The sequence below is a fragment of the Mesoplodon densirostris genome, chromosome 11, assembly GCF_025265405.1.
Source record: "Mesoplodon densirostris isolate mMesDen1 chromosome 11, mMesDen1 primary haplotype, whole genome shotgun sequence".
Taxonomy (NCBI): Eukaryota; Metazoa; Chordata; class Mammalia; order Artiodactyla; family Ziphiidae; genus Mesoplodon; species Mesoplodon densirostris.
Window position 1 is genome coordinate 50675901 of NC_082671.1, and position 144179 is coordinate 50820079.

The 144179-nt window shown below is 41.1% G+C and overlaps 4 protein-coding genes, 3 non-coding genes and 1 pseudogene across 7 annotated transcripts; 6 read left to right on the plus strand and 2 right to left on the minus strand.

Annotated features, from left to right (window-relative positions):
* The first annotated feature begins 5668 nt into the window (after window positions 1–5668).
* On the plus strand, window positions 5669–35369 carry CCNT1 (cyclin T1). Its single transcript, XM_060113572.1, has 9 exons — window positions 5669–6054; window positions 9600–9681; window positions 16801–16929; window positions 19084–19144; window positions 20754–20816; window positions 22607–22652; window positions 23805–23968; window positions 24133–24203; window positions 33460–35369. The coding sequence occupies exons 1-9, from the start codon at window positions 5894–5896 to the stop codon at window positions 34864–34866; spliced, it is 2184 nt and encodes a 727-aa protein (XP_059969555.1). The 5' UTR covers window positions 5669–5893; the 3' UTR covers window positions 34867–35369.
* Window positions 35370–44105: 8736 nt separating this feature from the next.
* Window positions 44106–63572, plus strand: KANSL2 (KAT8 regulatory NSL complex subunit 2). The gene is made up of 10 exons (XM_060113514.1): window positions 44106–44185; window positions 44745–45003; window positions 45802–45980; window positions 46489–46603; window positions 51182–51349; window positions 51561–51723; window positions 52845–52941; window positions 56895–57148; window positions 62055–62174; window positions 62864–63572. Exons 2-10 carry the CDS (start codon window positions 44753–44755, stop codon window positions 62993–62995), a joined length of 1479 nt encoding a protein of 492 aa, XP_059969497.1. The 5' UTR covers window positions 44106–44185; window positions 44745–44752; the 3' UTR covers window positions 62996–63572.
* LOC132499636 (small nucleolar RNA SNORA2/SNORA34 family) lies at window positions 53032–53168 on the plus strand. Its single transcript, XR_009533874.1, has one exon. It is a non-coding gene; the product is annotated as a small nucleolar RNA SNORA2/SNORA34 family (small nucleolar RNA).
* Window positions 60768–60899, plus strand: LOC132499639 (small nucleolar RNA SNORA2/SNORA34 family). Its single transcript, XR_009533877.1, has one exon. It is a non-coding gene; the product is annotated as a small nucleolar RNA SNORA2/SNORA34 family (small nucleolar RNA).
* On the plus strand, window positions 62507–62643 carry LOC132499637 (small nucleolar RNA SNORA2/SNORA34 family). Its single transcript, XR_009533875.1, has one exon. It is a non-coding gene; the product is annotated as a small nucleolar RNA SNORA2/SNORA34 family (small nucleolar RNA).
* Window positions 63573–111874: 48302 nt separating the features above from the next.
* On the minus strand, window positions 111875–112624 carry LOC132499530 (olfactory receptor 11A1-like; annotated as a pseudogene).
* A 4677-nt stretch (window positions 112625–117301) lies between these two features.
* On the plus strand, window positions 117302–119023 carry LALBA (lactalbumin alpha). The gene is made up of 4 exons (XM_060114191.1): window positions 117302–117434; window positions 117770–117928; window positions 118406–118481; window positions 118963–119023. Exons 1-4 carry the CDS (start codon window positions 117302–117304, stop codon window positions 119021–119023), a joined length of 429 nt encoding a protein of 142 aa, XP_059970174.1.
* Window positions 119024–123495: 4472 nt separating this feature from the next.
* LOC132499532 (olfactory receptor 8S1) lies at window positions 123496–134819 on the minus strand. Its single transcript, XM_060114192.1, is given in 10 exon segments — window positions 123496–123564; window positions 123566–123659; window positions 125656–126095; window positions 126098–126342; window positions 126345–126467; window positions 134155–134286; window positions 134289–134348; window positions 134351–134420; window positions 134423–134465; window positions 134557–134819. Coding segments are annotated over 10 exon segments (1539 nt in total).
* Between the last annotated feature and the right edge of the window lie 9360 nt (window positions 134820–144179).

Below are 144179 nucleotides of genomic sequence, written 5' to 3' on the forward strand. Positions count from 1 at the left end.
CTGGGCCAGTTCATACTGACTTTTGAGAGCTTCTTGCTAAATTTTCAGGCATTTTGAGAGCTGGTTGTTAACCTATCATTATTATTATTATTATTACAGATAATTTGTCTAAACTTACAATTGAATAAAATATATTTATTAAAAATAAAGGTAGTGAATACTAAAAACTCATCTTTTCCTAATTATTTTATTACATTTTACTATTATCTGTGTTCACGAGGTTATTTACATCTTTGTATCTAGATATTCTGTTCTGCTGTTTTCATTATTTTTCCTCTTTGCTTTTCAGTTTGGGAAGTTTCTATTGACATATCTTCAACCTCACTGATTCTTTCCTTCGTCATGTCCAGGTTACTGATAAGCCCGTCAGAGGCATTTTTCATTTCTGTTACAGTGTTTTTGATTTCTAGCCTTTCCTTTTGCTTCTTAGAGTTTTCATCTCTCTGCTTACATCACTCATTTATCCTTGCATGTTATCCACTTTTTCCATTTGAGTCCTTAGCATATTAATCATAGTTTAATTCCTAGTTTTATAATCCCAAAGTTTTCGCCATATGTGAGTCTGGTTCTAATGCTTGCTTTGTCTCTTTAGACTGTGTTTTTTGCCTTTTAGCATGCCTTCTAATTTTTTTATAGAAAGTGAGACATGATATATTGGGTAAAAGGAACTGAGGTTCTATGTTTATCTGGCTGGGAGTCAGGCTGTGTTTCCTGTTTGTTATAGCTGTAGGTGTCAGAGGCTAAAATTTCCTCTGATGTCCTTGTCTTTGTCTTCCCTGTTGTCTTTGGGTTTCCCTAGAAACTCCTTCTTTTTTTTAAAAAAAATTAATTATATTTTTGGCTGCATTGGGTCTTGGTCACTGCACGTGGGCTCTCTCTCGTTGCATCAAGTGGAGGCCACTCTTCGTTGTGGTGTGCAGGCTTCTCACTGCGGTGGCTTTTCTTGTTGTGGAGCACGGGCTCTAGGTACGTGGGCTTCAGTAGTTGTGGCATGTGGGCCCTAGAGTGCAGGCTCAGTAGTTGTGGCACATGGGCTTAGTTGCTCCACGGTATGTGGGATCTTCCCGGACCAGGGCTCAAACCCATGTCCCTGCATTGGCAGGTGGATTCTCAACCACTGCACCACCAGGGAAGCCCTAGAAACTCTTTTTTTTTTTTTTTTTTTTGTCTCTCAACATTGCATGGGTGATTCTCCTCAGGGAGATTAGGTAAGAAAGAGAAATAAAAGGATCCAGGCCAGAAGGAAAGAATCAAACCATTTAATTAGTGGTTGCTTAGGGTTGGGGAGTGGGGGTAGGAGGGTGATAGCTAAAGTAGAAACTCCTTCTTAAATAGGGTGAGTTTATAGTTCTTTCATATGTAGTCACCTGTTATAGGAGCCCAACTGATGTGTTGGTAAAGTGCAGGGGAGGGGAATTGTTCTATAATTCTATTAGGTCTCAGTCTTTTAGTGAACTTGTGTCCCTGGTCTGTGACCTTCACAGGTGCTTCTTGTCTTTTTTCCCTCTTAGATGAAACAAGACAGCTATAGGAAGCTGGAGTTGGTTATTTTCCTTCTCCCACATTGGTTAGGCTCTGTTAAATAGTTTCCCTTGAGGGAAGGTCTTGGTAAGGAGAATGGAATGCTCTGGTATATTTCAAAATGGCTACTTTTTCCCTCTCCCTGCTGGAAGGATGAAGGGATTTTTCTCCAATCTTCATAGTAAGACCTGTGGGGCTCCTAGAGGTAAAACTCATGAAAATATGGGCAACACCTTAGGCTGGGCCTCCAGGAGTTTTAAAAAAAAATCTTTCAATCTAGTTCAGTCTCCACCAATTAGTCAATTGCCCTTTAAGTATTCCTGTCAGTTGCTGGTTCCAGTAGTAGTTTTTGCTCCTAGTAAGCCATGATTCGGTGTTCTGCCTGTTCTGATCTTGCCTGTCTCTCTAATTTTTGTGGTGGAGATTTGCCCTGTCACTTCAATTCTCTGATGGATCTAAGAAGGGTTATTGATTTTCAGTTTGTTCAGCTTTTTTGTTGTTGTGAGAACAGGAGTGATAATTTCCAAGCTCTTTACATGTCAGATAGGAAACCACAGAAGTCCCTGTCTATTGCACTTGTATGGAGGAAATACTATGTCATGGTATGTTCATCTCTTCCCAATTTCATGATCAGTGATGTCACATTGGTAGTTTGAAATTGACCACAGTGGGAGAGTTTACATTATAGAAATTGGCAAATACTACAAACAAGGTCTTTATTTGTTTTGTTGATTGTCAAGAAAGTGATCAAGAAAATGTTAATAATGTAGATTAAGTTTAAAAGTGTATCATATCTGTAGCCATTACATTGTCAAAAGCACAAAAAATTGAAATATTTTTGCAGTATTCAAAAACTATTATCCAATTCAGCAAAGATGCTGCTCAAGTCACTGACAAATAAGTGAAGTTCCAACATAAGTCTCATTGTTTCACTTTCATCTTATTAATGCAAATGAAAATGTCAACCAGCAATCAAAGCTATACAGGCATCCCTCATTTTACTGCACTTTGCAGATACTATGCTTTTTACAAATTGAAGGTTTGTGACTACACTGCATTGAGCAAGTCTACTGGCTCAGACTTTTTTCCAACAGCATTTGCTCACTTCGTGTTTCTGTGTCACATTTTGGTATTATTCCTTTTTCATTATTTCTTTTTCGCAATATTTCTTTTTCATTATTATTATATTTGTTATAGTGATCTGTGGTCAGTGATGCTACTATTGCAAAAAGATTACAACTCACTGAAGGCTCAGGTGGTGGTTAGCATTTTTTAGCAACAAAGTATTTTTTAATTAAGGTATGTATATTGTTTTCTAGACATAATGCTATTGCACGCTTAATAGACTACAGTAAACATAACTTCTTATGACTGGGAAACCAAAATATTCATGTGACTCACTTTATTGCAATATTCGCTTTATTGTGGTGGTCTGGAACCGAACCCACAATATCTTCAAGGTATGCCTGTATTCATTTGTCAAATGCCATCATAGGTTGGTTCTTGATTCAAGAGTTTGGCAAAAGTCAATGAAAGCATTCTGTGAGAATCAGTTGGCTATGAGAAAATTACGATAAAGAATATTGTATATTTTAATTTTTGTAAATTGCATGCTATACATCCTTTCTATCAGTAAATTTTACAATAAACTTATGTAAATATACACATCACTGAACATGGAGTTGGGGATAGTTATGAATAGCACACCATCCTTTCATATTTTAGTTTGGAGACTATATGAATGTTGGGGAGAAATTGTTTTAAAAGTAGTAAATGGTAATGTGTGACATGACTGAAATATGACATTCACAAGCACAAAACAAAAAAGATCAAACCATGAAATATCATCCTGTACCCAGAATAAGTAGCCTTACAAGTGTGAGTTACAGGGAATGGAGTCCTATTTAAAATTTTAAAAAAGGACAGGAAAATTCCTCTGGTCTAAGATTTTGTCAATTGTTCTTTAAGGGCAATGTATCTGAAAGCTAACATCTTTGACAATTAGCATGTATTGAACACCTACCATATGTCAGGTGGTGTCCTGTTCAGGATGACCCTTATGATCACACAGCTAGTTAATACAGTAACTGGGAATTTTTAGGACATTATACTAAGTGAAATAATCCAGTCACAGAAAGACAAATACTGTATGATTCCACTTATATGAAATATCTAAAGTAGTCAAACTCAAAGAAACAGAAAGCAGAATGGGAGTTGTCAGGGCTGGGGGTAGGCGGAAATGGGGAGTTGTTCAATGGGTAGAGAGTTTCAGTTTTGCAAAAAGAAAAAGTTGTAGATACCTGTTGCCTAACAATGTGAATATAGTTAACACTACTGAACCATACACTTAAAAGTGGTTGAGATAGTTAAAAAAAAAAAAGAATAGCTGGGCTTTGAAGCCAGGCCTGAATCAAAAACTCATGTTTAGCAATTATGTAATCACAGCTGCCTACTTTCAAATAATTTCATCTTCAGTCAAAGAATATTTCCTTTCTCTGATTTACACAGGTCCCCCTCTTCTGTATGGCCGGTAGCAAGCCACTGGCTAGCAGCTGCATTGCCTGAAGCCTGTCAGATACCAGAACGTTTTCTTGGAAGATTGGTACACAGCCACCATCGCAAATTCAAAATGGAGTCATCAATCCAAGAGATTTAGTGGAGAAACAAACACAGGTCAGAGAAACAGGCAAAAGGAGTCTGGGAGAAATAATTTTGGCTGTTTAAAAGACAAAATTCATGATGACATAACTGAGAACGTGCTTTTCTATTAAAAGAAAAAAGTCTGTCATGGAAGAAGTTTGAAATCATAATTTTTTAATGTTATAACTTGAAGTAAGTATTTTTTCCTGAATTCTTCCAGAGTAAAACAGAGCTAAAGCTAATTATAGGCAGTATATGGCAGAGGAGGGCCTGGAGTGGAAGAAAATGCTTCTGAAAATGAATTAGAATCAAACTGAGTGGGAGCAGCCATGTCTAGAAATGACAAAACTCAAAATATTTATTATAAAAGACAAAAGATTCTAATATTACCCAAATTTAATCAAGGTGAATTGGGTGTTCCAGAAAAGCAAGAGTACAGCTTGCTAGAATGGAAAGAACAATGGAATCAGACTTGATTTTAAAATCTACACTGATAAGTTGTGTAGTGTAGGACAAACTACTTAATCTTCCCAAGCCTCAGTTTCACTATTGTAGGTTGTTGTGAGCATTTGTTTGACAAACACTTATTGACTGCTAGGGCCAGGACTGACTGCGTAGGTGCTAGGGATACAAAAATGAAGATGGTATTGTTCTTGCCATCAACTTCAATATAATGTAATAAATATTATGAGAAAATCTACTGAATGTTTTCTACGTGCCCGGTACTAATATATTCTTTTAACTCATTAAATCTTCATTTAAACCTTTTCAGAAACTAAACCATATGTACTACACCATTTACAAGAGGCACAGAAAAGTTAAGTATATTGCCTAGGATCAAACAGCCCTCAAACTGCTGGGCTTCATCTTGACAGGTGGCAGGAATTTACAAATCTGTGCACGCGCAGGGTGGAAGTGGAAGCTTTCCACCCGGAAGGAGTTCACCCGTTCGCAAAATAGGGATTAAAATATCACTATCTCTTGGGGTTGTGTCAACTAAATGAGATAGTATATTTAAGAGTCAGCATTGTGGTAAGCACTAAATTATTACCATTAATTCCATTTTATTCCTTTAAGTTGGCTCATCGTGGCGAAGGAATGTTTTCAAGGCTTTAGCTACATATTGCAACGCGGCTTTTCAAATGGGTAATTTATACTGCTACCAACAGTGCGGGAGCTTTCCAGTTGCTTTATGTTACAATATACGGTAGGGCTACTCTCTCTGATTACTTTTCTCAGTTTTTGACAGTCTCACACGTTTTCTCTGTCAAGTTCGCCATCTGCCCCATTTTATACCGTCACCTACGTCACAAGCGAAGTTCTCCGAGGAACCGCCCACCGGCGCGTGAGCGGACGCCTCGTTCAACTTTGCTCAGCGCGCGAAGGCAGAACCCAGTTCTCGCGGGAAGAGACGTGTTTTTTTTTGAACGAGAACTCCTAACCGCACCTTGCCTCTCAAGGGTCACATGACTGGCGCCTGGGTCCTCGACGCAAGGTGTTTCCTGATCGCCTGCTGCCTGTTAACTCGGCTACAGACTGACCCGAGGTCCGTTCCGGAAGTAGATTCTTTAATTTAGCAACCCGTCGGCGGAAGCGTGTCACAATCAAGCCGTTCTCCCCTAGCGGAAGTTTGGCACGTCGCAGTTGCCTCCGTACAGCGGATGTGTGTCGCCGCTTAGGTGACGCTGGGAAGTGCTTGCAGCCGCCGCCGCTGCCTTTTGGTTGAAGCACTATGGAGGGAGAGAGAAAGAACAACAATAAACGGTGGTATTTTACTCGAGAACAGCTGGAAAATAGCCCATCCCGTCGTTTTGGCCTGGACCCAGATAAAGAACTTTCTTATCGCCAGCAGGCGGCCAATCTGCTGCAGGACATGGGCCAACGTCTTAACGTGTATCCTTGCGGCCTAGGCCTTCGGCCTTGGAGTAGGTCCCGCCCTGTTCGGGCGTCCAGGCTTCAAGGTCTGTCAGACAGAAGGGAAGAGGGTGGGCAGGGACTGGATGTCTAGTTAGGAGAGCCTACGATGGGGCGAACTGAAGTTAAGCGTTCGCTGGAGGGAAGCGAGGCCGAGTTAATTTCCCACTCGCTCACCCGTGCCATCAGCCTTGCTGGGAACGCGTATCCTTTCCGCTTTGTGTTTTAACTCCTCTTACTAGTAGTCTGTTTTCGGTGTGTTCTGATCTCCGACTCTGGTGACTTCGAGATTCTGCTTTTCTACTATGCTCTAGGGATCTGGTGGAGCTTTCACTGTTGATGGCTGCCTCTTGAACTTAGTGTGTAAAGAGAGTTTTGAGAAATTTCGATACCTGAAGGTCTTATAAAGAGAGTGGTCTAGAATTAATGCCCCAGCTTTGACTTAAAATCCGTTCCTTCCCCTTACTAGTTGTTTAAGAAACCTGTCGAATTCTTGGTTTTCTTGTATGTAAAATGGGGGTGATAACTCATGAATTTGATTTCTATGCCCAACACAATGCTTGGCACTCATATATTAAGGTAGCTACTGTTAAGAGTTTTATAGCATTTCAGAGGAAGGAAGGATGTCAGTGTAGATTTGTAGGGATGTAGACCTACAGACCTAATGTTCTAAAAAGCCTTTTATAAAATACTGGGTTTTAAACTTACTCAGAGTGCTAATGTATATTCGTTTTCCTCATATTTCAAAGATTTAGTGATTTTTTTCCCTTTAAATGTTTTTGTTTGTCAGAAAACCTACTCATTTTGTAGCAGAGAAAGCTATATAAAGTTCTTTCCACTCTGGAAGTGAAAATTTATTCTTGGGTGCAGCTTCCATTTAAATGTGTTGCTGGCTGTATGTTTGTGTCTTAAGGTTGTGCTCACTTCAAAAGAGGTGTCCTCTTTGGTGCCCGTATCCAGTTTGTTTCCTAAGCATCCAGTCAGTACTGAGTTAAACCTTTTTTTTAAAAAATTCTGTTTCAGTGCATCGTAGCACTTTCCTTTTTACATGTGTGTCATTAAGGTTGTTGCCATCGTGATACTGTCTCACCTCTGTATATCCCACATTGTTTTCTGAGGTCTTTATAATAAGACATTCAAAAGTTTTTCTTTTCAAGGGAACCCTTGTACACTGTTGGTCGGAGTGTAGCTTGGTGCAGTCACTGTGGAAAACAGTATGGAGGTTTCTCAAAAAGCTAAAAATAGAACTGCTATTTGACCCAGCAATTCTACACCTGGGTATATATCTGAAAAACACAAAAACACACATTTGAAAATATACATGCACCCCAGTGTTCATAACAGCATTATTTATAATTGCCAAGATATGGAAGCAACCTGAATGTTCATTGAAGGATGAATGGATAAAGATGTGGTATATATACACAATGGAATACTACTCAGCCATGAAAAAGAATGAAATAATGCCATTTGCAGCAACATGGATGGACCTAGAGATTATCATACTAAGTGAAGTAATCAGAGAAAGACAAATACCATGTGATATCATTTATATGTGGAACCTAAGAAATACAACAAACTAGTGAAAACAAAAAGGCATACTCACAGATACAGAGAACAGACTAGTGGTTACCAGTGGGGAGAGAAGGGAGGGGCAAACTACTGGCTGTAAGTTAGGCTATAAGGATTTATTGTACAACAAGGGGACTGTAGCCAATATTTTGTAATAACTGGAAATGGAGCTCTTTAAAAATTAAAATCAGAAAAAATGTTTTTCTTTTTAGTGAGTATCAAATAACTCACTGAATGAATATCAAATCATAGTGTTTCTGGTCCCAGGGATCACCTTATGAGTGCCAGAGAGAAGTAGAACTGAAAAGGTAATTGCTGGAGCTTAGAAGGTGAGGAGATAAGTGGAGACATACCTAGGGGGCAGATCAGGGAGGGTGTTGTAAATCATTTGAAGAGATATCCTGTGCAAGTATATCACCTTGGCAGGATTTTCAGTAAGCAAGTAACAGGTTTAGGTCTTATATAGTTTTGTTCATATTCCTTCTTGATCCACATGCTGAGAAGCTTTGCTTGTTTATTAATTCAGCAACTTTATAGTGAATGTCTGTTACATATAAGACAATGTGTTAAGTGTCAGTTGGAGGTTAATTGATGAAAGAATAGATTTGCTTTTTAATTCTTAGAGGAAAGTATGATTTTCTTTTTTTTTAAAGTTGAAGTATAGTTGATGTACAACGTTGTGTTAGTTTCAGGTGTACAGCAAAGTGATTCAGTTATACATATATATACATAATCTTTTTTTTTTTTTTTGCCACACCACACGGGTTTTGGGCTCTTAGATCCCCGACCAGTGATTGAACCCAGGCTCACGGCAGTGAAAGCGCTGAGTCCTAACCGCTGGACTGCCAGGGAATTCCCTACATATTCTTTTTCATATTCTTTTCCATTATGGTTTATTACAGGATATTGAATATAGTTCCCTGTGCTATACAGTAGGACCTTGTTGTTTATTATATATATAGTCATTTGTATCTGCTAATCCCAAACTCCTAATTTATCCCTTTTCCCCCTTTGGTAACCATAAGTTTGTTTTTTGGGTCTGTGAATTTGTTTCTGTTTCATAAATGAGTTCATTTTTGTCATATTTTAGGTTCCACATTTAAGTGATATCATATGGTATTTGTCATTCTCTTTCTGACTGACTTAGTATGATAATCTCTAGGTCCATCCATGCTGCTGCAAATAACATTATTTCATTCTTTTTTATGGCTGAGTAGTATTCCATTCTGTATATATACACTACATCTTCTTTATCCATTCATCTGTTGATGGACATTTAGGTTGTTTCCATGCCTTGGCTATTGTAAATAGTGCTGCTATGAACATTGGGGTGCATACACCTTTTCTTTCTTTTTTTAAAAAAAATTTATTTATTTTATTTATTTATTTTTGGCTGTGTTGGGTCTTCGTTGTTGCGTGCGGGCTTTCTCTTGTTGCAGTGAGCGGGGGCTATTCTTCGTTGAGGTGCACAGGTTTCTCATTGTGGTGGCTTCTCTTGTTGCGGAGCACGGGCTCTAGGTGCATGGGCTTCAGTAGTTGTGGTGCGTGGACTCAGTAGCTGTGTCTCGTGGGCTCTAGAGCGCAGGCTCAGTAGTTGTGGCACACGGGCTTAGTTGCTCCGCGGCATGTGGGAATCTTCCCGGACCAGGGCTCGAACCAGTGTCCTCTGCTTTGGGAGGCGGATTCTTAACTACTGCTCCACCAGGGAAGTCCCTATTTTTAGTTTTTTAAGGAAGCTCCATACTATTTTTCACAGCGGCTGCATCAATTTGCATTTCCACTAAGAGTGTAGGAGGTGTCTCTTTCTCCACACCCCTGAGAGGTAAGTATGATTTTCATTTAGGGGCGTCCACTGTGCTTGGCTGCATGGTCCTTTTGGGAGGATATAGAGGTTGTATTTTTGGGAATTTGTACTGCCTGTCTGTTTTGGGGCCTTAACTTGAACATTTTAGCTCACAATTGACCATCAACACTGCTATAGTGTACATGCATCGATTCTACATGATTCAGTCCTTTACACAGTTCCATCGAAATGTAAGTATAATTTTTTTATATGGTGTAATCCTTTTATGATTAATCTCAACTTCATATTTCTTTTGTGGTTGATCTTTGCTGCTGAACTGGGATTTGAAGTTTAGAGTTTATGATTGATCACTTTCATTATGTGTCACACTGCTGTTCTGAATCCAGCCTTCCAGTTTTCCTGTGAAGTGTCTAGCTAGTTGTTTAGCTTTAGTGCATCCTTAGAGTAGGTGGATTCTCTAATAAAATAGATTATTGAACATTTAAACTTAACGTTTTTGGATTGGGAGAATAGCATTAAAGGGGGTAGCATTACACTTAATTTAAGTGTAATTTTTGAAATGGTTAATAATAATATGGGCACAGGGAAACAAGTGAATGTTAAGTCATTTACATTTTCTAAAAACCTTTGATAAAATTCCCATCAGTGACCAGTTGGAAGGGGAAGGTACGTTATGTGATAACTGGGGGATGACTTTTAAGACAGAAAAAAGAAAATAATAGTAATAAAGGGATTTTTTTTTTTCTGGACAGAATTGTAAATAGTGCTATTTTCAGTTTTGCTACCTGAAATGGTCCTATTTAACATTATTGTAAATGACTTGGAAGCGAGTGCATAGTGATATCCCAGTTGCAGGTAAGCTTATATTTGTTTAATAAAATCACAAGGTAATAGGGCTAAACTTGAACACTTCATATGGATTTGTGAGTCAAATATTTCATTATTTTTTTAAGAAAAGGTTACGTTTTGAGGAAAGGTGTTTCAGACTTTTCCTTAGGATGATAGTTTTTTTTTTTTTAAATAAATTTATTTATTTTTGGCTGCATTGGGTCTTCATTGCTGCGCTCAGGCTTTCTCTAGTTGTGGCGAGCGGGGGCTACTCTTCGTTACGGTGTGTGGGCTTCTCGTTTCAATGGCTTCTCTTGTTGTGGAGCATGGGGTCTAGGTGCCCGGGCTTCAGTAGTTGTGGCTCGTGGGCTCTAGAGCACAGGCTCAATAGTTGTGCACGGGCTTAGTTGCTCCGCGGCATGTGGGATCTTCCTGGACCAGGGCTCAAACCCATGTCCCCTGCATTGGCAGGCAGATTCTAAACCACTGTGCCACCAGGGAAGTCCCAGGATGATAGGTTTTGAATTTTTATGCCATAGGAAGAGAAACTGGAAAGTTAGGTATTGCTCTTGTAAGATATTGGTGGACTCAGTATTGGGAGTAATTGCACAGGAAACCCTTTAGAGTGTGGATTAACTATTCCCAATTTTTGCTGATTATTCAATCAATTGGGCTGTCTCCTACCCTTAACCTCCCTACCTCCTCTGATTGCAAGGAACACACTCTTAATAAGAGAGAGAGAAGCATTTAATGAGGCTGTCTGATAGCTCTAGAATAGAAAGTAGTGGATAAAGAACAGAATTTGAAGAGGAAGTCCATAGTTGTCTTGCCCATTATGAAAGTTTTCTACATTTCTTTTATTATGGTAAAGGTTTGAAATCCAGGGTGAACTACATCTCAAATCAATTTGTCTATGCATATGTATGTGTGTGTGTATGTATATTTCCCCTATTTTTACCTTTTAAATTATATCTTGTTTTATTTTCTATGCCTTTATCTTAGCAAGGACAGAGACTCACTTTTCTGTGTATCCTCTAAAGCACTTTTCAGTAAACTTGTTGAATGAATGAATGATCTGGTAATTATCCAATATAAAGAGATTCTTCTGGAGTTTATAACCTTTTCCAAAATCCAATGATTCTTTTTTTTTTTTTTTTTTTTTGTGGTACACGGGCCTCTCACTGTTGTGGCCTCTTCCGTTGTGGAGCGCAGGCTCAGCGGCTATGGCTCACAGGCCCAGCTGCTCTGCGGCATGTGGGATCTTCCCGGACCGGGGCACGAACCCGTGTCCCCTGCATCGGCAGGCGGACTCTCAACCACTGCGCCACCAGGGAAGCCCCAATGATTCTTTTAATTTGAGGTTATTGGTCCTCTTTAGAGAATTGATTTTAGGCACATTCTGGAATTAACAGATGAAAAATATCACCCCTTTAGTATGTTAATTCTAAGAGTTTAGCTGTGATGAGTCCAAATTGAAATTTGAGGGGACTTAATACATTGTTGTGGCATTGAAATGTAATATGTAGTGTGAAGTGCTCATACATTTTTCTTGTTATTTTTTCTTATTACAAAGGTAGTTAAGTGCTCATCATAAAAATTAAAACAGTACAGAAATGTGTAAGGCAGAAAGTGAAAGCTCTTCTGCAATCCCATCCTCCAGAAGTAACCTTTGATAAACATTTTGGTAATAGTGTCTCAGACATTTTTCTGTGCATATGGTACCAGCATTTATGTATTTCTATAAAAATCACTTCTGGGCCTCCCTGGTGGCGCAGTGGTTGAGAGTCCGCCTGCCGATGCAGGGGACACGGGTTCGTTCCCCGATCCCGGAGGATCCCACATGCCGCGGAGCGGCTGGGCCCGCGAGCCATGGCCGCGGAGCCTGTGTGTCCGGAGCCTGTGCTCCGCAACGGGAGAGGCCACAGCAGTGAGAGGCCCGCGTACAGCAAAAAAAAAAAAAAAAAAATCACTTCTTACTGTACCACTCTTACACAATTGCCTTTATTGCTTAACAGTATGTATGTATTGGACATTTTCTTATTGGTTTCTCATTTTAAGTGGCCACATAGTATTTATTTGAGTAGTTACTATAATTTATTTTACCAGCTCTCTATTGGTGGATATTTGGGTTGTTTATAGTTTATTGTATTATAAATAATGTTACATAAGTTAGTCTGGTACATATATCATGCACTTATGACTATTTTATAGATTCCTATAGGTGGAATTGCTGTGTCCAAGGGTATGCATTTAAAAGTTTTTTTGTGTCAGTTTGCTCTACTGAAAGATTATATCAACACACATTGTTTCTAGCACTGTGGGGGAGGGTTCTTTCCTCTGCATCCTCACTAACAACAAATACTCATTACTTCAAGAAATATCAAGTTCTAACTACTTGTCAAGCACTAGGGCTAGAGTGGTGAGCAAGATAGTGGAAGTCCTAAGTTATTTTCTTAATTTACATTTCTTCAGTTAGTGAAGTTGAACTTCTTTTTTTTTTTTTTGCGGTATGCGGGCCTCTCACTGTTGTGGCCTCTCCCGTTGCGGAGCACAGGCTCCGGACGCGCAGGCTCAGCGGCCATGGCTCACGGGCCCAGCCGCTCCGCGGCATATGGGATCCTCCCAGACCGGGGCACGAACCCGTATCCCCTGCATCGGCAGGCGGACTCTCAACCACTTGCGCCACCAGGGAGGCCCTGAAGTTGAACTTCTTATGCCAATTGGTCATTGTTCTTCTTGTGAAATTGAAGAATTGACTTAAAAATTGTCTCTTGTTTCTTTTTGCCCGTTTTATTTTTTTTGATTTTCTCATTTTTATGAGCTCTTTATATATCAGAGCCGTATGTCATGTGCTGTGAATATTTTTCTCGTTTTGTTGTAACTCTTCGTTTATAGAGTTTTCAAATTCAAGCCTAGAGTTCTTGCCTTTTTAAAAAAATTTAAAAATTTTTGTTGAGATATAAAGTAAAGCACAGAAGTCTGAGGTGTGCAGCATGATTACTTTTTGCATTATATATACATAACCACCACTCAGAACAAGATATAGTATATTTCCAGTACCTTGGAAGGTAGAGAAGTTGTCTTTTGATTGAAATAAATTTTATTTCTTTAGCAGACATGATTAAATGACTGGTTTATTTTCACTTAAATCCTGGCATTGCATTTACTCTTTTTTTGAGAAGAAATTCAACCTCATTAATTGAATTTCTGTATGTACTGTCCTAAAAGTTTTCAAGTGGGAGAATGTAAAAGTAGTGGTGAGCAACTTCGTGTATGTGTATTTATTCTGTATTTTATAATATTTGATATACAGGTGTTGTCTTTTAATAGCTGACAAATTTGGGTGTATATTACTCATTAGCTGACTCTTAAAAGGTCAAGTTTAGTGGTTAAGACGATGGGCTCTGGAGTCAGACTTGTCTGGATGTGGATCCTTGCTGCACTGCCTACCAGCTATATGCCTTTGAGCAAGTTACCATACGCCTCAGTTTTCTCATCTCTTTGGGGTCAATAATAGTGTCTACCTCATAGAGTAGTTAGTAGGATATAGGTGAATTAATTTACAAAGTGTCTGCATGTAGCAAACAAGTAAGTATTCACTAGCATTATTATTGTTCTTTTAAAATGGAGAAAATCTGGGCTTCCCTGGTGGCGCAGTGGTTGAGAGTCCGCCTGCCGATGCAGGGGACACGGGTTCGTGCCCGGTCCGGGAAGATCCCACATGCCGCGGACCGGCTGGGCCCGTGAGCCATGGCCGCTGAGCCTGCGCGTCCGGAGCCTGTGCTCCACAACGGGAGAGGCCACAACAGTGAGAGGCCTGCGTACCGCAAAAAAAAAAAAAAAAAAAGAGAGAAAATCTTATACTCTTACCTGGAGTTCCTCTGGGAAATTGCCTTTGATGGGAAAATAGTTTGATAAGCTAGCTTGTTATATGATTCCATGAGGAGCTATGAGTATTTATATGGTTGATTGGACAAAAAGGAGGTTGAAATTTATCTCCTGTGGTCTTTCACTTAACTGAGATATTATCTTGTCTTGTAAGCCATTGTTTGTGTACCATATTTTAGTTAGATTCTTTCAAATATATTTTTAGCCTCTTGAAAGCAAAGTTGTAGGCTTAAAATCTTAAGTGTTGTCTCTGAGTTGTCCTTTTCCTTTTCCCCTGTGTCCAATCAGTTATAAAGTCCTGTTAATTTTTATAGTGGTACTATTTTTTCTCCCCCTGTAAATATATATTGTCATCATAAAGTTAAAGGAGGACAGGGACTTCCCTGGTGGTGCAGTGGTTAAGAATCCACCTGCCAATGCAGGGGACATGGGTTCGATCCCCGGCCTGGAAGATCCCACATTGCCATGGAGCAACTAAGCCTGTGCGCCACAACTAGTGAGCCTGCACTGTAAAGCCCGCGAGCCACAACTACTGGCCCGTGCACCACAACTACTGAAGCCCGTGCACCTAGAGCCCGTGCTCCACAACAAGAGAAGCCACCACAATGAGAAGCCTGCGCACCACAGCGAAGAGTAGCCCCTGCTCACCACAACTAGAGAAGAAAGCCCATGTGCAGCCACAAAGACCCAATGCAGCCAAAAAAAAAAAAAAAAAAAAAAAAAATTGAAAGAGGACAGATGAAAGGAGAAAGTGATGGTTTCCCTATAACACAGTGTTCAGAGATAATCCTGTTAACGTTTTGGCGTATATTCCATTAGAATTTTTTTCTCTGTATGCAAATACATATATGTATATTTACTGAAAACCTATTTGTTTTCCAAGGTGAAAGCTGGGTTTCTTTTTTACTTTATTTCTACTGCTAGTGCCTACTCTAAACTTTATTTCCTAATGCCTGTGTTATCATTATTGTTGTTTTAATATTTATTTGTTTATTTTATTTATTTATTTGGTTGTGCCAGGCCTTAGTTGTGGCAGGCGGCCTCCTTAGCTGGGGCATCCATGTGGGATCTAGTTCCCTGACCAGGGATTGAACCTGGGCCCATTGCATTGGGAGCACGGAGTCTTAACTACTGCGCCACCAGGGATGTCCCTGCCTGTATTATTAAAATTTTCTCTTCAATAAAATTAACTTTTAATGTATCTATCCTTTCCTTTTAGTACCACCTACCACTGGATTAACCTTTCCAAATATTTCTTAAACTCTACATTTTTTTTTCTAAAATCTGTAGTGTCACTCTCTTCTTAAAAATCTTTTGTGTCCCACATCACTTTATTTATATCTTTTAACTAAACAACTCAGTTTAGTGTTCAAAATGTGCTTTATGCCCTGATTTCTCCCACCTTTGTTCATGCCCATTTTCCTCTGGTTTTTCTTTGTTTATCCTAAGGTCTAGTAGAATATATGTAGCAAGCTCCATATATAACTGCAACAAATATGAAGGAAGAGAATTGTTATTCTGAATTGAATTTGTAGAGAAAAATCTATTCTAGCAAAGTATAACATAACTGCAGGGATACAAATAAATGTTAGAATGCATGTCAGTTCTACTCAGGAAATAGATATTTCACTTTTATAAAATTATTTATTGCTTTCTTTAACTCCTGGTGAATTGTAGTTCATGCCATTGCCATCTTTGATTCATTGAAGTATTCTTGTTAAGGTTCTAGAGACGTTGTGCTTCCTGAGGTTTCCCAGATCACCAGGCGATGTCTATGTTCTATTGCTCTAATTTCTTGTTTAGTGTCTGAGTTTTCTGTCTGCTTGTGGATTGGCTTGACTTTTTTATTTTGGCTGTGCTTCGAGGCTTACAGTATCTTAGTTCCCCAACCAGGGATGGAACCCCTGTCCTGGCAGTGAGAGTGCCAAGTCCTAACCACTGGACGGCCAGGGAATTCCCTGGCTTGACTTTTTTCCCCCCCTCTAATTACTTTCTACTTATAACCTGTTGAATATAATACTATACTTTGAATTCTTTTTTTAAAGGCTTGTGCTCCTCGCCATATGTAAGTATAATTGAGATAATTTTTGCATACAATAAAATTCCTCCTTTGGGTGTACAATTCACTGGTTCTTAGTATATTCAGAGTTGGGCAACCATCACCATGATCTAATTTCAGAGCATTTACATCACCCCAGAAAGAAACCCCTCATGCTTTAGCAGTCACTCCCATTCCTCTCTTCTCCCAGCCCCTGGCAACCACTATTCTACTTCTGTCTCCATGGATTTGCTGATTCTGGACATTTCAGTTTACTCCTTTAAAAAAAGTATATAGAGTGCTTTGATAAAACTTAATAATCTCATTTAAAATAGAAAGCTGTCTATTTACATCCAGTGGTTTCTTGAATAGGTAGCTTTTAATGAGAGTTTGTTGAAGGATTGGTTTTCAGAAGTGGACGTGGTTAATGGATAGGAGAGGAGAAGATATTTAAGTAGAGGAGGAGAAAGCATAAACAAGAGGTGACGAAGTTGAGGTAAGCAAAGAAGTTGGTTTAAGACTTAGTTCTTTTTTAGATCTGCCTTACTCTAGAAATAAACAAATAATAAATGTGATTTATTTTCTCTTCATCCAGTCTGTGGCTCCAGCAGCCTTATTTTTAGCAGCCAAAGTAGAGGAGCAGCCCAAAAAATTGGAACACGTCATCAAGGTAGCACATGCTTGTCTCCATCCACAGGAATCACTTCCTGATACTAGGAGTGAGGTAGGGGATTAATTATACACATCTGTTTTTCTTAATTTATTTTGATCATAACTTAGTTTTTTAACTTTGATTTACTGACGTCTGAATTGGGGCTGTTAAAGGAACTTTTAGTGTTTGTTTTTTCCTTAACAAAAACATCACAGAAATTTATGGCAAAAGTTAATTGTATTCATTCTGATAAAATTGGAAAATGCAGAAAAAGAAGAAAATATATTACCTAGATGTAATTTGTACCACAGATATATAAATGAACCAGTATTTCCAGCTTCTTTTCTATGAGTAGCTACACATGTATATATTTTATACCTGCTTTTTTCACTTACTATATGCCAAATATTTTCCCATCAATTCTCTGCTTCCTTTAAATATTGATATAATATTTCATCATATACATACATATATTTTAACCATTTTCTCTTAAGATAATTTCCAGCTTTTAACCACTATAATATCACTATGAAGAAAATTCTTTTAGTTTTTTTAATGAATTTTTTAAAGTGAATCTTGTCACTGGTGCATGTGTGCTTAACTTTTTAAGAAATTACAAGTGTGCTCATAATAAAAGAACCCAAACACTAAAGAATCATTTAAAGTCAAAGGTTAAGCTCATCTCCCCTCCTTCTCCTAGGAGGATACTGCTGATTACAGTTCAGATATGTATTCTTCCACACCTTTATCCTATGCGTATACATACAGCTTTTTCCCCTTTCCATCCTTCCTTGACTTTCTAAAGAAGGGAAACTCCTGGCTTTAGAAATCAGTGATTGGGGAATGATGAGTTTGGAGAAAAATTATGGATTTCTGTTACTAGATTATTTGTCTGTTACAGTGGGTACATGAGTCATCCATTATCAAATTAAGTGGAATTGTGTGTTCTTCTGATCATATTGGGCAAAGTGGTTGTGGGGACGGTTTGTTTTGATAATAGCCCCTTATTATGTAACTTAAGTGTTTCGCATAGCAGTGTCTTGACTTACTTTGTTTTCTCTTTGGGCTGCACCAGTAGTTTTGTTGAAGAGCTGTTGGTCTGGACTTTTATTTATGTTAGAGACTATAACTGCCATTGGTCTATAGAATTGACCAAATAAATTTTTATTTTAACAAAATAAGACAAAAAATAAAATCCCTACTTTATTTTTTTTTTCTTTCAAGTATATTTACATGACTTCTCACGTGAGTCTCTCTTATGAGGTGACTAGGAGAAGATACTTTCTTCACTATATGGAAAGGGGAACTAGCATAGTTTAAGTCCTTACGGGACTTATTCAAGATCATAAAGTTCAATGGAAAGTTAGCAGCAACATAAGTCTCTTAACTCCTGGCTCAAATCTCATTCTCCTAGAGCTCTAGACCAGTGCTGTCCAATAGAAATATAGGGGAAGTCACATACGTAATTAAATATTTTAAACTTTTCATTAAGCTTTATATAAAAATCTTTACTTAAAAAAATTAAGATTAATTTTAATATGTTATATTTTATATATTATTTTCTTTAACCCCCAAATATAGTCATTTCAGCATATAATCAAATTTTAAAACATTATTAATGAAGTGGTTTACATTATTATTTCTTAACTAAGTCTTCACAATTCAGTGTGTATTCTACATTCATAACACATTTCAAGTGCTCGATAGCCATGTGTGGATAGTGGCTACAGTAATGGCCAGTACAAATCTGAAAGAATTTTTTGTTTGTTCCCTTTTCCTTTGAACCCATTTATGAATTTTAAAAATCTAGCATTACTCCAAAAGGAAGGTTTAACAGGAGTCAAATGTTTGAGATTGCCTACAGTACCGTGAGAAGGCTCTGCCGTGTATTTTGATGATGTTGAAAAACAATATATTTTAAATTTTCTTCTGTCTATATCATATGAACTTTAGAACCTAAAATGTCAGTCTGAAAATGAACTAGATCTCTGGTGCTTTTTCTGTAGCCGTTTATAAATAAAGTGACATCTCTCACTATACCACTTTTTTTTTTTTTAAAGGAGAATCTGTTAGGGATAAGAGTTAATTTCAGTTCCTACTCTCCCTCATAACCCCACCCTTGCCTTTTGAGGCTTTGATTTCCCTTGGAGGTTGTTAGAATTTACCTACACTTTATATATTATATATTGTATCTTGTCGGGGAATAATTTGTCTTCTCACCTGCAGGCTTACCTGCAACAAGTTCAAGATCTGGTGATATTAGAAAGCATAATTCTGCAGACTTTAGGTAAGTTTATTTTCCTTTAAAACGTTAAAGAAATAAGTACATAATATAATGATCTTAAAATTTGCAAAATAGCAAATAGGAAGAGAATTTCTTGGGAAGGTTTTTGCACATTTTAGAGGTCATTTAACCCTGGCCTATACCACAGAGAAAATGCAGGTATGGCTGACCTTTGAAATAGCAGTTAGCGGGGGTTTTTTGTTTGTTTCTTTTATATTCTAGGATTCATGATTTGCTTGTTACGATTTGGCAGTTTTTAACTTTCTGATAAATAATGGCAGAAACTATCTAAACAACTTTTTTCCTTCCATGGATTTTTATAGTCTGCTTGTCATTATAGTTAGATAACAGCATTTGTTTTTAAAACTGATAATCAGTGTTCAGACAGTGGAGGTGGAGGAATTCAAGCTATAGCAGTTGATGGGCTAAAGAACTGATGATGTTCTGCTATTATCTATTATTTTCATCAAAGAGACTGCCTTTAAAAGCTTAGCAAATATGGAAAATAAAGATTTTCTAGTTCTTTTGGGCTATCATTTTTCTCTTTAGGTAGGGGAGTATTTCATGAGTTATGCTGGAAAGTTACTGGTAGGGCTGTAGTTTTGCATGTACAAGCATACAGTGAATTCTTCAAAGTTTGTCTCTGAAGTTAGTTTCTGCTAATTTTTACTTTAAATTAGTTTTCTTCAAGGTAACCATATTTTAGGGGACAATGATATTTTTCTGGTGGAGTAAATTTTTATTAATATTTTAATGTGGAAACCAGTAAGATCTAATTTGCAAGAATCAATTATACTTTTAGAATAATTTGCATCAAGTAAATTTCTCAATAGAATTTTTTTTTCTTTTTTGTTTTAAATCAGTCCCAGACTTTATTTTTATTTTTTAAATTTTTTGGCTGTGGCACGCAACTTGTGGGATTTTAGTTCCCCGACCAGGGATTGAACCCAGGCCCTCTGTAGTGAAAGTGCCAAGTCCTAACCACTGGACCGCCAGGGAATTCCCTAGAATTTCTTTACTTGTACTGGAAAATTTTATTTACATACTCAGAAAGAGAAATTTCATTGAAAATTTTAATTTATATACTCAAAAAGAGAAACTTCATTGAAAAATTTTGTAGACATACCGATCTTCCTTAAGTAATTTTGGTAAAGATCATTTAGAGTTAGATAAAATGATCAGTACTTACAGTAATTGAGATGATGAAAAGGGACAAAACTGAGGTAAGAGAGGAATAGGTTTCAAAATGTTTTCTCAAGGTTAAGCTTTTGAAGGTAATCATTACATGAGTAACTGCTTCTTCCAACCATGTATTATATTCTGTTGTCCCTAAGAAAATGTTTTGTGTTTAGATGTTTTTGGTAGCTCAGGGATCTTGAGACTGCATTAGCTTTATTATCTGAGTGGTGCCTTCTAGCTCAAAATATAAGCACCTTTGAAGATAATCTTAAAGAAGAGTGTGCTACATACTTTGTCTGACTCTCTTAGCCTCTGAACAGGCAGTTTTGAGACCAGAAAATGAGGGAGGCCTTCAATGATGACTCAGATAAAAGAAATATAAAATATTTTGAGTATCTTTAGCTTTTTAACCAGTTACTTTTTTTTTTTTTAGGCTTTGAACTAACAATTGATCACCCACATACACATGTGGTAAAGTGCACTCAACTTGTTCGAGGTAAGGAATCCCAACTTGAGATGCTGTCTTAAATTGTTTTACCATTTAGAGGCTAAGATTTGCTCTGGACAAATACAGAACACAGCTGCTTTGGCCAAAATTTAAATTAAAAAACCTACCTGGCTTAAATCAAAATGAGTGGTTGGAGTTTTTCTTTTGGGTTCTTATAATGTTTTTAGGTGATCTCCAGATAAAGAGAGTTAGTTTCTTATGGATGTTTGTCAAAGCTGGGGGCAGATTTTGAAAAGTCACCAAATCGTAAGTATCTAACAGCAATTTTAAGGATGTCTTGGGTGTTAATTTGATTCTAGGGTTGATTGTCCTAGGCACTCTTAAAGGCCACCCAGAGGGTCATCTAGAATTTATTTGAACTTATTTTCATCTTTGTTAATTCCCTGGCAGGACTTGGTTTTTTTTTTTGTTTTTTTTGCGGTACGCGGGCCTCTCACTGTTGTGGCCTCTCCCGTTGCGGAGCACAGGCTCTGGACGCACAGGCTCAGCGGCCGTGGCTCACGGGCCCAGCCGGTCCGCGGCATGTGGGATCTTCCCGGACCGGGGAACAAACCCGTGTCCCCTGCATCGGCAGGCGGACTCTCAACCACTGCGCCACCAGGGAAGTCCAGGACTTGGTTTTTATTCTGATTTAACTTCAGTAGCTGTAATTGCACGAAACCTAGTTTTTATTTATTTAAATAGTAGTATCAAGGATATCTAGACACCACTGTGCATTTAAATGCCATTTTTCATTTTGTAGACTTAACTGATAATTGGCCTTATTTGTGTGTTTCATCTGAAAACTCAGAGTTTTCCCTGAGTGCTTATATTTTGAAAGCATTAAAAGGTTTACACAAACAGAGATGGATAAATGCTAATATTTAATCTAAGTAAGGTTAAAATTTGCTTTGTTACCCAGAGCATTTTTTTTTTGAAGGAGGAATTTTAATTTGTTTATTTATTTATTTTTAATTTATTTTATTTTTTTGTCTGCGTTGGGTCTTTGTTGCTGTGTGCGGGCTTTCTCTAGTTGCGGTGAGCGGGGGCTACTCTTCGTTGCAATGCATGGGCTTCTCATTGCGGTAGCTTCTCTTGTTGCAGAGCACAGGCTCTAGGTGCCCAGGCTTCAGGAGTTGTGGCTCACAGGCTCTGGACCGCAGGCTCAGTAGTTGTGGTGCGTGGGCTTAGTTGCTCCGCGGCATGTGGGATCTTCCCAGACCAGGCCTCGAACCCGTGTCCTCTGCATCAGTAGGCAATTCTTAACCACTGCACCACCAGGGAAGCCCAAAGGAGGAATTTTTTAAATTGTAATATATATGAGTAATTTATGTTATTTGCTAATTTTTTCCAGTTATAGCAAGGTCTTCTGGATTCTGATTTTGCCTCCAAATTAGTTCATCCCCTAGCTTAGAATTTCTCAGTGAACCCTTGTATCAGAATCTCTGAGTTACTAACAAGTAAAAATGTTTGTTACATTCTTCTCCAAATGTGTTGAGTCAAACTCTAGGGAGGATGCCCAGGAATTGCATTTTAAACATGTACCCCTTATACCTGGTGTGCAGAATAAAGTTTAGGTCCCTAAGTCGGGAAGCAGCATAATTATAAATATTATAATTAAAAATCACTCAAACTGTTTTCTTTGACAGTAGAATGTAAACATCAGGTGGTCAGGGACCCCATGCCTGCCTCATTTACCACTATATTCTCTGCCTTGCAAATATTAAATTGCTTACTAAATAATTGTTTAGAATGAATGAAACTAATAACCTCCCCCCCACCCCCTTTCTTTTTTTTAGCAAGCAAGGACTTAGCACAGACTTCTTACTTCATGGCAACCAACAGGTTTATATTTTAATATTTTTCTCTTCTGTTTTTGGGATAGTACTTTACTTGAGTTAGAATTGTCACTTTTTGATGGGTATATGGAAAGATGAGGTCTTGCACTTAGTAAACTAGAAGCCAAAGATCTAGGCAAGGATCTCTGATACAGTGTGTTATAGACAATTCTATGGTAAAGGTTGATTTTTCTGCACAGTTTTCCTGTGTACCTTAAAATTTCCATGCTGCTTTTTTAATTTGTTAAAGTGATATATTTATTTATTGCTGATCATTTGATAGCCTACTTAATTCTGCATTTGTTACTTTGCTTTAAAATATCCAAGAGCATAATTCTGAAAGTTTGTTTAAACTTGGGGTTCATTGACAGTGACTAAAATCTAATTTGGAGGATTCTGCTGTTACTATATTTTAAAAGACTCTCTTTTTCTTCACCCATGCCCAGATAAATGGGCATGTATATGTGTAAAGAGTTGTGATACTTTTTCTTTCTCCTTCCTTTTTTAAAGAAAAAAATTAATACATAACTTGTATTACCAAATGACTTGCTTATTCTCATCTCCAGTCTACTGGTTGTTCATGGAAACCAAAGACACTCCTAATGACTGTCAGGGCTAAGAAGTTCATTTTTATAGCCTGGTGGGAGAAATTTTAAAAGTAAACTGTCAAGTATATTCACACTTGAGAGAATGATTGTCTATTCATTATTTTAAAGAGACCAGACCTATGATTGGCATGAGACAAGATAATTTTTAGAATATTTCCTTAGGTATTTGACTTAGGGATTATACATATCAAAAATCTTATCATTTTCCTTAAGTTCTGAGCTTATTCTCAGGATAATTAATCCTTATTTTAAAAAACTGAATACTCAGTCTTTTATTTTTGTTTTTATTTTTTCCAGTCCTTCATCAGTGTGTGGATTAAATGATGTGTAGTAAAAAAAATTAGAAAAGTTGTTACCTGAGCCGGTGGGTTAATGGAAAAAATCATGTTGGGTGCTGGATCAGAGCACTGGATATTTCTTGCCCTTCTTGCTCTCCAGTGGGTTTTTTTTTTTTTTTAAACTTTTTTTTTTTAAAGTAATGGAGAGTTTTAACTTTGGGTTCAGAATTGAGAGCTCATGACACTCTCTTGTTTCCTTCCCTCCGATGTCAGCCTGCATTTGACCACATTTAGCCTTCAGTACACACCTCCTGTGGTGGCCTGTGTCTGCATTCATCTGGCTTGCAAGTGGTCCAACTGGGAGATCCCAGTCTCAACTGATGGGAAGCACTGGTGGGAGTATGTTGACGCCACTGTGACCTTGGAACTTTTAGATGGTAAGTTTTAGAGTAAGGGACCTTGAATAGCACTTGCTCTTGATCTGTCACATATCTGGCCAAAGGTGACTTGATTTCAGATGAATATAGTTAGTTGAGGTTATTCTTATTTCATTACTTCTGCCTCTCTGAGTTTTTCTTAAATGTTCTAATTTCATTTGTAGAACTGACACATGAATTTCTACAGATTCTGGAGAAAACCCCCAACAGGCTCAAACGAATTCGGAATTGGAGGGTAAGAATTATTGCTGTCAGTTTGTGGAACAAACCATTTTCTTTTTTTGACCACACCAGTGAAAATACCAGATATGGATATGTACCCTCGGTTTGGAATTTCCCTTTTTGTAGTTATGCAATAGTCATAATTTCAACTTCATAGCTTGGCTTCTGGCCCAGAAATCCATTGCTGTAGGCGACAGTGAGATTTATTTGGTGTTTTGCGACTCTTGTGATTTAGTCATTTGGTCAGCAACATTAGTTATTTTTTTGTATGGGGAGTGTTAAGGGGAAAAATTTGGCTTTTCTGAGTCATAGAATGTTGGCTTCTGGTATAGGAAAGATTCAGAGTTAGGAGATTAGAACTGGTATTATAATTTTGTCTTTGACATTACCTGCTTTTAAATGGATTTTAGAATTTTGTTTTTATATAGATTGCAGTCTAAAGTTGTATTTCAGATATTTTTCAAAGTCTTATATATGAATAGTGGAATTAGCACCATTTGTTGAGAAGACTGTCCCTTCCCCATTGAATGGTCTTGGCACCCTTGTCAAAAATCATTTGACCATGTATGTGAAGGTTTATTTCTGGGCTTTCTTTTCTGTTCCATTCATCTATATGTCTATATGTCAGTATCCCACTGTTTTGATTACTGTGGCTTTGTAGTAAGTTTTGGAATCAGGAAGTGTGAGTCTTTCTGTTTTGTTCTTCATTTTCAAGATTGTTTTGACTATTCAGGGTCCTTTGAGATCCCATATGAATTCTAGGATTTTTTTTTTTTTAATTTAATTTGGCTGCGCCGGGTCTTAGTTGCAGCACTCGGGATCTTTGTTGCAGCATGTAGGCTTCTTAGTTGCAGCATATGGACGCTTAGTTGCAGCGTGCAGACTCTTAGTTGTGGCATGCATGCGGGATCTAGTTTCCTGACCAGGGATCGAACCTGGGCCCCTTGCATTGGGAGTGTGGAGTCTTAACCACTGGACCACCAGGGAAGTCCCCCCACATTTTAACAGTATTAATGTTTGAATTAATGTTTAGATCCAGAACATAGGTGAGTTTCTAGTTATGTTTTACTTAATTTTTTTCAGCAGTGTTTTGCAGTTTTCATTGTACAAGTCTTTTACTTCCTTGGTTAATTCCCAAGTATTTTATTCTTTTTGGTGCTGTTGTAAATGGAATTGTTTTCATAATTTCCTTTTTAGATTGTTTATTCATGTAGAGAAATGTAACTGAATTTTATTTGTTGACTTTGTATCCTGTTACTTTGCCCAATTCATTTATTAATTCTAATAAAATCAGAAAAAATAAATTATTTTTGGTTGAGTCTTTAGAGTTATCTACATATAAGCTCATGTCATCTGCAAACAGAGATAATTTTACTTCTTCTTTTCCAATTTGATGCTGGTTTTTTTTCTTGCCTGATTGCTGTGGCTAGAACTTCCAGTACAGTGTTGAATGGAAGTGGTGAAAGTGAACATCTTTTCCTTATTCCTGATCTTAAGGAAAACTTTCAGTCTTTCACCATTGAATATGATGTTCACTGTGGGTTTTTTATATGTGACTTTTATTATGTTGAGGTAGTTTCCTCTTTATGTTCCTAGTTGAGTGTTTTTATCATGAAAGTGTGTTGAATTTTGTCAAATGCTTTCTCTGCACAAGTTGAGATGATCATGTGATTTGTTTCCTTCATTCTGTTTGTGTGACATATTACATCAATTGATTTCCATATGTTGAGCCCTCCTTATATTCCAGGAATAAATTCCACTTGGTCATGCATGATATGTAATTTTTTTAAAATGCCGCCAAATTCATCTTGCTAGTATTTTGTTGAGGATTTTTGCATCCGTGGTTATAAGGGATATTGGCCTGTAGTTTTCCTTTCTTGTAGTGTTTTTGTCTAGCTTTGGTATCAGGGTAATGCTTGTCTCATAGAATGAGTTGAGAAGTGTTCCCTCCTCTTCAGATTTTTGGAAAGCTTGAAAAGGAGTGGCATTACTTCGTTAAATGATTGGTAGGATTAACCAGTAAGGCACTTTTTCCTTTGGAGATTTTTGATTACTGATTCAATTTTATTTATTTATTTTTGGCTCTGTTGGGTCTTCATTGCTACACGCAGGCTTTCTCTAGTTGCAGGGAGCGGGGGCTACTCTTTGTTGTGGTGGGCAGGCTTCTCATTGCAGTGGCTTCTCTTGTTGCAGAGCATGGGCTCTAGGTGCACGTGGGCTCAGTAGTTGTGGCTCGCGGGTTCTAGAGTGCAGGCTCAGTAGTTGTGGCACATGGGCTTAGTTGCTCCGCAGCATGTGGGATCTTCCCGGACCAGGGCTCGAACCCGTGTCCCCTGCATTGGCAGGCAGATTCTTAACTACTGGGCCACCAGGGAAGTCCTGATTCAATTTTATTACTAGCTGTAAGTCTATTTAGATTTTCTGTTTCTTCATGATTTAGTCTTGATAGGTTTTGTGTTTCTAGGAATTTGTCCCTTTTGTCTGGGTTATTCAATTTGTTGATATACAGTTTGTTCTGTTAGAATGGTAGCAATGTCTCCACTTTTATTTCTGATTTTAGTAGTTTGAGTCTTCCCTCTTTTTTTCTTAGTCTGTCTAGCTAAAGATTTGTCAATTTTGTTGATGTTCTCAAGGAACCAATTTTTGTTTTGGTTTTTCTCTAGCTTATTTTATCTCTGCTCTAATCTTTATTTTATCTTTCCTTCTGGTAGCTTTGTGTTTAGTTCTTTTTCTAGTTCCTTAAGTTATAAAGTTAGTTTGTTATTTTGAGATGTTTCTTGGGTGTTGTTGTTTTTTTTTTTGGCCACACTGCACAGCCTGTGGGATTTTTAGTTCCCCGACCAGGGATTGAACCCAGGCCCCCCAGGCAGTGAGTGCACGGTGTCCTAACCACTGGACTGCAAGGGAATTCCCAGTTTCTTTTTTTGTTTGTTTGTTTGTTTTAAGTACTTTTTACTTTTTAAATTTTTTTTTTTTTTTTTTTTTGCCACTCTGTGTGGCATACTGGATCTTAGTTCCTCAACCAGGGACTGAACTCATAGCCCCTGCATTGGGAGTGTGGAATCTTAACCATTGGACCGCCAGGGAAGTCCCTGGTTTTTTTTAATGTAGTGTTTATAGCTATAAATTTCTCCCTTAGCACCACTTTTGCTGCCTACCTTAAGTTTGATATGTTGTGTTTTGTTTTTCTTGGTCTCTTAAGTATTTTCTCATTTCCCTTTTGATTTCTTTGATCCATTGGTTTAATTTCTACAATTTTGTGATTTTTTTTTCTCCCTGATTTTCTTTCTGATACTGATTTCTAACTTTATCTTGTTGTGGTCAGAAAAAATACATGGTGTGATATGTATCTTTTAAAATCTATTGACTAACTTTGCAGCCTAACATATGGTCTGTCCTGGATAATGTCCCATATGCACTTGAAGAATGTATGTGCTGCTGTTTTGGGGGAGAGTGTTCTGTGTATGTCTGTTAGATCTAGTTAGTTTATTTATTAAGTCCTACTTCCTTATCTTCTGCTTGATATATTATTGTGAGTGGGGTATTGAAGTCTCCAACTATTACTGTAAAGCTGTCTATTTCTCTTTAATTCTGTTAGGTTTTGGCCTCATATATTTTGATGGCCTGTCATTAGGTGTGTAAATGTTTATAATTGCTATGTCTAATTTCTGTAGCTAGCCTTTTAAAATATATAATGCTCTTTTTTGTCTCTTGAAATCTTTTTTGATTTCAAGTCTATTTTGTCTGCTATTAGTATAGCCATGCATGCTGTCTTTTGGTTACTGTTTGCATTGTATACCTTTTTCCATCCTTTCACTTTCAGCCTATTTGGGTCTTTGGATCTCAGCCTCTTGTAGATAGCATATAGTTGGATCATATGTTTTTATCCATTCTACAAATCTCTGTCTTTTCCTTAAGAGTTTAATCCATTTACAATTAAAGTAATTACAGATAAGGAGAGATTTACTTCTGTCACTTAATGCTATTTGTTTTTTATACAGGCATACCTTGTTTTATTGCACTTTGCAGATATTGCATTTTTTATATTGAAGTCTGTGGCAGCCCTGCGTCAAGCAAGTCTGTTGACGCCATTTTCCCAAACAGTATTTGCTTACTTCGTGTCTCTGTTACACGTTGGTAATTATGGCAGTATGTTGAACTTTTTCATTATCATTATATCTGTTATGGTGATATGTGATCAGTAATCTTTAGTATTACTACTACAACTCACTGAAGACTCAAATGATGGTTAGCATTTTTTAGCAGTAAGGTATTTTAAATTAAGGTATGTCCATTTTCTTTAGACATAATGCTATTGCACATTTAATAGACTGCAGTGTAAACACAATTTTTATATGCACTGGGAAACCAAAACATTTGTGTGACTCACTTTATTGTGATATTTACTTTATTGAGATGGTCTGGAACTGAACCCACAGTATCTCCAAGGTATGCCTAATGTATGTCTTATGGCTTTTTTGTCCCTCATTTCCTGCATTATAGTGTCTTTTGTGCTTAGTTGATTTTTCATAGTGAAAAATTTTAAATTCCTTTTTCATTCATTTTCTGTATTAACATACAAAATTTGTCTCCTTTACAGCTGCACCCCTTTTGGTTGTTGATGTTACAAAATTAAATATTTATACAGTGTGTGCTCCCTGAAAACTAATAATTCTTTTAGATGCATTAGGCTCTTATACTATATAAAAAATAAGGTTTGGAGTTATAAGACAAAGTTATAGTAATACTAGGTTTTACACTAATTTTTTTTCCCTGAGAATGTGTTAGTCTCCTAAATCATGTAGAAAGTAAAATGTGCAATTACAAACCATTGTTACAATACCAGCTTTTATAATTGCCCATGTATTTACTTTTATTGAGGTCTTTATTTCTCCATATGGCTTGAAGTTACTGTCTTGGAGGACTCCCTTGAGCTTTTCTCGTATGGCTGTTCTAGTGGTCACGAATCCCCTCAGCATTTGTTTTTTTTTTTTTTTTTTTTTTTTTTGCGGTACACTGGCCTCTCACTGTTGTGGCCTCTCCCGTTGCGGAGCATAGGCTCCGGACGTGCAGGCTCAGCAGCCATGGCTCACGGGCCCAGCCGGTCTGCGGCATGTGGGATCTTCCCGGACCGGGGCACGAACCCGTGTCCCCTGCATCGGCAGGCGGACTCTCAATCACTGCGCCACCAGGGAAGCCCCCCTCAGCTTTTGTTTATCTGGAGATAATTAATTTCTCCTTCACTTTTTTGAAGGACATTCTTACTGGCTATAGGATTCTTGGCCGACAGTTTTTTTCTTTTAGTACTTGGGATGTATCAGCTCACTGTCTTGTGGCCTCCAAGGTTTCTGTTGAGAAATCTCATGATCTTATTGAGGATACCTTGTATGTAACAGTTTGCTTCTTGCTGCTTTCAGAATTCTGTCTTTGGCTTTTGAAAGTTTGAGTATGATATGTCTTTTTTTTTTTAATACCATGATTTTAAGAATTGAGGTATAGTTGATGTACAATATTATATAAATTTCAGGTGCATAACAAAATGATTCACAATTTTTAAAGGTTATATTCCATTTATACTTATTATAAAATATTGGCTATATTCCCTGTGTTGTACTATATATCCTTGTAGTTTATTTATTTTATACATAGTAGTTTGTACCTCTTAATCCCCTACCCTTATCTTGCCCCTTCCCCCTTCCCTCTCCCCGCTGGTAACCACTAGTTTGTTGTCTATATCTGTGAGTCTGTATCTATTTTGTTATATTCATTAATTTTATTTTTTAAATTCCACATATAAGTGGTAACATACAGTATTTTAGCCTAATACCCTCCAAGTTCATCTATGTTGTTGCAAATGGCAACATTTCCTTCTTTTTTATGACTGAGTTGTATTCTGTTGTATATATACCACATCTTCTTTACCCATTCATCTGTTTTTTTTTTTTTTTTAATTGAAGTATAGTTGGGGAGTTACCTGGTGGTCTAGTGGTTAGGATTTGGCGCTTTCACTACCATGGCCTGAGTTCAATCCCTGGTCGGGGAACAGATCCTGCAAACTGTGTGGTGTGGCAAAAAAAAGAAAAAAAAAAAAGAAGTGTAGTTGATTTGCAATGTTGTGTTAATTTCTGCTGTACAGCAAAGTGGTTCATTTATACATATATATACATTCTTTTTTATATTCTTTTACATTATAGTTTATCAGAGGATATTGAATATAGTTCCCTGTGCTATACAGTAGGACCTTGTTGTTTATCAATTCTATATATAATAGTTTGCATCTGCTAACCCCAAACTCCCACTCCATCCCTCCCTCATCCCCCACCCCTTGGCAACCCTAAGTCTGTTCTTTATGTCTGTGAGTCTGTTTCTGTTTCGTAGATAAGTTCATTTGTGTCATATTTTAGATTCCACGTATAAATGATATCATATGATATTTGTCTTTGACTTTAACTTCACTTAGCATGATAATCTCTAGGTCCATCCATGTTGCTGCAAATGACATTATTTTGTTCTTTTTTAATGGCTGAGTAGTATTCCATTGTATATATGTACCATATCTTCTTATCCATTCATCTGTCAATGGACATTTAGGTTGTTTCCACGCTTTGGCTATTGTGAATAGCGCTGCTATGAACATTAGGGTGCATGTATCTTTTTGAACTATAGTTTTGTCCAGATGTATGCCCAGGAGTGGGATTGCTGGATGATACGGCAACTCTATTTTTAGCTTTTTGAGGAACCTCCATACTGTTTTCCGTAGTGGCTGCACCATCTTACATTCCCACCAACAGTGTAGTAGGGTTCCCTTTTCTCCATACCCTTTCTAGCATTTGTTATTTGTAGACTTTTTAATGATGGCCATTCTGACTGGTATGAGGTGGTACCTCTTTGTAGTTTTATTTGCATTTCTCTGATAAGTAGTGATGTTGAGCATCTTTTCATGTGCCTGTTGGCCATCTATATGTCTTCTTTGGAGAAATGTGTACTTAGGTCTTCTTCCCATGTTTGGATTGGGTTGTTTTTTTTGTTGTTGTTGAGTTGTATGAGCTGTTTTATATTTTGGAAATTAAGCCCTTGTCAGTCACATCATTTGCAAATATTTTCACCTAGTCCGTAGGTTATCTTTTCTTTTTGTTTACTGTTTCCTTTGCTATGCAAAAGCTTGTATTTGATTAGGTCCATTTGTTTATTTTTGCTTTTATTTCTATTGCCTTGGGAGACTGACCTAAGAAAACCTTGGTACATTTATGTCAGAGGATGTTTTGCTTATGTTCTCTTCTAGGAGTTTCATGGTGTCATGTCTTATGTTTAAGTCTTTAAGCCATTTTGAGTTTATTTTTGTGTATGGTGTGAGGGTGTGTTCTAACTTCATTGAATTACATGTGGCTATCCAACTTTCCCAACACCACTTGTTGAAGAGACTGTATATTCTTGCCTCCTTTGTCAAAGATTAATTGACTGTAAGCATGTGTGTTTATTTATGGGCTCTCTATTCTGTTCCATTGATCCAGATGTCTGATTTTGTGCCAGTACCACACTGATTACTGATAGCTTTGTAGTACTGTCTGAAGTCTGGGAGGGTTAAGTATGATATGTCTTGATGTGAGTCTCTTTGAGTTTATCCTGGAATTCACTGAGCTTCTTGGATATCTATGTTCATGTTTTTTCATCAGATTTGGAGAGTTCTGAGTTGCTGTATCTTCACATATTCTCTGCCTCTTTCTCTTTCTTTTCATTTTCTGGAATTCCCACAATGCATACATTGGGCTATTTGATGGTGTCCCATAGGTCCCTTAGGCTCTGTTCACTTGCTTCAGTCTTTTTTCTTTCTGTTCCTCAGACTTGATAATTTCCTTTGTCCTATTTTCAAGTTTGCTGATTCTTCTGCCTGTTCAGATCTGCCTTTGAATCCCTCCAGTGCATTTTTCATTTCAGATACTGTACTTTTCAGCTCCAGGATTTCTTTCTGGTTTCTTTAAAAGTTTATAATCTCTTTTTTGATACTTTCATTTTGTTCACATGTTGTTTTCTTGACTTTTTGACATCTTCATTTCCTTGAGTATCTTTAAGGCAGTTAATGTCTTTGCCTAGTAAATCTGCCATTGGGTCTTTTTCAGGGACAGTTTCTATTGATTTTTTTCCCCTTTGAATGGGCTATACTTTCGTGTTTCTTTATGTGTCTTGTGATTTTTTTGTTGAAGACTGGACATTTGAATCTAGTAACATGGTAACTCTGGAAATCAGATTCTCTCCCTTTCCTGGGGTGTGCTGGGATTTTTTTTTTTTTTTTGTATATTTGGGGTGGGGGCTTGATTTTGAAGGATATTTCTGTGCTGAGGATCAGCTTGATGTATAAAATTAATGTCTTCTCAGTTCTTATCTGAGCCTTTTCCTGGACATTTCTGTAGGGACAGTGTTTTTTTTAATGTTCTACTCTAATATCTGGCTCCCAAAGGGAGGAAAAAGTGAAAAATGAAGTGGGGGAGGAAGGGGGCTGGCCCTTTACATCCAGGGAAGTCACTTCAGCCAGAGGGGGAGGGGATTGCAACAATGGAGGGAGGTGCAACAACAATGGCTACCTTTCTCTTTGTACCTCTGTAACTGAAAGCAGCAGTCAGCAATCAGACCACAGATCTCCAATATTTGGAAAATAGAGCCCTTTTTGCCTAACCAGCATCCCCCAAGCTGTGTGCAAGCGACTCCAGGAAGAGCTGCACAGCTGACTGGGGCTGAGAGCTGAAATTGAGGGAAATTAACTTCAGTTTATTGTCCAGGGCTTACCCTGGCAGCTGCAAACCTTCAACAGACTGCAAAGTTCCAAAATAGTTATGTCAGACAGATTCTGCCTTTGCAATTGTTGTCTAGGTGGGACAGATTCCTGGTGCTGCCTACTGTACTGTCTTCACAGAATCTTTCTCCTTTTTTAAGGCTAAATGGTATTTCATTGTATATATAGACCACATTTTTTTAATACATTCATTTATTGATGGGCACTTGGGTTGCTTTCATACCTTAGGTATTGTGAAAAGTGCTGCAACAAACATGGGAGTTCAGATACCTCTTTGAGAGCTTGTGATGCTTGATTGAAGGTTTAAAAAATCGTATCTCTCCTGATGGTAATAATTATCAGTCTCATGTTAGAGTAACCTCCTGGTTATGGGCTATCCCCAACTCCCAATGTCACAGCAAACACAGTCTACTCATTTCAGTGTTTTTTTTCCATTTGATAAATTACCTGAAGTGAAAAGATGCTATTTGCTTCATTCTAGGCATGCCAGGCTGCCAAGAAAACAAAAACAGATGACCGAGGAGCAGATGAAAACACTTCGGAGCAGACAATCCTTAATATGATTTCCCAGAGCTCTTCAGATACAACTATTGCAGGTTTAATGAGTATGTCAGCTTCTTCTACCACAAGTGCAGTGCCTTCCCTTCCAGCCACTGAAGAGTCAACCAGTAACTTAAGCAATGTGGAGATGTTGCCAAGTGAGCGTTGGCTGTCCTCCCACCCTCCTTTTAAGGTAGAACCTGCTCAGGGTCATCGGACTAGTGAGAATTTAGCACTTATAGGAGTTGATCATTCCTTGCAACAGGATGGTTCAAATGCATTTGTTTCCCAGAAGCAGAATAGTAAGAGTGTGCCATCAGCTAAAGTATCACTGAAAGAATACCGTGCAAAGCATGCAGAAGAGTTGGCTGCCCAGAAGAGGCAACTGGAGAACATGGAGGCCAATGTGAAGTCACAGTATGCCTATGCTGCCCAGAATCTCCTGTCTCACCATGATAGCCATTCTTTCATCCTTCTGAAAATGCCCATAGAGTGCTCAGAAAACCCTGAGCGGCCTTTTCTGGAAAAGACTGACAAAACAGCTCTCAAAATGAGAATCCCAGTGACAAGTGGAGATAAAGCTGCCACTTCAAAACCAGAGGAGATAAAAATGCGCATCAAAGTTCACACTGCAGCTGACAAGCACAATTCTGTAGATGACAGTGTCACAAAGAGCCGTGAGCACAAAGAAAAGCACAAGACCTACCCATCTAATCATCATCATCATCATAATCACCACTCACACAAACACTCTCACTCACAGCTTCCAGCTAGTACTGGGAACAAACGTCCGGGTGATCCAAAACATAGTAGCCAGACAAGCACCTTAGCACACAAACCCTATAGCTTGTCTAGCTCTTTCTCCTCTTCCAGTTCTTCTCATAAAAGGCCCTTCCCTGAAGAGACTGGAGGGGCAGTGTTTGATCATTCAGCTAAGATTGCCAAGAATACTAAATCCTCTTCCATAAATTTCTCCTTCCTTCCTCTTCCTGCAATGGCCCAGTTGCCTGGGCATAGCTCAGACACAAGTGGCCTTACTTTTTCACAGCCCAGCTGTAAAACTCGAGTTCCTCACATGAAATTGGATAAAGGCTCCACTGGGGCCAATGGTCACAATGCAACCCAGACCATAGACTATCAAGATACTGTGAATATGCTTCACTCCCTTCTCAATGCCCAAGGTGTTCAGCCCACTCAGCCGCCTGCGTTTGAATATGTTCATTCTTATGGAGAATATCTGAATCCACGGGCTGGTGGAATGTCCTCCAGACCTGGCAATACAGACAAACCCCGGCTACCACCTCTACCATCAGAACCTCCTCCACCACTTCCACCCCTTCCCAAGTAAAAAAGAAAAAGACGAGGAGAAAAAAAACTTTAAAAACACATCTTTTTTTTTTTTTTTTTAAACTACTGATTCTGGACTAAGAAAATTACTTCCCTTATGAAATATGTCACCTTTGTTGGACTAGGAATAAATTTATATTGAGACATAGGTGGGAAGGTGGTAGAGGGCCTTGGTTATTATATCTCCTGCCTCAGAAATTTAACTATTTTATTATAGTTTTTACTGAGAGGTGAGAATGTGTTAAAGCTGTGAAGGATTCATAATACTTTCTCTGTTCTTGGCCTCTCCACCTCCTAATTAGGTCGATTAGAGTTGATATCTTCCCTCTTCTTGCCAGGACTGAAGTATGGAGGGTTTGTTTTATCAAACAGTTGTGGATCCTTTTGGTGTTTAATATATCAGAAGAGAGGAAGTATTTAAACGTCAAAATCTTTTAAGAGACTTTAAAAAAATAATTTAAAGAAAGTAAGTTATCTGTTTAGTTTTTTTTTATATAATTGGGGAAGGGATAGGGATTTTGCTGTGTGTATCAGATACACGGCAGTGAGTCCTGGGGGGTGGGATTGGAGGGTGGGGGGTGTGTGTGTAGTGGGGATGGGAGGATAGGATTTTGGCCGTGAGTTCTGAGATCGGCTCTGGCCACTTGAAGTGTTTCGACCTTTAAGTGTGTATGTAAGTGTGGGTATGTGTGTTTTTAGTGTGTGTGTTTAAAAGTTATGTTTTATCTTTCCTTCCCTGTACTTCACCATTTTTACTTCCTAACAGTCTACTAGAGAGAACACGGTGTGGCCTTTAAAACATAAAGGAAGGAAGAAGCCTGTATTTGACATTTCTCTTTCTTTATGTTGTAATTGAGGGTAGCCTTCTAAATTCTAGTTTGGGCAGGTGCAGCCAATGGTCGGACTCTGGACTCCATTATAAAAACTTCCTTTTTACCCCCTTTTTCCTTTTGATAAAGAACAAAGGTGGGGTTGAGGAAGAAGGCTGGAGAGCTAGGCTGGCTTCTGCCCTACAGAATTGGGTGTGCTTTTTTTCACATTGGGCTTTGGGAAAGTGTTCAAGTAAGAGCAGTCTCAGGGTCTCTGAAGGGAAGGGGGATGTGCTATCCTTCCTGTGAAAGCCCAGACCATATGTGAGAATAGATCTGGGAGAAGCCATGGAGCTAAAGGATACTGAAACAATGAAAACTGTGATTGGGAATTTCTAGGACATTGTATTTTAAATTATATTATGAATGTAAGACTTTATTTTTATCTGTATATCTGAAGGCAGGCAGCTGTATCCTCTATTTTTGCAGCCTATATGACTTCAGAGATTGGAGCTTATGAATTTAACAGTGCTGGTGCCATGCGGGTGAGCAAGCCTAGCCTTCAGATACTGTTATGTTTAGATTGTGCATCTTTGGTGGTTTTAGCTTCTAGGTGGAAGTTCTTCTGTAGATTTCTAAGAGTCCTTTAGAAAAATGGATCAGGAGTCCTATTCTAATGGGTGCTTAATTATCCCATATTTTAGGAGTGAACATTTTTGTTGAGGAAAGAAATCTTCAAGGGGCTAGAAAGAATTCTAAGCCAAGTTGTCCAGCTGAAAATGCCACCTAGCCACAGATCATTTAATGTGATATTTTTTCAGTCTTCATGGTGTTTTTTGCCATGGAAAAGGTGATGCAATTTGAATTTGTCTTCTTGATTTTAATGCAGCTTTTTTCACACCAAATATTCTTTGTGGATAAATTGAAGTTTTTCATTGGAAGTCATAGGGAGAAAGGAGTTGTACATGTGCTGCTGCTTGCCAGGAACAGGTTGGGGAGAAAATTGAGACAGTTGGAATTGATGATGCACTGGCCTAATATAGGAGGGAATTTGTTCAGTAAGCCTTAACTGAAGGTGAATTAGTGTCCTGCACTTCTGCATATTTGAACTGTCTGGAGTGCCTGCCATTGCTGTAAAGTGAGCTCTGTGCTGATTGATACACCAGTAATACTTTTGACTTGGAATGTCACTTTACTTTTATGGAAAACATTTTCCTCTTTCTCCTTGATATTTTCTGTGTTTTGCTAGGTAATTGGTAATTGGTAGATGCGTGGTGTGTTTACTAAATTTAGGCTATTTGTTTAGATTTTGTTTGGCGGAGTCAGCTTTCCTTTCTGACCTTCCCAAAAGGTTATTTAGTTTGCATCTTGTGGAATTGATGATCACTGATTTATGAAAATGTCTTTTACAGCTTTCAGTTTTTCTCATCAAATGTCACATATTTTCTAATCACATTCACTCTCTCACCACAGAGATACATATCCACCTGGCCTCAGCAGTTCTCCATGGCAGTCTGTAGTTCCTTAGAACTTTGTCAGGAGTGACCTTGAAAAAAGTGCTCACTAGAGCCTAAGAGCTGTTTACGCTGCATAGTCTGGCCTTTGCACTAGTAGATCATTGCTGATACAGGTCAGTTTAGAGACTTTTTTATATTAGCGCCTCCTGATACTGTTTTAAGATACCTACAGTGTCCGCTTTTATATCTATGCATATGTCATGAAACTTCTTATAGGCTCTGCATGAAGCTGCTTACTGCATTGTCTTTGGGTTAGCAAATGTGCCTATCAGCTAGCATGCATGTTGTCCGAATTCCATAAGCTTAGGCTTCAGAAGATTGTGTGGTTTCTATAAATGCTGTGTCTTCTCTTACCCTCACCACTTCAAAGGGTGAGAAACAGGATTTATACATGCAAAGTTAGTCTAGTAAACATGGCTTTTTTCCCCCTCCTTTTAACCTTATCAAGGATAAGTGGTGGTAAGCAGGCCTGGAGCCTCAAGTTCTGTAAATTTCATTCCTAAAACTTTGCTTGAATCTCATGTTGGCAAAAACAAATACCTGTGAATCGTCCTTAGGGCTTTTAATCAGATACCTATGTTGCTGTTAGCTGAACTCCAGTGAAGCATTAATCTAAAGCTACTTTGGTCTTCTGAAGTATCAGTTATGCTTTCTGGGTTTAGAAAATACGTAGGAATTAGTCTAGTCTTTTCACTTGTATCAATGTGTTTCCATATCTGAGAACCTCAGCCTCCTCTTTTTTTAAAAAAAATGCTTTTAGTGTTTTGATTTAATGTATCCTTTTACATAGTTCTGTATTATTGGCTTCACCAATATTGATAGAAAAAATTTAAATCTCCAGTTGGAAACAGCAATGGATTAGGATATAGAAATAAAATCATGGTAACATCAGTGCTGGATTTACTTAAGCCTCTGCTACTTAATTCCCCATATTGAAAATCCATACCCCTTATGCCTTGTTTCTGGACAAAGGCAAGTAGAGGAGTCTTATCCCAGTATGGTTGGATTTTAAACATATCTGTGTTTCCTGCAGAAACACAGGACTGTGGGAACTTGGGAACTGATTAAATTTTAAAAGGATTAGTCTTTTGTTGATGATCTATTTTGATACTAATGCCAGGAAAAGGGATTCTAGGACATCTTGAAGTTGGAATACAAATATTATTCTCTTGGGTTTGGGAGAATTTAAGCAGTCTATGCAACCCTTCACATGGTGAGAAATAAGCCCTCTGCAGTCCCACGAAACTTTCAGTGACTTTGATGCCTCCCCAAATTTCTTGTGTTGCTGCTTGTTAACACCCAGCTTTTAACTGAGTGTTCCTGGTGGTTTAAAAAATGTTCATGTTGTGTCACACTGTCAGGTTTTATCTTTTTATCCCTCTGTGGGATAAAAAGCATGGTACTATAATCCTGCCTGATAGAGTGGTCTGGAGTGAGAATTATTTTCTAAGTGGGAGACCGTTCCATTTTAATGTTTCTAAAGTTCTCAGCATGAACTTGGCATTGGAAAAGGGAGGGCAAAAAAGGAACGTTTACTAAAAAGTGGTGTCTACTCTTCCCCTTTATGAGTGTGTATTCATGGTGAATGAAAAGAAGAGAAAGACTTGAGAACATGCTAATTGAAGCCAGAGCAAGTATGTCTTCATCAGGTTATCAGGAACTCTTCAGTTGAAGCTGAGGCCTTAACTGATGAGTGGTTGATCACTTTGGAATTGGTTATAAGATGGAAGTGCTGGCTGGGTTAAGCACCCAAAGAAAAGAATGCAGCCGACTAACTTAGTGTTAACCTAGGTTTCTGGATTTGAAACTGACCTCCCCACCCTACTCCACACACCTAAAACTGTTTTCTTGTCAGACCAAAGAGCAAAGAAGGAAAAAAAAAATAAAACACTTTTCCAATCTATGTCACTCAGGTACAATTTTGTGGTGATATTTTTGTCTGTTTTCTTTGTATTGCTCTTAAGAGCCCTTTCTCAGCATATTATTCTGTTCTTGCCTCTGTCCTCCTTGGGGGCACCTCATTTCTGGATGCTACCCCTGGGATCTCTACTGCTATTATGTGAATGGTAAGATGTAAGTGACCATTATAGTAAGGGCTCTTTGTAAAACATTAAAAATTTTTTTTTAAATTTAAAAAAGGATGTTGTATACATTTTATAGTCTGGCTATCAGTTTGATATCTTGCTGTCAAGTATGTTTCTCAATCTGTATTTATCCATCCCATCAATAAATGTTAATGATAAAACAATCATCTGATTATTGTTTATGTGTACTGAGTCTTCAAGTTAGTCTTTAACTGTCATTTGATTGATACGATAATAGTTTTGTTTTAGTTTTGGTAATATAGTATGTACTTTCTTACTGCACAAGATCCTATGGGAATTGAGTTCATTGGAAATAGCTAACTAAGATTTGATCATTACAGTGAACCTGATGGTATATAAAATATGATGTGGCAGAGGGGGAAAACCCCTCGTTCTGTATTGTTGCATGGATACCTGGAAGGGTGACTGGTACACAGAAAAATATATAGCTCTAACAGATGCTAGCAACATGTACTGCTTATCTAGCAAGCACTATCAATGATTCATAATTGTATATTTGGTTCTTTGAAAACTGAAATGTTGGTATAGACAGCAGTGCTTTTGGAAGAAAAAATTAATAGCCTTCTTGGTGGTGCCTGGAAAAGCTGATAGGGAATTCTCACCCTTTCCTTGGGACAATAAAACCACACACACAAGGTAAATCTTGCAAATTACCCATTTAAATGGAAAGAATTTTTAATGCTATAATGCTCAAATTATATAAAAAAAAGTTAGGAGTAGCTATAGTTTAAAAACTCTAAAAGGAACAAAAGAAATTTAACAGAATGTTCGACACTTCTGAAAAAAAAAATCACTTGAGTCTTGAGTTCTGTTCATTCCGTCCTTCCATTTTCTGAAATAAGACAACTTAAGATTTTTGTTTGCTGTGCCTCTCCTGAAACTTGTGGAAGCTGCTGATGTTTTAGGAATTTTGGTCTGGTTTGAATGGAAGAATAGAGAAGTAGTAAATGAATGATGTGAGAATGGATGATATTATAAATTTATTATAAAGTCATAGTGATTTGCTTTTGTTAAAAGAGATATCAACTGTGTCATCCTTGGCAATAGATGAGGTATAAATCAATGTAAACTTCCAAACAGCTGGATCCCCAATTATAGAGGTTTGTTAAACTAACTGGTATAGAGCTAGGTTTCATCTTATGATGAGTGCCTAAGTCATCCTGGTCTCTCTGACACTTGAGAGCCAATAAGATTGACTTGATCTCTATCATTCAACTTTCTGTAGAAAGTTTGAAGCCCTTTCTGTGACTTCTGTGGATTCCCTTAGAGGCTTGTATTTATTGTAATCTCTAGCTCTGTCAACTCCTTCTGCTGAATTGATTTGGGGGGCCTACTTCTGTTGAATTGATTTGATTTGTGGATTGTCACATGTCTTACTTGTGCTACCTTTTTTGCATTGTGGAATCTTAACCCCTTTTCTTAATTTCACATAACACTCAAAACCAACAGGTAACCAAAAAATCACAGTGATGAAAACAAGTTAAAATTGAAAACTAGATTCATCTTTTCTGAAAAGTAGTTTCAGGCATTTCCTTGCTTTTCATTTATCCCTTCATTAGAAAATAGTATCTACCAAGTACTATATACTGTTTATAGATGATAATATGGCAGTAAACAAAGCAAGCATCTTGCCCTCATAGAACTTACATTCTAGGTGTAGGGGAGACAAGTAAAACATAATATGCTAGATGATAAGTACTTTGGAGAATGTAAAGCAGGGAAGGAGGGACAGGGATTTTGTGTGTGCATGTAGGTAAGTAGGATTGTTGAAATGGGAAATAAGATGGCTAGGGAGGAAGGCCTTACGAAATCACAGTTCAGCAAAGACCTGAAAGAGGTGAGAGAGCAAGCCACAGGAATATTTATGGGTAAGATCATTCCAGGAAACAAGTGCAAAGGTTCTGAGGTGAGAAGATACTGGCATGTTTGAGAAAGAGCAAAGAGGCCAGTGTAGCTAGTATAGAATTGAGTGAGGAGGAGAGAGTAAGTAGTAGGATAATGTGGTTAGAGAAGCAGCAAAAGGCCAGATACAGTAGGGCCATGTAAGCCATTATAAAGACAGTGAAATGGAGCACCATTGACAAGTGTTGAGTAGAGAAGTAACATGATCTAGCTTGGGTTTTAAAATGATCATTTGGCGGGGAATTCCCTGGCAGTCCAGTGGTTAGGACTTGGCGTTTTCACTGCCAGGGCCCGGGTTCAATCCCAGGTCGGGGAACTAAGATCCTGCACCATTGCAAGCAGTGAGGCATGGCCAAAAAAAAAAAAAAAATGTTCATTTGGCTTCTGTGTTGAAAAATGGCCTATATAGAGTCAAGGGTAAGGAGACTCTCACAATAATTAAGGGAACAGATGAGAGTGGCTTGGACCAGGTTGGAAGCGCTGAAGGTAATGAGAAGTTACATATCTTGAAGTTGGAGCCAGTAGGATCTGCTCTAAGGTTGGAAGAGAAGTCGAGGATGACTCCCAGTGTTTGGCCCAAGAAACTGGAAGGAAAAAAGATGAGGATTATATAAAGTGCAGGATTTTGGCATTTATTTAACTCTTCTCTTTCTCTCTCTCACACAAACACACTTTTTCTCTGGGATTAGCCCCCAAAAGTCCGAATTAAAAATTCTCTTTTAAGAATTCATCTTTCCTAACTGCTGTTTACGAACAGCCTCAGGTCTACTTTAACCTATTCAGTAGCTAGCAAAGTGTTCATTGGATTAAAAACAGCCATCTACTTTGTTAAAAAGCACAAAGAATTTGCCAATATCTTGACCATTTAATATCTCTCCCCCACTTAGAAGGAAGTGGTTTTTTGGGGTTTTTTGGCTGCTTTGGGCCTTCGTTGCTATGCGCAGGCTTTCTCTAGTTGCGGCGAGCGGGGGGCTACTCTTCGTTGCAGTGCGAGGGCTTCTCATTGCAGTGGCTTCTCTTGTTGTGGAGCATGGGCTCTAGGTGCGTGGGCTTCAGTAGTTGTGGCTCGTGGGCTCTAGAGCACAGGCCCAGTAGTTGTGGCGCCTGGTCTTAGTTGCTCTGCGGCATATGGGATCAAACTCGTGTCCCCTGCATTGGCAGGCGGATTCTTTTTTTTTTTTTTTTTTTTTCCGGTACTCGGGCCTCTCACTGTTGTGGCCTCTCCCGTTGCGGAGCACAGGCTCCGGACGCGCAGGCTCAGCGGCCATGGCTCACGGGCCCAGCCGCTCCGCGACATGTGGGATCTTCCCGGACCGGGGCACGATCCCGGGTCCCCTGCATCGGCAGGTGAACTCCCAACCACTGCACCACCAGGGAAGCCCTGGCAGGCGGATTCTTAACCACTGCGCCACTAGGGAAGTCCGGAAGTGGTTCTAAATAGCATTTTTGGGTCTGTTTTGGGCTTAGCAGAAAGATTTTTTCCCCCCAAGACCTTCAGTAGACGCTCTAATTAAAGCCTTTGTTGCATCTCTATCTAGTCCCTAATGCCTCTTTACATTGTTCCCTATAGTAGCTTTAATGTTCCTTTTTGATATCACTGCATTTGGTTGAAAATTCCCATATTTTCTGTAATGTGGCTTCCTCTCCTAGTTTTGAGTTATAGAGTGTTTATAACAAATGTCTTTGTACCTCTTCTGAGGGTTGGAGTGTTTGCTTATGTATATAACTCATAGCTGCTATTTAATGGCTGTATTGCGTCCACAATCCCAAACTACTCTAGAATGTTTACTCCGAAAGAGCAGGTTTATTGTTCTTGTTCTCTCTGTATCCCCAGTGCCTGGCATTTAGGTGCTCAATAAATGAATGAATCTCATGAAAGGGCCTTCTAGGACTGCGCTAATCTCTGGGAAACGGCAGGTATAAGCTCTCCTTTACCCATTTCGGTTTTAATCACTTCTTATGCCTAAACTGCTGTTCTCCAGCTTTGTAGATTCTCTACGCTCACCGCTGAACCACGCTCACCTGCTCATTGGTAATGGAGAAATAGCTTACTTAAATGAAACTGACAGCAGGTGAGAGCTTGGGAAGGCTGGGATGCAAAAAAAATCCAGAAGGGTTATGGGGAGAAAATGTTGGTTCATGTCTACCAGAGGCGTGGTGAAGATGAAAGAAGGGAGAGATGCTTTTAACTAAAGATGCTTAGAGGATGATAAAATTGGGATTGTGTCTGCCATTTCTATATACCTGCATTATTTAGCATGGAATTGTAGAGAATTTTAGAGAATCAAGGCCTCAACGAGAACTCATATTTCCTAATTCTCAATCAATGCTCTTCGCTATATGAGAGGGAATAAAAGGGATAAAGAATGAGGGCTGGGTTCAAATTCGCCATCTTCCCCTAATTACTAGATATGGGCTCATTCTGTTCCTCCATTAGCTGTAAAATGGAGATTATAGCTTCTTCCTCTTAGGATTGTTCTGAAAATTAAATGTTTATATATGTAATTTCCCAGACTTAGTAAACACTCAAAAAATGTTTCCATCAGTAAACTGTTCACAAAACTAAAGCCTTTTCCTGTAAACACTGAGAGTCAAATGTACAGTGATCCTTTGGCCTCTATATGTCGACTTTGTACCTACCGTTTAGGGGTGGTGAGGTAGCCGCGGCCTAGGACCACAGACAGGCCAAATGCGGCCTGAACACCAGCGATGATGGGAGACGGAAAGTCATCCGCTTTCAGTGAGCGCGTTCCACAGACCGCGCTCCCTCCGCCTCACTCTCTCTGGAGCTGAGTTACTGACAGACAGCTCTTCTAGCCACCCAGCCGCGCCTTTTCTCAGCGCCCCGCCCTCCCAGGCTTGATAGGTAGCCAATGGTAACACAGAGTTGTAGGCGCAGTAGCCAATCAGCGGTTGGGAGCCCGGAGAGGAATGGTTAGAAGCGACTGGCGCTGCCAGACCGTAAGCAGTGCGGCGCGGCTGCAAAGGTAAGATGGCGGCGGCCCTTGCTCTTCGCCTTTGCGGTTAAGCTGCTCCTTGCCCCGTCTGTCCGTTCCGAGCTGCTACTCTGCCTCAAGTCAGCGTCAGGGTCAGTCTCCTCTAGGCTCCCAGAACCCAGATTCTCCGGTGCCCGGAGCTTTAGGACAAAATGGCGCTTGCACGGGCCGCCGAGGATGGGCAGGGCCCAGCCGTGAGCTCTGAGGCGGGCCGGGACAAAGGCGGCGTGCGCGGAGGCGGGGGTGGCGGGTGGCCCTGCGTGTTTGCCGCGCCGCGTGGGGCCGGCGCTGGCGCTTCGCCCTCGTGCCGTGGCCGTGCGAGCCCTTGAGATGCTTTCAGCCTGGAGGTGGTCGGGGTGGGGGGCGGGCTTGGACTGGGAAGTTGAGGTGAGGCAAATTCACTAACGCCTGGGGGGACCTGGGCGGAGGGGAGTTAAGTAGCGTGACCTCCGCTTGTCTTTTAGAAGCCACGCGCAGCCTGCCCAGATATCGTGGAGCAGGAATTTTCGGGAAGGGTAAGGGCTTTTTGATCTTTTGTGTGACCCTGCAGGTTTTGGTATGAACAGGATTCGGATCCACGTCTTGCCGACCAGTCGGGGGAGGATCACCCCAGTGCCCAGGTCTCAGGAGCCCCTATCTTGTTCGTTTACTCATCGCCCATGCTCGCAACCTCGTCTGGAGGGGCAGGAGTTTTGCATTAAGCATATACTTGAAGACAAGAATGCCCCTTTCAAGCAGTGTAGTTATATATCTACGAAGAATGGAAAAAGATGTCCCAGTGCTGCCCCAAAGCCTGAGAAGAAAGATGGGTATATATGTATAGATATCTGTCGTTTGTACTTTAAGTTTTTAAGTGAGAGGAGGATGTGGCATGATGTGGGTTGGAAATAGCTGCCTAGTTTTTTATGTCACGTGCTTGTAAAATTGAGGTTATGGGGTATATCCTTCGAAAATTTTAAAAAATGGTGAAAACTGGAAGGAGACAACTCCCAGTTGGGTCACTTTGTTATCTCTTTGGATCTTTTCCCTTATCTGTAAAATAAGGATTATTTTTAACCCTAGGTTCCACGACTCTTGGCTGTCCTTGAACCTTAGGTAATAATGCAAAATCGTATTAATATATATGTATTTTTCTGGGAAAAGCTTTATAGCTTTCATCATTTAAACAAAAATATCTATGCAGAAACATAACTTGGCTAGATAATTCTGCATATATCATTTGGTTTTAAAATTGTGTCCTACATCTTATTACCGACAGTGGATTGATACTGAAGTAAAATGTTGTCTTCCAGAACCAATTTTGAAAGATGAAAGTGAATCTCTTTGATTTGTTGTGAAATGATGTCAGCATTTTTAGAGATGGAATGTTTTGTTGGATGGATGGAGCACGACTAGGTTATGCTATCTGTATTTCCCATTAGTAATACCAAATGAGTTGACCTTGGGCCAGTTAAATTATTTAGCTTTGCTGGCATTTTTAATTTATAAATGAAGATAATAGTCATTTTAATTTCCTGAAAATGATCTAAAGATCAGTGTCTGTGAAAATAGTTGAACTCTTTTAAGAGAGAACCAGAGTATAAAATGTTAATATTTTGTCTCCTTAGGGTGTCCTTCTGTGCTGAACATGCCCGTAGGAATGCCCTTGCACTTCATGCTCAAATGAAGAAGACCAGTACAGGGCCTGTGGGTGAAACACTCTTATGCCAACTGAGCTCATATGCCAAGACAGAGCTGGGTTCTCAGACTCCCGAAAGTAGCCGCAGTGAAGCCAGCCGAATTCTGGGTAAGGGTCTTCTCTCCCAGAATGAAAGAGGAGGAAAAAAGTTAACAAAGAACTTAATTTGGTTTAGCACAGTGCTTTGAACATAGGTGGCACTTGATAGTACAATATTATTGTTAATTCGTAGGCAATTTGGTGAGAATTCAGGATTGCCATGTTGTTCACCATTCTGTTTGGTTTTAAGTAGTGGGTGCTTAGGTTTACTATCCTGAGTTTGACTCTTTCCTTCAATGCTGTTTTTATACTTACCATCTTTGCTAGGTAAGGTAATTTCTGGAAACAATAATTTTGAGTTGGCCTTTCTGTCCCTTTGAGGGCATGGTTAACTCATTTGTGTTATAAGTATTCATACTTGGGATGTATTTTCTTAAGCCATTTTTGTTTGTCAGTGCCTCTGTACTAAGCTTTTTTAATTTTAAGATTTGGGTTGATGTGTTAAGTAATCTAGTTTTGTGTGGTGGAGTTACAGAGGTGGGAAGTCTTAATGGCTGCTCTCCCTTCCTTGCCTCAGATGAAGACAGCTGGAGTGATGGGGAGCAGGAACCCATTACTGTGGATCAGACATGGAGAGGTGACCCTGACAGTGAAGCTGATAGCATAGACAGTGATCAAGAAGATCCCCTAAAGTAAGTTGTAACTCCACATAGGGCTTTTAAATATTTTAGTAGTTAGTATGTGGAATGTAGTACTGCATGCTGTTTAGTAGATTAATAACCTAGGAGGGTTGAAGATAGCTATTTGTGAGCAGTAATAAATAGCTTCTGCATATTAAAGTGTCATTGTTCATCACCATCTTGCTTCAGGGTAGGATTTGATTCTTTTTTTAGAAGTCTTGTAATTTGGGAAAATTTTGGGACATCACATTCTACACATGAGAAAGTGTAGGGGAGAAAATAGATTTCTTGGACATAGGAGTGGGAGGTGGGTGGAGATCAGTTAGAGAAGAGAAAATTGATGTGAATTGGTTCTTGGCTTAAACCTCAGGAATAATAAAGTGATTATATTTTAATAACTACTTCCTTTTGCAAAGTTCTGTCTAATTAATTTATTTGTTTAAGAAAAATTAAAAGGTGTTCAGGAGCTTCCTTTGGTTTCATGCCTAAGAAGGAGAAACTGATTTAGAAACCCAGAAGTGAGTAATCAACCTAATTATATCTTACTAAGCTCTTTACTTATCCCATGTTCGCTTTGGAGTTGTAGACATATTGCCACTCAAAAGTCTCATGTTTCTATGTCTCATGGTTTGGGTTTAGTTTTTGTTTTCTTTCTGATCTCCATCTCATGACACTTCTCACTGACAGTTCAGGTGGAAGAACTCTGAATAGTGGGAGGGGTAATGAATTTCTAGACTTGACTGTGTTTGACAAATTCTTAGAATAGCATTTTCTTCATTCCTTGGATTCTGAAGTTTATAAGAGGTCATTTACGATTACACTTTCTGAGTAGAATAATTTCATCTATTTAAGTAATCTCGATGTAGTAAGCTATTCAGGAAGTACTTGTTTGGAGAGTCCATCTAAGTAGTTTGAGAAGGAATGTTTGTTTCTAGCAGGATTCTTTTACAGTAGAAGCTTTATAGCAAGCAATATATATACGTTGTTTTTTTCTTCCCCCTTCCTCCATTGTGCTTCTAGAAATGCCGAACTTGCTTCTTTGAGGAGGTGAACACACTGTAGGGTCACAGAGTGACTGTCTTTTGGTATGGTAAATGCTCAGTTTTGAAGGTCCAGAAACTGGATTTTGTCAGTAGTAATCTAGAGTGGATCAGTCTCTAGCGGACACATTCATTCTAATCTTAACAAGAGACTTAACAAGAGATTGTTGTATAAACCGAAATACCAGTTAATTTTATGAGAAGTATAAATGTTAAAAGGACTAGGTACTTGATGTTAGTTTCCTTTAAAAGGAACATTCAAAGGGGAAAATAAAGCCCCAGATGTGCTCAACTATTAGGTAACTAAATATAAGGCTTTCCTTAATTCTCCCAGTGATACTATTTAAAAAAAATTTTGACCAACTAAAATCCAGTTGTCCCTCATAATTTGAGGGGGATTGGTTCCAGGATCTGACCCGGGTACCAAAATGCAAGGATGCTCAAGTCCCATAGTTGGTCCTCCATACCTGGAGATCCCCACCAGCGGGAGTAAATAGTACTATACGTATATGCATTTTTAGAGATGTAAATAGAGTTGTTAATTGTCTGCTTACAATATTTAATTCATTAATATGGTTACATATTATCTTATATTTAAGTATTTAATGAAATTCTTTTGATTAAGAATTTTCATCTTTGGTGCTAATTTTTATTTATTTATTTATTTTTGGCTGCGTTGGGTCTTTGTTACTGCATGCGGGCTTTCTCTAGTTGCGTCAAGTGGGGATTACTTTCGTTGTGGTTTGTGGGCTTCTCATTGCGGTGGCTTCTCTTGTTGCGGAGCCCGGGCTCTAGGCACACGGGTTTCAGTAGTTGTGGCTGGCAGGCTCTAGAGCGCAGGCTCAGTAGTTGTAGCGCATGGGCTTAGTTGCTCCGTGGCATGTGGGATCTTCCCAGACCAGGGATCGAACTCGTGTCCCCTGCATTGGCAGGTGGATTCTTAACCACGGTGCCATCAGGGAAGTCCCAGTGCCAATGTTTTTGTCATCATTTTTGAATCATTAACAGTTTATAGCATATATCTTCACTTGCTTGTTTCAGAAAGGGTTCTTTTTGAATTGTTTATGATGATGTCATTAGAGATTTTATCCTAACTAGAATTATTATTGGCATATTTTTCCCCATTGTAGGTACATAGATGTGATTTCTCTCAAAATAATCATTTACTTAATTGCTTTGTAAAAAGTAATCTTTAAAAGCTTGTTTCCAGCAACATCCAACACTGGTGACGTTTTAGCTTAAGAGTAATTGTTAAATCTTTCCCTATTTAAAAAGTACGTTTTATCATATGACCTCTACACGCATCCAGAACTTGTTTTGGTAAAGGTCATTTCAGGTTATTGAGTCTTCATCATTGTTATCAAAATGAAGAAATTTGAGAGAATGCACTTTTAAGAAGAGACACTATTTAATGGAATATAAGGTGACTCTCTTTTTTGAAGTTGAATTCTAATAATAAATCCTAGATTTATATTTGTGTATATCAGAGCAAGAAGAATTAGTACATGACTTTAATAACTAGCTGTGAATGTCTGGGACATCCATCTTTAAACAAATGATCCATTTGTCACATGAACTAGGCGTTCATAGTAGTTAGGGTGCTCATCCTCTCCCACCCCTGCCCCAAATGATTTGTAGTAAATTCTAATTGTAGTGGCTTCCCATTTATAAATTATAGTCCCCAGATCATTGGTTACATTCTCTTCTGACAGGGTACAATGAAATTAATTTCATTTTAACAAACTTGGTATTAGATTAAGGCCTCAGTATTTTAGGGGGTACAGACATATTAATGCAGACATGCCCCATTTTCCTGAATATGAATAACCTAGTCACCTTTTTTAGACATTAGATATTTTTAAAACCTTTTCACATTTTTTGATAGTCTTAGATTTTGTCATTTCTGTAATTTGCTGGGTTTTTTTTTCATGTTTTGGTTCTTAATTTCTTTTCACTTATTTTTATTTCAGAGTACTTTGTAGTTGTAGTTCTCTTATACACAGGTAGTTTTGTCTCCTATTTATATTTAGGAAAAGTTTTTGGCAGAGATTACTTGCTTTCAGTCCTAAAGTTAATAATTTAATTCTGTGTATTTCAGTGATTTAAGAGTTAAATTTTTTTTTTGAAATTTATTTATTTATTTATTTTTGGCTGTGTTGGGTCTTCGTTTCTGTGTGAGGGTTTTCTCTAGTTGCGGCGAGCAGGGGCCACTCTTCATCGTGGTGCGCGGGCCTCTCACTGTCGCGGCCTCTCCTGTTGCGGAGCACAGGCTCCAGATGCGCAGGCTCAGTAGTTGTGGCTCACGGGCCCAGTCGCTCTGCAGCATGTGGGATCTTCCCAGACCAGGGCTCGAACCCGTGTCCCCTGCATTGGCAGGCAGATCCTCAACCACTGCGCCACCAGGGAAGCCCTAAGAGTTAAATTTTAAAGAGCACATATTTTTGGATTTAAAATTAGTATGTAATTTGTGTGTATTGCCTTTTAAATAACAAATAATTTTTACTCAGTCAAAATATGAAAATAGCAAGTCAGGGTATATATCTAGCTTGCTCTTTCTGTTTATATAATGATCACATAAGACAAATGGAACCAAAAATCTTTTAAATTTGCAGTTAATCCCTTAAACTTTGAGTTAAATCAGAGGCAGGAACCAGTCTTTAATTAAACTGACATTTAACTGATTTGCTTATGCGACCTCATTAATCACTAGAATAAGTTTTTTTTTTAAGTTCTGTTGATTCATAGTTGGTGGCAAAACTTAATAAAGTTGATGTGGATCTAGATCTTTGGCAAAGGGTTACTCCAGGGTATATATTTTGAGAATATTGTCAAAATGAGCTGAGGACATTGACTAGCCATTGTGACCAGTGTTTTGAGGGCCTGTGTAAACTCCAAAATACAAGTGTATTTTTATTTATTTTTTATTTCTATTTAATTTTAATTAATTTATTTATTTTTGGCCGTGTGGCTTGTGGGATCTTAGTTCCTGGACCAGGGGTTGAACCCGGGCCCTCAGCAGTGAGAGCACGGAGTCCTAACCGCTGGACCGCCAGTGTATTTCCCTACGAGTATATTTTTAAATTAGAAGTCATAATTGTTATCTTTTGTGCTTTAAATAAAATGTATTGAGATACATGCTACTAAATTAAACACTTTTAAGCTATCCTGACTGTAAGTGATTTTTCTGTATTAAATTATTAAATGGAACAAGAATGTAGATTAATAAAAATTTTGAGTATTCTATATCTTTACTCCTATTTAAACATAACGCAAATTACTGGGGAAAATAATGAAACATTTCCCCTTTCCCATATTGTAATATCATACATTAGTTTCCATTCTTGGGAATTTTCTTTTGTTTTGTTTTTGAGTAACAACTTGAATGGTAAAATGCTGTGTGAAATCATTCCTGTTTAATAAGGTGATTGTCTCAGCACTGACTGATTGTTGAATAGCAAATCTAAGTCTCACCTTTGCTCCTTTTTCCTTCTAAGCTTGGGTTTTATTGTTGTGCTTTCTTATTCTTTTTGAATTGTCTCTTTTATTTTAGGCATGCTGGTGTCTACACAGCGGAAGAAGTGGCCCTGATTATGCGTGAGAAGCTTATTCGTTTGCAGTCTTTGTACATTGACCAGTTTAAACGACTTCAGCATCTACTCAAAGAGAAGAAGCGACGTTACTTACACAATCGCAAAGTGGAACATGAAGCTCTAGGCAAGTTTTATGCCAGTTCCAATAAGCTGTTGTGGGTTCAACATGTGAATTTGGTAGTAGTTAGACTTCTGTCTTGTTACCTGGACTGGAGAAGGATTTGCTTTTGAAACTGTTGTATGGGCAGATTTCCCTGTTTTCTTCTTGTTAGTTTGGGGACGCACCCTTGATTGGTTGCTTAGCAGATAACATCTTGACTGTTGTGACGTTCTAGGTAGTAGTCTCCTGACTGGCCCAGAGGGACTTCTTGCCAAAGAACGAGAGAACTTAAAGCGTCTAAAATGTCTTCGGCGGTATCGTCAGCGCTATGGAGTGGAAGCCTTACTACATAGGCAGCTGAAGGAGCGCAGAATGCTGGCCACAGATGGTGCCGCCCAACAGGTGATTTTTGTATATACCTCTAAGGTGTTACATTTGTTTTATTTACAGAGTTAGGGTAATTGTCAAAACACTGTTGTACAGTCTTGGTTCTGAAATCTAACTTACTGGATGTGGGGTATATTGAAAAGAGCACTTATCTGGAAGTGCAGAGACATGGGTTTTAGTTCCCTTCTGATCAATTCTGTGCCTGCACTGATAACTGAACTCTATTTTCATCTGCATATTGAAGGGTTGCCATAGATTTCTAAGTTATTTGGTTCAGAAATTCTTCAGTTCAGAAACAGGCACAGAATGCCTAATAGATTGGGACTCTTGTTTTAGAAGGCAGAAAGATAGGTAGAATAATAGGAGCAGTGAAGGTCAGGAAGTAAGGTTGACAAGCAGAGTTAAGTGATTATTCTTAAATTTGTTCCTCAAGCCCCTGGTCTCTGCGTCAGTAAGAGTAAGTCCATTTTTGGGCTTCCGTGGTTGCACAGTGGTTGAGAATCCGTCTGCCAATGCAGGGGACACAGGTTCGAACCCTGGTCCCGGAAGATCCCACATGCCATGGAGCAACTAAGCCCGTGTGCCTCAACTACTGAGCCTGCACTCTAGAGCCCTTGAGCCACTACTGCTGAGCCCGTGTGCCACAACTACTGAAGCCCGCGAGCCTAGAGCCCATACTCCACAACAAGAGGAGCCACCGCAATGAGAAGCCCGCGCACTGCAACAAAGAGTAGCCCACACTCGATGCAACTAGAGAAAGCCAGCAACAAAGACCAAACGCAGCCAAAAATAAAATAAAATTAGTAAATTAAGAAAAAAGAGTAATTCCATTTTTATCTTTTTTATTTTTTGAGGCTCGATGTAAGATTACGATTTAAAAAGGGTTCTGCTAAAAGACAAAATAGTTTGAAAACCATTAGGCTGTGTATCACACACTTGTAATATGGAGGAATTGTATTTCGAATTATGGTTGACTCATTATTTGGACATGAGGTTTAAATTTTTTTTTCCTTTTGCATAGTATTGGTGAATAAATTTGTTAAATGTTCAAGTTTCTAGGCTTTAAGGATACACTTTTCTTATATGAGTAAGTGTTTTCATAGATAATTTATTTTGACCTGTTTTCTCTATTTTAGGCCCATACCACTCGTTCCAGTCAGAGGTGCTTGGCCTTTGTGGATGATGTTCGTTGTTCCAATCAGTCTCTTCCAATGACCAGACACTGCCTTACCCGTATCTTTTTGCTCTGTTCAGTTTGCTAGCTAGACTGAAGGCTAGTGGGGATCTGTGATAGTTTAGTTAATTGAAGGTCTTTGTTTTCCTTTGGCCCTGAATCAAGGCCAGCAGTTTGCTGAAGCTGTTGGTTTCAAGCAGGAGCCTAAAGAAGTCTCTTTCTATGGTCTGTTGGCCATTTCAGAACTTTGGAAATGTAATGGTCAATTCATTAGAAAGAAACATCTCAGTCATTGGTGATAGATATGGGCTAATACTTGTAGTTGATTAATATTGGAATTCCAAAATTTAGAGATCCCTGATTTAACTCATTCATTAGAATTATAATACTGTTAATTACTACAAAAAAATTGCTGAGGATCCAAAAACAGTCGGATGATTCTGAAATGTGATCTTTCTTTGAATATTATCCTTTTATGGTCAGGGCCCTGACTTGTGTATTTTAGACTTCATTCAAACAGGAAACTTACATTTACTACTGGGCTGTAAAAATTTTTTGAGCTGTATATTGAATTGTGAAAGTGCATCTGTGGACATTGATTGAGAAAGTTACTTTCACAGTAAATGCACTATTTAAATATGGTGATCTTCATCATATGAAAGGCATAAATCTTGCTGGATTTCATTTGCCTGGCAAGATATACAAATATTTGGAAAGTAAAATGTATTTTCTTTAATAAAAAGGGAAGGAAGACTTTCTTGCTCTTTTGAAAGGAAAACTGATTTTTTCTCTATTCTGCTTATTAAATATTTTACCAATTTATTAATTATTGTAACAAATGTCTGGTAAAGGATTACTGTCCTTAATACATAAAATTCTTGTGCAGAGTAATTAAAAACTAAAGATAAATGCTCAAAACATAATTGGGCAAAGGCTATCTATGGGCAGATTAAAAGTAGAAGTGGCTGATAGTTGAAAAGTATTTACCTTTACTATAAATAAGTGAAATAAGAAATAAAACAAGGAAGTTTTTTTAATCCATACTTTTTTTTTTTTTTGGCTGTGCCACACGGCTTGTGCGATCTTAGTTTCTGGACCAGGGGTTAAACTTGGGCCCTGGCAGTGAGAGCCCTGAGTCCTAACCATTGAACTGCCAGGGAATTCCCTAATCTATAACTTTGACACTTATCTATGTATGAGATTTAATGAGTAAGTTCCAAAAGTTTGTGAGGGAATGGTGAAATGGGCCCTTCTGAACTCTGCCAGTGGGACTGTAAAGTGGCACAGGCTTTTAGAAAGCAGTTTGACGATATTCATATTCTTTGATATGATAACGTCACCTCTGAGAATTTACTTTAAGACGATAATCAAATACAGACGAATATTGTTACACAGAATTCCTCCAACTGGAGAGAGCCTTAAAATTTTCAGAGATGGGGAATAGAGAGGAAAATTGTGACACAGCATAGTATGGAATATGTTCAGGAATTAAACATATTTAACAAAATTTATGAATGACATAGGAAAATGTTTGATAGTGACAAAAATAGAATATGGAATTCGGTAGAGTGTGTTTTAATTACATGGAACTAATACTAGGAGGGAATGTAACAGAAATGTGACTATTTTTGGATGGTGGGGTTATGAATGCCCTTTTTCCCTCTGCTTTGTACTTTTCAGGTTTTCTTCAGTGACGTTGAATTACTTTATAAGGCAAAAAACCCAGTTTATGGATATTAAGGAGTATTTTAGACTTACAGCACTATGCTCAAGATAGTTCATTAGAATATTAATATTTTAAAAAGCAAAGTTGAAAAAGAGAAGGGAAGTATTATTTTTCTCTTTTTGCTCTTTTCCTTTCCACTCTGTAGTTGCCTAAGTCACTTACCCTTCCTTAAGTCCTTATCCCAGAGAAAGATGCGACTGCCATTGGTGACCTGTTAACTCTTTACTCTGGTCTAATGGAGACACCACTGGACTGAAAGTGAAGGACCCAGACTCTAGTTGTAGGTCAACCATTCCCTTCTTTGTCTGTTGTCCCTATCTGAAAGGAAAGGGGGTGGAGGAGGATGGGGGAGGGCTTTTCAAGGATACGGTGATATTAAATAAATAAGAGACTTGTGAAAATCCTTCGAATTACATGAAAAAGTTTCCAGTTGAAACAATTTAATGGATTCACATTGAAAATTTTAATAATTTAAATAAGATTGAGCTTCTTAAGCACATAGAGATTGCAAATCTGATTGTTCCCATCAGATTCATGTTTGTTCATTTGAGCGCTGATTTTTATTGAATAATTATTTGTTTACTTTGAGCTATATACTGTTCTTTAGAGTAGTGGTTCTCAACCGGGGCCACTTGGTACCGTTTGGCAATGTGCGGAGACATTTTTGTTTTGTCATAACTCTGATGGGTGTGCTACTGACATCTAGTGGCCAGAGGCCAGGAATGCTGCTAATAAACATTCTACAGGGCACAGATAGCCGTAATGCCAGTGGTGGCAATGCTATGAAACTCTGCTTTAGAGTTTATCAAGTTCTAAGGAATGTATTGAAAAAAATGGCTTTTCTTCAAGAGGTTTTATTTGGTTTAAAATTTATAATGTACATTAGATTTGTTAACTTCAAAAAACTACCTTAAAATTTGGGGGATAAAAATTACCTATACTTCCATAATCCTGGGTACAGTTTACAGAAAATTTTGCTTTCTGGTTTAAAAAATAGGCCCAAGTTTGAAATAATAGTTGTCTATTAATCTAGGGAAAATAACCATGTAGTTAAGATTTCAGGAAATGATAAAACTTGAGTAAAATGTATTTTATAGAGTGACTTGAATCAGAATTTTGTTATCTAATCATGATTTCAATGTTGATTCATCCCACAGAACTTCTTTGCCAACTTGGAAATATAGCCCTTTTCTGCTTCTACCCTTAAGAGAAGTTGTTAGGGCTCTTGGAGCGTTCCTGGAGTACTTCTTTCCATGCGCCATAAGCAGTTGTTTTCTTCTTCCCTTTCTTTTTTAAATTAAAAAATTTTTTTAATTTTTATCTTTTGGCTGCATTGGGTCTTTGTTGCTGTGCTCGGGCTTTCTCTGGTTGCGGCGAGTGGGGGCTACTCTTCGTTGCGGTGCGGTGGCTTCTCTCGTTGTGAAGCATGGGCTCTAGGCACGCGGGCTTCAGTAGTTGTGGCACACGGGCTCAGTAGTTGTGGCACGTGAGCTCTAGAGCGCAGGCACAGTAGTTGTGGTGCATGGGCTTAGTTGCTCTGCGGCATGTGGGATCTTCCCGGGCCAGGGCTCGAACCCGTGTCCCCTGCATTGGCAGGCGGATTCTTAACCACTGCACCACCAGGGAAGTGCTCTTCTTCCCTTTCTTTTTGGGATCATAACAGGACTCCAGTGATACCACCCCCCTGAAAAAGGGTGTGTGTGTGGAAATTTAATTTTATTTCCTGTCAGGATAGGATCCCTAGTTACTATTATTGGAGCTTCTATTTTCCCCAACACCCTGCTGCTTTAAACAAATGTATCATGTAAACATTTTGGAAACAAGGTTCAAAAAGTTTTGAGGAAGTTTTTGCCCATCTGCTTAACAGCAGAAACAACATTGTATCTCTTGACTCTTGGAAGGGGTTGGTAGGGGCTTCTGCAAGCTATTCGCATTTAGCATGACATGTTTCTTTTGAATAGGTACTAGATTTCTAGTTACTGCTGTTTGCTTATTAGCACTATGTTTTGAAATGTTTTGCATTTGACCCTCATAGGGAGAACAAGATTAGTGTCTCTGCTTTAAATGGAGGTTGGGGACTAGTTTTACATTACTGGTAGAGCTAGAATTATGCTAGTAAATGACAATTTGAGAAGTAACTTTAAAAATTGCTACCTGCATTTGGTTCTGTATCAAATGTAACCAAATATCATGTGTTGTCCAGACCTTGAATTTTACATGGCAGACACCTCCTTTTTTGTGCCTCCAATAGATCCATTTTATTTCCCTTGACCCGTTTTTCTACAGATATTTGTCAGGACACGAATCAGGTTCTCTTCAAATGCTGCCAGGGGTCTGAAGAGGTACCCTGCAACAAACCAGTTCCTGTAAGCCTCTCTGAGGATCCCTGCTGCCCACTGCATTTCCAGTTGCCTCCTCAGATGTATAAGCCCGAGCAGGTACTGTCTGTGCCAGACGATCTGGAAGCCGGCCCCATGGATCTGTACTTGAGTGCTGCTGAGCTTCAGCCCACTGAGAGTTTACCTCTGGAGTTCAGTGATGTAAGTTAGAGAAGCTCTGCTCTGGTTGGCCCTTGAGGCAAGGCCTTATTTATTACTGGTGAGAATAGGTTAGTCTTTTGTGGTTAAAAAAAAAAAAAACAACTTTGATAAGTTTTTTGAAATGATATGTGTATAGTTGTATTTGTATGTTAACATATTCATTTAGAGACAGTTTAAATTTACAGAAGTTTTTTTTTTTTTTTTTTTTTTTGCGGTACGCGGGCCTCTAACTGTTGTGGCCTCTCCTGTTGCGGAGCACAGGCTCCAGGCGTGAAGGCTCAGCGGCCATGGCTCACGGGCCCAGCTGCTCCGCGGCATGTGGGATATTCCAAGTCCGGGGCATGAACCCGTGTCCCCTGCATCGACAGGCGGACTCTCAACCACTGCGCCACCAGGGAAGCCCCAGAAGTTTTTTTTTTTTTCTGAGGGAATGATAAGGGAAATTTTAAACTAAGGGAAATTGGAAAGTCAAGATTATGGTTGGATTTGTGTAGCTGGGAAATTTGGTGCCCATCCACAAGGTAAGTAATTCGCTTGAATCTTAATAATACAAATGAATTCTGATATCTACTCGACAATGTAAATTTGTGTTTTGGCCCTATAAGAGTTCTCATTTTCAGATTAATGTGTCCCCCCCTAAAAATGACTCTAAACTTAGCTTTGCATATTGTTTTTCATTTTTGATATGTTATTAAAGATTCTTTTGTGAATGGACCAGAACAACAGTGATCTCCCTAAATATTTACTTTTATAGCCTTCTAAGTGTGTACACTACTCTGCCTTTTTCAGTCTGCTCCTTGATTGGTCCCAGCACATAAACCCATCTCTGATTGCATGTTTCCCTAATTAGCACTACCCTACTATATCATTCACTTCAGAGATCAGTTGACATTCCATCTTTGGCACTTTGCTTAATCTTTAGCCTTTTGGATAAAGGTCTTCATTATTTATTCTGAAGATAATTCTTCTGAATTTCATAATAAAGGTGTCTTGTATTAATATATAACCATGACATATTTAAAGTGACAAATCTAAATGGAAAATTCAGTATAGGTTGCAAGATTGTTTGCCTAGGGGTAGAAGCAAGATTTGGGTGGCCTCGAGTGTTGCTCACTAAAGAAGATATATCAGGACAGGCTAATATCTGAAAAAGTGGCACTAAGAGTAAACTGATTCCAGGGAATTCCCTGGTGGTCCAGTGGTTAGGACCTGGCACTTTCACTGCTGTGGCCTGGGTTCAGTCCCTGGTCGGGGAACTAAGATCCCACAAGCTATGCAGAGTGGCCCCAAAAAAGAGTAAACTGATGCCAATTAACTACGCCCCCTCCTGTTTTGGTTGTATACTGTTTGTAGTATTAGTGAACTTGATTTTTGTCACTTCATTTATAACAAACTTATAATTTTTGTTATAATCCTGATTATAATTGCTTTTTAAAAAGTTTCTTTCAAACAGATTCATAGAATATGAGAACCTTAGAGATTATATACTCCAGTGCTTCCCAGAATTTTCCAATGAGATTATGTTGAAGAGAGTAAATGGATAGCCCTAGATTGATACAGATTTTTGTCCACTTCCCTTCATTTTACATGTGAAGAAAACCCAAAGAGGTGCTATCTTTCCTTTTTTTTTTTAACTTAGTAACAAGCAGATTTATAGGGTCTAAAAAATAATCACTACATTGCCAAATTCCCTTCAAATATTAATGTACGTATGTAGTAACTAGTACATGGGTTTTACATAGATGTACTAGGTTATTAACTTTTTTTTTGGTTATTAACTTTTATTTCATCTGTTAATTTCTAGAGCCATTGCTGTTTTGACCTTTTTACTTTTCCCCTTTCACCTGTTTTTGCGTTAGTTTTAAATAGTGTTTTCTTAAACTTTTGATGATCTAGAGCTAAGAAAATATGACTGTTCCAGTATGTTTGAAGATTATGTTCTTGTTTGCTCTTTGGAGAATATTAACACAAAATATTAGAGATTATAAGATGTGATCATAGCCGAAAAGTGACATTTAAGGAATCTTAATTTTTAAACATTTAAAGATATATTGTCAGATCTTTTAATATTTATTTTATGGTGTGAATTTTTTAAAGAATGTATGAGAAGTAACTTTATTTTTGGGAATCTCATGGGTTTTTAAGATGGACCTTTGTTAGAGGTTTAAAAATGATAATCAGCTATTTGTACTTGATCATCTATTATGTTTATATTATTGTACTTTAGATGAACCACATTGGTCGTTAAAAAGTAGTTTTATTCTTAATCTTTGGAGGTAAAAATTCTCCAGAAAATGTTGAAACAATTCTGTTTTAGAAAAGAGTTTTTGTCCTCCCATAAATTCTGGATATATTTAACTAGTCTTTTGCTGGGTAAAAATAATTTCTTAATTATATGAATTCCACCCAGCAATCTTACCTATGTTCTTTCTTAGATATCATTTCTGTTATACTTATTAATAATTTATGGTAACTTTACTTGTGGGAGGACCAGGTATCAGATATTCATATGGGTAAAAGTTCAGCCTTTCATTCTGGATATTAACACTTGCCTGTTTTCTGTCCTTTGATCCGAGGATATTTGACAAATAAGAATTTAATACCTTAATCCTATTACTTTGAGCTTGCTCTCTTTTTGTGTTTGTTGTTTGAGCTCTGATTTTGACATAGAACAAAATATGGATTCTGTCTTTGTGTCCTGATTCATTCCTCTTAGGATAGGCATTTCTGCTGATCCTTTCTTCTTTTATTTTAGGTTCCTGTTCCCAATTTTAATTCTTATAAAAGACAACACTGAATATGTGAGGAAAGCCTTTTCAGTATCTGTTTTTCTTTGAAAAATTTCTGTACCACTGTTATCTTGAGACTTGGAAACCTTTTGCCACACTGCTTAAATGGGTTCTTTTAAATTTCAAGTTAATTATTTGTACAGTTGACCCTTGAATAACACGGGCTTGAACTGTGCAGGTCCATTTATACACAGCTTTTTTTCCCAGTAAATTCTTACTACAGTCTACATGATCCACAGTTGGTTGAATCTGAGGGTATAGAACCATGGACAGAGAGGGCTGACTGAAGTTATACACGGATTTCTGACTGTGGGCATCGGTGCCCCTAACCACGGCATTGTTCAAGGATCAAGTGCATAATAATTGTGCATACTAAAAGAATCGGAGAAAACAGTTCACAGTCTTAGTTAACAGTGTGAGAACATGGTGGTTTCTGTGTATAGTACAGAAGTTTCTAACACATCTGAAATAGATGTTAGGTAGCCAACTGTATCTTTTTCCTTATGTTTCTGCTTAAGTTGAGCAGCTTTAAGTCCAGCACGTCCTTTAATTGTATTCTTTCTTTACCTTAACTTGTTTTTGGTGATCAGCACAACAAAGAAAGGGAAAGGATTTCAAACTCTTAGTCTTATTTTAAAAGCACAGAACTTAGCTTTTCTCAAGAAGCTCAATTACTGGAAACATAGAGCCTCTATAAGGTAGCTTGGACACAGGAGAGTACAAACCCTTGGGTAGTTTTCACTCTTGGGAAGCAGAGTTTAGCAATAGATGCTTAGACAGCAGAGGGATGAAAGTCAGTCTGACATATTGTCTGAGCCTTTATAGTGCTTTAGACCCTGAATGAAGACCAGTAGTTTGCTGTAGCTATTGGTTTCACGCAGGAGCCAAGAGCAGTGTCTTCCTCTGGTCTGTTGGCTTCAACCCCTCTGTGGGAATGGCCAGTTCAGTTGGAAGAAACGTAGTCTGTAGAATACAATGTTTTGTGTGTGTGTGCGTGTGTGTGTGTGTGTGTGTGTGTTTTATTTGGCTGTGCCGGGTCTTAGTTGTGGCACTCGGGATCTTCCTCACCGCGTGTGGGATCTTACAGCACACGGGATCTAGTTCCCTGACCAGGGATTGAACCCGGGTCCCCTGCATTGGGAGCGCGGAGTCTTAACCAGTGGACCACCAGGGAAGTCCCCCTGTGTGTGGGTGTCTTAAAGAGCAATTGGATATGTTAGGTTTAAGAATCAGGGACTTTTCTCTGTGGGGATAGGGACTTAACTAAAATATTTCCTGGCCATTCGGAAGGACTTTGAGTATTTCATCTTCCTTCTCTCTTCCCCCATCCCCTTTCCTCTTTTGCTCACTGGCTTGCTTTGTGGCCATCAGAATATTAATCAAGTGGTCTCATATTGTCCAATCTATTAGGGCAATATTTCATTTTAATTTGCATGTATGCTGATTGTCCATATTAGATTCATCACTGGTGAACTTAGATGTCGACTACAGTTAGTCTTAGAAGTATATGCCTTTTTTTATTTTTTATTTTTGGTCACGTGGATCCTAGTTTCCCAACCAGGGATTGAACCTGTGCCCTTGGCAGTGAAAGTGCTGGACTACCAGGGAGTTCCCAGTATATGCTTTTTTTAAATATTTCTTTTTGTGGTAAGATATTTGTAATGTAAGATTTACCATTTAAAAATGTACAGTTCAGTGGTATTAAGTACATTCAAAACATTGTGCAACCATCACCACTGTCAATTTCCAGGACTTTTCTGTCAGTGCAGACAGAGACTGTACTCATTAAACTGTAACTCCCACTTCCCCTCTGTCTCCAGCCCCTGGTAGCTCCAATTCTACCTTTGCCTCTGAATTTTTCTGTTTAAAAAAAAATATGCTTTTTAAAGCTACTATAGTGGTCTGTGCTTTATATTTGGCAGCAAGGAAAAATTCTCAGTGCTTTTCAATCTTATCCCATTTGTTGCACACTCTGGGGAAATCGTTATTTGTTTTAAAGGTAGGCAAGGGGTGAGGGAAGTAAGGGAGAATTCTTCGAGGTTTGCTGAAAAATGCCAACTTTAGCTTGTTGGTTCCCTTGATATTGCTGATAGGCTTTTTTCTCTTTCTTTTTCTAGGACTTGGATGTTGTGGGTGACGGTATGCAGTGCCCTCCTTCACCCTTGCTTTTTGATCCTTCACTAACCCTTGAAGATCATCCTGTCAAAGAAATTGCTGAAGGCCCAGTGGATATTTTGGCAAGTGAAGAATAACTCCAGCCAGGCAGAGGGTTCCCTGCTGGCTATGGCTGGCATGTACTCCTGGGGGTTGGGGTTGTCATCACTAGCTGTAAAGGTGCTCCAGATGGCAGTTCTCCAGATGGGCCTTAGAGAGAACACTTACTAGCTCCTGGTCCCCATATCTGGGAGAGCAGAACAAATTTATTTAGTTAACTAGAAAAGGTTGAGACAAGGAATGTAGGAAAATTGTTGCTTTAAGGGAGAGTTCAGCCCTGGAATTGTTTTCATCATAGAGTTAAGCACAAGCAGCATGATTTGGCTTCTTTCTTTGAGCTTTGGGTGGGACACTCATGGCCCTGACTGAAGACCTGCAGTTATACTACAGCTGTTGGTTTCAAACAGAGGCCCAGAGGACTGTCTTCCTGTGATCTGTCGGCTGTTCTGGAACCTCAGCAGAGAATGGCTATTTCATTTGGAAGAAACAACCCACAGCTCTCCTTTCCATTGGGAGGGCCTCAGGAATGCTACAAGTAATGACTTCTGACTTCGAGGGTCAGGGATAGTTAAGTATGGGGAAGAGCAACCGCACAGAGTTATATCTGCTGTCTTGTTCTTGTTGCTACTATACATGGGCATTATATAAGTCAGATTCATGCTTCAGACCACAGTGAATGAGTTTGTAACCAAAGTGACTTTTCTTTTAACAGGGCCAGATGCAGATGGCTGGAGATGGGTGCAGACCACAGGGATCTCGAAATTCTGAGAAAGCCTCTGCACCATTGCCTCAGAGTGGAGTGGCTACTGCAAACGGAAAGCCAGAACCCACTTCTGTCAGTTGATAGTTTGCTTTGGGAACCAGTTGACTTTGGAGGATTTGTATTTCCCATTTAAACAAGTATTTCTGACCGTCTCTCACTAAAGGACAACCTGGACTACCTTGTTTTTCTTCTGGGTTACTGAGTGCTGTAGTCAAACCAAATGTTGGGGGAAGGGACCAATAGTATCCAAAAATTGTGGATGTCTTCCCACTCTAGGCAAGGAAGAGAGACAGGCGGTTCCCGTCAGAGCTGCTGAGATTGAGAGTCTTTTGGGACTGCCTAAGGGGAGAGAGAGTTTTGTAATGCTGTTTCCCAAGTCTAGGGATGTTGATGGACCCAATGGCTGGTTATCTCTGTCTAGCAGCCTGTTTTAGCCTTTTCTCACTTCTCACCTAATTGGGTAATCTGAAGCCCCTCCCCTCAGTGAACTCTGACCTATAGCCTCTGAGAAAATAGCCCACAGGACTGGGCCCTCCTTAACTATCCATCTTGCTTCTAACCTATGTAAATTTCTGTAGTGGTTATCTTATGTAAGATACAATAAAAAATTATCGTACATAGTTTCTATTAAATGTTAAAATGTTATGAAAATGTAAAACAGTCACTTGAATGCATGTTTTATTTGTGTTTGAGAGAGTGTGTGTGTGTGTGTATTTTGGGTTTTTAGGGAGCTGCCTCTGATGGAAAAGGGAAAACAGGAAAGATATACTTCCATCCCAAGAAGTAAATACATTTTCAGTAACTTAATTTGCTTTTGGTTTTGGTTGGGAGGATAAGTTAAAAACCATGTAAGAAGTAAATGGAAAGGGTGGGACTTCCTTATTAAAGCCTACCTACCCAGAGTTATGTTATTTCTGCAAATATCTCCCAAATGTCTTCTTTTTACCCTCTGTGCCCCCTCCTCCCACTCCCATTTCTTACAATTATGCCTGATTATTGTCGCAAAATTCTCTAAGGCTAGGAATGTGTGTATGTATATATATATAAAACCTCTAGAGAAATTGGGCCTGATGCTGGATCACAGACATAAACTGTCAAGATTATTTTGATGATGAATCTAAGGGTAGGGTTAAAACACGTTCAGGTAGGGTTAATTTACCTATGCTAGAAGTTGTCTGTTACTATAATGCAATATGACAAGAGGCCAAAAGATTATAAGAACTGAACTGAGGAACAGAGAAGAGTTATACAGTTAACACCATCACCACCATCACCTTGGCTTTAGTTTAAATATTTACTTCCAGGGAGTGGTCAGGAAATGACTCAGAAGACCCATCAGGTGAATCCTGAGATCACCTTTAATAGGGCTTGCAGTATACTTTTTTTCAATTTGTTATTCCCACTGCTTTCTTGTCTGGTACTTTTTTACACTGTATCCACAAAGACAAACATTACTTCTTAAGCAGCTTGAGCATACCTGCTTCTGCAACAGGATTAGAGATTAAAATATTCTCTTCCCATTGTTTTATTTTTTTCTTCCCGTTGTTTGTTTTATTTATTTGTTTATTTTTGGCCACTCTGTGTGGCATGCAGGATCTTAGTTCCCTGACCAGGGATCAAACCTGTGCCACCTGCAGTGGAAGCATGGAGTCCGAACCGCTGGACCACCAGGGAAGTCCCATCTTCCCACTGTTTTAAAAAGTAACCTGGGGCTTCCCTGGTGGCACAGTGGTTGGGAGTCCGCCTGCCTATGCAGGGGACGCGGGTTCATGCCCCGGTCCGGGAGGATCCCGCGTGCCGCGGAGCGGCTCGGCCCGTGTGTCCGGAGCCTGTGCTCCGCAACGGGAGAGGCCACAACAGTGAGAGGCCTGCATACCGCAAAAAAAAAAAAAAAAAACACAAAAAAAACACTAGCATCCACATCACCCAGTGTGATTGTTTTGTAAACTCCAGTTTCTCTGGAGTTCAACTCTTATTAAGTCCCCAGCATGCTCCTCAGCTGAGTCTGCCCTTATGCTGCAGGTGATAAGGGCCCCCTTTTAAGGAGCCCCTCTGGCTCTCTCACCCTTCAGCTATCTTTAAAAATTAACTGTACATTACATCCCCAGAATGTATTAATCTTACAACCGTAAGTTTGTAGCTTTTGACTACCTTCACCCATTCCCCCTATCCCCACCCCTCCATCCCCCTTCACCTCTGGCAACCACAAATCTGCTTTCTGTTTCTATGAGTTTGGTGTTTTTTTAGATTCCACATTTAAGTGAGATAATGTAGTTTTCTCTGTCTCACTTATTTCACTTGTCATAATGCCCCCAAGGTCCATTGTTGCAAATGGCAAGATTTCCTTTCTCACGGGAAGCTTTGTGAACGGTATGTGGCTGGGAGAAAGATAGGTTGATGCCCTCAGAATCCAGCAACCAGGGATAGTATAATGGGCAAGAGGTCATAGTTTCAATCTTCTTTGAATCTAGCTTCCTCTAAGTGGAGACAGTATTTTCTGGATTCCCTGTTCTTTTATTTTCCTAACACTTTGGGGTCCCCAACTGGCTCGGCTGCCCAAATCCTACAGCCTGCAATGATTGGCCACCCTGGTTGTAACCCCAGGTCATTAAGACTGTCACTATCCTGGCATCATCAGGCGATACCAACTTGCCTCACTGTTCAGCCGCTGTGGATGGCTGCATTTGAACAGTGAATCTAGCCAAAGTCCCTCGGATCTAGTCTGCTGGTTCTAGTGCCCTCCTGCTTTGATCAGGTGTCACTTGTGCAGCTGAGTCAAAGATGTAGGGATGGGAGTGATGAGTAGAGAATTGAGGGCTACAGTTTGAAAAATGACTTCTGTTCCCTTCCCCAGCCCTATATTCGTGCTGCCGATTAGCGATAGCTACCGGAATGTCCTTTAAACCTCCTCTACCTATGTCTCATGACTTAGTGAATGGCATACCATCCACTCAGTGCCTAAACTGGAAGCCTAGCAGTCATCCCTTGTTCTTCCTCTCCTCTACAGCCCACATCTGATTGACTACTATCTGGTTGATTCTTCCTTCATAATATCCCTTGAGTTTGTCCCCTTTATCTCTATTGACATTACCTTATTTTGAACCACAGGTTGCAAACTGGTGACGTTTGCACCAGATTTGGCCATTTGATTGGGTTTAGTTTTGCACAATTTTAAAAATAAAAAAAATTGCATAGAAATTTTCTTGAAAATTTGTAAGATCTAGCAATACCGGGCAGTATTCTTGCATGAAGACTATTAATTGGAGCTGAATAGTGGCTAGCTTTTTAGAGAAGTTACGTACTTTTGATTTTTCACAGTTCCCACCATTCCCTATTGTCTTTAGAACCTGCCTGCTTCACTCGTTTTTGTTACATGTCTGTCTCCTGCAGGGACTGGAATCTGTGACCCCTTGTTTTCTCTCAAGAGAAAACCTAACTGGTTTCCCAGCCTGAAGTTTTACCCTTCTTTAATCCAGGAGTAGCTTTTGCACAGCAAAGTAAACTATAAACAAAATGAAAAGACAACCTACGGACTGGGAGAAAATATTTGCAAACAATGTGACCGACAAGAGCTTAATTTTGAAAATATGTAAATAGCTCACACAGCTCAATAGCAAACAAAACGAAACAAACAAAAAAGCAACCCAATAAAAAAATGGGCAGAACGCCTAAAAAGACATTACTCCAAAGAAGATACCCAGATGGCCAATAAGCACATGAAAGGATGCTCAACATCGCTAACAGAGAAATGCAAATCAGAACTACAATGAGGTACCACCTCACACTAGTCAGGATGGCCATCATCAAAAAGTCTACCAATTATAAATGCTGGAGAGGGTGTGGAGAAAAGGGAACCCTCGTACACTGTTGGTGGGAATGCAAATTGGTGCAGCCACTATAGAGAACAGTATGGAGCTTCCTCAAAAAACTAAAAACAGTTCCCATATGATCCAGCAATCCCACTCCTGGGCATACATCTGGACAAAACTCTAATTTGCAAAGATACGTGTACCCCATCAGCAGCACTATTTACAATAGTCAAGACATGGAAGCAACCTAAATGTCCATTGACAGATGAATGGATAAAGAAGATGTGGTATATATATATACACAGTGGAATATTAGCCATAAAAAAGAATGAAATAATGCCATTTGCAGCAACAAATGGACCTAGAGATTATCATACTAAGTGAAGTCAGAAAGAGAAAGACAAATACCATATGACATTACTTATATGTGGAATCTAAAAAATTATTTAAATGAACTTATTACAAAACAGATTCACATAGAAAACAAACTTATGGTTACCAAAGGGGAAAGGCGGCAGGGGGAGGGATAAATTAGGAATTAGCAGATACAAACTACTATACATAAAATGGAAAAACAGCAAGGTCCTACTGTATAGCACAGGGAAGTATATTCAATGTCTTGTAATAAACTATAATGGAAAAGAATCTGAAAAAGAATATTTTATATATATATATATATATATATATATATATAAAACTGAATCACTTTGCTGTACACCAGAAACTAATAAAACATTGTAAATCATCTATATTTCAATTTAAAAAAAAGTGCCAGGAGTGAGATTGATTACTTCTAGATCCAGATATACCTGAGTTTGGGAGAATAAATAGTCTCTACTTGAGGCTATTTTTACAGAGGATTTTGAATTTGTGTGTATTATTTCTATGCAGATTTTCATGTCTTTATTATACATGTATATACCCACAACAATATATGTATTGTTTTGTATGGTTTTAAACTTTAAACAAATGGCATAATACTTTGCATATTATTCTGTACCTTGTATTTTCATTCAATTTGTTTTAAGGTTTATTCATGTTGATACTTGCTCTCACATTAACTACAATATTTAATGGTATTGCTACCTGTTTTGTATTCATTCTTCTGTTGATGAATATTTAGATTGTTTTCAATTGTTGTTACTCAGAAAATGCTGCCCTGGACATAATTACAGGTGTCTTCTTCTTTATCTATGATATTCTACAGTGTCACTTTTGTGTGTCCAAATGTGGATTTATATTTTATTCAATGGTATTTTGGATATATTTTAATGGGAATTTATATCTCTTTTCAATTCTGGAAAATTCTCACTATCTGTTCAAGTTACTCTTCTCCCTTAGTTTCTCCATTCTGTTTTTTCTGTAACTCCTATCAGCAAATGTTGGAGCTTCTCCATGAAAACTCCATCTCTGTACTGCTCTTTGATATTTTATCTCTTTGCCTCTCTGTGTTATGTTCTGGGTGAGGTATTCAACATTATCTTGCAATTCACTAATTCTCTCTTCATCTCTGTTAAGTCTAGAGTTTAGTCCACCAGTTGGGTCTTTAAACATTTTAGTGGATGTATTTTTCATTTCCAGTTTTCAAATTTGTTCTTTTATATATCTATCTGGGCTTGTTTTAATTCTGCACATGTTTCATGATTTTCTCTATGTTATATGTAAATTTTTCATTCACTGTCTTTTTGAGGAGCTTAAAAGTTTATTTTGAAGTATTTATAGACTTTTAATATTTTAATATTCTCTAGTGTAAATTTACCTTCCAAATATTGATTTTTTGGCTAGGTCTTGTAGACTTAGGTTTTTTCCAAGTATTTTACAGTGTTGAATTTCAGACTCATTTTTAGTGGGAGAGCACACACACACACTCTCAGTTCCTAGGTGTACTCCATATAAGCTTTGGCCTCAGACAGTGGCAGGCAGAAGTTTTTCATTTCTCTTTAATAAAAAAGAGGACCTGTTTCCAGCCCCTCACTTCCAGAGTGACTTTGGCTCTAGTCCTGGTTGCAGGTGGAGAACTTTTAGTCTCTGTTAACTTGCAGGGGCTGAACACATAGTTGCCTCTAACTGCTTAAGCCTGGAATCTAGCAGGCCCTCAGCTTCAGCCCTACTCACAGCTTTAATTAATAGTTTTCTTGTATTTGTGGCCCATGGAGATATTTATCTTGCCTTTGAACCATTATATGCTTTTAAAATGTTCTCTTTTGCATTTTTTCAATTATTGTTAATGTGCTCACTGTATATTATATAGGGTATCTCAAAGCATGGACTTAAATGCAATATTGAGAAGAATACATATTAGTAACGTGAAAATTTTAATGCAATTCATAAAAACCCAACCTGTATTCTTTTCATTAGGAAAATAAACATGTGGCCCGAGCGGAGGAATCTGGGAAAGGTTTTCCAAATCCTTCTCTTCTCCTTTTCTCCTATTACTTTTCTATCTCATCTCTCCCATTTGTTGCTTTTTTCTTTTCCCTTCCATTATACTACTGCTTCCCCTGCTCTTTCCATTTTGCTGCTCCCTGCCCCGCTTCTTCCTCCTTCCCTTCCCTTTCCTCCTTTTACTTTTCTTTGCTGACTCTTCCCCTCCCAGAGTTCTCCTGTATTTAGGTCACGTTCTCTTATGATTTGTCATCCTCCTAGTGCTGTCTCAGTCCTTTAATGCCAGGTAACAGGAAGGAGCAGATGTGCCTCATGTTTATATGTATCAGGGTTCCAGTCAAGGGAAGGGCTGGTCCTCAGTAATGTTATGATGTACAACATGGGGAATAGAGCCAATATTTTATAATAACTATAAATGGAACATAACCTTTAAAAATTGTCACTATACGGGCCTCCCTGGTGGCGCAAGTGGTTGAGAGTCCGCCTGCCGATGCAGGGGATACGGGTTCGTGCCCCGGTCTGGGAGGATCCCATATGCCGCGGAGCGGCTGGGCCCATGAGCCATGGCCGCTGAGCCTGCGCGTCCGGAGCCTGCGCGTCCGGAGCCTGTGCTCCGCAACGGGGGAGGCCACAACAGTGAGAGGCCCGCATACCGCAAAAAAAAAAAAAAAAAAAAAATTGTCACTATATTGTACACCTGTAACATATAATACTGTACAGCAAATATACTTCAATAAAAAAGAATTAAAAAAATACTTAGAGGGCCTCCCTGGTGGCGCAGTGGTTGAGAGTCCGCCTGCCGATGCAGGGGATGCGGGTTCGTGCCCCGGTCTGGGAGGATCCCATGTGCCGCGGAGCGGCTGGGCCCGTGAGCCATGGCCGCTGGGCCTGCGCGTCCGGAGCCTGTGCTCCGCGGCGGGAGAGGCCACGGCAGTGGGAGGCCCGCATACCGCAAAAAAAAAAAAAAAAAATACTTAGATGTTGAAAATCATAAAACATGGATAAAAAAATAAAATAAAAATTAAATAAATGTGAAGCCATCCCATGGTGACGGAAAGACTTAATACTGTTAAGATGGCAATAGTACATAATGCAAGCTACACATTCAGTGTGAGTCCTCTGAAAATTCCCAAAGGCCTTTGGGAAGAAATACGCAAGCTGATCCTAACATTCATATGGAATTTAAAGTGACCCCAAGGAGCCAAAACAATCTTAGAAAAGGAAATCAAAGTTGGAGGCTTACACTTCCCATTTTCAAATGTTAGTGCAAAGGAACAGTAAATAAAACACTGTGAGACTGGCATAAAGCTATACATATAGATGAATGAAATTGAAGGGAGATCCCAGAAATAAACCCACCCATCTATGGTGAACTGATTTTAGACAACAGTCAACAGTATGAAATTGGGGGATAATGGTGTTTTCAACAAACGGTGCTAGGCAATTCCCTGTCCACATTCAGAGGAATGAAATTGGACCCTTTCCTTCTACCCATACAAAAAGTAATTCAAAATACATAAAAGGTTTAAATGTAAGAAGTAAAATTACAGTCAACACCCTATATTCACAGGTTCCACGTGCAGGGGTTCAACCAACTCCAGACTGGAAATATTAGAAAAAAGAAATTACAAAAATTTCAAAAGGCAAAACTTGAATTTGCCATGTGCCAGCAAATAGTTACATAGCATTTACATTGTATTTACAACGTTTATATAACATTTACATTGTATTAGCTATTATAAGTAATCTAGAGATGATTTAAAGCATACAGGAAGATGTGCCTAGGTTATATGCAAATACTGTACCATTTTATATAAGAGACTTGAGCATATGCAGATTTTGGTATGCCCTGCTGTCCTTGAACCGATCCTCCATAGATACCGAGGAATGACTGTATAAACTCTCCAATAAAACGTGGGGATAAATCTTTAGGATTTAGCAATGGTTTTGTAGATCTGAGAGCAAAGCACAAGCAATGAAAAAATAAATTGGATTTCCTCAAAATTAAAAAGCTTTTTGCATCAAAAGATGCAATTCAGAAAGTGAAAATATAGCCCACAGAATTAAAGAAAATATTTGCACATTAAAAATATGATGAGTCGTTATCCAGAGTATATCAAGAACTTTTACAACTCAATAACATAAAGACAAAAAAACCAATTTTAAAAATGGATAAATGACTTCAATAGACCATTCTCCACACAGGACAAATGGTCAACAAGCAGAAAAAAGATATCAAATATCATTAGTCATGATGGAAATGCAAATTAAAACCACAATTCAACAACTCCCTCACATATTCTAAAATGGTTATAATCAAGAAAACTAAAAATAACAAATGTTGGTAACAATGTAGAGAAATTGGAAACATTAAAAACTACTTGTGGAAATGGGAAAATGTACAACCTATGTTTACAACATAAATGTACAATTAGCATATGGTTCAACAACTATACTCCTATATATATATATCCCAAAGAATTGAAAACACGTGTACACATATAGAGATAGCAGCACTGTTCACAATAGCCAAGCGGTAGAAACAATGCAAATGTCCATCAGAGGGTAAATGAGTAAACAAAATGGGGTAGATCCAGGGACTTCCCTGGTGGTCCAGTGGTTAAGACTCCGCGCTTCCAATGCAGGGGGTGCGGGTTTGATTCTTGGTTGGGGAACTAAGATCCCACATGTTGTGCAGTGCAGCCAAAAAGAAAAAAAATGGGGTAGATCCATAAACAGCCATATTATTCGCCATAGAAGGAATAAAATAAAATGGTTCAGCCCCTGTGGAAAACAGTATGGCAGTTCTTCAAAAACTTAAACATAGAATTAATGTATGATCCATCAATTCCACATCAAAAGATTGAAAGCAGGAACTGGAACAGATATGGGTACACTCATATTAACAACAGCATTAATCACAATACCAAAAGGTAGAAGCGACCCAAGTGTCCATTGATGAATGAATGGACTGAACTAAATGTGGCATATACACAAAGGAATGTAATTCAGTCATAAAAACTAAGGAAATACCAACACATGCTACAACGTATATGAGCCTTGAAGTCATTATGATAAATGAAATAAACCTGTCACAAAAAGACAAAAATGATACGATTCCACTTATATGAGGTATCCAGAGAAGTCAAATTCAAAGACAGAAAGTAGAACGCAGTTGCCAGGGGTTGAGGGGAATTAGTGTTTAATGACTACAGAGCTTCACTAGTGAAAATTGAAAAGTTCTGAACATGGATGGTGAGGATATTTGTACAACAATGTGAATGTGGTTAATGTCATAGAATTTTAAGTATACGTAAAATGGTTTGAATGGTAAATGTTATGACATTTAAGCACAATGAGAAAAATGAATGAAGTACTGATACATGCCACAACATGGATGAACATTGAAAATATCCTAAAACATCCTAAGTGAAAAAAGCCACACAGAAAAGGCCAGCAAGATCGTACTCAACTTGTGTGCTTTAAATTCATCAAGGTTGCGAAACTGAGGGAAAGTAAGAGTAGTGGTTCCAGAAAAAGAAAACTGGATCAGAATGGAAAAAGACATTTCCCTAGAGTTGGGGCAGCTGGTGAAAGTTGAAGTGGGCCTGTGGATTGGATTATAAAGTGGAAACCATACTAATTTCCTCATTTGGAGGTTATGTGCTGGTTTCCTGGGAGAGTATCCTTGTTCTGGGTAAAACACACTGGAGTATTTTGTGTGAAATGGCAAATGTGGTAAAGCAATGACAGCTAGGGAATCTGAGTAGAGATAAACAGTACTTTGCACTGCTATTGCAAATTTTCTGTATGAGTGAAATTACTGTCCAAAACACCATGTCAATACCATGCCAGAACACCAGAGAAGACATCACACCTCCCTGTAAAGGCCAAGCCTTACGCAGATCCAGTTCACACAAAGTCATGAACCTAATCACCCACGTAGGTAGGAGTCCACCTGTAATTTACGGGCACTGTGGGAAGATTATATTAGGAGCCACTATGTCTTCTATGTTGTGGATGACCTGGATGTGATAGAAACAGTGGGATTTTTGAATCCCAATTTTCTACATCATTCCACCAAAAAACTATTAGAACTAATAAGTGAATTCAGTGAAGTTACAAAATCAATACACAAAAATCAACTGCATTTCTAAACACTAATAATGAACCATCAGAAAGAGAAAGAAAACAATTCAATTTACAATTGTGTCAAAAAGAACAAAATACCTCAGAATAAATTTAACAAAGGACTTGAAAGACCTGCACACTGAAAACTTTGACACATGAAGAAATTAAGGAATACACAAACAAATGGAAAGATATCCCATGCTCATGGAATGGAAGAATTAATATTATAAAAATGTCCATTCTACCCAAAGCAATGTACACAGTGAATGCAATCCCTACCAAAATTCCAACGGTATTTTTCACAGAAATAGAGCAAATCATTCTAATATTTGTGTGGAACAACACAGGACAGCAAATGGCCAAAGCGATCCTCAGAAAGGAGAACAGGATGGAGGCATCTCGCGCCCTGACTTCAAACCGCACTGTGAAGCTACAATAACCAAAAGAGTGTGAAATTGGCACAAAAACAGGTGCAAGGATCAGAAGAACAGAACAGAGAGACCAGAATTAAACCTGGATGGGGCTTCCCTGGTGGTGCAGTGGTTGGGAGTCCCGCCTGCTGATGCAGGGGATGCGGGATCGAGCCCCGGGCTGATGCAGGGGATGCGGGATCGAGCCCCGGTCCGGGAAGATCCCACATGCCGCGGAGCGGCTGGGCCCGTGAGCCATGGCCGCTGAGCCTGCGCGTCCGGAGCCTGTGCTCCGCAACGAGAGAGGCCACAGCTGTGGGAGGCCCGCGTACCGCAAAAAAGGAAAAACAAAAACCCAGTTTTCCACATCAAGCCCTTCCTGGGTCATCTGAAGGTGGATCCCCGCCGCCGCCGCCGCCCCCCACCCCCACCCCCGCAGTCAGTCATACACAGGAAGCTTCTGCTCACTTTCCTCACTTCTCAATTTTTCCTCACCTTTTACTCCTGGCCGTGCCTCCCTGGGCGGATCCTGAGCAAACCCAGGTCCTGTCAGCATGGACATAGCCCCAGGTTGTCCTGAAGCCCAAAGTCCAGCGAGTCCTATGGAGACTGAACTCCTGTTGCACGGACACTGGCCCTTCGAGTCCCAAAGCGGAAGCCCTGGCGGTGCTTGAAAGACAGAACTCCTTTCAGCTGCGCGCAGAGGCAAGTCCGCGGTGGAAGGCACATGCACGGCGGGTCAGAGAAGCGGGCTCAGCGCCCTCTGTGGTTGATGCGGGAAATGCAGGCCGCGCCTAGCTCACAGTTCCCTGGAGATAGTGCTCCCTGCTGGCAGAACTGCTGAACTCATTGAACTTCGGAAATTCAAGCTGAAATGGAGCTACATATCCCATAACTTCTCCAAAAACAGTTAAGGAGCAATTAATTGGAAACTATATGGAATGAAATGAATGTAGACACAAACTTTACAACTTACACCAAATTCATTCAAAATTATTCATAGACAAATTTGAAATGTAAAACTATTCAAAATTATAGAAGAAAGCATAGAAGAAAGTTGACAGGAGCTTGGGTTTCGTCATGTAGATCATGAACTTTGAATTTTAACACACAACACAAAAAGGCAATCCACAAAGAAATCAAGTGATACCATGGACTTTATAAAGTTAAAGATTTCTGCTCTGTGAAAGTCCTTATTCAGAAAATCAAAAGACAAGTCACAAACTGGGAGGAAAATGTTTGCAAGCACATATCTAATAAAGGATTTGTCTCAAAATACACAAAGAACTCTAACACAAACAACCCCATTAAAAATAGGTAACGATCTGAATGGAAACCTGGCCAAAGACGATACACAGATAGTATACAAAAATATGCCCAGGACTGGGGGGCAGAAAAGCAATAGTCCAGCTCAACTCCCTGAGTTATGGGTGACCCTGGACTAGTTCTGTCCTTCCTGGAGGCCTTAGAGAGATGGAGAGGGAGGAAGGGAAAAAGAGCTAGTTATGCTTAAACCTAACTCTAACCCTAACCACTCTCACCACTTTCATTCAACATGGTCTAGGAAGTCCTAGCCATAATAATTAGATGAAAAAAAGAAATACAAAAATCTGATTGGAGAGGAAGAAGTAAAACTGTCACTGGTTGTAGACGACATGATACTCTGTAGAGAAGATCCTGGGGACTTCCCTGGAGGTCCCCTGGGTAAGACTCCGTGCTCCCAATGCAAGGGGCCTGGTTTCAATCCCTGGTCGGGGAACTAGATCTCGCATGCATGCTGCAACTAGGAGTCTAAGAAGTTCGCATGCTGCAACTAAAGATCCCGCGTGCCGTAGCTAGGACCTGGTGCAGCCAAAATAAATAAATATTAAAAAAGAAAATCCTGAAGACAACACCAAAAAACAAATAGAACTCATAAGAAAATTCAGTTAAGTTATAGTATACAAAATTAATGTACAGAAATCTGCTGCATTTCTATGCACTCACAGCAAACTATCAGAATGAGAAATTAAGAAAACAATCCCATTGACAATGACATTAAGAAAAATAAAATACCTAGAAATACCTCTAACCAAGGAGGTAAAAGACCTGTACTCAGAAAACTGGAAGACATTGATGAAAGAAATTGAAGATGACACGAATGGAAAGGTATACTGTGCTCATGAAATGGAAGAATTTGTATTGTATTGTTAAAATGATTCCACACCCCAAGGCAATCTAGAGATTCGATGTAATTCCTATCAAAATACCAACGGGATCTTTCAAAGAACTAGAACAAAGAATTCTAAAATGTGTATGGAAACAAAAGAACCTGAATAGTCAATACAACCTTAAGAAAGAGGTACAGGGCTTCCCTGGTCGTGCAGTGGTTGAGAGTCTGCCTGCCGATGCAGGGGACACGGGTTCGTGCCCTGGTCCTGGAAGATCCCACATGCCACGGAGCGGCTGGGCCCATGAGCCATGGCCGCTGAGCCTGTGCGTCTGGAGCCTGTGCTCCACAACGGGAGAGGCCACAACAGTGAGAGGCCCGCGTACCGCAAAAAACAAACAAACAAACAAACAAACAAAAAGAGTCCGTGTAGGATCGAAAAATCCTCCATATAGAACCCTCTCTTGTTTTCGCAGAAGACCCAGAGCCAGGCCAGGATCCACAGCTCCTGCAGGGAGAACTTGATCCTGCTTCTGAAGGAGTCCCAGAGGGATGAGGATTCACCACCCCGAAAGGAGAACCTGCACTGGCTGTCCAGACCCAGAGCCAGATTTGAATATACCACTCAAGCAGGAAGACCCTGCACCAGCTCTGCAGGACCAAGAGCCAGGCTCGATTACCACTGCAGCAGGGAGAACCTGCACCTGTCCTGGAGAAAGCCTAGAGACAGATGAGGATTTACCACTTCTGCATGGAGAACATGCTCGTACTCCTGCAGAAGACCCAGAACCAACTGAGTATTCACCAATCCTGCAGGATGAACCTACACCTGCTCTTGCAGGAGACCCAGATCCAGATAGTATCTAAAAACCCTAAGGTAGAATCTACTCTTGCTTTTGAAAGAGACCCAGAGCCAGGCCAGGATCCACAGCTCCTGCAGGGAGAACTTGATCCTGCTTGTAAAGGAGACCCTGAGGGATGAGGATTCACCCCCATACCCCGCCAGTGGGAGAACCTGCACCAGCTGTCTGGGACCCAGAGCCAGAGGTGAAATATCCACTCCAGCAGGGAGAACAAGAACCTGCTCCCATGGAAACCCCAGAGCCAGATGAGAATTCACCACTGTGGTGGAGAGAACCTGCACTGACATTGCTGGACCTAGAGCCACATTAGAAGTCATGAATCTGCAAGGAGGACCTGCACCTGCTCCTGCAGGAGGCTGAGAGCCAGAGTAGGATTCAACAACCGTACAGGTGGAATCTGCTCTTGCTTTGGCAGGAGACTCGGAGCCAGATGAGGATACACCCCTCTGGCTGGAGGAAACTTCTCCTGCTTCTTCAGGAGAACCAGAGCCATAGTAGGATCAAGCAACCCTCCAGGATTACCTGCTCTTGTTTTTGCATGAGACCCAGAGCCAAGCCAAGATCCACAATTCCTGCAGGGAGAACTTGCTGCTGCTTCTAAAGGAGACCCAGAGCGTTGAGGATTCACCCCTGGAGTCAGAACTTGCACTGGTTTCCAGGACCCAGAGCCAGATTTGAATTTATCACTCAAGCAGGGAGAACCAGCAGCTGCTCCTTTTTCTAAATTAAAAAAATTTTTATGTAACATCTTTATTGGAGTATGATTGTTTTACAATTTTGTGTTAGTTTCTGCTGTATAACAAAGTGAATCAGCTATACATATACCTATATCCCCATATCTCCTCCCTCTTGCATCTCCCTCCCACCCTCCCTATCCCACCCCTCTAGGTGGTCACAAAGCACTGAGCTGATCTCCCCATGCTATGTGGCTGCTTCCCACTAGCTATCTATTTTACATTTGGTAGTGTGTATATGTCCATGCCACTCTCTCACTCCATCTCAGCTTACCCTTCCCCTCCCATGTCCTCAAGTCCATTTTCTACGTCTGCATCTTTATTCCTGCCCTGCCCCTAGGTTCGTCAGAACCATTTTTTTTCCTTTAGATTCCATATATATGCGTCAACATACGGTAATTGTTTTTCTCTTTCTTTTTTTTTTTTTTTTTTTGCTGTACGCGGGCCTCTCACTGTTGCGGCCTCTCCCGTTGCAGAGCACAGGCTCCGGACGCGCAGGCCCAGCGGCCATGGCTCACGGGCCCAGCCGCTCCGTGGCATGTGGGATCTTCCCAGACCGGGGCACGAACCCGTGTCCCCTGCATCGGCAGATGGACTCTGAACCACTGCGCCACCAGAGAAGCCCTGTTTTTCTCTTTCTGACTTAACTTCACTTTGTATGACAGACTCTAGGTCCATCCACCTCACTACAAATAACTCAATTTCGTGTCTGTTTATGGCTGGGCAAAGGGTCATGTATCCATCAAGTTCACCCTCTCCGTCCCTCCGCGACCAGGGGCTCATCGACAGGAACCAGAGAAACCTGCTCTCCCCCTTGTGCTCATTTAGACCATTAACAGTCTGTTTCATTTTTTTTTAACTTGGAAGCCATGTCATGACAGTGCCCATCAGTAGTGAGAAACTTAGTCGCCACTTCAAGAGAGGGACCTACCTGCTGTGTCTGAGAGGAGAGCGGACGAGGCAGAGAGGTGGGACGTGGAACAGGAGGCGCCTCAGTGGCTGGGCCTCGGGCAGCAGGAAGGGGGAGGCGGGGAGAGAGAGGAGGCAGAGCTGCCAGGGCCTGGGTTGAGGCAGGAGGAGCGGGGTCTAGGGTCTCTCGGGACCCCTCCTTCACATCCTGCCGCTCCTGCCACAACAGGGGAGCCTGCTGCCTGTGCTGCATCACACCTCCGGGCCTCCACCTGGCTGGCTCCTCCACCAGGAACCCCTTTCCTCTACTCATCAACTAGCAATGCCCCCTGCCCTTCAAGACCCTGTTCTTCTGCGGGATTTGTCCCTGACCCTGACTACCCTTCTCCCTCTGGAGGCTCAGCTTCTCACTGTAAAGGGGTGTGGCAGTGGCCACCTCACAGCAGCACTGAGCAGGTTGAACTGCCAGAGATGGAGCTGGGACTGGGGACTGTTGCCCTCAGTGCTGGTCCTGGGACTGTGGCCCTGGCATGGCCAGGCTTGTCGGAAAGTGTGGATGCAGTGATGCATGAGGGAGTGTGAGAAGGGCGGAGGTTAGGGTGCAGCTTTGGAGTCAGATGACATGGCCTTCCAGGGGACACTTTCCAGAGCCCCTGGCCCTGGGGCTCTCTCAGCCTCACCCCTTCCTGGCTGCATTCGGAGGGCATGTGATGAACCCCTCCTTTGAGGGCTGCACTCTCAGCCCATTTAACCTGCCCACCTGGGGGGTCAGGGTAGGCTCCACACAGCTGTGGCCCTCATGTCCCTTGTGAAGAAGTGAAGCTCCATGGGGCTAGAACGAGGATTACAAACTCAGATGTCTCCAGGGGCCAGGCAAGGAGAGGCAGGGGGAGAGCCTGGGCCTGGGGGAAGCTTAGGGAGTGGTGGCAAGCTGGGGGTCACAAGTTCCAACCAGAGGGGGCTCCCACTCAGCTCCAGAAGAGCTTTGCCCTGAGGGAATGTCACCCAGGAGGCTGGAACTTATTTCATATGAAAACAAACAGGCAAATCTAGAAGGGTAGGTTTTTGTCTGAAATCTTCTATAGTTTTTAAATGTTAGAATTAATTCAAAAAAATCTAGATTTGTTCTTGGTCCCTAGTTCGAGGCCCTTGGTTTAAGATGCTTGACCAAGGGTGGACTGCGTGGCCCCCCTAAGGCAGGGTCCAGACTGGATGCTCTGTCACTGCACAGCCCCCACGCTCGGGTCCCCATCAGGTGCTTCCTCATGGATGTTCAGGGGACAGCTTCATCTCCCAGGAACCAGACCCTGGTCAGGGTATGGAGGGGACAAGGCGCTCTTCTGGGACTGCCCTTTCGTTCAGCCGATCTGCGGCAGCTGGAGCTTTGACCACCACCCATGCCCTCATCACACACACACACACACACACACACACACACACGGCAGCCCTCTACACACCAGACTAGGTTTGCTCTGCACACTGAAGAGCTAGAGTTGACCTCCCCTAGAGAATAATCCCTGTGAAGGAGAGTGAGTATGCCTTCCCAGCAGCTTAAAACATATATTGAGCACCTGCTGTATACTGGGTCCTAAGATGGGAGCTCTGGGGACTGGGGAGCCTGGGCTTCTGACCACAGAGACCAAATAACAGCAGATGAGAAGGCAGTTGATGCCAAGGGCTTCAAGGGGAAGGGAGGATACATCGAATAGGGGAGGGAAGCCAGTGACTGGGGTGGCCTCAGAACATTACCAGATGTGATCTGGTAGGGACAGGGTCCAGGTGTGCTTGGTGGAATAGCATGTACAAAGGCTCGGAAGGTGTGGGCAGTAGAGGGGATATGACCCTGTCCCTGCAGCAGGCCTCCTTCCACCCTTCCTCTGTAATGATGGGGCTCCTGATGAGAGCAGCTCTCAGTGAGCCCTCCTGGGTCCCTGTTACTAATTCTCTACTACAGATGAGGACACCGAGGCACAGAGAGGGAGCAGGGAAGCCCTGCTATAACCCAGGCCCCATGGTTAGTGTCTTTGACAAGCGGCTCCATGCTGCCAGCAGCTTCCAGGCCTGGAATGGATGTAGAAATCAGTCTGACCTCCAGTGCCCCATGGGGTTCCAAGTCACCCTCAGGAAACACCCCTCAATAGCTATTAGGACACTCCCAGGAACAGGGACCTCACTGTAGTTCCTGGAAGCTGGCTTGGCCTCCCTGTGGATTGGCTTGGACAGCCCAGGAGAGACTTGGGGCAGCCACAGGCCCCCTGAGGCTCTCTGTCCCTGGCTGAGCTCTGGCCCCCCTGACTGTCCTTAGCAGGGGGACTGATGGAGGTGACAGTCGTGCAGCCAGGCATGCTGTGGAGATGAGTAAATGGTGGGCACAGTGCACGTACGTGCAGATGTTCAGGTGTTCATTCAATACATATTGATTCAGGCCTTGCAGTGTGGCTGGCCTGGGCCTGGGCCTAAGTGTCCGGCAGTAAATAAAACACAGTTCCTTGAGCTGCCTGCCTTCTGGGAAAGCAGTGCTCAGAGAAACAGGCCCCTAGTGCCCCCGCCCTCCTCCCCAGGAATAATCACTCTGAGATGAGGCTGTGGCCATGGGTCTTAGTGCAGGGTAGAGGGAGGCAAGGGTCACCCAACACGGGCACTGAGCACAAGCCTGGATGCTGGAGCTGGACAGCCAGGGCTCCGTGATCTGGGGCAGTTACCTCACCTCTTTGTGCCTCAGTTTCCCATCTGCAGGAAAGGGTGATATAATTAGTACCTACCCCATAGACTTCCATGAGGATTAAGTGGGTTCCTACTTCTAAGGCACATAGGACAGTGCTGTTCACCTCAACAACAGTCTGTTCCCATTTTAAAGATGGGAAAACCAAGGCTGAGAGGGGTTATGATACCAGCTTGGGTTCACCCCCTCCTCATTCTGCGCTGATGTCCCCTTTCTGCCCAGCTCTCCTACGTTCACCTCAGCTCTCTGTCCCCAGTAACCCCCCATCAAAGTAGTTGCTAAGGGTCTCTGAGCACACGAATGAATGCACGAAGACAAGCCCTGCTCCCCACCTTGGCTCTCGGGACTGTGGGCTGGACTGGGGCATCAGCCCCCCCACACCATCTAGGAGGCACGGCATGTGCACCATCTCACACCCAACACGGAGAAGGTGTGCGGGCCAAGGGCCAGAGGGTGCTGGAATAATCCCTGGAAGGGGGGATGCTGAGCAGTCAGTGGGTAGGCACAGAGAAGCCTCTGGAAGACAGTTTGCAGGCATCCGAGGTGCAGTGAGTGAGGATGCCCAGGAGGGGCAGAGGACAGAGTCCAGCTGGCAGCGCCCCCTGCTGGACACCGAATGGGGATGAGAATCGGGACAAGCCCGCCCCCACTGGGTCTCCTCCTCATCCAGCAAAGAGGAGAGGAAAAGATAAGAAGACCAGTACAGCTGATACCACAGCGGTCCCTGTGTGCTGGGCACTGCTTCAAGGATCCTGTAGGTCCTCAGAATGTCGCAAAGTGGCCGCTGATTTCAGCCCCGTGCGGACCGGAGAATGGAGGTATGGAGGACACAGTGACTCACCCAAGGACACAGCCAGGACTCAGCCCAGAGTGTGTGTGCTGGGCCCCTTGCTGAGAGCAGCCTATGGGCATCACGGGCTCAGGAAAGGCTCCATTCTCCCTCTTAACGGCGTCCTGGCTTGTTAGACAGGGAGGGCTCCCAGCTCTGATACCTGGGGCTCTCTGAGGGATGCTGACATGTGGGATCATGCTGGCTCCTGGGAAAGTAGAGAGAGTGTGGGCTGGGTGTCAGGTCTGCATCAGACTCCAGCACCGCCCCTGTCAGCTGGGTGACCTGGAAATGTTCCCTGCGAAATGACCTCTCTGTGCCTGGCTTTCCAACCCTGACTCAGAGGACTGCTGTGCTTGGCACATGGTAGGCCCTCAACCAGAGGAAAAAGCCAGTCCTTCCCAAAGAACTGCTGCTCTTACGTGCCCAAAGCAAAGCACATGTGCCACACGTTACAGAGCTGATCCTTGTCAAGCAGGGCAAATGCAATTCAGCACCTCCTCCCGTCCCTGCCTGAGGTCTTTCCCTCCTCAGTGACAGTGGCTTGGAGCAGGTCTCAGCATCCCAGGAAGTCTGAACTGAGCTTTTGTGACTTGGGGGACTTCCCTCTTCCCCACAACTTGGTTTCCAGATCTTTCTAACAAGAAACAAGAGCCCCTGCTCAGCGTTTATTTGCAAGGTCCTCCCTTTACAAATTGCCCCATCACTTTTGGGCTGGGAGATGTGAGTTCCAGAGCACATGGCCATCCAACTGATGTATTCACAGGAATCATGCCCACCCACCACTGCACTCCTCATAGCCAGCCTCCTAGAAGAGGGATTAGTGATTCACAGCCATGTACAGTTTTATTGGAACAAAGTCCCACCCACTACTGGAAACACTTGCGAAAAACAGAGGATCTCGAGTGCCTGGACCCCTGTCATCCAGAAAGCAGAGGTTGGGACAATAAACAGAAGGGGAGAAAGTACCTTCAGATCATATGTCTGATAAGGGGTTAATACCCTAAACATATAAAGAACTTCTACAACTCAACAGCAAAAAAGTAACCAATCTGATTCAAAAATGGGCAGAGGAACTGAATAGACATTTTTCCAAAGAAAACGTACAGATGGCCAAAAGACATATGAAAAGATGCTCAACATCACTCATCATCAGGGAAATGCAAATCAAAACCACAGTGAGATATCACCTCACACCTGTCAGGATGGCTGTCATCAAAAATACATGAGAACAGGGGCTTCCCTGGTGGTGCAGTGGTTGAGAATCTGCCTGCTAATGCAGGGGACACGGGTTTGAGCCCTGGTCTGGGAAGATCCCACATGCTGCGGAGCAACTAGGCCCGTGAGCCACAACTACTGAGCCTGCGCATCTGGAGCCTGTGCTCCGCAACAAGAGAGGCCGCGATAGTGAGAGGCCTGCGCACCGCGATGAAGAGTGGCCCCCGCTTGCCACAACTAGAGAAAGCCCTCGCACAGAAACGAAGACCCAACACAGCAAAAATAAATAAATAAATAAATAAACTCCTACCCCCAACATCTTCAAAAAAAAAAAAATACACGAGAACAAGTGTTGGCAAGGATGTGGAGAAAAGGGAAACTCGTGCACTATTGGTGGGAATGTAAACTGGTGCAGTCACTGTGGAAAAAAGTATGGAGGTTATTCAAGAAAGTAAAAATAGAACTACAATATGATCCAGTAATTCCACTCTAGGAATATATCCAAAGGAAATAGAATCACTATGTCAAAGAGATATCTGTACCCACGTTCACTGCAGCATTATTTACAGAAACCGAGATATGGAAAAACCTAAGTGTCCATCAACAGATGAATGGATAAATAAAATGCAGTATATGTATAAAATGGAATCTCATTCAGCCATAAAAAAAGAAGAAAACCTTGTCATTTTCGACAACACGGATGGACCTTGAGGGCATTACACTAAGTGAAATAAGTCACAGAAAGAAAAACACTTATGATCTCACTTTTATGTGGAATCTAAAAAATAGACCAAACTCATAGAAACAGAGAACAGGTTGGTGCTTGCCAGAGGTGGGGTGTTGAGGTGGGTGGGTGAAATGGGTGAAGATGGTCAAAAGGTATAAACTTCCAGCAATAAGATAAACAAGTCTCCGGGATGTAATGTACAGCAAGGTGACTGTAGTTAACAACACCGTGCTGTATATTTGAAAGTTGCTAAGAGAGTAGATCTTTTTTTTTTTTTTTTTTGCGGTACGCGGGCCTCTCCCTGTTGTGGCCTCTCCCGTTGCAGAGCACAGGCTCCAGACATGCAGGCCCAGCGGCCATGGCTCACGGGCCCAGCCGCTTGGCGGCATGTGGGATCTTCCTGGACCGGGGCACGAACCCGTGTCCCCTGCATCGGCAGGAGGATTCTCAACCACTGTGCCACCAGGGAAGCCCCAGAGAGTAGATCTTAAAAGTTCTCATCACAAGAAAAAAAAATGTAACTATGTTCGGTGATGGATATTAACTAAACTTACTGTGGTGTTCATTTCACAATATGTGCATATATCAAATGCTGTACTCCTAAAACTAACAATGTTATATGACAATTATATCTAATAATCTATGTCTCAGTAAGCAGGGGTGAGTGCACGGACGACCTATTGCTGAAGCTGAGCTTGCTCTACAACAGCAGAGGGTGGTAGTTGTGACAGAGACCGCAGGCCCCTCAAAGCCTAAAATGGCCCTTTATGGGAAAAGTGTGCCGACCCTGCCCTGGAAGACTAGTCATAGAAGCAACAGCAGCATGCCTGGGTGCATGCTCAGCCAGCCAGCTCCTGTGCTCTACCTATTGCTCCATTTAATCCCCCTCCCCACCCTAAGAGGAAGAGGCCTCAATGTTCCCATTTTACACATGAGAAAACTGAGGCTCATTTTGCTTTTAATAACTAACCAAGTGGTGGAGACAGCTTTGAACCCCAGTGTTCTGATTCCAAAGCCACATCACAACCCCGATTTCTAGAAGGCGGAATCCAGGCACTGGAGACTCTCCCTCTTCCACACTTATAGTTGTGCTCCAGGGCTGGCCATCCCAGAGGCTGCTGGATTAACACATTTAACCCACTTATTTTGGGACTTCCCTGGTAGTCCAGTGGTAAAGAATCCACCTTCCAATGCAGGGGACGCGGATTTGATCCCTGGTCGGAGAACTAAGATCCCACATGACGCGGGGCAACTAAGCCCATGCACCACAAGTACTGAGCTTGCGTGCCTCAACTACAGAGTCCGCGTGCTCTGGAGGCCGCGCCGCAACTAGAGAAGAGAAAACCCGCAAGCCACAACTAGAGAGAAGCCCGCATGTCGCAAGGAAGAGCCTGCGCGCCACAATGAGCACTGCAAGGAAAGATCCCGCATGCCACAACAAAGATCCCTGGTGCCGCAAAGACCCGATGAAGCCAAATAAATAAATAAATAAACAAACAAACAAATTTAAGTATTTAATCCACTTATTCCGTACCTGCTCAGCCCTTTGGCTGCCGCTCTCCTGCTGCTGCCTGACACTTCAGCTGGCTGAGGTTTTACAGGTGAATCAACACCACCCTCCTGCCCATCCTGCCCAGCCATGTGGGGCAGGCCCCTCCTAGCCTTGTTATTCTAAATCCTTAGCTCACAGATCTGCACAACTGCATTAATAGAGCCCTGCTTGCTGCTTGTGTGGAAGGTTTTTTTTTTGGTGTGTGTGTTAGTTTCTGCTTTATAACAAAATGAATCAGTTATACATATACATATGTTCCTATATCCCCTCCCTCTTGCTTCTCCCTCCCACCCTCCCTATCCCACCCCTCCAGGTGGTCACAAAGCACAAGGCTGATCTCCCTGTGCTATGCGGCTGCTTCCCACTAGCTATCTACCTTACGTTTGGTAGTGTATATATGTCCATGCCTCTCTTTCGCTTTGTCACAGCTTACCCTTCCCCCTCCCCATATCCTTAAGTCCATTCTCTAGTAGGTCTGTGTCTTTACTCCTGTCTTGCCCCTAGGTTATTCATGACATATTTTTTCTTAGATTCCATATATATGTGTTAGCATATGGTATTTGTCTTTCTCTTTCTGACTTACATCACTCTGTATGACAGACTCTAGGTCTATCCACCTCATTACAAATAGTTCAATTTCGTTTCTTTTTATGGCTGAGTAATATTCCATTGTATATATGTGCCACATCTTCTTTATCCATTCATCAGATGATGGACACTTAGGTTGTTTCTATCTCTGGGCTATTGTAAATAGGGCTGCTATGAACATTTTGGTACATGACTCTTTTTGAATTATGGTTTTCTCAGGGTATATGCCCAGTAGTGGGATTGCTGGGTCATATGGTAGTTCTATTTGTAGTTTTTTAAGTAACCTCCATACTGTTCTCCATAGTGGCTGTACCAATTCACATTCCCACCAGCAGTGCAAGAGTGTTCCCTTTTTTCCACACCCTCACCAGCATTTATTGTTTCTAGATTTTTTGATGATGGCCATTCTGACTGGTGTGAGATGATATCTCATTGTACTTTTGATTTGCATTTCTCTAATGATTAAAGATGTTGAGCATTCTTTCATGTGTTTGTTGGCAGTCTGTATATCTTCTGTGGAGAAATGTCTATTTAGGTCTTCTGCCCATTTTTGGATTGGGTTGTTTTTTTTTGTTGTTGTTGTTATTGAGCTGCATGAGCTGCTTATAATTTTGGAGATTAATCCTTTGTCTGTTGCTTCATTTGCAAAAATTTTCTCCCATTCTGAGGGTTGTCTTTTGGTCTTGTTTATGGTTTCCTTTGCTGTGCAAAAGCTTTTACGTTTCATTAGGTCCCATGTGTTTATTTTTGTCTTTATTTCCATTTCTCTAGGAGGTGGGTCAAAAAGGATCTTGCTGTGATTTATGTCATAGAGTGTTCTGCCTATGTTTTCCTCTAAGAGTTTGATAGTTTCTGGCCTTACATTTAGGTCTTTAATCCATTTTGAGCTTATTTTTGTGTATGGTGTTAGGGAGTGATCTAATCTCATACTTTTACATGTCCCTGTTCAGTTTTCCCAGCACCACTTATTGAAGAGGCTGTCTTTTCTCCACTGTACATTCCTGCCTCCTTTATCAAAGATAAGGTGACCATATGTGCGTGGGTTTATCTCTGGGCTTTCTATTCTGTTCCATTGATCTATCTTTCTGTTTTTGTGCCCGTACCATATTGTCTTGATTACTGTAGCTTTGTAGTATAGCCTGAAGTCAGGGAGCCTGATTCCTCCAGCTCCATTTTTCATTCTCAAGATTGCTTTGGCTATTCGGGGTCTTTTGTGTTTCCATACAAATTGTGAAATTTTTTGTTCTAGTTCTGTGAAAAATGCCAGTGGTAGTTTGATAGGGACTGCATTGAATCTGTAGATTGCCTGGGTAGTAGAGTCATTTTCACAATGTTGATTCTTCCAATCCAAGAACATGGTATATCTCTCCATCTATTTGTATCATCTTTAATTTCTTTCATCAGTGTCTTATAATTTTCTGCATACAGGTCTTTTGTCTCCTTAGGTAGGTTTATTCCTAGATATTTTATTCTTTTTGTTGCAGTGGTAAGTGGGAGTGTTTTCTTGATTTCACTTTCAGATTTTTCATCATTAGTATATAGGAATGCCAGAGATTTCTGTGCATTAATTTTGTATCCTGCTACTTTACCAAATTCATTGATTAGCTCTAGTAGTTTTCTGGTAGCATCTTTAGGATTCTCTATGTATAGTATCATGTCATCTGCAAACAGTGACAGCTTTACTTCTTCTTTTCCCATTTGGATTCCTTTTATTTCCTTTTCTTCTCTGATTGCTGTGGCTAAAACTTCCAAAACTATGTTGAATAAGAGTGGTGAGAGTGGATAACCTTGTCTTTTTCCTGATCTTAGTGGAAATGGTTTCAGATTTTCACCATTGAGGACGATGTTGGCTGTGGGTTTGTCATATATGGCCTTTATTATGTTGAGGAAAGTTCCCTCTATGCCTACTTTCTGCAGGGTTTTTATCATAAATGGGTGTTGAATTTTGTCGAAAGTTTTCTCTGCATCTATTGAGATGACCATATGGTTTTTCTCCTTCAATTTGTTAATATGGTGTATCACGTTGATTGATTTTCATATATTGAAGAATCCTTGCATTCCTGGAATAAACCCCACTTGATCATGGTGTATGATCCTTTTAATGTGCTGTTGGATTCCGTTTGCTAGTATTTTGTTGAGGATTTTTGCATCTATGTTCATCAGTGATATTGGCCTGTAGTTTTCTTTCTTTGTGACATCCTTGTCTGGTTTTGGTATCAAGGTGATGGTGGCCTCGTAGAATGAGTTTGGGAGTGTTCCTCCCTCTGCTATATTTTGGAAGAGTTTGAGAAGGATAGGTGTTAGCTCTTCTCTAAATGTTTGATAGAATTCGCCTGTGAAGCCATCTGGTCCTGGGCTTTTGTTTGTTGGAAGATTTTTAATCACAGTTTCAATTTCAGTGCTTGTGACTGGTCTGTTCATATTTTCTATTTCTTCCTGATTCAGTCTTGGCAGGTTGTGCATTTCTAAGAATTTGTCCATTTCTTCCAGGTTGTCCATTTTATTGGCGTAGAATTGCTTGTAGTAATCTCTCATGATCTTTTGTATTTCTGCAGTGTCAGTTGTTACTTCTCCTTTTTCATTTCTAATTCTATTGATTTGTCTTCTCCCTTTTTTTTCTTGATGAGTCTAGCTAATGGTTTATCAATTTTGTTTATCTTCTCAAAGAACCAGCTTTTAGTTTTATTGAGCTTTACTATTGTTTCCTTCATTTCTTTTTCATTTATTTCTGATCTGATTTTTATGATTTCTTTCCTTCTGCTAACTTTGGGGTGTTTTTGTTCTTCTTTCTCTAATTGCTTTAGGTTCAAGGTTAGGTTGTTTATTCGAGATGTTTCCTGTTTCTTAAAGTGGGATTGTATTGCTATAAACTTCCCTCTTAGAACTGCTTTTGCTGCATCCCATAGGTTTTGGGTCGTCGTGTCTCCACTCTCATTTGTTTCTAGGTATTTTCTTATTTCCTCTTTGATTTCTTCAGTGATCACTTCGTTATTAAGTACTGTATTGTTTAGTCTCCATGTGTTTGTATTTTTTACAGATCTTTTCCTGTAATTGATGTCTAGTCTCATAGCATTGTGGTCGGAAAAGATACTTGATAGAATTTCAACTTTCTTAAATTTACCAAGGCTTGATTTGTGACCCAAGATATGATCTATCCTGGAGAATATTCCATGAGCATTTGAGAAAAATGTGTATTCTGTTGTTTTTGGATGGAATGTCCTATAAATATCAATTAAGTCCATCTTGTTTAATGTATCATTTAAAGCCTGTGTTTCCTTATTTATTTTCATTTTGGATGATCTGTCCATTGGTGAAAGTGGGGTGTTAAAGTCCCCTACTATGATTGTGTTACTGTCGATTTCCCCTTTTATGGCTGTTAGTATTTGCCTTATGTATTGAAGTGCTCCTATGTTGGGTACATAAATATTTACAATTGTTATATCTTCTTCTTGGATCGATCCCTTGATCATTATGTAGTGTCCTTCTTTGTCTCTTCTAGTAGTCTTTATTTTAAAGTCATTTTGTCTGATATGAGAATTGCTACTCCAGCTTTCTTTTGGTTTCCACTTGCATGGAATATCTTTTTCCATCCCCTTACTTTCAGTCTGTATGTGTCTCTAGGTCTGAACTGGGTCTCTTGTAGACACCATATATATGGGTCTTGTTTTTGTATCCATTCAGCCAATCTGTGTCTTTTGGTGGGAGCATTTAGTCCATTTACATTTAAGGTAATTATCGATATGTATGTTCCTATTCCCATTTTCTTAATTGTTTTGGATTTGTTATTGTAGGTCTTTTCCTTCTCTTGTGTTTCTTGCCTAGAGAAGTTCCTTTAGCATTTGTTGTAAAGCTGGTTTGGTGGTGCCGAACTCTCTCAGCTTTTGCTTGTCTGTAAACTAAAACGTTAAAACATTTCTCCATCAAATCTGAATGAGATCCTTGCTGGGTAGAGTAATCTTGGTTGCAGGTTTTTCTCCTTCATCACTTTAAATATGTCCTGTCAGTCCCTTCTGGCTTGCAGAGTTTCCGCTGAAAGATCAGCTGTTAACCTTATGGGGATTCCCTTGTGTGTTATTTGTTGTTTTTCCCTTGCTGCTTTTAATATGATTTCTTTGTGTTTAATTTTTGACAGTTTGATTAATATGTGTCTTGGCGTATTTCTCCTTGGATTTATCCTGTATGGGACTCTCTGTGCCTCCTGGACTTGACTGACTATTTCCTTTCCCATATTAGGGAAGTTTTCAACTATAATCTCTTCAAATATTTTCTCAGTCCCTTTCTTTTTCTCTTCTTCTTCTGGAACCCCTGTATTTCGAATGTTGGTGTGTTTAATGTTGTCCCAGAAGTCTCAGAGCCTGTCCTCAGTTCTTTTCATTCTTTTTTCTTTCTTCTGCTCTGCAGTAGTTATTTCCATTATTTTATCTTCCAGGTCACTTATCCGTTCTTCTGCCTCAGTTATTCTGCTATTGATCCCATCTAGAGTATTTTTAATTTCATTTATTGTGTTTCTAATCGTTGCTTGATTCATCTTTACTTCTTCTAGGTCCTTGTTAAATGTTTCTTGCATTTTGTCTATGCTGTTTCCAAGATTTTGGATCATCTTTACTATCATTATTTCAGGTAGACTGCCTATTTCCTCTTCATTTGTTAGGTCTGGTGGGTTTTAATCTTGCTCCTTCATCTGCTGTGTGTTTTTCTGTCTTCTCATTTTGCTTCTCTTACTGTGTTTGGGGTCTCCTTTTTGCAGGCTGCAGGTTCGCAGTTCCCGTTGTTTTTGGTGTCTGTCCCCAGTGGCTAAGGTTGGTTCACCGGGTTGTGTAGGCTTCCTGGTGGAGGGGACTAGTGCCTATGTTCTGGTGGATGAGGCTGGATCTTGTCTTTCTGGTGGGCAGGTCCACGTCTGGTGGTGTGTTTTGGGGTGTCTGTGGACTTTTTGTGATTTTAGGCAGCCTCTCTGCTAATGGGTGGCGTTGTGTTCCTGTCTTGCTAGTTGTTTGGCATAGGGTGTCCAGCACTGTAGCTTGCTGGTCGTTGAGTGAAGCTGGGTGCTGGTGTTGAGATGGAGATCTCTGGAAGATTTTCGCCATTTGATATTATGTGGAGCTGGGAGGTCTCTTGTGGACCAGTGTCCTGAAGTTGGCTCTCCCACCTCAGAGGCACAGCACTGACTCCTGGCTGCAGCACCAAGAACCTTTCATCCACACGGCTCCTCAATTTGGGATGATTCGTTGTCTATTCATGTATTCCACAGATGCAGGGTACATCAAGTTGATTGTGGAGCTTTAATCCGCTGCTTCTGAGGCTGCTGGGAGAGGTTTCCCTTTCTCTTCTTTGTTCTCACAGCTCCTGGGTCTCAGCTTTGGATTTGGCCCCGCCTCTGCGTGTAGGTCACCGGAGGGCATCTGTTCTTCGCTCAGACAGGACAGGGTTAAAGGAGCAGCCGCTTCGGGGACTCTGGCTCACTCAGGCGGGGGGCGGGGAGGGAGGGGCACGGAGTGAGGGGCGAGCCTGCGGCAGCAAAGGCCGGCATGACGTTGCACCAGCCTGAGGCACGCCGTGCGCTGTACCCGGGAAGCCGTCCCTGGATCCCGGGACCCCGGCAGTGACGGGCTGCACAGGCTCCCCGGAAGGGGGGCGTGGACAGTGACCTGCGCTCGCACACAGGCCTCTTGGCGGCAGCAGCAGCAGCCCCAGCGTCCCACGCCCGTCTCTGGGGTCCGCGCTTTCAGCCGTGGCTCGCGCCTGTCTCTGGAGCTCCTTTAAGCAGCGCTCTGAATCCCCTCTCCTCGCGCACCAGGAAACAAAGAGGGAAGAAAAAGTCTCTTGCCTCTTCGGCAGGTCCAGCCTTTTTCCCGGACTCCCTCCCGGCTAGCCGTGGTGCACTAACCCCTTAAGGCTGTGTTCACGCCGTCAGCCCCAGTCCTTTCCCTGTGCTCTGACCGAAGCCCGAGCCTCAGCTCCCAGCCCCGCCCACCCCGGCGGGTGAGCAGACAAGCCTCTCGGGCTGGTGAGTGCTGGTCGGCACCGATCCTCTGTGCGGGAATCTCTCCGCTTTGCCCTCTGCACCCCTGTTGCTGCGCTCTCCTCCGCGACTTGGAAGCTTTCCCCCTCCACCACCCGCAGTCTCTGCCCGCGAAGGGGCTTCCTAGTGTGTGGAAACCTTTCCTCCTTCACGGCTCCCTCCCACTGGTGCAGGTCCCATCCCTAACCTTTTTTCTTTTGCCCTACCCAGGTACGTGGGGAGTTTCTTGCCTTTTGGGAGGTCTGAGGTCTTCTGCCAGCGTTCAGTAGGTGTTCTGCAGGAGTTGTTCCACGTGTAGCTGTATTTCTGGTGTATCTGTGGGGAGAAGGTGATCTCCGCATCTTACTCTTCCGCCATCTTCCCCGGAAGTCCCTGTGTGGAAGCTTTGATAAGGGGAAGGAGGGGTTGTTTAGGGTGGCCTCTTATACTGAAGGGATATGAAAGGGACAGTATTTATGTCCACAGTGGGACTCAATCTGAAGCTAAAAACTTGGTCTCAGAGGGAAATAAAAGCTGAGGCTGAGGCCTACAAGATTGCTGAAAAGGGGGCTTGACTATTGGATTGTAAATGTGTAATTTAATTAAAAAAATCAGCACCTGGATGATAACAGTTTGCCCTTTAAGGCTGGAATTGGCCACCTGACCCCTGGGCACCCCTCAGTTCTGGGATGTGATTGTCTCGGAATCAGGGGAACTTAACTGGGGGTGCTGTCCTCTCAGTCATGGGCACACCTGCCCACCTGTGCACCCATGGACTGCAATCCCCACAGGCCAGGGTGCTCCTCATGCCTGGCCCCAGGTCATAAGGAAGGAATGACACATCTGTGGGGTCACACGTGTGCCCTCTGCAGGGACAAGCATCATGGAGAGAAGAGGCCTCCCCATTCAGCAAGCAACCTGGCTGGAGTTAGGGGCGCTGCCCCACTCTGATGTCATAAACTGGAGGTTGGATTGGGATCCCACCATCCCCAAGTCACCAGCAAGCCCCTCACCCATATCCAGCTTCTGTTTTCTCCTCTGTAAACTAGAACCCAGTCACCCTCGCCCTCAGATGTGGGGGCCCCCTGTGTAAATTACAACACAAAGCACTGGGTTGTTTGGGCACATTGGGGCGTGTAGGCCAGGCAGGAAGCAGGTGGAAGAGTAGAGGTGTGGGTGTAGCAGGTGTGACAGCAGAGCTGTCTAAGAACTGGCTGAATGTGTGTGTTCTAACTTCCAGAAACAGGTAGCTGCCACAAGCAAATCCATTAATTAAGGCCACGTTTCCTCTCTCATCAGTTACAATCACCTGTTTGAACAGAGTTTATTAGTGACATTATTGCTTATCCCAGAACGGCTCTGCTCAGCTCCTAGTCACAGGGGCCTCTGCACAGCATGATTTTCCATGTGCTCCTACACTCACTTTCTTGCTCAGTGCCTCTCAGTAGCTCCCCACTGCCTAGGGCCTGCCCCGCTCCAGGCAGAAAATGCCATATGAGGCCCTGCCCACCATCCCCACCTGTGCTGTGTCCCTGCAGCAATGGATCACCAGTGATCTTGAGCTTCCCAGTGGTCCCCTGCACCTCTGCACCTTTGCATGTGCTGCTCTTCTTGCTCTCCTGTTCCCTTGTGTTTGAACCCTCAGCTCCCTTGTCATTTCCCCTTAATGGCAGCATGGTGTTGGTTGCTCACCCAGAAGCCTTTGCCCAGCCCACCCAGCCCTTCTTCCTTTGCATGTTCAATGTGGAGAAATCATGGTTGGTCCAAGCTAGCCATGGCAACCGTTTCCCCTGCTGGTGATTGGTCAGGACAAAGACTCATGACCTAGTTCTGGCCAATGGGACACTAGAGGAAGTCTACAGGGGCTTCTGTGAGAGATTTTCCTTCCTGAAAAAAAAGAGATGGGCAGGGAATAAGGTGTCCCCTTGCTTCTGGCTTGAGCCCTAGTTATGCAAAGTTAGTTAGTGCTGGAGTGGAGGCAACCACCCTGCATCCATGAGGGAGTGACACCAGCATTCTGGTAATGGTGGAGTAGAGAGGTGAGTGTTATCTGAGTCACTGATGACATTGTTGGGCCACCAGACCACCTCTGGACCTCCCATCTCTCACTCTGTCTTTAAACATTAAATGTTAAGATACCTATGTAGTTTAAGCCATTCTCAGTAGGGTCTTCCGTCACTTCAGCCAAACACATAACTAACTGATACAGCCTTCAAGTCTCAGTTGAAAATTTTCTGTCTGTAACTAGTTCACCATCAAATTTGGGTCTCTGCCTCTGCCCCTACCCTTCACCCATGAAAGCAGCTCACGTGCTAGAGTGCCCTGTCTGCCTGTCTGGCTCATCTATATTTGGTCTATGAATACCTCTGGGGCAGGCCTCTGCCTTCTCTTCTCTGTGCACCCTGAGCCTGCACACAGTGGGCCTTCAGAGCCTCAGAGGCCTTGCCCCACCCCCACCATGGCCAGAAGCTTCCAGCCATCAAAACACCTATGGATTCACTTCAGTCCAAGCACTGCTTCCAGACCCTGGGGGATTCTACAGCCTCTACAGCATGAAGAGTGAGCTCCCTTGTAAACAGAGCTTCCCAGCTGTCAGATCTTGCCTCATGTGTGCCTTCCAGTGCTGAGCTGTGGATTCATTCTTAGCTTGATCTCTCCTGTGGCCACCATGGAGACCACAATGTGGATAAAGGAATACAGGGGCTCAGTTTCAAGGGAGATGTGGAAAGAACAGTGATGGATGCATCCTGTTGCAAACTGAGTGAGGTTCTCTGCATATTCTGGAAAAGGCCTCTGGTGTGCAAGTGGGGAGTAGAGTCCCCCAAGGCCCAAAGGAAGGACAGGTCTCCAGGTGTGGTGAGGGCAAAGTCTCTTGGCATCCCCTGTAGCAGATGGCAACCCATGAACGGAGGACTGCCCATGTGATCACATGAGCATGACTCTGTAATTTTCATGCAAAGTAGGAGAAAGGGATGCAGGGTGTCGGGGAGCCAGAGGGTGTGGTGCTGCTGGTGAAGGAAGGTCCCCCTTCTCCCTTCAATGTGAATTGCTTTTGTGAGTCTCAAAGCAGCTGCATGGCAGTTACCAAGTTTCAGGCACCCACAGTAGCCGGCATGGGGCTGGGTGCCTAAGCCCCATCAAACAGACAAGCCACACCACGTGTTTGGACAAGCCGCACCATGTGGCTTCCCAGAGTTCAAGCAGCAGGATCTGGGATTTCTGTCTGGTGCCACACTTACTCACTATAGCCCAGTTGCCTCCCTCCTCTGAGCCTCAGTTTTGTCCTCTAAATGGGGACATTGGTTGCTACCTTAGCAGGATTAATCCTGTGAGAATTAACTTGGGTAACATGAGTGGCTCAGACTGTAGATGGCCACAACAGATACTGCTTGAATCCATTCAGATCTCCAGATTAGACTGGAGTTCTTCCTGGAAGCTAGCCTAAACCCACACTGTTGCAGTTCCAGGGTCTCCATTTAGCCAGCTGGAAGTAACAGTCAGAATTTTTTTGAAAGTCAGTGATGAAAAACCCAAAGTGGCTTAAACAAGCTAACAAACAAGATAGGAGAGGATGACTTATGTAACTAAGAAGTCCACAGGCAGACAGCTTCAGGCAGGGCTGTACCTGAAGCTCAATGATGTCAGCAGGGATCGTGTCTCCTGACCTCTGGGCTCTGCTTACTGGTGTCATCTTCACTCAGGTGGCTGTGCCTTTAGGAAAGCAAGACGGCCACCAGCTGCCACAGGCTGACGTCACATCCCCTCAGCTCCCAACAGAAATAGAGATTCTCTTCCTCATGATTCGAGCACAAGGCTCTATCCTGGGACCTGATTGGTCGCTCACCCAGCCCTGAGCCAATCACGGTGGCCAGGAAGGATGGAGCATGATGATTGGCCAGATCCAGGTCATGTGACCATCCTCTCCAGGAGACTTGTGAGCTGTTCACCCTGTATCTGGGGTGGGAGATAGTGTGATGCTGAGAGAGCAGGGGTGAGGGTCCAGCCACTGGGTCCTCTGTGTTCAGTTTCCTGGGATGTACCTGCTTACATCCTCTTCCCACACTCCGTTGTCCTCTGTTTACAGAAGAATTCCTGATGCACCTCATCCATTCTCAAGCCCCATTTCACCCACCCACACCAAAAAGGAGCAAGACCTCCTGTTTGAAGACAGGACTGGGGATTAACTCCCAGCCTCAAGACTTGCTTTTTTGTCCCATTACAATCATTTATTCAGTCAACAAATGTCCACTGAGCACCTATTATGTGCTGCTATGGGTTCTCAGGACTGTTAGCTGTCCTGAGTAGTGAGCATCACCTGGGAGCCTCCCTAAGGGAACAAGTTTTGTCTGAGGAAGCATCTGGAGGTGAGCTTCCAGTCCCACTCTGCCACCCACTGTGCGGCCCTGAGGAATTCCTCCCCCTCTCTGGGCTTCTGCTTTCTCATTTGCAAAATGAGGCAGTAGGGAAAATGAGGTCCTGGAGCTCCCTCAGCTCTGACTTAATGTGGTTGGTGTCTGAAAACATATCTCTCCAGCTGTGAGTCAGCCCCTGAGCACCATGGACAGTGACCACAGCACTCCCAGGACAGAGCTGGGCAGAGATGAGTCCACAATCACACAGTTGTGCATCTAAATCCTTCCCCTTCACGGCTGCTGAGGGCACCCAGGGCAGTTGAGGATCCGGGCTTTCTGTGCCTGTGAGGACCCTGGGCTCTAGGTCCCTATGAGGTTGCCCAGTGCTGCTGCTGCTACAGAAAATCTTCTTGGGGGCATTTGTGATTCTCAAGCCCTCTCACTGAAAGTCAAGTCTGAACTCTGAAAGTAGAGGGAGACCACATGGAGGGGAGGGAGGATGATGTAGAGGTTCCATAGAGCCCGTTCATCATCCACCTCCCTCTCCCTCCCAGCCTCCTCTCCCCATGCCCTCTCTCTGTCACCGAAGAAATTTGTCATGGCTCCCTGGAAGAATAGAGACCCCTGGTGTATTGGTGGGGAAGGGACGGATCCCTCTGAGGCAAGCCCAGTGGAGAGACCTTTTTCTTCCGGATGAGTCTAGTTTCTCTTCATTCTTTGAACTTTTGGAGATGTGAATTAATTTCCCTGGTCATTCTGTCATTTATTGTCAGTTCACTCAGCCACTCACCACCTTGTTAATCCATTTGTTCCCTCCTTTGTTTATTTATTTGTTATTATCATTTTTTCTCTTTATTGTTTATTTAGAAAATGCTTCTCAGTTTACATGTCGCTCTTTCCTTGTTTGCCTTTTTATTTTTTTGAATTCAGTACAGAATTGAGATACTCCCACCCCTAAATTCATGGCATACTATCATCAGCAATCATTATCTCCCCTTACAACTATAATTTCCAATTCTTTTCCTCTCTATCCTGTAAATAGTATCATTTAGCTTATAAATTATTTTCTACATGTTGTTTCAACATTTATGTAAATGTGTTTTATATTTAAACACATCCTATTTTCCATACGTGCTTTTGAAACCGTTTCGTATTGTTTTGTGCACAAATAATTAAGTGCTTTTAATGTTATATAGATACTATGAAAAATACGTAGCTTATTTTATTTACTTATTCCCCTGTTGACGGACTTCAGATTGTTTCTGCCTGCTAACATAAACAATGCTGAACATTTTGGTACATCCCCTTCTGCAATTTTCTTCTGGCCCATATAATGAAAGAGTTATTGATGGGTCACTCACACATAGATTTTTTACTTTAATATACATTTTAGACTTGCATTGGGTTTCTCAAAAACATGCATTCTCTAACACCCTTCTGTGCCATTTTGGGCATTTCACTAACAAATAATTACTTTTTCAAATAATCTTTGAGTTATATTCACAAAATTTTCTGCACTTTGCTTTATCCATTGAACACTTACTTCAATACCTCTAAGCCCTCTATATCAATTGACAAAGTTTTGATATATCATCTTTTTTTAACTTCTTTATTGGAGTACAATTGCTTTACAATGTTGTGTTAGTTTCTGCTGTATAACAAAGTGAATCAACTATACATATACATATATCCCCATATCTCCTCCCTCTTGTGTCTCCCTCCCACCCTCCCTATCCCACCCCTCTAGGTGGACACAAAGCACTGAGCTGATCTCTCTGTGCTATGCGCTGCTTCCCACTAGCTATCTATTTTACATTTGGTAGTGTATATATGTCCATGCCACTCTCTCACTTCGTCCAAGCTTACCCTTCCCCCTCCCTGTGTCCTCAAGTCCATTCTCTACGTCTGCGTCTTTATTCCTGTCCCGACCCTAGGTTCTTCAGAACCATTTTTTTTTAGATTACATATATATGTGTTAGCATACAATATTTGTTTTTCTCTTTCTGACTTACTTCACTCTGTATGACAGTCTCTAGGTCCATCCACCTCACTACAAATAATTCAATTTCATTTCTTTTTATGGCTGAGTAATATTCCTTTGTATGTATGTGCCACATCTTCTTTTTCCATTCATCTGTTGATGGACACTTAAGTTGCTTCCATGTCCTGGCTATTGTAAATAGAGCTGAAATGAAATTGTGGAACATGACGCTTTTTGGATTATGGTCTTCTCAGGGTGTATGCCCAGTAGTGGGACTGATGGGTTGTATGGTAGTTCTATTTTTAGTTTTTAAGGAACCTCCATACTGTTCTGCATAGTGGCTGTATCAATTTACATTCCCACCAACAGTGGAAGAGGGTTCCCTTTTCTCCACACCCTGTCCAGCATTTATTGTTTGTAGATTTTTTGATGATGACCATTTTGACTGGTGTGAGGTGATATCTCATTGTAGTTTTGATTTGCATTTCTCTAATGATTAGTGATGTTGAGCATCCTTTCATGTGTTTGTTGGCAATCTGTATGTCTTCTTTGGAGAAATGTCTATTTAGGTCTTCTGCCCATTTTTGGATTGGGTTGTTTGATTTTTGCTATTGAGCTCCATGAGCTGCTTATAAATTTTGGAGATTAATCCTTTGTCATTTGCTCCCTTTGCAAATATTTCTCCCATCCTGAGGGTTGTCTTTTTGTCTTGTTTATGGTTTCCCTTGCTGTGCAAAACTTTTAAGTTTCATTAGGTCCCATTTGTTTATTTTTGTTTTTATTTCTTGTTTTATTTCTCTAGGAGGTGGGTCAAAAAGGATCTTGCTGTGATTTATGTCATAGAGTGTTCTGCCTATGTTTTCCTCTAAGATTATTGAAGAGTCTGTCTTTCCTCCTTTATTTAGCTCATGCTTTTTGTTTAAGCAAGAAGGGAGATTTATTAGAAGAAAACTAAGAACAAATTATGGAACCATAAAAGACCCAGAATTGCCAAAGCAATCCTGAGGAAAAAAAACAAAGTACGAGGCATAACTCTCCAACACTTCAGACAATACTACAAAGCTACAGTAATAAAAACAGTGTGGTATTGGTACAAAAACAGACATATGGGTCAATGGAACAGAATAAAGAGCCCAGAAATAAACCCACACACCTATGGTCAATTAATCTTTGACAAAGGAGGCAAGAATATAAAATGGGAAAAAGTCTCTTCAGCAAGTGGTGCTGGGAAAGTTGGATAGCTGCATGTAAATCAATGAAGTTAGAATACACCTTGACACCATGCACAAAAATAAAGTCAAAGTGGCTTAAAGACTTAAACATAAGACATGACACCATAAAACTCCTAGAAGAGAGCATAGCAAAACATTCTCTGACATAAACCGTACCAGTGTTTTCTTAGATCAGTCTCCCAAGGCAATAGATATAAAAACAAAACTATACAAATGAGACTTAATTAAACTTACCAAGTTTTGCACAGTAAGGAAACCATTAAAAAAAATGAAAAGACTACCTACAGAATGGGAGAAAATATTTGAAAATGATGTGACAGACAAGGGCTTAACCTCCAAAATATACAAACAGCTCATACAACTCAACAACAAAAAACAAACAACCCAACTGAAAAATGGGCAGAAGACCTTAATAGACATTTCTCCAAAAAAGACATACAGATGGCCAGTAGGCACAAGAAAAGATGCTCAGTGTCACTAATTATTTGAGAAATGCAAATCAAAACTGCAATGAGGTACCACCTCGCAGCAGTGAGAATGGCCATCATTTCCCCTAAGAGTTTTATAGTGTCTGGCTTTACATTTAGGTCTTTAATCCATTTTGAGTTTATTTTTGTGTATGGTGTGTGCGTTGAGTCTTCATTGTTGTGCTCAGGCTTTCTTTAGTTGCGGCAAGTGGGGGCTACTCTTCATTGCGGTGCGTGGGCTTCTCATAGCAGTGGCTTCTTTTGTTGCGGAGCACGGGCTCTAGGCGCCCGGGCTTCAGTAGTTGGGGCATGCGGGCTTAGTTGCTCCATGGCATGTGGGATCTTCGCAGACCAGGGCTCGAACCCATGTCCTCTGCATTGGCAGGCGGATTCTTAACCACTGAGCCACCAGGGAAGTCCCTATGGCACAGACTTTTTTTTCTTTTCTTTTTTTTTTTTGCGGTACGCGGGCCTCTCACTGTTGTGACCTCTCCCTTTGTGGAGCACAGGCTCTGGACGCTCAGGCTCAGCGGCCATGGCTCACGGGCCCAGCTGCTCCGCGGCATGTGGGATCTTCCCCGACTGGGGCACGAACCAGTGTCCCCTGCATTGGCAGGCGGACTCTCAACCACTGCGCCACCAGGGAAGCCCTGCACAGGCTTCTTGAAAGTAACAATACACAGAGCATATTTGAAATGCAAATGAATTAAATTACGTATATGGAATAGGTGTCTGCTATTAAAGTTGACAATGGCATTTGTTGGGAAAATAATCAGGCTGATTGGCTGTAATTTACTAAATTGATAATTATAAGTGAATTTAAATTAAAGTGACAGAGGTGGAAAAAATTAAAACTAAATGTTACTTGATACCATACATCTGAAACCAGAGTATTTTACCAACAGAGATATATTCAGTGGGGAGGGGTTGGCTTTGGTCAAATATGAGAGATAAATATCCAAAGTAACATAGACCAAATATAAATTTAAAAATCAGCTGGAACAAGAATAGTGTGAAAATGTATAACCAAAAAAATTTTAATCAGTTTTTCTACTACCACTCAGAATTGCAGTTATCCTGTCTTGAGTATCACCTCAAGATAGGAACAATGCAACTCAGGCAAAATGTAGAAAATATGTGCAGGCATGGTTCAGAGAAAGAAAAGAAAGCATAAATGACCTGAGGAGGAGAGATATAAGTGAAGTTTTATATGTAGGAGAAAGATCTATAAAAATGAAGTCCTTGAGAAAATAAAAATGTTGAACCACCTTGGAAATTTCACTTTTAATGAGAAAGCAGAAAAACAAAGAAACCATGCTTCACTTATATTAGAAAGGATTTAGTAGAGATTTTTATCTGAAGCAACTTCTTAGGATAGTGCAGTATAGATGAAATGCTTGCCTATGCATAGAAGTTTCAGAAAGGAAAGAAACTTAGCTTGCTGCATCAAATTCTGGGAGCTGAAATTAGATCACATGGAGATGTCTCAAAGGCTTCTCTCAAGATATCTGACGTTACCTTAATGAGTTTTCTATGATTCAAAGTCAGATTCTTATGATAGAACTTGATTTATCAGCACATTGTAGTTTGATCTCAAATATAATCAGAGTCTGTAACATTGAGATCTAAAATCAAAATGCCAATATATTAATTTACAATGAGAAGAGTAAATGCTGAAGGGATAGGATGGACTAGCCAGCACATTCTATGCAGGCAAGGTATGTGGAGAGCCAAATTATAAACTCTACTCAGTGCTCTGTGGTGACCTAAATGGGGAGGAAATCCAAAAAGGAGGGTATATATGTATACGTATAGCTGATTCACTTCGCTGTACAGCAGAAACTAACACAACATTGTAAAACAACTATACTCTAATAAAAATTTTTAAAAAAAGATATGAGTACTTATATCCAGACCTCTGTCTTCAAGGGTCTGCTTCCCTGGTTGTGGTTGTTATAAACCTATTCTAAACCAATTTCCTAATGATGCATGTGTATATCCTGGGCCCCTTTCCTGTACTTTCCTGCCCTCCTCTCCCAGCCGTATTAGATATAATGCACCTGTTAACCCAGCCCCAAACTTTAATAGTTTCATTATTTTCCCTTCCTTTGTCTCAAGAACTCAAATATTTTTATTGCATATTTGATGTAATTTTTAGAGAATATAATGTCATTTTCTTTCTGTAACTCTTCTCACGTTCTTGCATTTTAACTTTAAGCTGTATATTTTTATTTCTGGAAACAGAATTTTGGCCAAAGAAATGTTTAACCCAGTTCAGTAAATGTCAGTTCCCCACTTTAAGCCATAGTCCATGCTGACTACAGCAACCACACTGAGCTCTTTAATAGTGGAATTTGGTAGTAGTGTGCTACTACAAGGCTTTGGTGAAAATTCCTCTGCTCTGACCTTCCAAATTCAGCTGCTTCCCCGGTGATTGCTTTTATTTATTTATTTATTTATTTATATATTTAGCTGTATCAGGTCTTGGTCATGGCATGCGGGATCTTCATTGTGGCATGCAGGCTCTTTGTTGCGGTGCGTGGGCTTTTCTCTAGCTGTGAGGTGCAGACTCCAGAGAGCGAGGGCTCAGTAGCTGCAGTGCATGGGCTTAGTTGTCCCCTGGTATGTGGGATCTTAGTTCTCCATCCAGGAATTGAACCCGCGTTCCCTGCATGGGAAAGTGGATTCTTAACCACTGGACTGCCAGGGAAGTCCCCCTGGTGATTGCTTTTTGATCTGAAGCAATCATGCTCTAGTCTACCAGCTTGCACCATTCCATAACACTACCCTAGTAGTAGGTTTGACTTATATTCCAGTCACCAAAGCCATTTGCCCTTCACACCTATGTCACTAATAAAAGTACCAAGGCCCTCTCCCTAAGTGGTCCATCATCTTACCTCTCAGGAGATACACTTAATCTTGGTGCTCTTGTAGCCTAGCAAGAAAGGCCAGTCAATCCTTTCTTAGTAAATTCAATAATAATTTTCAACTTATATTCTATAATGGCCATATATTAATCAAATACACCCTCCCCCAATCTGATTTCTATAATGTAAATGCAGTATCAGACACTTTGCAAGATAAATTTAACCCTCCCCTCTTCAGGGACACTTTGTCCTTTACAGACCAGTTCCAGATTCTCCATCTCCATCACTCCTTAGAGGATAACATCCCAGTGTTGTCAGGAGTCATTTAGCCCACCGATGGGACGGTGCAGCCACTACATCTGCTCCCAAATCAAGGGGCAGATTAACTGTGCATTCTAGCTCTTGGCAAAAGTTAGAGTAGATAATAAAATTAGATTAGATAATAAAATAAAATAAAATAGGGGTCAGGCAGGAAATTTAGATAAAACTGCTTGGGAAATGTAGCTAAGCAAGATCATCTAACTTATAATTAGTCCAGAAGCTCAGGCCTACCACCCCTAAAGGCTGCTTTTTTTGCAGAGAGATAAGTGATACCATCCAATAGCAGATGGTACTCTTGTACGAGTGCGAGTGAGTGATGGACACTCCTTACCTTAAGAGTAGCCCTGCTCAGAGTTTGGTTTAGAAATTCCTATTGGCGCTAACTCGCCCACTTAATAGTTCATTATTTCTGGATGTCACCTATTCCTTTGAGCTAGTGCAATTATTACATTAAAAAAAAGAGTTCTGGAAAATTTCAGTAATATCTCTATAGGCCTATTGACCTCTATCATCTGATTACCTAAAACTACCTAGCAAATTAACACAACCTAGGAAAGTCAAAACTCAATTAATTTGAATATGACTCCAACATTTTTTGCTACATTTCAATTTTATTCCTTAAAAATTCTATGCTATACTTCATTTTGTAGAAAAGAGAAAATTATTCAAGTCTAGAAGTGTGATTTTTGCCCCACTGAATGCTCCTGCTTCAAAGGCCCTTGCATGTGGCTCTGTAAGCAGCCATGTAATTACAACGTTGTTTTTAAAAAAAGCTAAATGATATCCCCTAGGTTCAAGAAATGTACTGTGGAGAGAGGGTGACCCAGTACCACAAAGGGTTTATGGCTTCTGTTTACATAATAGGCAAGGTTAAATATGATGGAAGTTCTAGTTTGTTCTTTCCTTTGTTCTATAATAGGCATTTTATAGGCATCTTAGATTGCAGAAAGTAACCTGGCCGAAAGCCTGCTGTCTGTAGGAAATGGTTTTCAGTTGTGTTTCTCACATGAAGTGGTGTCCTGGAATTACTAGTTTGTATACTCTTGGTATGTATAACCACAAAGGAGTTTAGCTTTTAAAACCCTTTATTTCTAAATGTAGACTTGTCATTTATTTACCCTTTCATCCATCCTGCAACTTTTTATTCTTTGTACCAAGATTTGCTGAATATCTATGCTATGTAAGTTACTGATTTTTCTAAGTCCGTGGAGAATAAGGTCCAGTTTTCTGATAGCAAAATCCGTTTAATTGCTAAGACATCAAAACAGTATTAAACTGATATAAAATTTCCATTTTATTTTGGAGGTGGAAAAGCATAGTAGCGAAATAATTTAAAACAGAAAAGGTTTTGTACAATCACATGTATACACAAATATATATAATTAATATATAAGTGTATATTTATGCATGCATAGGTAGATGTAGTTTTATATATAGATAAAATTTTAGTAGTAAACATGATTTCCCATAATTACTTTATTACTTTATTTATTTATTTATTTATTTTGGCGGTACGCGGGCCTCTCACTGCTGTGGCCTCTCCCGTTGCGGAGCACAGGCTCAGGATGTGCAGGCTCAGTGGCCATGGCTCACAGGCCCAGCCGCTCCGCGGCACGTGGGATCCTCCCAGACCGGGGCACGAACCCGCGTCCCCTGCACCGGCAGGCGGACTCTCAGCCACTGCGCCACCAGGGAAGCCCTCCCATAATTACTTTAATGATAACAACAACAAAAAGTTGACTCAGAAGATTTCCATTCATAAGACAATCAAGTAATTATTCATTTTTGGAATACAAGGAGAACAGCCATAACAAGTTGCCTTAAGCTTTAGATTAGGGCTTCCTAGCCTTTTTGGGATTGAGAATGTTAGCTCTGTAAGAACAGGGCTGCTGTCTTTGTAGTTCATGACTGTATTACCAGCATTTAGAACTGTGCCCAGCATATAGAAATAAACATTACCATAGTAAACATTAGTTCAATGATTGAAGGACAGAATGCAAAACCCTTTCAAAGATCTGCAAAAACACATGAAGCATCTCCACAGGGAAATGACACGGGTCCGCACACCATTCTGTGTACATTTCAGGGAAGCAGTGGGCTCTCTTAACCCTCACCCACAGCTGTCAGGTTAAGAACCCCAGCCTTAGCTGAAAGAAAAGAAAAAAGACAAGATGTATACAAAAGAACATCAGCCCAAAGCAGAGAGTGCACCTGCTGTCATGGGCCAAGCCACCCCTGAAATGTCCATGTGATACTAGGAGGTATTTTTTATCTACAGTAGATTTGCTGTGAAGTAATTTATTTTTTAAATCAGCTGTAAGTGCTCTTCCAAAATTATCCCAAATATTCAGAGTAAATACAGTGGGAGAGGGAGAAGCTCACGCTTTGAAGGATGGGGGCACAGATAGTGAGCGATGTTTAACATCATCTTCCACAGGCATCATCTTTCACCTTAAATAATACCATAGGGGAAAAAAATAATACTGTAGGGGAGAAAACTTCTCTATTAAAGTATCATTTTGTTCCTTCTTAGGATTAAAATCATTTAAATATTTGAAAATATTGAAATTTTTCCTACACCCCCAACAATGTAATTTGTGTCCCTCAAATTCATCTGTTGAACCTTAAACCCCAGTTCCTCAGAATGTGACTGTATTTGCAGATAGAACCCTTACAGAGGCAATTAAGGTAAAATTAAAATGAGGCTGTGGGAGTGGGCTCTAATCCACTATGACTGTTGTCTTTATAAGAAGAGGAGATTAGGGCCTCCCTGGTGGCGCAAGTGGTTGAGAGTCCGCCTGCCGATGCAGGGGATACGGGTTCGTGCCCCGGTCTGGGAGGATCCCATATGCCGCGGAGCGGCTGGGCCCGTGAGCCATGGCCGCTGAGCCTGCGCGTCCGGAGCCTGCGTGTCCGGAGCCTGTGCTCCGCAACGGGGGAGGCCACAACAGTGAGAGGCCCGCATACCGCAAAAAAAAAAAAAAAAAAGAGGAGATTAGGACACAGAGAGACACCAGAAATGTGTACAGAAGAGGGACCACGTGAGGGCACAGCAGTAAGATGGCCATCTGCAAGCCAAGGAGAGAGGTCTTGGAAAAAACAAAACTGTCAGTACCTTTATCTTGGGCCTTCAGCCTCCAGAGCAGTGAGAAAATAGATTTCTGTTTAAGGCACCCAGTCTGTGGAATCTTGTTATGGCAGCCCTAGCAAACGTATATATCAACTTTCATCTTATAGATCAATTAAAAAACAAGAATAAGATTTACCATCTTACTTCAAATCATGTAGCTTTAATGTCCAGTTCTTAAGACTCTATCTAGAAGAGCAGCTACTTTGAAAGTTATATTGTGAATAAATAATACCATGATATTGTTAAATTTCCTTTCCATATACAAGGGAAGGAAGGAAAATATTAAACTTATATAATATCAACTCTTTGCTAGACAACTTCATGTTACCTGTTTTATTGTTTGAAGAATGTTAGGAGGTAGATATTGTTAGTGATATTATATGGATAAGAAAAATGAGGTTCTGGTAGGTTTAGAGTGCGTTAGTAGTGCCATTAAGATGCTAACTGGCAAAGCCAGTGCTCAAAGCCGCACTTGGACTCTGACACCACACTCTCTTTTGGACACCACACTGATAATTTCTCTGGGTCATCCTGTTCTAAAGTATACCCGAGATGCTTGCTTGTTAAAGTGAGATTGGAGTGTTAGTTGTCACTTAGTTTTAATGTGTGAAGTGATGACATGGAAATGTAAAAGCAGGTTTTCTTTTCTATCTGTGATGACACCAAAAAATTAACGTTTTTCATTTTTTTTCGTATGGAGAAACATACCCAGCAATTAATGTAAAAAGAAAGAAGTGTGACTATCCGGATCCATTCTTGCATTTGTACTGAAAGGTCAGAGAACATGTAGTCAAGACTAATTGATTAAATTGTTCATCTTGCCCCTAAGAAAGATGATCAGTTCAAAAAAGTCAGTTTAGCACAAGATAATTTTTAATAGTTAAAAGATATAGGTTTAATCAATGTTTATATTCTTATATACCTCACAATTACAGTAAGAATATTGTGGAATTGTTTATCATATTCTCTGAGAACAAAAATTGTCTGCTTATAAGTCTATAGAAGTAGAACTAAATGGGTGTTATACAAGTTCTTATTGTTTTTTTTTATTAGCACATATGTCAAAGTTCCCAAAAATCAACATAATGGTTGGTATTCTTTTGATGTAATGCAAGCACAGCTCCAATTTTATTTCTCTGGCAAAATTTTTTATATATTTGAGGAATTGTTAAAAAGATATAACAGTACTCATCTGATTGGATAAAATTTCTTGATCCATTTTATTCATTCTCCCTCAATACGGTGATTTCTCCACATATTCTAATACTTACAATTGTCAAAATCCGTATCTTGACTTTACAGGGTCTTTCATGGTCTGGCCCCTGACTGTATCTGGCCTAATCTATTGCTCTCCTTGTTGCTTATGTAGCCAGGAGCCACAAAACGGGGATTCAAATCCAGTTCTATCTGGCTCTGAACCCAGTGCTCTTAGCCAATGCCCTACACTACCTTTGTAAGCACCTCACGTCTTTGCCACAGAGTGTAGGTGCCAGGTGGCCCACAGGTGTAACTCCAACTCCTGTCTCCACCTCAAAGCAGCTCTTTTCTTGAAGTCTAATTTTGTTAAAGTATAATATCCATTGAGGTGTATGTAAAAATCATAGGTGTAAAGCTTGATTACTTGTCACAAAGTAAATACACTCAGGTAACCAGGAACCAGACCAAGAAAAGAAATATTACTGTGTCCCAGCAGAGCCCGTGACCACCCTTCCAGAACATATTTCCCCCAGGGCAACCACTTTACTGAATTCTGAAACCACCAGTGTTTTCCTGTTGTTGAACTTTATAGGACCTCTTCCTTTGCTCTCAGTGGCAAAAACTGGCCCTTCAGCTATAATCACACACCAAAGAGCTCCATTTTTCAAATTGTATCTCATAAAGTTAGTGTCCAATGATGTTCATTTGAGAATTTAAAAATTATTTGTTCAAAATAACTAGGTTGGGGCTTCCCTGGTGGCGCAGTGGTTGAGAGTCCGCCTGCCGATGCAGGGGACACGGGTTCGTGCCCCTATCCCGGAAGATCCCACATGCCGCGGAGCGGCTGGGCCCGCGAGCCATGGCCGCGGAGCCTGTGTGTCCGGAGCCTGTGCTCTGCAACGGTAGAGGCCACAGCAGTGAGAGGCCCGCGTACAGCAAAAAAAAAAAAAAAAAAAAAAAAAAACTAGGTTGATTTACTTTACTGTAATAAATATTTTGAATTCCTTAGAATGCAATATGGAATATGTCTTAAAATGTTTCCACAGAACAGCTAATAACACGTGGAATACTAATATTCATCATGATATGGTGGGTGAAGCTTGACTCTGGGGATTTTCTGTGGGGTTCTCAAGAGTTCATCCTCACAGTTTATTCCCTTCCCCATTAATTAGATCCTCTGGCAGTGACCCATTCCCCACTAAAGGGAAGGACAGGCTAACTCGAATGGAATGGCCCCAAGTTAATGGACCAGTGTATGCTTGTCCCTGGATATGGGCTACACATGCTTACAGGACTGATGATTCAACCTTCCCTTCAGCTCATTAACCACAGCAGATAGTATGAAGGACCATTTAAAGGGGGCTGTTGTTTCCCCCCACATTAAGGGAAGCTCACTGTGTTTCCTTTTTTGCAGAGAATTCATTAGAGAATCAGATATTGGTCTGAGGCAAATGTTGGTTTGGACACTAAGGAGACTTTTTTTTTCCTGCTAACTGAAAATTTAAAAAAAAATTTAAAAATTTGAAGTATAGTTGATTTACAATATCGTGTTAGTTTCAGGTGTACAGCAAAGTGATTCAGATATATATATTCCTTTTCAGATTCTTTTCCCTTATAGGCTATTACAAAATTTTGAGTAGAGTTCCCTGTGCTATACAGTAGGTCCTTGTTGGTTATCTAGTTTATATATAGTAGTGTGTATGTTAATCCCAACCTCCTAATTTATCCCTCCCTCACCCCCCCTTTCCCTTTTGGTAACAATAAGTTTGTTTTCTATGTCTGTGAATCTGTTTCTGTTTTGTAAATAAGTTCATTTGTATCATTTTTTTTAGATTCCACATATAAGCGATATCATATGATATTTGTCTTTGGCTTACTTCACTTAGTATGATAATCTCTAGGTCCATCCATGTTGCTGCATATGACATTATTTCATTCTTTTTTATGACTAATACTCCATTATATATAAAAATACCGCATCTTCTTTATCCATTCCTCTGCTGATGGACATTTAGGTTGCTTCCATGTCTTGGCTATTGTAACTCGTGTTGCTAGGAATATTGGGGTACATGTGTCTGTTCCATCCAGCAGGGGTGTGGGGACAAAAGGGAGAGGCTCAGCTGGAAAGGGAAGAAGGAAGTTTGGGGAGAACTCTCCAGAAAGAGGGCACAGGGAAGAATACAGCCTGCCCACCAAAATACCACCACTTTTACATGTTCCAAGTTCACGTCCACCATCCCTGTTTTCCACATGCCACCACTCACGCAGCCCTGCAGCTTGAAAACTGCAAGCACAAGACTCAAGCCAGGTATTTCTGGGTCCAGAGTACTGCCTCTGGAGAAACAAAAGGCAGTCAGACCGCAGACAGCCTGTGAGGCTGTCTGGTCACTGGGCCACTCCAACAGGCTGGAAGTGCCCCCATCAGATGATGAAGGCAGACTTCTGTCTCCTCTGTGAGGCGAGACAATGTGGGTCGGAGAGTCAGAGGCGTCCGGTAATCAACCCCTCTCCTCTGGGCACCTCTTTGGGGTCTAGGCTGGAAATCGGCCCCCAGAGCCTCAGGTGGACTCCGCTGGTGCTCTGGTGCCCTCTAGTGGCCATCCTCTAGAACGCCAACTCTCAGGCCTTCTGCCACCCTCTCCAGCACATCTCCCTCTCCCTTTCCTGCCACATCCCAGACCAGAAGAGCTCCTGCCAAGGTGTGTTGCTCCCTAGAGGTGCTGATGGGTTAGACCAGGTTCCTGAGGCCATGCCCTGGGGTGATCCCAGGCTGCTGGGCACTTTTCTTTTGTCCACATCTCTAGCCAGCTGCCTGCCACTGGCCGAATGAGAAGTTTGCAATGAGGTGGGCCCACGTCTGGGATGCTCCTGAGGAGGCCCACCCATGGGAGGAGGGTCCTGTCTGTCCCGCCCTCCGATGGGTCCCAGGCTCCAGGCGGGAAGCTCTCAGCCAGTGTCTGAACACAGGACGCTGCGTCCTCATTCTTTGTAAACGCTTGGAGTTACCTCGATACCATTTTTAAAATGGATCTTCCAGTCGGTATATTTATGAGATAAAGAATTTCCCTCATTGGGCTTCCCTGGTGGCGCAGTGGTTGAGAGTCTGCCTGCCGATGCAGGGGACACGGGTTCGTGCCCCGGTCTGGGAGGATCCCACATGCCGCGGAGCGGCTGGGTCCGTGAGCCATGGCTGCTGAGCGGGCGCGTCCGGAGCCTGTGCTCCGCAGCGGGAGAGGCCACAACAGTGAGAGGCCCGCATACCACAAAAAAAAAAAAAAAAAAAAAAAAAAAAAAGAATTTCCCTCATTAAAATTTAGGAACAACATATTATTAGAACGAGCAGGAAGACACAGGATGCTCCCAAATGATCTATTACTTGGAGGATTTAAAAATTCTAACGAGAAAACACTCACTCTCTTCACCCTCTTGGGCATCAGCACAAGGCAAGAATTGGCTGCACTCTTTATCCTTCTGATTTCTCCAGAACCTTTCCTTCGAGGAGAAATCTCTGGACTCTGCGGGGACTGTGAGTGGTGACAGTCAGCTAACTCTGAAACTGAAAAGCTGGAGGAAACAAGACAGGCGAAGGAGATGAGAAGTGGTGACAGGGAACAGCAGGGGCGTCATGTTCAGTCTAAGGCTGGGAGTCTGGGTTAATCTCCAACGAAGGTAAGGGCGGCCAGGAGCTGACCCCACTAGCCTTGTCACATGGGGTGGGGATGGGTGATAGTCAAACCGCCATAGCCACTTTCAGAGAAATAAAGAAGAGTGAGAGGGCACCTCCGGGAGCCAGTTTGAAAACGGTCACTGTTGTGAAATAATAAGATGCACTTTTCAGAAAAGTGAAGACTATTCTCTTGGTTCTCAAAGACTTGCAAATACTGTGTGTTCTACCGGAGGCATGCTGAAGCCCCCAGCCTTTGAGGGCAGAAATGGGAAGTAATCTGGGTTCAAAACAATCCAGCACTCACTCCTTGAGGGTGTTGAGGACGACCAGTGTCCACCCCTCGGGTGCTATGGGGCCTGAAATCCCCTTATCACCTGGGATGGGAGGGGCCATGCAGGTACCCCACTGGGCAGCAGGGGGCTTGGCTGGTGGGCTACAGACCATTATCAGATACATGATTTGCAAACATCTTGTGGCCTTTTAGATGGTGGATTATCCTTTTCTTTTCTCCAAGAGATCCTAAACCTCTGTAGGGCACTTCATTGCACTTAGAGGGAGAGGAGGAACGAAATCAAGCTGGCAGGTGTCCAAGGCCAGGGCAGCCCCTAGGGCTGGGGAGGGAGGCAGGAGGAAGGGCTGAGAGTTGGCATTAGAGCAGAGGGCCACTAGAGGGTGCCAGGGCACCAATGGAGTCCACCTGTGGCACTGAGGCTGGATCTTCAGGCTCGGAGGTGAGAGGAACAGGTGGAGAAGGCTTTCTGCTTTCCATAGCTTGAAGGTATTCGCAGTGCAGCGCTTAGAATGAAGGCATAGGATGCCACAATCCACAGGAAGGGGGCCAGTGTCAGGAAACCTGAGATGCTCGCTCCAGCTCCCCACATGACCCCCACATCACCATAGAATAGCCCTACAACTGGAGTAAACTCACAGAAGTAATTGTCGATCTCCCTGCTGCCAGGGCAGAGAGGCAGAGGGGCTGCCAGGGCCAGAGTGAAGGCAGAGAAGGAGAAGCCACTGAACTAGGCTCCAGGCAGTCATACAACCAGCTGCTCATCAGGGCAGGGTAGCGAAGGACGTGGCAGATGGCCAAGTAGTATCATGGGACGTGGCAGACAGTAGCAGGCACTCAACTGCAGTCAGTGAGACAAAAGAGTAGAACTGGACCAGACGGTGCCCAGCAAGATGGTTTCCCGCCCATCCAGGAAGCTCTGCAACAGCTGATGCACGATGTTTGAGGTATAGCCAATCTCCAGCAGGGAGAAGTGGCAGAGGAAAAAGTACATGGGTGTGTGAAGAGTCCGACTGGAGGCCACAGCCAGCAGGATGAGGTTGTTGCCCCCAACTGTTACCACATAGACGACCAGAAAGAGGGTGAACGGGAGAAAGCCCAGGTGTTGCAGCTCCTCAAAGTCCTCTAGGATTAACCAGGTGGTCTGGTTCTTGCTGTCACTACTGGGCTGCTTTCTCATCTAGATTTGTCCTCAAGAGAACAGAGGAAGGTAATATTAACGAAGACTGTATTATGACCACACACCATGTTTGGCTTATTAATTTATTCATCAAGCAAGAACTGGCTACAGGTTTTATTGTCTCCTGTTTATAGAAGTGAAACTGAGACACAGTAAGTTTAAGTCAATTATTCAAGGTCATTATGGTGGAGTCATGATTTCAACCCAAGTTTGCTTGACTCCAAAGCTCCTCACTACTATCCTACAGTGCTTTTTTTTTTTTTTTTTTTTTTTGCGGTATGTGGGCCTCTCACTGTTGTGGCCTCTTCCGTTGCGGAACACAGGCTCCGGACGCGCAGGCTCAGCGGCCATGGGTCACGGGCCCAGCCGCTCCTCGGCATGTGGGATCTTCCTGGACCGGGGCACGAACCTGTGTCCCCTGCATCGGCAGGTGAACTCTCAACCACTGTGCCACCAGGGAAGCCCCTACAGTGCTTTTTGAAATCCTTTCTGAGTGATAGAAATGTCCATATCAGAGAGCAGTATAGGGCTCTTCCAACCAGCTATTTACCTGACAATCTTTGCTGAGCATCAGCAGGAGAACCATCCCTGGTAAACTCTTCTGGAAGGGTAGGAAGAGGGCCCAGGACTCCTTGGGAGGTGGTCCTGCTCTAGGTCTTGCACATTCCTGAAGCAGTCACTCATCTCAGACTATTTTCCCTTTCCAAGAAAATGAGACTTGGAAATCCTGACAAAAAATGTATGTCATCTACTCCATGAGAGATGCCATATAGAAAGATCTGAATTAACCTAGATCCCACTCTCCTGGGAAGCCATTCTTTTTCCTTGGACAAGTGCCCTGGTGACTGTTGGTAAAGCCATTTTCAAACTTTGCCCAGTCTCTAATCAGTCTGCTGGAAGCTGGGGATACTTTCTTTTTCTTGATTCTCCTGCCTTATGTTCCCTATACAGGCCAAAATGTTCAGCTTATCTCACCTAACTGTAGATTCTTTAGAAATTTCTACCCTGGTTTGTTTTCTCTCAGTTATTGCAGGAAGATAATACCAACACACAGGAAGATCTTGATAAGTACTTGTGGAATATATGAAAAAATAAATGAATTAGTTATAATAAATTTCCAATAGCAAATTGCCATGGAAAATTTCAGCATCTGAAATTAATGCTTGGGCTAGAGAAAGAGACATTTAAATGACTACCAAGGGAGAAGGAATCTCTGGTCCCTCCCCTAACTGAGGGAATATTGGAATATTGTTACTCAGAGCTTGAGATGGAACCATGATTAAAATTGTAGGTGGAAGTCAGAGAGATGAGTGTGTGTGTGTGTGTGTATGTGTTAAGCTGAAGAAACCAGAAAGCCCAACACAATATAGAGTTTTCTCATTTTTAAAGTTAAGAAAGATGACTTTCCACATTGGCAGATGGCAGCAAGAACACAGGGTTTTTGTGTTCTTTTCCTGGTCCTACCTGTTCTTCTGGACTTGAGCTTACACCATGCAGACACACATTGGTCACATGGGCGGTACAGACATAGAGCAAATAGAGTACTTTCATATGTTTTTGAACATATTTTGTCTTCTATGTACTAGTGACTTCTTAAAGAACTAGGGAGAGACTTGAAATGGGAGTGGAATAGGACTCCGGATTTAGCAGAGAGATGGAGCAAGGGAAGAAGCTAGTAAAACTAACCAAACCAACAAACCAGTCAACTGACCCAAAACGTTTCAAATCTGAGACTGGTTCTCCTGTCACTTGGCTGCCTTGTGAATAAGCCCTCTGTGTGCTGCAAACCTCAGTGTCTCAGCGTTTTGGTTGCTGCCCATCAGGCAAAACCAAGCTGGTTCAGTAACACTAGGACATCAGGAGTTCACAAGTGGATTCATCTAGAGAACTGACAAATTTGTCAAAGAGAGTCGGATCTTGGATCTTTTTTTTTTTTTTTCGGTACGCGGGCCTCTCACTGTTGTGGCCTCTCCCGTTGTGGAGCAAAGGCTCCGGACATGCAGGCTCAGCGGCCACAGCTCACGGGCCCAGCCGCTCTGCAGCATGTGGGATCTTCCAGGTCTGGGGCACGAACCCATGTCCCCTGCATCGGCAGGTGGACTCTCAACCACTGCACCACCAGGCAAGCCCAACTCACCTTATCTTTGATAAAAGAGGCAAGAATATACATGTGGAAAAGACAGTGTCTTCAATAAGTGGTGCTGGGAAACTGGACAGCTACATTTAGAAGAATGAAATTAGAACACTTTCTAAAACCATAGAGAAAAATAAACTCAAAATGCTTAAAGTCCTAAATGTAAGGCCAGACACGATCACACTCTCAGTGGAGAACATAGGCAGAACACTCTATGACATAAATCACAGCAAGATCCTTTTTGACCCACCTCCTAGAGAAATGGAAATAAAAATAAAAATAAACAAATGGGACCTAATGAAACTTAAAAGGTTTTGCACAGAAAAGGAAACCATAAACAAGATGAAAAGACAATCTTTAGAATGGGAGAAAATATTTGCAAATGAAGCAAGTGACAAGGGATTAATCTCCAAAATTTACAAGAAGCTCATGCAGCTCAATATCAAAAAAACAAACAACCCAATCCAAAAATGGGCAGAGGACCTAAATAGGCATTTCTCCAAAGAAGACATACAGATTGCCAACAAACACATGAAAGGGTGCTCAATGTCACTAATCACTAGAGAAATGCAAATGAAAAGTGCAGTGAGGTATTACTTCACTCCAGTCAGAATGGCCATCATTAAAAAAATCTACAAACAATAAATGCTGGAGGGGGTGTGGAGAAAAGGGAACCCTCTTGCACTGTTGGTGGTAATGTAAATTGATACAGCCACCATAGAGAACAGTATAGTGTTTCCTAAAAAACTAAAAATAGAACTACCATATGATCCAGCAATCCCACTACTGGGCATATACCCTGAGAAAACCATAATTCAAAAAGAGTCATGTACCACAATGTTCACTGCAGCACTATTTACAATAGCCAGGACATGGAAGCAATCTAAGTGCCCATCGACAGATGAATGGATAAAGAAGATGTGGCACACATATACAATGGAAAATTACTCAGCCATAAAAGGAAACTAAACTGAGTTATTTGTAGTGAGGTGGATGGACCTAGAGTCTGTCATACAGAGTGAAGTAAGCCAGAAAGAAAAAAACAAATACTGTGTGTTAACACATATATATGGAATCTAAAAAAAACACACAAAAAAACGGTTCTGATGAGCCTAGGGGAGGTACAGGAATAAAGACACATACATAGAGAATGAACTGAGGACACAGGGAGGGGGAAGGATAAGCTGGGACGAAGTGAGAGAGTAACATTGACATATATACATCACCAAATGTAGAATAGGTAGCTAGTGGGAAGCAATGTATCGCACAGGGAGATAAGCCGGTGCTTTGTGACCACCTAGAAGGGTGGATTAAGGAGGGTGGGAGGGAGACACAAGAGGGAAGGGATATGGGGATATGTGTATACCTATAACTGTTTCCATTTGTTATACAGCAGAAACTAACACAACAGTGTAAAGCAGTTATACTCTAATAAAGATGTTAAAAAAAAAAAGAAATCAGGTTTAGACATTGAGGTAGAGAGAATGACCCCCTGTGTGAAGGAAGCTAACAGCTATTGGCACCATGACGTGAAGCTTGATGCCAGCAAGTTGAAGGAATCATCAGAACTAGTATCCTAAACTCTACTGCTCAAGGACACTGACCCAAAAGCTCAGATCCAGAATCTTGTTTTATAGGCTCTAGATATATACTACTCCAGCCTTAAAGTGCTTGAAGTCCAATCTTCCCACTGGCTTGGGTCACTCTTTTTTTAACCTTCTGTGGCCAACTTTGAAGCTGTCTACAAGTTTATATGTTTATGAACAAGTCTGTTACAAGTTATTACTTTTAGGTTTACAATGTGTTATCTGGCTATTTAGTGGTAGTGGTGGTTGGATGTGGGGAGGCTGATAATAGCTCATAGGGTAACTAAATACTGTCATACACACTTTTCAAGTTCTCCATTTTCATGAAATAGGAAGTCTCTTGGTCCACGTTATATCTGATTCTCAGTCTATGTTGCCATATTCTATCTCTATTCCTGAGCCCTCAGCCACGAACTGGCATATCAAGGAATTCTTCCTTTGTTTCATGCCTGGGTCGACTGGGCAAGTGCCAGCTCTGATCCTGGAACCATGACAAGTGATGATATACATTCCTTTCCCAAATTCTGTATTTCTCTAAGGAGAAGGGGGAGTTGGCCATGGACCCTTTTTGTATTTTCTAATTGCTTCACTCGTATTACCCCTGAGGCCTCCTTTGTTCCTGAAGTAGGTTGGGGACATCCTGCTTCCTAGAACCAACACTACAAGAAATAAAGGTATAAACAAAGCCAAATGGGAAACAGGATCATGCTTGTAACTCTCTCTGGACAGGTAAAAATACTTGGTATGATCTAGAGATTCTGGGAAGGAAAGGAATAATGGGGTGAAATTATGGAAGGCAGCTGGCAGGCTAAATGTTTCTTTGTTGGCATGACCAGTCTGTCTTCATCCTCTTCCTGGATGTAGGGCTTGATGCCATGACCCCTGAGGCTTTCTCCACAAATAAAAGGAGGTGAAGTTGTGTGGTGACCCCATTTCAGAATCTTGGGAGCAACCAAAATGATGTCCTTTGTCTCTCTGCTCCTGGTGGGCATCCTGTTTCATGCCATCCAGGCCGAACAATTAACAAAATGTGAGTTGTTCCAGAGGCTGAAAGACCTGGATGGCTATGGAGGCATCACTTTGCCTGAATGTGAGTTCCCTGCTATCTTGCTTTGTTCCATACTTCATCTTCTTCTGTCTTCCCCACCCTTCTCTTCCTCCTCTTTTTTTCCTGTACTTTTAATTCAATTATCTAATAATCCTCTTATCTGCTCATCTGTTTACTCTCTTATTACATTTATTCACCTATCTCTCCTTTCTCCCATTGTCTGATCTTTTTTTGGAACTCTTAGTCTTATCAAGATACTCTGTGGTTGGCCATATTTGGAGATTGGCTGGAGAGCCTTTTTCTGTCTGGGAATACAGGTCCTCATTTATGCTATATGTGGACATCCCTGTGATATCTCTTTTTCATCTTTCTTTCAGGGGTCTGTACCGTATTTCATACCAGTGGTTGTGACACACAAACCATAGTAAATAACAATGGCAGCAAAGAATATGGACTCTTCCAGATCAATAATAAAATTTGGTGCAGAGACAACCAGATCCCTCACTCAAGGGACATCTGTGGCATCTCCTGTGAAAGTGAGTGACCACTTTTACCATGTTCCTGTGTTTTTTTGGAGCCTACTCCTGGGATAATCTCCTTTTTTGGTGTCAAGCGCACCTCTAACTTCACTGCTTTGGATGCCACATCAACTGTGGGACTTCAATTGATAGTACTGAGTAAGAGGCTGTTAGAATTTTTCATTATCACCAAATCCCCAGATAGTCCCTTAAAGTTCACGGGTAGATGATCTGAGCTGTTTGGGGATCTTGAAGTCTAATACCCTGCATTTTCAGAGTAAGTCAGTCGATGAAGTTGATAATTCTTCTAGAGATGCCCCCAGAGAAGTGAAGGGAGTCCTTACCTAGGGGGAGGCATTACTGTACTGGATTTCTCATATAGAAAGGCAACAGGCATAAGCCTCTAGATCAGAGAATGACCAGGCAAGAGGGAAACTCATTACCTTTCTGGGTAATACTTAGCTCTCTCATTTTTCCCCCTGTAACTCCTGCCAGAGTTCCTGGATGATGACCTTACTGATGACATTATGTGTGTCAAGAAGATTCTGGATAATGTAGGAATTAACTACTGGTGAGTCCCCATTCTATTTTCTACTTTACCCTTCTCCTCCTTATTCTCACCCCTTTAGTCCCAGCACCATTTCCCTTTCTCTCTATTTCCTGGTCTTTTAAGCTAGAATGTAGTCTTCAAAACAAAACTCATCAAGCAGACTCAGGTTTTCAATTTTCAAGCCTCACTCACTCCACTCCTGTTTAGCAATTTTCCTAACAAGTGTTCCTTAATAGAGGGCTGAGACCCAGGATTTCCTTCACCTGGATTTGAATATTTAATTCTAAAGCAAGCCCTTTGTACCACTGCCCTACAATTTTCTTGGAGTTTAAAAAAATGGACCTTACTCCACTAGGTGGCTCAGTGTCCCTTGCCATCTGGCTAGGAAAGTGTAATTTTCACCCATACTCTTCCACCTCGTCCCTCCTGGGGATAAAGCTAGATGGAAGTCTGAACTAAGATCCGGCCAGTCAACTTGCCTTGTCTCTTTCTTCATGATCAGGTTGGCCCATAAAGCACTCTGTTCTGAGAAGCTGGATCAGTGGCGCTGTGAGAAGTGGTGAACGCGTGCTGTCTTTGCTGCTTCTGCCCTCTTTATGTTCCTGGAACTCCTCTTCCCTATGGCTACCTCCTTTTGTTTCTTTGTACTCCCTTGAAGCTAATTTGTCTCTGAGCCCTGAGCCCTGTAGTGACATCATTGGACATGCAAGGACTATTCTCCAGGGATGAGTGACTGGTGCTCTGGACTTTTGACCCTTGCTCAGTGCCCCCAGTGGCACTTTCATTACAACAGTGGATTCTACCTCTATCCTGAATAAAGGGCCTGATTTTGAGTGGCTGGCTGTATTTTCTTCCTGGAGGGAGAGGGAGGAAATAGGGTAAGTAGGTGGACATGGCCATGGGTCATAGCCACCTTCATCTCTGCTAAAGAGGAAATAGGCTGAACTTATAATAACTCAAAGGTACAGATTACTTTCTGTATCAATTCAATTCAATGAACATTTATTGATCACCGAGCATATTAAAAAGCTATGGAGGGGTACTACATTTGGCTAAAAGCATCTGTTGCCTCAAGAACTGTAGGAAAGATAAGATAAGCATTAATAAATAATTATAATACAAGAAAGAGTGTCATAAGTATCATGGGAGAGGTTAGAAATGTGCCCTGAGTATTCATAAGAGGAAAGATAATTTATATTTGGTGAAGGGCTGTGGGGAAAGGGCTCAAGGCAAGATTCATGACAGAAGTGACATTTAAGCTTGTTTGAAGTTGGGATTTTGACAGGTAGAGATGTAGGGTGGGAAAAGAACAGCAAGGGAAGGGGCTCCAAGAATCTGAAATGGGTGACTTGAGGGGGGTTGAGGTATTTCTTTACCCCTGAGATAATGAAATACCTTTCACAAATTGCTGTGAGAGGAACTCTTTCTAAAAAACAATAGATGAGAACAGCTCAGCAATTGAAAAATCTGGACACCTGGGGCCTTTTTGTTGGGACCCTGCACTCCATTACCTCTTCTTGCTGCTTCGCTGGTCTTTAAGGAGGAATTTTGAAGAACTGTATTCTAATTTGATTATGAGAAATGTGAAAGAAGGAGAGTCAGGAGATTTGATTCCTAAAGTCTGTTTCTGTTTCTCATTGATGGTCCAAAGCTGGGTAAGTCATCTCTGTCTCTGGGGCTCAATTTCCTCATCTTTAAGTGACAGTTTTAGTCTAGTAATTTTTCTGAGATCTCTTCCTGCTTTGAGAATCCAGCATTCTAAGACTCCAATTTGAATTACCCTATTTCTGTATTAGCTAAGATATATCTTCTAATTCCCTCCTCCTACCTTCTATACCCACTGGGGCTTTAGGCATTCAGACCATATTTCTCTTGTCCCAGAGACCAGCAGTTCCCAAATGAATCCCCCATGGCCTGTTTAGGGACCTATAGGGCCAGGCAAGGGGTGGACAGGCCATCCCTCTCCTATACTTAATGAAAACAAACTCTCAGGAAATAACTTGGTATTCATCGTATGATTTTAGTTTGAATTTGAACACAATGTGACACATCTCCCAGGGGTATTGCATGCTATTCCCTCCCTAATTATGGGACAAAAGACTTTTCCCCAAGTCTACAGGGTTTTAGGAATAACCCCTGTGCATGGTGGTGTGTGGGAGGGCAGGATTGAAGGGCCACTCCTCCCACTGATCTCACACATTTACTTACTACTTTGCCTCAGTTACACCCTCAGGAAGGTATATGCTCTGGAAAATATAAGGGACCAGCTCCACCAAGTGGGCAGAGCAGAAATGCAACTAAAGCTGGGACTGTATTGCTCAGCTTCATAGCCCGGGCCTTCATTCTATAGAGAAATATCCTGATCTTGGAAATTTCATCTGTGAATGTACCATATATGAGGCCATGATTTTCAGAGGGTTTTGCTGAAGGAAACTGACAATTGCAGAGAGGATCTTAGCCTGAGGCTCAAAGGATCAACAACAGGTAGAAGCTAGGGAGCTGGCATGGATGTGGTCTTGACTGATGCAGACCTCTCTGCCTTTGGTTAGAAGCAGGACAGAAAACTGCTGTTGTTCTCTTTCAGAGAACCCTCTTGGGAGCTGAATGGGAGGTGGGGTGGTAGCTGAGCATTTGTTCTGCTTTTTCCAACTCCTTCTCCTTCCTCTAGGCCTGGAAAAAGTCCTGAACCAGGCAGGGATTGGAAGTGGCACAGGCTAAGGTGGGTGGTGGAGAGACTCAGGGCAGGGACTGTCAGAGTGCACACGTTTCACCGAGCTCTGTGTGAGGAGGACCCTGGATGGTGTCCCAAAATATGGACTCTTTTTCTCTCTTTCTATCCTGATCTCTCCTTCATGCTACTTTTCCTGTCATCTATATTGTCATGAAGGCAGGAATTTTACTGGACAAAATTGTTTCTTTTCATATGTTCCTTTTCTCACCCCCTCCTTCTCTCTCATTCATTCTTTTTTTTCCACACTAATTGAGAGCATATTAAGTGACAGGACATACTAGACACTGGGGATACAGAATCTGTTAGGGGTTTTGCTCTCAAGACTTACACTTTAGAGGAGGATACTCTCTCCTATTTCCTAGAATCATGCAACAGAAAGGACTCTTCAGACAGATCCATCGTTCATTCCTGCATTCACTCCTTAATCAACAAATAGTTATTGAAGATTTATTATTTGCTATGTTCTATTTAGGTGTTACTTGTTGAGAACAAAGACAGCAGGAGACACACTTATTTTATTTCATTTCTTTCTAAGTTACTCTGGAGTTGTAGATTTTGCCAGAGATTTTTTGGTATGGGAACAAAGGAGGAATTGGGTCTCAGTACTAAGAAGGGACTTTCCCAGAATTAAGTGGGATATTTACTAGTGGTCAGATAGGTTGATTTACACTTTGTGCACAGACAAAAGTAAAGAGAGAGGTAGAAGGGGAGGAGTAGAAAGGACAAGAAATGAGAGGAAAAAGCAATAGCTGTGGAAATGGCTGGTGAAGCTGTGAAGATTTTCTTCACTTTTTTCCCCCAGATTTATAGAGAGATAATTGACATACATTTCTGTACAATTTCAAGGTATATAGCATGATGGTTTGATGGTTCTCTCTATATATACATATATATATGAGTATTGCAATAGGTTCAGTTAGTATCCATTATCTCAAAATTCCTAATTAGGAAAATCCTGAAAGTTCCCTCTGATGGAGAAAATTTTCACACATTGAGGTATGGGGAAGTAATTTTGGCTTATACATTGTTCAGCCTGAACTTTGTGTGAACTAGAACAGCGTGTTAAACACACACAGCACATCTGCTTTAACCATTAAGGTAAAGAATGTCTGCTTTGAAGATAAGGATAAAACTCCTTGCTTATGACATCCATATTAACACTCCCTCGAAGATAAGGTTCTCTTCCCAGACACCAGGGTACCGCTGTCTCACTCTGTATATACTAAACCTGTCTCTTTTGGAAACTTGAAGGCATATACCCCTGTCATGTTTGATGTATGTTCTTTGTTCTGATAAGGTATGTGACTATGCTAAAAACCATGCTTCAACGGAGCAGTTTCTCAGAGTTATCTGAGAGGCTGTCTCTTGGGCTATAGTCCTCAGTTTGGCTCAAAGAAAACTCTTTTCTATTCCTAAAAAAAAAAAAATCCATCATCTCATAAAGATACAATGTAAAGAAAAGAAAGAAGAAGAAGAAGAAAAGAAAGAACTTTTCTCCTGGTGATGAGAACTCTAAGGATTTACTCCCTTAACAGATTTCCTATGTATCATACAGCAGTGTTAACTATAGTCATCATGTTGTACATCACATTCCTAGTACTTAGACTGGAAATTTGTACTTTTGGTCACCTTCCTCCAATCCCCCTTCCTCCCACCCTCCACCCCTGATCTCTCGCATGTCTGATCTCTTTTTCTATTAGTTTGGTTTTTCCCTAGGTTCCGCATATAAGTAAGATCATATTGTATTTGTCTTTCTTTGTCTGACTTGTTTCACTCAGCATAATACCTTCAAGGTCCATTCATGTTGTCAAAAATGGTAGAATTTCCTCATTTTTATGGCTGAATAATATTCCATTGCTTTACCCATAACTTCTTTATTCATTTATCCATTGATGTATGCTTAGCTTCTTTCCATGTCTTGACTATTGTAAATAATGCTGCTATGAACATGGGGGTGCAGATTATCTTTTTGAGTTACTGTTTTCATTTCCTTTGGATATATTCCCAGGAGTTGAATTGCTGGATCATATGGTGGTTCTATTTTTAGTTTCTTGAAGATCCTCCATACTGTTTTTGAGAGGATTTTCTTGTGTAGTGACTGGGTTCCCTGTGGATGGGTGCCATCAGTTCTGTGGAGGTTTGCCCATCTCGTTTGACTGGGGGAGGGCATTGGAGTCAGAGGAACTAAGGCTTCTGTTTTGGACAAGAATTCATGCTAAGATAGCTTAGTGGTGATAGCTCTTTCTGTCTCCTCTTCCTTCCCATAACTTTTCCTCCTATTATAAGGAGTCAGTAGAGCCTGACTTAGAAGGTAAGCCTGGGATTCCTGCCCAGTAACCTCCCCAGAGCTTCCTTCCCCTCCTGGTTCTTCAGAACTGTAGATAAGGTGCTTTAGCAGCAGGGTCACCACACTGTACTGCACTGACAGCACTTGCTCCAGGGCTGAGTCGGAAGCTGGAGTCATGTACCTTGAAAGGAATTGAACAAAGGAGTAAACTGAGCTCAGGACAGTGGTCACAATGCTGTTGGCAGCCACAGTCCATCCCATCCCAGACTCTGCAAAAAGTGTCCTCAGAGCTAAACCAACCACTAATGGTAGAAACATCTAGAAATGACTGAATTATCAGTGAGAAGTCCGTCATTTCTGCCTTCAAATGCCTCCATACATGAGTGATCTTACACAAAACATTACAGGAGCTGCCCTGAGGAAAAAGGAGGTTCTGCAGTATATCAAGTGCTACAGGTCAGAACTGAAAACAATTTCATACATTTCTGTAGCACTTCATACTTTTTAAAGTGTCTTTCCTTAATAGTTATGATGATAATATGAGGATTTTTTTCTCTTCTTTTCCCTATATATACAACTATATGTTCCCACCTTGTGATGATTGTTCCTTATAAAACTGTAGGCTAGTCCAATAATGCTGTCATTCTCCCTAACATTTATGGCTCTGGGAATTACCCCAGAATCACAGCACATTATTTTTATAATGCTTAGTGGAATAAACATTTATCCTTTTAGATGCATTTTTCTTTGGCTTAGAAAAGAAACCAAGCTTTGTAAATAAAGTGAAAGATAAAAATGTGTTTAGCACAAGATGTGAATCCAAAATAATAAGATTAAATTTTTGGATGCATCTTGTTAAGTGTCACTGGGAGTATTTCCCAAAGAAGCATTAAATTTTGTTGTTGTTGTTGTTGCAATTGTGCTATTATCATTGGAACATTCTTTGTGGGTTCTGGCATGCTTGGTTAAAAAGATATTCATTTTACTGTCATTTTTTAGCTTTTAATTTATCCCTCCTAACATTTCTGTGAAGTAGGTGGGAGAAATCTTATCATCCCCTTATGGAAAAGAGGAAACTGAGACAAGGAGAGCTGAAGAGATTTGTCCACAGGCTCAGGTGAGCTCTCCTGGACAATTCCTTATCCTTTCCCACCCCCGACTTCACTTCAAGTAACAAGCAGGTGAAAAAAGTATAGAGCAATTTGTGCAAATCCATCTCCAGTTCACTAGTAGAGAACATAGACCATTAGTTATTGTTTCCTGGTAATCAAGGACTCATCAACTAGAGCTGTTTATGTTTGAGAGAAACATGGTAGAAAAGAGCACGAGGGCTTCCCTGGTGGCGCAGTGATTGAGAGTCCGCCTGCCGATGCAGGGGACACAGGTTCGTGCCCCGGTCCAGGAAGATCCCACATGCCGCGGAGCGGCTAGGCCCGTGAGCCATGGCCGCTGAGCCTGCGCGTCCAGAGCCTGTGATCCGCAATGGGAGAGGCCACAACAGTGAGAGGCCCGCGTACCGCCAAAAAAAAAAAAAAAAAAAAAGAAAAGAGCATGAGGTTTCAAGTCAGTGAGACTTGGTTTACATTATGGCTCCATTCTTAGCTTGTTCTGGGAACTTTGAGAAAGTACCTGGTTACTCCTGAAACTCAGGTTAATATCTGAAAGTGAGGTTAATAATATTTATCTTGTGATGTGACACATACTAAAATTGAGCTTGATTGTGTAAAGATGTTGTTGTATAGTAGTTGCCTAATAAATATTTACAGCACAAATAAGCTTTGGAGACATCATCTTCCAGTAGGAAAGAGAAATGGCATCTGTTTCAAGGATGATGTGTTTTATTTTTTTGTCTAACCCTGAATAAAAGTCTACCAAAGGCTCTCTGATTTCCTTCTGAGGACTGCCAAATCATAGGTTAATGAAAGTATGAAAATCTTTACTCCTTGTACAAGCTCATTTTTTAGAGTTAGACAATTGGGCCCTCAGAAAGAAAATGGATTTAAAAAAAAATAATTCACACATCTAGTCCACAGCAGAGCCAGAACTAGAACCCAGGCCTTCTGAATTCCAGTACAATTCTTTCCTGCTACCTTGCAGTGCTCTGTTCTACAGACCAAGGTTACTTTAGAGTGAAAAATACCCTACATTTACTTTCCAGAGGTGTAGCAATGACATACCTGAAAACTCCTGAACCATAAAGGATGGTGACCACAAGAAAATGAGATGAGCAGGTAGAGAAGATCTTGCTCTGACCCGTGGCAGAGTTGATTCCCACAGCTGTCATGATACGGGTGTAGGATCCCAGCAATAGGACAAGGGTACCAAGGCCCAGGACCACCATGGTGGTCAGGATGGAGGCAATGTTAACGTAGGGCTCAGAACAGGCCAACACGAACATAGGGGGAAGCTCGCAGGCAAAACTGTGAATGAGGTTGGGGCCACAGAAGTGATGCTGAGCAAGGAGGATGGTGTTAACAAGGCCCATCCCCATTCCTAAGGCCCAGGTTGCTCCCATGAGGCCAGTACACACCTTCTTCATAGCCACCACATACAGCACTGGGTGGCACATGGCCTGGAACTGGTCACAGGCCATGACTGAAAGAAGGCAAGCTTCAGTGAAAGAAGTGAAAGAAGTGAAAGAAGGCAAGCCCCGGAAAATACGACCAAGGAGATCTGGGTGAAACACTCAAGGAGGATTATAGCCTTCCACTTGGAAAGAAGGTTCTCTAGCAGCTTAGGAACTATGATTGAGGAATAGAAAGCATCCAGGAAGGAGATGTGACTGAGGAAGAAGTACATGGGGGTGCAGAGATGGCAACCAGTCCTGATCACCAGCAGCATCAGCAGGTTTCCTGTGAGGGAACCCTGTAAATCACCAGTAATATTACAAATAGTACTACCTGGATCTGAGGGTTGTTGAGTAGTCCTAGGAGAACAAACGCAGTGACTGTGGTTATGTTGCCAACTTCCACGGAACATTTGAGTTTCCCTTCAGAGGGACAAGAACAGAAAAGAATGCTCAAATGTGTTATGAGTTCCAGAGCATGGCTGGGGATGAGGCATTATGAATAAAGCTGTAGGGATGACCCAGGACAGATCATGTAGCAGAGGCAACCTTGTCATGTCAGACCTCATCAACCCTTCCCAACTCAGGGCAATAATCTATTGCCTAAGGTGGAGAAGTGGGAAGGAAGAGTGTAGAGAATCAAACCTGGAAAGGAAGGAGAAGAGAAAAGAGATTATTCAGACTGGAGAAAGAAAGGAAGGGAGTTGGAAGTAGACTCCAGAGCACTGAGAAGTTCTCTTCTTCAGTTCCAAAAGGAACTGAGTTCAAACCACAGGAAGGCTTACTGGCATAGTGAGTAAGCAATAAACATTTTGGCTGACCATCTGGCTGATAGACCACGATGCATGTTTGAATGATTGGTAGAGGTATTGTGACACCTGATGATGGCACAAGACCTTTCTCTGTCACTGTAAGTTCATGAATAAGTCACTTGGGTTTCTCATTAAAAAAAAACAAACAAACAACAATCTGGGAAAGCTAGATGGTTTATAAAGTTCTTTTCAGCTTAGAAATTCTAAAGGTTGGGGGACAATCTTCCTTGGGTATCTCTGGTACTAAATGGAAATCTTCTCTCCTTCTGTGTCAACCCAAGCAGAAGTGGCACATGAGTAGTCTGGCTTCATGGAAGCCAGGCAGGAGCATGTCCTCAAATTGGAGGGGAGAGCTGTGCACATCAGTTACTCCAAGGGCTTCCCATTCCAGGATTTCTGTGAATTTATAATGTCCACTTGTTTGCACTGTAATCTCAGGACTTAACATGAGAGTCCATGAAGACTGTGCTGAAGGTGCTATGGAAGATGGTGGAGTAGAAGGATGTGCGTTCACTCCTTTTTACGAGAGCACTGGAATCACAGCTAACTGCTGAACAATCATCGACAGGAAGACACTGGAACTCACCATAAAAGATACCCCACATTCAAAAACAAAGGAGAAGCCACAGTGAGATGGTAGGAGGGGCACAATCACAATAAAATCAAATCCCATAACTGCTTGATGGGTGACTCACAAACTGGAGAACACTTATACCACAGAAGTCCACCCACTGGAGTGAAGGTTCTGAGCCCCATGTCAGGCTTCCCAACCTGGGGGTCTGGCAATAGGAGGAGGAATTCCTAGAGAATCAGACTTTGAAGGCCAATGAGAATTGATTGCAGGACTTTGACAGGACTGGGGGAAACAGAGACTTCACTCTTGGAGGGCACACACAAACTAGTGTGTGCATCAAGACCCAGGGGAAGGAGCAGTGACCCCATAGGAGACTGAACCAGACCTACCTGCTAGAGTTGGAGAGTCTCCTGCAGAGGTGGTGGGTAGCTGTGGCTCACCATGAGGACAAGGACACTGGCAACAGAAGTAATCCTTGGCCTGAGCCCTCCCAGAGTCCGCAATTAGCCCCACCATAGAGTGGGGTAGGCTCCAGTGGCGGGCTGCCTCAGGCCAAACAACCAGTCCCACCCATCAGCAGACAAGTGGATTAAAGTTTTACTGAGCTTTGCCTAGCAGAGCAACAGCCAGCTCTACCCACCACCAGTCCCTCCCATTAGGAAGCTTGCACAAGCTTCTTAGATAGCCTCAACCACCAGAGGGCAGACAGCAGAAGCAAGAGGAACTACAGTCTTGCAGCCTGTGGGAAAAAAACCACATTCACAGAAAGATAGACAAAATGAAAATGTAGAGGACTATATACCAGATGAGGGAAGAAGATAAAACTCCAGAAAAACAGCTAAATGAAGTGGAGATAGGCAACTTTGCAGAAAAATGTCAGAATAATGACAGTGAAGATGATCCAGGACCTCGGAAAAAGAATGGAGGTCAAGATCGAGAAGATGCCAGAAATGTTTAACAAAGACCTAGAAGAATTAAAGAGCAAACAAACACCTAGAAAAATTAAAGAATAAACAGAGAGGAACAATACAATAACTGAAATGGAAACTACACTAGAAGGAATCAATAGCAGAATAACCGAGGCAGAAGAAAGGATAAGTGACCTGGAAGACAGAATGGTGGAATTCACTGTCATGGAACAGAATAAAGATAAAAGAATTAAAAGAAATGAAGACAGCTTAAGAGACCTCTGGGACAACATTAAACACAACAACATTTTCATTATAGGGGTCCCAGAAGGAGAAGAGAGAGAGAAAGGACCTGAGAAAGTATTTGAAGAGATTATAGTCGAAAAATCCCCTAACATGGGAAAGGAAATAGCCACCCAAGTCCAAGAAGCTCAGAAAGTCCCAAGAAAGATAAATCCAAGGAGAAACACACTGATACACATAGTAATCAAATTGACAAAAATAAAAGACAAAGAAAAATTATTGAAAGCAGCAAGGGAAAAATGACAAATAACATACAAGGGAACTCCCATAAGGTTAACAGCTGATTTCTCAGCAGAAACTCTAGAAGCCAGAAGGGAGTGGCACAATATACTTAAAGTGATAAAAGGGAAGAACGTACAACCAAGGTTACTCTACCTGGTAAGGATCTCATTCAGATTCAATGGAGAAATCAAAAGCTTGACAGACAAGCAAAAGCTAAGAGAATTCAACACCAACAAACCAGCTTTACAACAAATGCTAAAGGAACGTCTCTAAGTGGGAAACGTTTTCTTCTCTCATAAGAGAAGAAAAGGACCTACTATAACAAACCCATAACAATTAAGAAAATGGTAATAGGAACATACATATCGATAATTACCTTAAACGTGAATGGATTAAATGCTCCAACCGCTGAATGGATACAAAAACAAGACCCATATATATGCTGTCTACAAGAGACCCATTTCAGACCTAGGGACACACACAGACTGAAAGTGAGGGTATGGAAAAAGATATTCCATGCAAATGGAGATCAAAAGAAAGCTGGAGTAGCAATACTCATATCAGATAAAATAGACTTTAAAATAAAGAATGTTACAAGAGACAAGGAAGGACACTACATAATGATCAAGGGATTGATCCAAGAAGAGGATATAACAATTATAAATATATATGCACCCAACATAGGAGCACCTCGATACATAAGGCAACTGCTAACTGATATAAAAGAGGAAGTCGACAGTAACACAATAATTGTGGGAGACTTTAACACCTCATTTACACCAATGATCAGAATATCCAGACAGAAAATTAATAAGGAAACACAAGTTTTAAAAGACACAATAGACCCTATAGATTTAATTGATATTTATAGGACATTCCATCCAAAACCAGCAGATTACACTTTCTTCTCAAGTGCACATGGAACATTCTCCAGGAGAGGTCACATCTTGGGTCACAAATCAAGCTACGGTAAATTTAAGAATATTGAAATCATATCAAGCATCCTTTCTGACCACAACTCTATGAGATTAGAAATCAATTACAGGGAAAAAATGTAAAAAACACAAACACATGGAGGCTAAACAATACGTTACTAAATAACCAAGAGATCACTGAAGAAATAAAGAGGAAATCAAAAAATACCTAGAGACAAATGACAATGAAAACAACACGATCCAAAACCTATGGGATGTAGCCAAAGCAGTTCTAAGAGGGAAGTTTATAGCAATACAAGCCTACTCAGGAAACAAGGAAATCTCAGATAAACAATCTAACATTACACCTAAAGGAACTAGAGAAAGAAGAACTAAGAGAACCCAAAGTTAGTAGAAGGAAAGAAATCATAAAGATCACAGCAGAAATAAATGCAATAGAAACAAAAAAACAATAGCAAAGATCAATAAAACTAAAAGTTGGTTCTTTGAGAAGGTAAGCAAAGTTGATAAACCTTTAGCCAGATTCATCAAGTAAAAGAGGGAGAGGACTCAAAACAATAAAAATAGAAATGAAAAAGGAGAAGTTACAATGGACACGACAGAAATACAAAGCAGCCTAAGAGACTACTACAAGCAAAACTATGCCAATGAAATGGACAACCTGGAAAGATGGACAAATTCTTAGAAAGGTATAAGCTTCAAAGACTGAACAAGGAAGAAATAGAAAATATGATCAGACCAACTGAACAAGGAAGAAATAGAAAATATGATCAGACCAATCACCAGTAATGAAATTGAAACTGTGATTAAAAATCTTCCAACAAGCAAAAGTCCAGGATCAGATGGCTTCACAGGTGAATTCTACTGAATATTTAGAGAAGAGCTAGTGCCTACCCTTCTCAAAGTCTTCCAGAAAATTGCAGAGGAGGAACACTCCTAAACTCAATCTATGAGGCCACCATCACTGTGATACCAAAACCAGATAGAGATACTATAAAAAAAGAAAATTACTGTATATTACTATATTATTGATGCATATACATGCAAAAATCCTCAACAAAATACTAGCAAACAGAATCCAACAACACATTAAAAGGATCATACACCGTGATCAAGTGGGATTTAACACAGTGATGCAAGGGTTCTCCAATATATGCAAATCAATCAATGTGATACACCATATTAACAAATTGAAGAAAAAAACCATATGATCATCTCAATAGATGCAGAAAAAGCTTTTGACAAAATTCAACACCGATTTATGATAAAAACTCTCCAAACAGTTTAGAGGGAACCTACCTCAACATAATAAAGGGCATATATGACAAAACCACAGCAAACTTCACTCTCAATGGTGAAAAACTGAAAGCATTTCCTCTAAGATCAGGAACAAGACAAGAATGTCCACTCTCGCCACTATTATTTAACATTGTTTTGGGAGTCCTAGCCATGGCGATCAGACAAGAAAAAGAGATAAAAGGAAAGAAATTGGAAAAGAAGAAAAACTGTTACTGTTTGCAGATGACATGATACTATACATAGAGAATCCTAAAGATGCTACCAGAAAACTACGAGAGCTAATCAATGAATCTGGTAAAGTAGCATGATATAAAATTAATGCACAGAAATCTCTTGCATTCGTATACACTAATGATGAAATATCTGAAAGGGAAATTAAGGAAACATTCCCATTTACCACTGCAATAAAAAGAATAAAATATCTAGGAATAAACCTACCTAGGGAGACAAAAGACCTGTATGCAGAAAACTATGACACTGATGAAAGAAATTAAAGATGATACAAACAGATGGAGAGATATACCATGTTCTTGACTTGGAAGAATCAACATTGTGAAAATGACTCTACTACCCAAAGCAATCTATAGATTCAATGCAATCTCTATCAAACTACCACTGGCATTTTCCACAGAACTAGAACAAAAAATTTCACAATTTGTATGGAAACACAAAAGACCCCGAATAGCCAAAGCAGTCTTGAGAAAGAAAAATGGAGCTGGAAGAATCAGACTCCCTGACTTCAGACTATACTACAAAGCTACAGTAATCAAGACAGTATGGTACTGGCACAAAAACAGAAGTATAGACCAATGGAACAGGAGAGAAAGCCCAGAGATAAACCCACACACATATGGTCATCTTATCTTTGATAAAGGAGGCAAGAATATACGATGGAGAAAAGACAGCCTCTTCAATTAGTGGTGCTGGGAAAACTGGACAGCTACATGTAAAAGAATGAAATTAGAACACTCCCTAACATCATACACAAAAATAAGCTTAAAATGGATTAAAGACCTAAATGTAAAGCCAGAAACTATCAAACTCTCAGTGGAAAACATAGGCAGAACACTCTATGACATAAATCACAGCAAGATCCTTTTTGACCCACCTCCTAGAGAAATGAAAATAAAAACAAAAATAAACAAATGGGACCTAATGAAGCTTAAAAGCTTTTACACAGCAAAGGAAACCATAAACAAGAAGAAAAGACAACCCTCAGAATGGGAGAAAATATTTGCAAACGAATCAACGGACAAAGGATTAATCTCCAAAATATATAAACAGCCCATGCAGCTCAATATTAAAAAAACAAACATCCCAATCCAAAAATGGGCAGAAGACCTAAATGGACATTTCTCCAAAGAAGACATACAGATGGCCAAGAAGCACATGAAAAGCTGCTTAGCATCACTAATTATTAGAGAAATTAGAGAAATGCAAATCAAAACTACAATGAGGTATCACCTCACAGCAGTTAGAATGGGCATCATCAGAAAATGTACAAACAAGAAATGCTGGAGAGGGTGTGGAGAAATGGGAACACTCTTGCACTGTTGGTGGGAATGTAAATTGATACAGCCACTATGGAGAACAGTATGGAGGTTCCTTAAAAAACTAAAAATTGAATTACCATATGATCCAGCAATCCCACTACTGGGCATATACCCAGAGAAAACCATAATTCAAGAAGACACATGCACCCCAATGTTCATTGCAGCACTATTTACAATAGCCAGGTCATGGAAGCAACCTAAATGCCCATCGACAGAGGAATGGATAAAGAAGATGTGGTACATATATACAATGGAATATTACTCAGCCATAAAAAGGAACGAAATTGGGTCATTTGTAGAGACGTGGATGGATCTAGAGACAGTCATACAGCGTGAAGTAAGTCAGAAAGAGGAAAACAAATATTGTATATTAACACATATATGTGCAACCTAGAAAAATGGTACAGATGAACCAGTTTGCGGGACAGGAATAAAGACGCAGGTGTACAGAATGGACTTGAGGACACGGGGAGGGGGAATTGTAAGCTGCGATGAAGCGAGAGAGTAACATTGACATATACAGGTAGCTAGTGGGAAGAAGCTGCATCGCACAGGGAGATCAGCTCAGTGCTTTGTGACCACCTAGAGGGGTGGGATAGGGAGGGTGGGAGGGAGAGGCAAGGGGAGGGGCTATGGGGATATATGTATACATATAGCAGATTCACTTTGTTGTACAGCAGAAACTAACACAACACTGTAAAGCAATTATACTCCAATAAAGATGTTAAAGAAAAAAAATACTGCACTGTATACTGAAAAAGAAAAAGATGAAGAGAGTAGCTTCATATTCATGGGTCGATGTCCTTCTCTGCCTGGATAAGTGAAAAACTGAGTCAGAGAGGGGAGTAGAGACAGATGGCAGGGCACAGGAAGTGAAGTAGGGTTAGAGTGACAACAGAGGAGAGGCCTGCAACCCAAGAGCTGGTGTTCTAAAAATGTGTGAGTATCTGGTGCATCACATGGACACTCAGAAGGTATCTGGGTTTGAACAGGTATACCTCACAGACACAGGATAAATTCACACCCAGTAGAGTAAACATTCTTACCCTAATCTCTTTTTCTTCCCCAACAGTGGAGAATCTACAGCTTAGAAGTGGGAGCAGAAAAAGGTGTCCGAGAGACAGACAAGGCCACTTGTCTCTATTTCCAGTGCTTTGAGTGGGACAAGAAGCAGAAGAGAGGAAAACCCTCTGGTCCACTGCACCTTCCCCAAAGCACAGGTCAAGCCTATGCTGGGGAAAAGGGAACAGGTACAATGTGTGTTGAGTCTGAGATTAAAATATTTGTGTGCACAGACTTTTTTTTTTTTTTTTTTCGGTATGCGGGCCTCTCATTGTTGTGGCCTCTCCCGTTGCGGAGCACAGGCTCCGGACGCGCAGGCTCAGCAGCCATGGCTCACGGGCCCAGCCGCTCCGCGGCATGTGGGATCCTCTGGGACCAGGGCACGAACCCGTGTCCCCTGCATCGGCAGGCAGACTCTCAACCACTGTGCCACCAGGGAGGCCTGAAGCCAAAGCTTTTACTTCATCTCCACTCACATCTTCACAGTAGCGGACCCTTCCTTTGCAGGACGTGCAATGCTGGCTACTCTGGGCCCGGTAGCCCTCAGGGATCTCCCAGGAGCCGCCGTCGGCAGGATGGGGAAGGACAGGATCAGCACGTGGTTGCGGGGTTCCATGATTCTCAGGATGCCACGCACCGGTTCTGCTTCTGCTCTTTGCTCTCCCAGGTGTTGACGTCTGCCATCAGCTTGTCTTCCATGACGCGCTTTAGCACCGACCGCGGTCGAAGAAGCCCTCCACCAGCTTGAAGAGGCTGTTTCATCGCGGTTGCTATGGTGTAACCAGGTGGGCGGAGCCAGCTCGCGTAGTTGGACTGCTGCGCAGAGGCCAGGGAGCCGGCTGGCCCTGCAGAGGGACCACCGGGAGAGGCATGCTCTCGGAGGTCCTGGGGCGGGCTGCCTTTTAAGCTTCCAGGCTGCCTCCCTGTCCTCTCCCTCCTCGTCACCCGCCACCTGATCTGGAGGAGCGGGCTCAGTCTGTTGCTGCTAAACAGCACGTGGAAACGGTGGTGTGAAACAGGGCATCCCGCGCGCCAGGCCTGGGCCTTCTCTCGCCTCTCCTGGGCCCACCTGCTGGGCGCGGGGCGGCAGAGCAGCTCTCCCTTCATTTTTGAGGTACATTTTCTTTCATTTTGACGTACATTTTGATGTATAGAACTCTAGTTTGCATTTATTTTCTTTCATCATTATCAGAATATTAACCGATAAGTTTAAGGCTTCTATCACTTCTGTTGGGAAATCAATTTCAGTCTAAAGTTGGCTCCTTCGAAGGCAGGCTCGCCTTTACTTATTTCCCGGGTAAAAAGTACAACTGGAGGTCCTTGACCCAAGGCTCTTTTTTGTCGCACCATTGGGTCTTTCATGAACTGAGAAAGTCAGTGCATGCTTCCGTAATTCGGCACACACCGTTGAGCTCCATGCACACTCCTCATACCTGGTGTGCACACTCCTGTGGAAAGAGGGCTGTGAGAACCAGAAATGGACCTGAGGCTGTTTGGGCAGGGATTTCTGAGGTCCAGCTCTTTGAAGTAGGAGATACAGAGTATGCCGGCTGTGGGTGGGTGTATCAGCTAGACTCTGCAGGACCCTCACCGTGTGAAGAGTGATGGGTGGGAAGGAAGCCAAACAAGCCCTAAAACGGAAGTCCAGGCCTGGACCACAGTTACCTGTGTCTAAAGGTGGTACTGTTATGGACCTGGGTTCTTAGACTATTTAATCAATATAAATTGATAATAGGCCAGACAAGAAATTCAGGCATGGCTTTACTGGGACTCGTGCTGCAGCACGAGGGAGTGAAACCAAGTAACAGGTGCCCTTGCTCGCTCACTGAGGGCGAGCTGGTCCCTTAAATGGGGTGAGGGTAGGGGCAGATCCGTGGGTCAGGCCAGCGGGTGGCTTAAGTGGCCTGCCCACTCCCTTGGTGGTGCTGTGTGCAGGGATCATGGGTAGTACCCTGTGTCTGCTCCTGACGCCTCAGAAGTAGCAGTTGGGTTTTGGTCTTTCTGTTTTGCCCCAGCTGCACGTGCCTGCAGTTATTTTCAGCCCGTTATAGTTTCTTTGTATTCTGTTGCTGGAGGAGACTTTGTCCAGGTCGGAGCACTGCGGCAAAGGGTCCCAGGCCCCAGGTCCCAGCCTGTCTCAGTACTGTTTAAAGGTAATTTGTCTTTTGTCTCAGGCTGTTTAAAATTTTTTCTTTTTGCCTTTGGTTTTCAGTAGTTTAATATAAATGCCTAGATTTGTTTTCTTTTCTATTTATCTTGCTCGAGGTTCGTAGCGGTTATGAAACTACTCTCTCTTATCTCTAAACCCACCCTTATGCTTTGTGATGTGCAGAATATGGAAAGTATTTTCTTCTTTGACATCCAACTCCTCTTAGGTTGTGGCACTAAAGGGAGACTACTTGCTGTTTCTGTTTGCATCACCCCAGCAATAGCTGGGGTTCCACTTTCAGCTTTTTCTCAGCACTCCTGGAACTAGCGTCCTCATGCCCTCTCAGCCATAGCAGGAACAAGGAAGCTCCCCTTCCCAGCTTCATAAGACCCCTTCTCTGAGCTCCTGAGATGGCAGCACAGATGGGCAGCACCCCGTTTAAGGATCTGAGTCCCAGCTCATGGAGAATCTCTTGCAGGCTTTCAGTTGCTGATGATCCAACCTCTTCTCTTTGTTCCCTTAGCCCCAACTCTGTGATTACTATCTCTGTATTACCATAATGTTCCCTTTTCGCTTTTCCAATTTTTCAACTTCTGTTTAGCTACATTTTCATATTAAATTATATTGCTCTGTCCCATTCTGTCTGTCCTTTCTGTGACTCTAAAGATACGTATGTTAGATCTTACCATTTCCCATAAGACTTTGATGATTTTATGCTGTATTTCTCATTTTTTGGGTCTCTGTCTTTCAGTCAGGATATTTTCTGTTGACCCACATTCTAGTTTTATTCATCTTCTCTTCTTCTGTTTCTAATCTGCTTAATTTTGGTTATTATATTTTTCAGTTCTAGAGTTTACTTTTGGTTCTATTTTATAGAATCCAGTTCTCTAGAGACATTCTCCATTTTGCCACATATTTTCTTGAACACATTAATCAAACTCATTTAAAAGTGCACGTCTGAGTAGATAACAAGTATTGTCAAGGATGTGGAGAAAAAGGAACCCTTGTGCACTGTTGTTGGAAATGTAAATTAGTACAGCCATTATAGAAAACAGTAGGGAGAGCCCTCAAAAAATGAAAAATAGGACTGACATATGATTCAGCATCCTACTTCTGGCTATATATCCAAAGGAGGTGAAATCAGTATCTTGAAGAGATATCTGCATTACTGTGTTCATTGCAGCGTTATTCACAATAGCCAAGACATGGAAACAACCTAAGTGTATGCCAGTGAATGAATGGATAAAGAAAATGAGGTATAGCTATACAATGGAATATTATTCAGCCATAGAAAGAAGGAAATCCTACCATTTGTGACAAAATGGATGGACCTAGAGGGCAGTGTGGTAAGTGAAATAAGTCAGAAAGAAAGACAAATACTGTATGATCTCACTTATATGTAGAATCTCAAAAAGCTGAACTCTTAGAAACGGAGAGTAGATTGGTGGTTTCCAGGGGTTGGGGGAAATGAGAAGATGTTGGTCAAAGGGTACAAACTTCCAATTATAAGAAGAATAAGTTCTGGGGATCTAATGTACAGCATGATGACTAGTTAATCTAGTACAGTTAATACACTGTATTACATTCTTTAAATTTTCTGAGAGTAGATCTTAAATGTCCTCAACACACACACACAAAATGGTAATTACATGAGGCGATGGATGTGTTAACCTTATTGTGGTAATTATTTCACAATATACATGTATATCAAATCATCCTGCTGTGTGCTTTAAACTCACACAATGTTGTTTGTCAATTATATAAAGCTAGAAAAAAGGCAAATGTTTATTGAACAAATAGATGAATGAATATGAAAATGAAATAAAGTAAAATGCATGTCTGATAACTCTAATATCTGAGATCTCCAGTTGATCTGTTCTATGGTCTTTTATTTTCCTTTTTTGGTCATTTGGTCCTGTCTTAAGGAATACCTGACATTTTTAGAAATGAAATTGAGACTCTGGCTGATGTCATCTCAGTCCAGAAAAGGATGACTTTTGCTTTGTGCAGGCATTTAGAGTCAAATCATCTTAATCCAATCTGACACTGAGCCGTTTCAAAATTGTGTTTCCAAATTGTTGTAAGACTGTTCTATTTCTTGTTCAGTATTACTCCTATGGTATAGTGCTTCTGTGACCTTCCATGGCTCTAGCTAAAGGGGTAATTACCACTTACCTCTTCTTGGTGGACCCTTAGCTCCAATTTCAAACTACAGTTGTATCTGCTTGGCTTCTCAGCCTCATAGACTCTACTTTCTGTTCAGCTTTTTACCCTTTTATCATGTGCTACATACGGCATTTACGTATCTCATGGGGAAAATTGATGCAGAATGTTGGGCTCACCTTAAAAGATTTTGCTTCTTTTGGGGATCTTGACCCAACAAATCCTGCCTGCCTTGGTAGCCCTGAATTTTAAGTTTTGTGTCCATATACCCATGAACTGCCAAAAGCTCAGCTAAGGTTCTCAGCCTCTTAGCTATCGGTTTCTGCTAGGCTTCTCAGTCTCTTGGACATGTACCACTTACACACAGACAAAGGCCTTGAGGAGACAATTAATACAGAATATGAAGCTCATCTCAGTACTCTTCTCTTCCCTCTGAGGTCTTGTTCTCTGACTCTTGACAGCCTTGTTAGACTTTCCAATACTTGCAAACAAATACTTTTTGCATTTCATTTATCTTTTTCTAGTTCTCAAAAGGAATGTTGATAGATAAAGCTGGTTCTACATGATCAGGAGTGAGGTGTCTACATTCTTTATAACTCAGAAAACATGAGATTTCTAGAATGATGGCCTAACTTTGTAGGTAAAGCTTTGAATTCCCCAAAAATCGTAGTTTGGGCTGTATCAAATATTTCTCTGTCATTCGGCTCTTGGTTGCCTTTCTCTGGATGTTCCACTTTCATCTCTGTGATAACTTGGTAGTGAGGTGATTTAAAGAGAAATTCCTTTCATTTTTCAAATGATTGTTGGGGGAGGGAGAAAGAAAGGGGGTGAAATCTGGCTTGACAAGAGCTGGCAAACCACTGCCTGTCCACCTCTGCACCTTTCTCTTAAGCCCAGAAAAATTACATGCATTGATAGTGCTCCTAATATTCCTATTCCAGGTTTCTAAATCTTTCAACAAAGTCCTTTAGGAATACTGGGATCTGCACCATTCCCTATTCAGAGATGACATTTGAGTGATTGCTTCTATTAATTTCTCTCATAAATATTCAACTCTCTGAGTATATATAGTTGAGGCTTGTTCAGCAAAAGACAGACAATGTCCTAAGGCACTTGTTACAGCTGTGGCCAAGTACTACACAGTTGCTGCCAAAATACGTTTGTTGTACAGTGGCTACTTGGATTCTGTATCTTTTCTTGCATAACTGGGATACTTTAAATATTTTCTCTTAATGGGGCGACAACACATTCCCAACTTTCCAATTTCTGCCTTGAAAAACTGTTACCAAACACAGGTTTGTGTGCCTGATGCACAGTGAGGCCAAACAAACCAAAACGTCAGAGTTTGGAGCAGAGACAAGTTTACTGCAGGGCCATGCAGGGAGAATGGGTGACTCATGCCCCCCCCCCACCCCAAACTCCTGAACTCCCCAAAGCGTTTCAGCAAAGCATTTAAAAAATTTTATAATGAAACAGATTAAGTTGAAAATTACAGATTATATGAGCACTATTCTTTCTATGTCTTTTCTAGGTCTCCATATGTATATTTTCCTCTAAATATATATACTTTACTTTTTGAAAATAGTATTTTACCTGAAAGGCGAGGAAAGTCTGAATTCATGTTTAATTCACAAAATTGCCTCAACTCAACAAATGTTTGGACTTAAGAAAATTACAGTTAGGTCTCCAGGCATCCTTTTTTTTTTAACATCTTTATTGGAGTATAATTGCCTTACATTGTTGTGTTAGTTTCTGCTGTATTACAAAGTGAATCAGCTATACGTATACATATATCCCCATATCCCCTCCCTCTTGCGTCTGCCTCCCGCCCTCCCTATCCTTCTAGGTGGTCACAAAGCACTGAGCTGAGCTGATCTCCCTGTGCTATGTGGCTGCTTCCCAGTAGCTATCTGTTTTACATTTGGTAGTGTATATATGTCCATGCCACTCTCTCACTTCGTCTCAGCTTACCCTTCCCCTCCCCGTGTCCTCAAGTCTATTCTCTACATCTGCGTCTTTATTCCTGTCGTGCCCGTAGGTTCTTCAGAACCATTTTATTTTTTTAGATTCCATATATATGTGTTAGCATACGGTATTTGTTTTTCTCTTTCTGAATTACTTCACTCTGTATGACAGACTCAAGGTCCATCCACCTCACTACAAATATCTCAATTTCGTTTCTTTTTATGGCCGAGTAATATTCCATTGTATATATGTGCCACATCTTTTTTATCCATTCATCGATGATGGACACTTAGGTTGCTTCCATGTGCTGGCTATTGTAAATAGAGCTGCAATGAACATTTTGGTACATGACTCTTTTTGAATTATGGTTTTCTAAGGGTATATGCCCAGCAGTGGGATTGCTGGGTCGTATGGTAGTTCTATTTAGTTTTTTAAGTAACCTCCATGCTGTTCTCCATAGTGGCTGTATCAATTTACATTCCCACCAACAGTGCAAGAGTGTTCCCTTTTCTCCACACCCTCTCCAGCATTTATTGTTTCTAGATTTTTTGCTGATGGCCATTCTGACTGGTGTGAGATGATATCTCATTGTACTTTTGACTTGCATTTCTCTAATGATTAATGACATTGAGCATTCTTTCATGTGTTTGTTGGCAATCTGCATATCTTCTTTGGAGAAATGTCTATTTAGGTCTTCTGACCATTTTTGGATTGGGCTGTTTTTTTTTTTGTTGTTGTTATTGAGCTGCATGAGCTGGTTGTAAATCTTGGAGATTAATCCTTTGTCAGTTGCTTCATTTGCAAATATTTTCTCCCATTCTGAGGGTTGTCTTTTGGTCTTGTTTATGGTTTCCTTTGCTGTGCAAAAGCTTTTACGTTTCATTAGGTCCCATTTGTTTATGTTTGTTTTTATTTTCATTTCTCTAGGAGGTGGGTCAAAAAGGATCTTGCTGTGATTTATGTCATAGAGTGTTCTGCCTATGTTTTCCTCTAAGAGTTTGATAGTTTCTGGCCTTACATTTAGGTCTTTAATCCATTTTGAGCTTATTTTTGTGTATGGTGTTAGGGAGTGATCTAATCTCATACTTTTACATGTCCTTGTCCAGTTTTCCCAGCACCATTTGTTGAAGAGGCTGTGTTTTCTCCACTGTATATTCTTGCCTCCTTTATCAAAGATAAGGTGACCATATGTGCGTGGGTTTATCTCTGGGCTTTCTATCCTGTTCCATTGGTCTATATTTCTGTTTTTGTGCCAGTACCATACTGTCTTGATTACTGTAGCTTTGTAGTATAGTCTGAAGCCAGGGAGCCTGATTCCTCCAGCTCCGTTTTTTGTTCTCAAGATTGCTTTGGCTATTTGGGGTCTTTTGTGTTTCCATACAAATTGTGAAATGTTTTGTTCTAGTTCTGTGAAATATGCAAGTGGTAGTTTGATAGGGATTGCATTGAATCTGTAGATTGCTTTGGGTAGTAGAGTCATTTTCACAATGTTGATTCTTCCAATCCAAGAACATGGTATATCTCTCCATCTATTTGTATCATCTTTAATTTCTTTCATCAGTGTCTTATAATTTTCTGCATGCAGGTCTTTTGTCTCCTTAGGTAGGTTTATTCCTAGATATTTTATTCTTTTTGTTGAAATGGTAAATGGGAGTGTTTCCTTAATTTCTCTTTCAGATTTTTCATCATTAGTGTATAGGAATGCAAGAGATTTCTGTGCATTAATTTTGTATCCTGCTACTTTACCAAATTCATTGATTAGCTCTCATAGTTTTCTGGTAGCATCTTTAGGATTCTCTATGTAGAGTATCATGTCATCTGCAAACAGTGACAGTTTTACTTCTTCTTTTCCAATTTAGATTCCTTTTATTTCTTTTTTTTCTCTGATTGCTGTGGCTAAAACTTCCAAAACTATGTTGAATAAGAGTGGTGAGAGTGGGCAACCTTGTCTTGTTCCTGATCTTAGTGGAAATGGTTTCAGTTTTTCACCATTGAGGACGATGTTGGCTGTGGGTTTGTCATATATGGCCTTTATTATGTTGAGGAAAGTTCTCTCTATGCCTACTTTGCAGGGTTTTTATCATAAATGGGTGTTAAATTTTGTCGAAAGCTTTCTCTGCATCTACTGAGATGATCATATGGTTTTTCTCTTTCAATTTGTTGATATGGTGTATCACATTGATTGATTTGTGTATATTTAAGAACCCTTGCATTCCTGGGATAAACCCCACTTGATCATGGCGTATGATCCTTTTAATGTGTTGTTGGATTCTGTTTGCTAGTATTTTGTTGAGGATCTTTGCATCTATGTTCATCAGTGATATTGCCCTGTAGTTTTCTTTCTTCGTGACATCTTTGTCTGGTTTTGGTATCAGGGTGATGGTGTCCTCGTAGAATGAGTTTGGGAGTGTTCCTCCCTCTGCTATGTTTTGGAAGAGTTTGAGAAGGATAGGTGTTAGCTCTTCTGTTAATGTTTGATAGAATTCGCCTGTGACACCATCTGGTCCTGGGCTTTTGTTTGTTGGAAGATTTTTAATCACAGTTTCAATTTCAGTGCTTGTGATTGGTCTGTTCATATTTTCTATTTCTTCCTGGTTCAGTCTTGGAAGGTTATACCTTCTAAAAATTTGTCCATTTCTTCCAGGTTGTCCATTTTATTGGCATAGAGTTGCTTGTAGTAATCTCTCATGATCCTTTGTATTTCTGCAGTGTCAGTTGTTCCTTCTCCTTTTTCATTTCTAATTCTATTGATTTGAGTCTTCTGCCTTTTTTCTTGATGAGTCTGGCTAATGGTTTATCAATTTTATTTATCTTCTCAAAGAACCAGCTTTTAGTTTTTTTTTTTTTTTTTTTTTTTGTGGTACACGTGCTTCTCAGTGTTGTGGCCTCTCCCTTTGCAGAGCACAGGCTCTGGACGAACAGGCTCAGCGGCCATGGCTCACAGGCCCAGCCACTCCATGGCATGTGGGATCTTCCCGGACCGGGGCACGAACCCATGTCCCCTGCATTGGCAGGCGGACTCTCAACCACTGCGCCACCAGGGAAGCCCTCAGCTTTTAGTTTTATTGATCTTTGCTATCGTTTCCTTTATTTCTTTTTCATTTATTTCTGATCTGATCTTTATGATTTCTTTCCTTCTGCTAACTTTGGGGTGTTTTTGTTCTTCTTTCTCTAATTGCTTTAGGTACAAGGTTAGGTTGTTTTTTTGAGATGTTTCCTGTTTCTTAAGGTAGGATTGTATTGCTATCAACTTCCCTCTTAGAACTGCTTTTGCTGCATCCCATAGGTTTTGGGTCGTCGTGTCTCCATTGCCACTTGTTTCTAGGTATTTTTTGATTTCCTCTTTGATTTCTTTAGTGATCAGTTGGTTATTAAGTAGTGTACTGTTTAGCCTCCATGTGTTTGTGTTTTTTACAGATCTTTTCCTGTAATTGATATCTAGTCTCATAGTGTAGTGGTCAGAAAAGATACTTGATATGATTTCAGTTTTCTTAAATTTACAAAGGCTTGATTTGTGACCCAGGATATGCTCTATCCTGGAGAGTGTTCCATGAGCACTTGAGAAAAATGTGTATTCTGTTGTTTTTGGATGGAATGTCCTGTAAATATTAATTAAGTCCATCTTGTTTAATGTATCATTTAAAGCTTGTGTTTCCTTATTTATTTTCATTTTGGATGATCTGTCCATTGGTGAAAGTGGGATGTTAAAGTCCCCTACTATGATTGTGTTACTGTCTATTTCCCCTTTTATGGCTGTTAGTATTTGCCTTATGTATTGACGTGCTCCTGCGTTGGGTGCCTAAAAATTTACAATTGTTATATCTTCTTCTCGGATCAATCCCTTGATCATTATGTAGTGTCCTTCTTTTTCTCTCGTGATAGTCTTTATTTTAAAGTCTATTTTGTCTGATATGAGAATTTCTACTCCAGCTTTCTTTTGATTTCCATTTGCATGGAATATCTTTTTCCATCCCCTCACTTTCAGTCTGTATGTGTCCCTAGGTCTGAAGTGGGTCTCTTGTAGACACCATATATATGGGTCTTGTTTTTGTATCCATTCAGCCAGTCTGTGTCTGTTGGTGGGAGTATTTAATCCATTTACATTTAAGGTAATTATCAATATGTATGTTCCTATTCCCATTTTCTTAATTGTTTTGGGTTTGTTATTTTAGGTCTTTTCCTTCTCTTGT

What these genes read in the sequence shown, in the direction of transcription:
- CCNT1 (XM_060113572.1), top strand. Translation starts at nt 5,894, where the DNA reads ATGGAGGGAGAGAGAAAGAACAACAATAAACGGTGGTATTTTACTCGA. An exon ending in CATAATTCTGCAGACTTTAG is followed by an intron (nt 19,145 to 20,753) that starts GTAAGTTTATTT and finishes TTTTTTTTTTAG; the next exon opens with GCTTTGAACTAACAATTGAT. An exon ending in TACTTCATGGCAACCAACAG is followed by an intron (nt 22,653 to 23,804) that starts GTTTATATTTTA and finishes CTCCGATGTCAG; the next exon opens with CCTGCATTTGACCACATTTA.
- KANSL2 (XM_060113514.1), top strand. Translation starts at nt 44,753, where the DNA reads ATGAACAGGATTCGGATCCACGTCTTGCCGACCAGTCGGGGGAGGATC. An exon ending in GAACATGAAGCTCTAGGCAA is followed by an intron (nt 51,350 to 51,560) that starts GTTTTATGCCAG and finishes CGTTCTAGGTAG; the next exon opens with TAGTCTCCTGACTGGCCCAG. An exon ending in GACCAGACACTGCCTTACCC is followed by an intron (nt 52,942 to 56,894) that starts GTATCTTTTTGC and finishes GTTTTTCTACAG; the next exon opens with ATATTTGTCAGGACACGAAT.
- LALBA (XM_060114191.1), top strand. Translation starts at nt 117,302, where the DNA reads ATGATGTCCTTTGTCTCTCTGCTCCTGGTGGGCATCCTGTTTCATGCC. An exon ending in AGGCATCACTTTGCCTGAAT is followed by an intron (nt 117,435 to 117,769) that starts GTGAGTTCCCTG and finishes TCTTTCTTTCAG; the next exon opens with GGGTCTGTACCGTATTTCAT. An exon ending in AATGTAGGAATTAACTACTG is followed by an intron (nt 118,482 to 118,962) that starts GTGAGTCCCCAT and finishes CTTCATGATCAG; the next exon opens with GTTGGCCCATAAAGCACTCT.